Raw genomic sequence first — 109782 nt, 5'->3', positions numbered from 1 at the left:
CAATCTCGACTGAAATTCTTCCATTCCGCATTCACACTCTTAGGCCTAATTTCCAGAAGACTAATTTTCATGAAGTTGCACATGCATGTAGGTACCCTAATAGCATACCCCAACCTGTCTTCCAAATGTCAGGCTTACCAGCAGTTTGTAGAAGCAGTGCCTCCAGGGAGGAGAGGAGGCTGATGGGGCTGCAGGAGTCGGGGCAGGGTCTAAAGGGGAAGTGGTAGGATGCTGAAGAAAAACGTGGCCCATTTCCTCATTTTCCTCAGGGTCAAACCTGTTTGGTAATGCCCCATCGCAGGAAAACTGCCATGTCCCCTACCTACCTCCCAGCCCTGTCCAGTTTTACTCGCTTTAACACTAAGTGGCATTGTCTTTGTGTCTTGGGAACCTGGACAAGCGTAAAGGAGGAGAAACAAGAGTGGACAGCATAGGGCGAAGAGATGCCTCATTCCTTCCAAAGGCGGGTTTCACTTACCAGGTGTACCGGTTAATAATGCGGATTTTGTAATCAAAGAAAACACGATAATTTCAAGAGAAACATAAGTGCTTTATTCAAAGTAATGTCCATTGCTAGCTACACATTTCCCCATCTTTCAGGTAATTTGTGGAGACCGTCCCAATAGAACTTTTCCTGTTTTGAGACAAACCATTTAGAGAGCCAATTTTCCACTTCTTCGTACGTTTTGAAGTGCTGCTCAGAAAGTGCGTGTGCCATCGATCGGAACAAGTGGTCATCTGAAGGAGCAAGGTCTGGTGAATACAGCGGGTATGTTAATACTTCCCAGGCAAGATCTTTTCAGGTGTCTTTAACTGGTTTTGAAGTGTGTAATGGTGCCGTGTCTTCTGGCCCATTCTGGCCGTTTCATGATAAAAGCGTGGTTCAAATTGATGATTTGTTGTCGGTAGCGATCAGTATTAATGGTTTCACCTGGTTTTAGAAGCTCATAATACACCACACCTTCCTGATCCCACCAAACGCAGATCATTGTCTTCTTTCCGAAGTGATTTGGCCTTGCAGTCGATGTTGGTGGTTGACCTGGATCAACCCATGATTTTGTGCGTTTGGGATTCTCAAAATAAATCCACTTTTCATCACCAGTCACAATTCAATGCAAAAAAGACTTTCTTTCGTGCCGTTGAAGCAATATTTTACCGATGACTTCGCGGTTTTCCATTTGTCTTTCGTTCATTTGATGTGGCACCCATTTTCCTTCCTTTAAAATTGTTTCCATTTCTTGTAAACGATCGGAAATTACTTGCTGAGCAACGTTTAATCCAGGCGTCCTCAAACTACGGCCCGCGGGCCACATGCGGCCCGCCGAGGACATTTATCCGGCCCGCTGGGTGCCGCTGCCTGTCCTGCTTAGCAGCCGACTCGTCCCGGGCCCGCAATGCGCATAGGAATTTGTTCATAGTGTTTTTTTAAACTATAGTCCGGCCCTCCAACGGTCTGAGGGACAGTGAACTGGCCCCCTGTTTAAAAAGTTTGAGGACCCCGGGTTTAATCTTTCTGCAAGTTGTTTTTGAGTTTGACACGCATCTTCATCCAATAATGCTTGTAATTGTTGGTCTTCAAACTTTTTCGATTGACCTGGACGTTATTTGTCTTTCACATTGAAATCATCACTTTTAAAGCGTTTAAACCAGCGTTCACAAGTATCTTGAAATGGAGCATGTTCACCGTATGCTTCCGAAATATTCAGCAGCACTTTTCTTCAAAATAAAGTAATGAATTAAAACTTCTCGCAAATGCTCTTTTTTTTGGGCACGAAATTTGACATTTTTAAGCATAAATATATCTATGGTGTTAACACCTTCAGCAAATTTAACAAAGTTTTGAAGCTTGCTGTCAATACAACAAAATAGCATACATATCAAATCGCATATATATCAACATGTGTGTAACTCCCATCTATTGAAAAAAATCCGCATTATTAACTGGTACACCTAGTAAAACCTAGCAAGTGATTTCTGAAACCACCTATGTCCACTAGAGGGCACCTGAAGTACAATATTGCATCAATGCTCTTTACAATTTGCCTTTAAAATGTTGAAATTAGCATTTTATTATGAGGTAGTACTTAGTGGAGTGGGAGTTAGCATTACACGTTTTTTTGTGTGGCTACAGAGAATTAGAACCAAGCAAGTTATATGATAATAATTTACCCGCCTAAGATACCAAAGATAATGACCCAGGAAATACTTCTTCATTAAAACAGTTGCTTGCTGAAACCGGTTTGGCTCAGTGGATAGAGCGTCAGCCTGCCGACTGAAAGGTCCCAGGTTCGATTCCAGTCAAGGGCACGTACCTTGGTTGTGGGCACATCCCCAGTGGGGGGTGTGCAGGAGGCAGCTGATCCATGTTTCTCTCTCATCAATGTTTCTAACTATCTCTCTCCCTTCCTCTCTGTAAAATATCAATAAAATATATTAAAACAAAAAAACAGTTGCTGACATTTTAGTAGTTTTTATCTCATCCATCCAGAAAATCAAGATGGATGGCTTTTCTTGAAATTTTTATATTTTAAGACAAATTTTCATTGTTCACAGTGTCATTTGTCACAAAGCAGTCTAAAATGGAGGCTCAAATAGAAAATTGTTAAATCAATAAAACCTCTGATAAAATGTGGGTAAGAGTTCCTCTGTCCCGCTTGTCAGCTGCGGCCACATCTCTTTGTTTCCTTATAATACAGGATTTTGAGTGGTATTTAAGTGAGTTTATGGGTTTTAAAGTGCTAGTAACATGGGGTTGAATGCATAGTAAATCATGGCTACCTGGCTAAAGCCGTGTTGGTGAGCCAGGCGTCTCGCTGTACCTGGAGGACTCCTGCCTGGGGGAGATGATGATACTGAGCGAGAGGATGCAACCAGAAGGCCCCGGACTGAGAACAGAAAGTTTACCAGTTTGAGTCGGTCACGGGGGCAGCTCTCTGAAGTGCCTCCCAAAAGTCAAAATCTGGCGCTCGTTAGAAGTTGGCGTACATAATCTTTCAGATTTTAACACCGAAGTTACAGTTACAAACTAAAAACTGGCCTACAGTTATAAACTATTGGTTTCAAAGTCAACACCAGGATTGAAGATTACACCCTTAAGGGCTTGGGGTGTTTAAAGGCGAGCGGTCATGTTTCCTAAGCAGTAAGTAAGGGTGTACGATTGGAGTGGATGAGTTTGCTGTGGATAATGGGCCATAACCTCTGCAAACAAGGCTGCGTTGGGAGATCTAGTGTGAACAGCTCCCACCGGGCTTTCCTCCTGACGGAATGTGAGACCTTGAGGAAGTCAGAGTCCCACCCACCTTCACTTCCCCCTCCTTATGGTGAGCCTGCAGGGGCTTCCCTCTTGTGGGACGTGGTGAAGAGCAGTTGACTTCATTCCATTAATGTCTTAGTTCAGTGACTGACAGGTGGTAAGTATGCAATATATGATTAGTTTTAAACATGCTTTACTTAAATTCCATTTGAGAATGCACTTGGTGAGCCCTCTATTAGATGCATTTCAAATGGCTCTATGAGCCATAAACCCATAATCAATTCCGTGGGTAGCAACCATTGTGCTATTTTAAGTTTCCAATTTTGTTCCAGATTATCGGCTTTATTTTGATTGCAGGCTTGGGCCGCAGGTACATCAACCATGAGATTTGCTTCCTTCATATCACCTCTTAATACTTAGAGTCGAGCAGGATACACACTGGAAATTCTTGCTGAGTTGAAGCATTGACTTGATTAAATTACCCTTGTCCATTAAAAGCTGAATGGATTTTGTGATTAACACAATAGCTCTTCGATGGCTTTAATATAACATACGGAATGCTTTGTAAATGACAAATATTCCTAATCCTGGCATTTAGTTTAATAAAAAAACGAGCTTTTAAAACTGAACTCACTCACTTGCATGCCTAGAAATTCATTTGTAACAGTTGTCGCATTGCATACTTTTTGTTAATGTGATGGGTACCACTGTCATACTCTGCTTGTGCCGTGTATACCCAGCCTTCTCTTGATATTTGAAGGCAAATCTTCATGTGTTTTTCTCAAGAGGAAAATCACTTTGTTTTCATTAGAGGTTGAAAGCCTTGTTATAAACGAAGGAGCGTGTGAGGTAGTTTTCCCCTCATGCCTTCACTAACAGACGGTTCGATGCTGCTTTCTTATTTCTTAGTTTCTTGCATTGAAAAAGACAGTATTTTACCTTAAAACAATCCAAAAACCTCATTCTGTCCAAGAAAATGGTTCCCCGAAGCTTGCAAATGTCACGAGCGGTAAAAAATTAGGTGAGCCCTGGCTGGTGTGGCGCAGTTGGTGGGCATCGCGCCGTGCACCAGAGGATTGCCGGTTCGCTTCCCGGTCAGGGCACATGCCCAGGTTGTGGGCTCAATTCCCAGTGTGGATATTAGTGTATATTGGCCTTTCCCAAAAGGTAGGACACGGTGGTTGTTCTCTGCTTAAGGAATTTTACTCTAATGTAATTTCACCCTGTTCCCATTTCCATGCCTCACTGTCTCCAAACAGCCAAGTCTGTCCTTGCTGCCAGGAAGCAGGGAGGAGAGGCCTGAAATGTTCTTTAGTGCTTTTCCTTCTCTTTAGGGAAATAAGAACAGCATGAATCTGAGCATTTCCCAAACTAAACACAGACAGACACAGAGCACACTCATGGTTGCCGGAGGGGTGAGGGTTGGAGAACTGTTTGAAAAAGGTGAAGGTATTGAGAAGTACTGATTGGTAGTTACAAAATAGTCCTGGGGATGTAAAGCATAGCAAATCTATAATAATAAAAGCATAATATGCTAATAAGACTGGACAGCTAAACGACCTTCTGGACTTCATTCTGGACGTCCTTCCAGATGAAGCTGTGGCGGCAGGGGCCGAGGCAGAGGCGGTTAGGGGCTATCAGGCAGGCAGGCAGAGCAGTCAGGGGCGATCAGGCAGCCAGGCGAGTGGTTGGGGGTGATCAGGCAGGCAGGTGAGTGGTTAGGGGCGATCAGGCAGGTAGGCAAGTGGTTAGGGGCAATCAGGCAGGCAGGCAGGCGAGCGGTTAGGAGCCAGTGGTCCCGGATTGCAAGAGGGATGTCTGACTGCCAGTTTAGGCTCGATCCCTTGTGGGATCCCTAACCCTAACCCTAACCCTAACCCTAACCCTAACCCTAACCCTAACCTCAACCGACAGTCGGACATCTGCCAAGGGGTCCCAGATTTCGAGAGGGTGCAGGCCGGGCTGAGGCCCCCCTCATGCATGAATTTCATGCACCGGGCCTCTAGTATAGTCAGTAATACTGTAATAACCAGGTATGGAGCCAGGTGGGTACTGGAAACATCAGGGGAACAATTTGTAAAGTATGTGATTGTCTAGCCACTTTGCTGCACACCTGAAACATACAAAATAATACTGAATGTAAACTGTAACTGAAACATAAAATAAAGATAAAAAAGAAAAAAAATAAGCGTTCCCACTGCCCCAACTGCACACAGACATTCTTCTGAGTGAAGGGTGCCATTTCTGCAAATGAGTCTCCTTTCAATGTAAAGGATAAGAAGGTCACACACCTAAACTCTCTTTAGCATGTTCCTGGACTCTTGCAAAGCGGGTGCACATAGTGAAATGCATGCAGTAGGAGGTCTTGATGAACAATTACCCTGGGAAACACCGGATTTCAGGAAAGCGGAAGCAATTAGAGAAGACAGGTCTGTGGGGGGATCAGCAGCAGCTCAGGAGGATGTGGGCTCCGTATTAGAGAAAGGGCATGCTGCAGACTGCACTGCTGTTAGAGGGTTCAGACGCTGTTCCGATGGTTTTCATTCTTAACCATGACTCTGCTTCGTTTGTGATTCACAGATTCTCCATTTCACTTAACTTGTAACAGAGAAAAGTCATAATGAAACCATCAGGATCTTAATTTTTCATGCTGAGGAACAGGCAGTTTTGCTGATTCTATAATCATAGCAACAAACAAACAAACAAACGAGTGTTTATTCAATTTGTTAGAAAATTGGGGATCTCACTCGAGCAGCTGGCTGTCTTTGCCCACCAGATTAATTATAATGAACCATCTAACTACTTAAGTAAATGAATTTGAAAAAACCCTGGGTTAGATGGGTTTGTGACGAAGAGGCAGAATTATTAGGTTGCCCTGGGTACCTCAGAGATCTCACTCTGGGGCCTGGAGCTCTATTAATAAATTCCACTGGATAATGAGATCTTCCTTGATCACCAGTCAGCTCTCAAAATTAGGTGGAGGAAGCAACTTGAGTATAATGTGGCAGCGTGAATCTGACGCCAATGCCGCATTGATAAGTAAACATGGGGTTGCAGGTTCAGTTCCTAGTTTTTATTTGTTTGTTTGTTTTTTAAAAAAAATATGGCTTTGTAGATTTCAGAGAGGTAGGGAGAAGGAGAGAGAGATACAACATCAATCATGAGAATCAGTGATTGGCTGCTTCCTGTACATCCCCTACTGGGGATCGAGCCCACAACCCGGGCATGTGTCCTGACCAGGAATCGAACTGTGACCTTTAGGTTCATAGGTAGACACTCAACCACTGAGCCACGCCAAGCGGGCTCAGTTCCTCTTTTTAAAGGATGGGAGGGTTTGGCATGTCCTGGCAGCTCGGGCCCTGCATGCCTGGCCCACCTCCTTCTGATTGCACCCAGCTGTCCCCATCAGTGAAGAAGCCAGGGAGCATCCCTCTGGGACAGCCTGTGGCAGTAAGACAAGGCCCAGCATGTGCTACCTTCGGATCTCACCTTCTGAAAAACCTGAGCGGACTTACAAGCAAGATAGAAAAAAAAGGTACCACGAGGGCTGTATCTCATAATGACGTTATGGACAAGACTATCTGATGTCAATCATGACGAGAGTCTAAGACCCTCCTTTTAGGGCCAAATTCATTCCCAGTTTCAAATCTGCCCATGCCTCTCCCTAGCAAGACCCGCTCCCAGTCTCTGCAGCCCTTCCGTGTGCGTCCCAGTTTGGAGGCAGAAACCCTTCTGCCCGAGGCTCTCCGTACCCTGCCCCGGCCGCAGCTCTCTCCAGGTTCCCGAGGCTTGTCAACGTGCAGCCCGAACACTTCTTTCCTGTTCCGGCCGGCAGCGAGTTCTCTGAGGTGGGAACCAACCACCGGTCGCTTCTTCCTCCTTGAAACCCTTACTGAAATATGTCCTTATGTCACAATTTGCAAAACCTGAAACATTAATTCAAACAGGATTAAGTAAACAGACTTGGTAACCTTTTAGAGAAGATTTTAAAAGGTCATGGATATTTGTATTGACTTAAAACGTTTTTTTGCAAAACTTCATATTGTTTTGCCAACTTCATATTGTTTTAATGCTATAAATATTGTTAAATTTTTCATATTTTTGAAATTGTCAGTAAGGAGTATGTCATAATTTTCTAATCAGAAAAAATACATCTTAGTTGTTTTTTTTTAAAAGAAATTAGTTGGAAATAAATATGAAAATATTAGCAAAGACTGTGATGGCAGAAATATGTGTTTGTTATATTGTTAAATTATAATATACTAGAGGCCCGGTGCACGAATTCATGTACTGATGGGGTCCCTTGGCCTGGCCTGCAGGGATTGGGCTGAAAGAGGCTCTCCGACATCCCTGAAGGGGTCCCGGATTGCAAGAGGGTGCAGGCCAGGCCAAAGGACCCCAGCGGTGCATGTTCAGGGCCGGGGAGGGGCCCCGGGAGGGCTCCAGGGCGTGTCCGGCCCATCTCGCCCAGTCCCAATTGGCTGGACCCCAGCAGCAAGCTAACCTACCAGTCAGAGCGTCTGCTCCCTGGTGGTTAGTGCATGTCACAGCTACCGGTTGAATGGTCAAACAGTCGCTTAGGCTTTTATATAGATAGATATTTAAATTTCAAAACATTTTAAAAATTGTTTATTTTCCATATTTTATGATTAAGTTGCAAGTCCTGGTTACAAAGTCCTTTCTGTACATTTTGGGTGTGCCAGGATTTAAAATCCAACATCACGGTTATTATGTAATTCATTTATATGTCATTGGCTATGCTCATAGATATAAATGAATAATCATTCTACAATTTTATTTTCCAGTTTTGTATTTTTGGCCAAAGTGGAGTAAAAGGAAGTACCAGTATTTCACTAGTGAATGCAGACCTACTCTCCATGCTAACATATGCGATCTGTTCCGTAGAGATTTCAGTAGAGCTGGGTTCGTTCAAGTTGTGATTCTTCCTGCTGTAATAGCCATCTACCGCCAGCATGGTGGGAACCACAGCTGCCAGCGGAAATGAAAGCGTGCAGCAGAGGACAACATCCCGAGCTCAGCCATCAAGCCTGTGTGCCTCGTGCAGTCACCGGAGGAGGACAGGTAAAGGGCTCAGGAGCATGGTCATGTCCAGTTCTTCTCAGAGCAGCCTCCAGGGGGCAGACGAATCACAAGCCCACGAGCCACTCCCCAGCCACCCAAGATGCCGCACCTGTCTTTACCAACATTATGGGCTGTGCTATTTCATTTCTTTTCAAACTGATTTATTTTCACCATATATGGTATCAAGTTTCAAAGTCACAGAAAGATGTTCTTATTCCCCAGAAACAACCAATATTACGACTTTGATGTATACCCTTTAAGAGACTGTAGGTGGGGGTTACTCTACTCCCTCCATTATGCAAATGATAGCACCCGTATACCCTATTCTGTATCTTGCTTTTTTCACTCACTACTGGATAAAATTCAGTGTAAGAACATAGAGAGCTTTTTTGTTTATGGATGCAAAGTATTCTAGACTTGGGTGTGCCATAATTTTTCAACTAACTCCACGAAAGGGCCTTTAGTTGCTTCTGCGGTAGTACAGAACCTGGAACACGCATGCTTTCAGGTGTACAGAACCTGGAACATGCATGCTTTCAGGTGTACGGAACCTGGAACACGCATGCTTTCAGGTGTACGGAACCTGGAACATGCATGCTTTCAGGTGTACAGAACCTGGAACACGCATGCTTTCAGGTGTACGGAACCTGGAACACTCATGCTTTCAGGTGTACGGAACCTGGAACACGCATGCTTTCAGGTGTACGGAACCTGGAACACACATGCTTTCAGGTGTACGGAACCTGGAACACGCATGCTTTCAGGTGCTACGGAACCTGGAACACACATGCTTCCAGGTGCTACAGAACGTGGAACACACATGCTTCCAGGTGTACGGAACCTGGAACACGCATGCTTTCAGGTGTACGGAACCTGGAACACGCATGCTTTCAGGTGTACGGAACCTGGAACACGCATGCTTTCAGGTGTACGGAACCTGGGACACGCATGCTTTCAGGTGCTACGGAACCTGGGACACGCATGCTTTCAGGTGTACGGAACCTGGAACACGCATGCTTTCAGGTGTACGGAACCTGGAACACGCATGCTTTCAGGTGCCCTGGAACACGCATGCTTCCAGGTGCTACGGAACCTGGAACACGCATGCTTCCAGGTGTACGGAACCTGGAACACGCATGCTTTCAGGTGTACGGAACCTGGAACACGCATGCTTTCAGGTGTACGGAACCTGGAACACGCATGCTTTCAGGTGTACGGAACCTGGAACACGCATGCTTTCAGGTGCTACGGAACCTGGAACACGCATGCTTTCAGGTGTACGGAACCTGGAACACGCATGCTTTCACTTGCAAATTGCGTGCACTTAAAGGTTACAAACGGGGACTTGCTTCATACCATGGCTGGCCAGGCAGGCCAGAGCCTCAGGCAGGCAGGCCTGTGTCTGAAATGTGTGCAGCAGGCGGCAGGCTCAGGAAGGAAGGGTTTTAAAACATGGAGATGGCGAATTCATTCATACATCCCCCTTTGATTTAGTGAACACATATTTAACACATGGTGGCTCTGTGCCAGGCACAGGGTGCATAGGGGGAAGACACGGGCCGGGTCCCATTCTGGACCCAGGCCTATTCCTGGCAGCTGCAGCTTCCCTCCTCCACCCTTACCCACTCCACATTGCCTCCAGCTGCCCCGCTCCTGTGCCATCCTGCCTGGAAGGGCTTGCCCGTGTTCCTCCTCACCCTCCTGCCCCTCCTCACCCTCCTGCCCCTCCTCGCCCTCCTGCCCCTCCTCGCCCTCCCTGCCCCTCCTCGCCCTCCTGCCCCTCCTCACCCTCCCTGCCCCTCCTCACCCTCCCTGCCCCTCCTCACCCTCCTGCCCCTCCTCGCCCTCCTGCCCCTCCTCACCCTCCCTGCCCCTCCTCACCCTCCTGCCCCTCCTCACCCTCCTGCCCCTCCTCGCCCTCCTGCCCCTCCTCGCCCTCCCTGCCCCTCCTCGCCCTTCCTGCCCCTCCTCGCCCTTCCTGCCCCTCCTCGCCCTCCCTGCCCCTCCTCACCCTTCCTGCCCCTCCTCACCCTTCCTGCCCCTCCTCACCCTCCTGCCCCTCCTCGCCCTCCCTGCCCCTCAGCCCCCACTTCACAGACCAAAGCTCCTGGCGGGGATCTCCACTCAGGCACCTCTGCCAACAAGAACAGTCTGCTGAGAGCTGAGCTCCAGCTGCTGTGAGTGCCCCCTTCTCCCTCCCAGCTGCGCCCCACGAGGTCCCTCTTGGGAAGCATCTAGCAATGCTGTCCACTTTCTCCCACCTGAGCAACCGGAGACGGAGGGGGCCTCTGGGTGGCGCTGTGCTGGCCTGGGAGGGGTGAGGGGTCAAAGAGAAACGGCTCTTCTCACCCTTCAGACGCGGCTCCTCTTGGTCTCCGTGGTCCAGGCGGTGCTTCGGCCTCACCCCGGGGCTGTGGGGTGTCCACGATGGTGTCTTGTCTGGGGTAGCTGCTGGCCGGCCTTCTGGTGAAGAGGACGGGAGGCAGGCATGACCGCTGGTGCCATCTGCAGGACCTCACGGGCCAGGAAGGATGTCCATGGTACGGACCTGAAGCAGAATTCCTTCTACGCTGGGGAACATCAGCTTTGGCTCCGAAGGTCTTCAGCCGGTGGAATGAGCTCCACCCACACCGTCAACGGGAATCCCCTTCACCTTGGATGTTAAAGGTCACCTATCACCTATGAAATGCCCCACAGCAGCATCTACCAGCCGTGGGCAAACTACGGCCTGCGGGCCGGGTCCGGCTGTTCTATCCGGTTCTCTTGCTCTCCCCTCCGCTCCTTTACTTTGAATTTATATTAGTTCACACAAACACTCCATCCATGCTTTTGTTCCGGCCCTCCGGTCCAGTTTAAGAACCCATTGTGGCCCTCGAGTCAAAAAGTTTGCCCACCCCTGATTCTAGCTGGTGTCCGACCAGGTCACTGGGCACCACCCAGGTTAGCACATACGACGTAGCCCTCATGGCAAGGGCCTCTCCAGGGCGTGGGCTCAGCTCGCTCTTCCCCGAGGGTCTGAGAGTGGCCTGCCCACGGCGGCCCTGGAGGGGACTCACCCAGCATTAGGAAGAGGCCTGGTCAGCGTCTAGCCCAGTGGTCGGCAAACCGCGGCTCGCGAGCCACAGGCGGCTCTTGGGCCCCTTGAGTGAGGCTCTTCCACAAAATACCACGGCCTGGGCGAGTCTATTTTGAAGAAGTGGCGTTAGAAGAAGGTTAAGCTTAAAAAACGTGGCTCTCCAAAGAAATGTCAATCGTTGTCCTGTTGGTATTTGGCTCTGTGGACGAATGAGTTTGCCGACCCCTGGGCTAGCCCCTTACACGGCTGTGCGAGCAGTAGCCATAGCTCTGTGGCGCCTCCTCCAATGTCCTGGGGGCTGAGCCTAGTTCTGCTGGGGAAGGTGGGCGACACCATATCAAACTGACTTTGAAAAATCCCCTTTAAACTGTAAACTCCTCTGTGAACAAGTTCTTCCCAAGGACAGCTCTCTCCTGCAGGACACGCTTTCTCCGGAGGTCTGACCGCTCGCCGGCAGCTTCGGCCATCATCAGCGCGATCACTGTCCTTCCTGCAATCCCGGATGAACACGTAAGGCATTCTCCTCCAAAGAGGTAACCATTGCTGTTTCCTCTCCATTCCAGTTCATGCCGATTTAGGGGTAGGAACACATATCGATTGCCTAAATGTTTTATTTTGGCAAGTGTACGTCTGTTATATAATGAGAATCTGGAAATGAGTCTAAAATAACTTGTGAGGCCATCTGATCTCTAACCCTTACATTCCCATGGAAGACAACTATGTTACAGCAGCCAACACATAAGCCCACGGACTCTATTTCTTCCAGCTCGGATGTCTTCTTTTTTTTTTAAAAATATATATATTTTATTGATTTTTTAACAGAGAGAAAGGGAGAGGGAGAGAGAGTTAGAAACATCGATGAGAGAGAAACATCGATCAGCTGCCTCCTGCACACCCCCTACTGGGGATGTGCCTGCAACCAAGGTACATGCTCTTGACCGGAATCGAACCTGGGACCCTAGAGTCCACAGGCCACGCTCTATCCACTGAGCTAAACTGGTTAGGGCTCGGATGTCTTCTTAAAGGCTAGAGCCTGATGTTTGAAGCGTCAGTCCAAAAAATACCTTGCGAAAATAAATTCTTAGAGGAGCTTTTCCCTGGTCAAATATTGAAAACTAGAGGCCCGGTGCATGAAATTCGTGCAGGGGGGGTTGTTCCTCAGCCCAGCCTGCACCCTCTCCAATCTGGGACCCTTCGAAGGATGTCCTACTGCCGGTTTACAGGGATCGGGCCTAAACCAGCAGTCGGACATCCCTCTCACAATCCGGGACTGCTGGCTCCTAACCGCTCACCTGCCTGTCTGCCTGATTGCCCCTAACCACTCTGCCTGCCAGCCTGCTCGCCCCCAACTGCCCCCTGTTGCTGGCCTGCTCACCCCCTCCTTACCTCCCCATTGGCCTGCTCACCCCCAACTGTCCCCCTGCTGGCCTGCTCACTCCAAACTGCCCCCCCCCCACTGCTGTCCTGATCACCTCCAACTGTCCCCCACTGACGGCCTGCTCACCCCAAACTGGCCCCACCTGCTGGTCTGCTAACCCCCAACGGCCCCTGCCGTCCCATCTTGGCCTGGCCTGATCACCCCCCAGCGACCCAAGGTCCCAGCCCCTCCTTTTTTTCTTTTTTTTTTTTTTTCCAGCGCCTCCTTGAGTGGAGGCCAGGGCCAGCTGGAAGCAGGTATCTGGGATTTTTTTTATCTTCTATAATTGAAACTTTGTAGCCTTGAGTGGAGGCCAGGGCCGGTCAGGGCGGGTGGGAAGCTTGGCTTCCTCCATCGCCAGGGGCAACCCAAGCCTCCTGCTCAGCTCCAGCTCTGTGGTGGACTGCCATCTTGGTTGGGTTAATTTGCATACTCGCTCCTGATTGGCTGGTGGGCATGGCTTGTGGGTGTAGCGGAGTGATGGTTAATTTGCATGTTCCTCTTTTATTAGTGTAGATAATGCTCTAGGCTTCTTATGCCTCAACTACTGGTCTACTTAAAAGTTCTCAATCTGCCGAAACCGGTTTGGCTCAGTGGATAGAGCGTCGGCTTGCGGACTGAAGGGTCCCAGGTTCGATTCCGGTCAAGGGCATGTACCTTGGTTGCGGGCACGTCCCCAGTGGGAGGTGTGCAGGAGGCAGCTGATCGATGTTTCTCTCTCATCGATGTTTCTATCTCTCTATCCCTCTCCCTTCCTCTCTGTAAAATATCAATAAAATATATTTAAAAAAAAAAAAGTTCTCAATCTGCTTACCATGAAAGTAAACGAGAAAGCTGACAACAGCTCTAAGTATTTGGTGCAGTTTGCCATGCGATACAATAGCTACCTGTTACCCAGGGAGACTGTTCCACAGTTTTGGATGTTGACAGAGAAAGTTACTTTCAAAATGCTTCTATACCTGAGCTCTTCTAATGAGGGTCAAATGTCTATGGAAATAAGTAATTCACTCTCATGCAGGCTAAGAAGGATGGGTTGTTTAACTATTGAGAACAGTAATGGAGCTACAACACAGGGCTGAACATGCACTCTCACCCGTGCATCAAATGTTGATGGAGAATGATATCAAGACTTAACGTGTCTGTAGTGGGTACCTTTTAAGCAAGTGTCAGTATTCGGGGGTTTTGTAAGAGTCAGTATCTTACAGGTCACAGAAAAGATTAAACACGAGATGAACTAGAATAGATAGATGGTGCTATGGCTTCTCTAATTCTTCTGGAAACTGGTGTTGCTAGTTGTCTTTCTGAGGACTGGATGAGACTCTTCTGGCAGCACACTAATAGTCTAGGTACCTGTGGATGTGTGAAGACTTGGGGTACCGTCACGAAATCACTCCCAACAGCCAAGAACTCAAAGAGGCGCGTTCCAGAGGCAGCTCAGCTTCTGCCCCACCACCTGGCATGTAGCAGGGGCCGGGTGGGCATCGCTCTGCTGGGGCCTGAGGGCCTACGTTTATGGTTTCTCCCTAGTTCCTCTCCTTCCCCAGGGTAACCCTTCTCTGACCCTGCTCACTGCAATGGAGCCTGTGGGGTCAGATTAGGACAGAGCTGCTCATTAAGTTACTGCCAGGAAATTCCAGGCTATGAACCAGGCAGTTGAAGTAAATTACAGGTATAGTGTCTCATTACTCAGTTTAACGACAGTTTCGAGCATAAAACTTTCTTTCAGGCGCTCTCTGTCATCACTCTCATTACCGGTCCCAAGGCCAATTTCTAGAATCTTCTGATTGTATCACTCAGTTCTGGGGTCCAGGTTAATAGCTGCCCTCCAGCTTCACAGTTGACCAGTTGACTGCTGGTTCAGAGAGCTGTGAGCCAACAGAGTGGTCATTGGCTAGCTAGCCATACTTTTGATGAAAACAACACTCAGAAATGTTTCTGACTTATGTCAATCCTATTTCTTTCATTTTGAAATAAGGCTTGAAAAATGAGTAAGAGTTTACCAGGTGCACAAGAGGAGAGAGAGAGATTCTACTCACGGGGCCAACACGTTCAAAGGCTCAGAGACCTAAAAGAGTGAAGAAAGATGGAGAAACTTTATTCTCCAGAACATGGTACACAGGCAGGGCTTGTGGGATGGCTTCCATCAGTAGTAGAGTCATGTATAATGGTTTTGGAATTTGGGGAAAGAGAGGGGACATGAGGGAAAAACTGAACATGATGGTGACATTGTGTGGTATGGGATGTTAGCTTTCCTCAGTGCGGCCCCCAATCTTAAGTAATCTTACTAGACTTAAGAGAGGCTGGATGTTTGGGGATTTTTTGTGGATTCCAGTCTTAGGGAAGAGCTGAGACAATGGGGCCAAGGGCAAGAGAACAGACACAAGGAACCATCAAGAGCACATTTTTGTAAGAATTGTTAAGACACCACTTTGGGACTGGGTGGATGCTTTGTGTAAAAAAGAGGCATTGCAGCCAGCTGGTGTGGCTCAGTGGTTGCGCGTCGATCTATGAACCAGGAGGTCACGGTTCGATTCCCGGTCAGGGCACATACCTGAGTTAAGGGCTCGATCCCAGTGTGGGGTGTGCAGCTGATCAATGATCTCTCTCATCATTGATGTTTCTCTCTCTCTCTCCAGCCCCCTTCCTTTCTGAAGTCAATAAAAATATATTAAAAAAATAAAAGAGGTATTGCATCTCCAAGGCAGTTGGGGTTCTCCTCTTAATCCCCCCGCACCAGGTGAACAGCTTCGAGGGCAGAGGTGAGCACTGGTGGGATGCACCCTCACTCACCTCCCTGGCTGGACAACCTCTGCAGTGCACAGCTGGCACAAGTCCACGAGGCAGCATCAACCACGAGGAAGCACACATGGGCATTCACAGGGCGCAGGCCTTTTTTTTTGATGCAAAAAGACATTTTTCTAAAAGAATCTTGGTTTTGCTTAACCAATTCTATCATTCCCATATGTCTTCAAGCCCTCTAGGTTCTTCAGTTTAGTAATTAATTATAAAAGTACTAGAGGCCTGGTGCACGAAATTTGTGCATGGGGGGGGTGTCTCCTCAGCCCAGCCTGCACCCTCTCCAATCCAGGACCCCTCGGGGGATGTCCGACAGCTGGTTTAGGGATTGGGCCTAAACTGGCAGTCGGACATCCCTCTCACAATCCTGGACCGCTGGCTCCTAATCGCTCACCTGCCTGCCTGCCTGGTTGCCCCTAACTGACCCCCCTGCCGACCTGTTCGCCCCTAACTGCCCCCCGCTGCTGGCATGGTTGCCCCCAATGGCCGCCCCCCTGCCGCCGGCCTCGTTGCCCCCCACTAACTGCCCTGCTGGCCTGGTCACCCCATGTAGCCTGCTTGTTCAGTCGTTTGGTTGTCCCTCACTAACCTCCCTGCCAGCCTGGTCGTAGGCAGCCATCTTGTGATGGCATGATGGTCAATTTGCATATTACCTCTTTATTATATAGGATTATTATTTGTACTTGATATTCTGATTTATTATTTACTGCAAAACTTGTAGGACCGGTTTTTCATATTCAGTTTTTGTTGTCATTGATGTTTTCTGCTGATAATAGAGATAACAAAGGAGGATTAAAATCCTGGGCCTGGATATAAGATTTATTATGATTTAAAAAAAAAAAAAAAGTCTGTTAGCCTCTTCTGAATCATAAAGAACTGGCTATCAACTCCCAGGATAATATTTAACCCCCTTCCCCTGCTTATATGCAAACGAGTTGATGCAAAGGAGCGGAGCTCGGAGCTCTGCATATGCCTCTCAAGAATCCTTCCGCCAGACCTGAGCTGGGGCACACGTATGGGCTCTCCTCTGACTCTATAACAACTCACAGGCAGCCCAGAGCTCGAGCTTAAAGGCTCCCTCTTCTCTTCACACTGGCTTGGTCTCCGACCTCAACTACGGAGAAAACCCAGCATTTCTCCCCATCCATGAAGACTTTCTAGGCGCTTCTATTTTGCCAAATCAGATTCTGTCCTAATTTTCTGGTTTAGGAGGAGATGTGCAACTGTAACTTGTCTTTATTCCCAGTCCTAAAACAATCCAAACAGGAAACTGAGTCCCTATTCCTTTAACCTCTCCCACCTACCCTGACTGCATCCCTTAAACACAAGGCAGAGAAGGTGGCTGCCTTTTCTGGAGGGTGAGGGTAACACAAAACTGAGCATTAGAGTTCCTGTTCTTAGAATTCTGAGTCATCCTTGTCTTTTTCCCTCCTCAGGTCTCAGCTACTTTTCCAGGCGCCTTGGATCCTTCCTCGAATTCTTCACTTCACCCCCACTTTATACCCAGGTGTTCCTGGGTCTCCTCCTTTCCTCCCAGAGTTTTAGGGTTCTTTTTTCCGTTTTTCTCTCTGCATTGCTTCTTAGACCTCAAGCATGATTTTCACCGGCACTGATGTCATTTATTTACCCAATCCCTTAATTTTGTTAGGTTGCTTCCAGCCTTCCTGTGTTTATGACATGGCTGCACACATACGTCCTTGAGTTTACGTCTTTGCACACATGCCCAAATAGAACCACAGAGTAATTTTTAAAAATAGTAATTGCTGTACCAAAGACTCTAAGGGTTTAAACTACTAATAAATGCTGACAATCACCCCCTTAGAGGTTTGTGTTAGCCACTGACAGTACCTTGCCAATAGAGTTTATTCTTTGCCAAACCAATCAGTGGAAGATGGTATCTCACTGCCATTTAAAAAATTGTGAGTTAAAGTTAAGAACTATTTATTTTAGACCATCTTCCCTGAGAATTCCCTTCCCCTAGATTGCTTATTGATAAGCACTTTTTCACATAGTAAGGATATTAACCATTTGTTTCTGTTATGCATTTTAAATATTTTCAGATTGTTACTGATTTTGACTTTGCTTGTGGAACATTTCCAATGAAGAAAATTTAAATTTTATTTAGTACCGTTTCTCCATCATTCATTTAATGTCTTCTTTAGAAAGACCTTCTCCATTCTGAGATAATAGAAAGATCCACCCTGTCTCCTAGTATTTTTAGAGTTTTACTTTTTATATTTTTAGGTTTAAAACTTCGAACTCTGGAAATTTTCAGTGTAAACTTTAAGAAAGTCTAGTGTCTTTCAGATGTTAGCATTGCTCCTTCTCCGTTTAATGATTCATCATGTCTATTTCTCGTGCTTGAGAATGACACTTTTACACGTATATTGAATTTCCATATTTATTTGAGTCTAAGTTTCTATTGTGTTGCACTGTTTTGCTAGTCTAATTTATTGGTTGTAATAGTCGATGTTTGTTGTAATATGAATTATTCCTGAAGTGCCAGTTGCTTAAAATAATGAAGGTTCATTTCTTGCTCAGATGCCATGTCACTGTGGGTCGGGAGGTTCGGATGAGGGTGGGGTGGGTCCTTGCTCCACATGGCCACTCAAAGATAACGGCTCAGTGAGGTGCCACCATCTTACGACACCATACATATTTTAGTTAAACCTACATTATTAATTATATATTTTTGTTTCTCTCTATCTTTTTATTTATTTATTTAAAAATATTTTTATTGATTTCAGAGAGAAGGGAGAGAGAGATAGAAACATCCATGAGAGAGAATCATTGATTGGCTGCCTCCTGCACGCCCCACACTGGGGATGCCCCATACTGGGGATCGAGCCCACAACCCGGGCATGTGCCCTTGACCAGAATTGAACCTGGGACCCTTCAGTCCAAAGGCCGATGCTCTATACACTGAGCCAACCCAACCAGGGCTTGTTTCTCTATATCTTTACTCATGTCTACATGACTATCTTAAGATTAGAAGAGCAAATTAAAATATTTTTCTTCTACTAATTTTCTATTTTTCTTTCTTTAGTTTTGACTGGATAATTTTTTAAACAGAACTTCTTTGAATTAAAAAAATTGACTTATAACCTCCATATGGTAAAGCACGCACACACATATTTCATGTATGGATTGATGGTTCATTACATATGTGATCACCAGGATTCCAGAAAGCATTCTCTTGCCCTCTTCCAGTCAGTACCCTGGCCTCTTACCCAGTTATTACAATACTATTGACACGTTCCTTGTGTTGTACTTGACATCCCTGTGGCTGTTTCGTAACTGCCAATCTGTACTTTTTAATCCCTTCACCTTTTTTTTACCAACCCCCCTTCCATCTGGCGGCCCCAGAGTTTGTTCTCTGCTTCTACGAGTCTGTGTTTTGATGATCTCTGTTTTGAATGGAGTTATTCCCAGCCTAGTAGGGGTACAGGCCAGGGAGTGTACCCACAGAACAGCTGCATTACAAGACATTGCCCACGAATGCTTTTCCCCCACTTGCTCTCTGGCAGAATTGTAATCCAGGTTAGGGGAAGTTGTACTGGTTTTTCACGAATCTCCATATGATACGAGATCCAGTATGTTTGCCTTTGACTTAGTTGCACAACTTTCCAGCTTATAAAAACATTGGCGGCCCAGCGCAGCGTGTCACCCAAGGCTTTGCCTTCACGTGACACATCCATAGCCCGCTGGTCAGGGAAACCTCGCCGCGTGGGCAGAGGAGAGGAGAGTGGCCCTCCAGCAGCCTCCTGCTGCTCTCCTTCGAGGAGGCGGTCGGTTTTCTCCCGCGTGGGTCCCACCACCTCAGAGAGCCGGCGCTCGCTTGTCTGCTGTGCCAAAGGGGCCAGGCAGGGATGCTCTCCAGCGCTCCCGGGCTTTCTTCACATAACACGGGTAGGGCTTTCGGCGTTTTCCGGCTCCACCGAAGATTTATTTCTCTTGGGCTCCTTGTTATCGTCAGTTGATTTCAGGGAGGATTGGGGGCAGAGCTGTTTTTATTTACTTTTATGTTTTATTTTTTAAAATATATTTTATTGGTTTCAGAGAGGAAGGGAGAGGGAGGGAGAGAAACACCAGTGATGAGAGAGAAGCATTGATCAGTTGCCTCCTGCACACCCCACGCTGAGGATCGAGCCCTCAACCCGAGGAATGTGCCCTGACCGGGAATCGAACGGTGACCTCCTGGTTCACAGGTTGATGCTCAACCGCTGAGCACACTGGCCGGGCCAGACCTGTTTTTATTTCATTGGTTTAAATTGCAAACCCCCCTCTGCCAGCCTTGACTGTTCCTGCTACAGGTCGAATGCTTCTATTATTGGAGCCCCTTTTCCCTGTGGTGGTGCAGAAAGGCTTCCCAGAAAGTTTTTTCTTAAAGAGAGGAAAACAGTCACCCCTATCACATTTCAACGAGACTTATATGACACTAGAGGCCCAGCGAGGAGGCACCCTGCGGGGGGCTGGGACCCGCACCTGACTCGTAGCATCCCCCGGCCCCCCTGCCTGTGTCCGCTCCGGGGCTGCCCGAGCCGACACGCCACCTCGGGCAGGTCCCCATCTCTGTCTCTATCTACGCTCCAGGCCTCACCTGCGCACGCAACCTCCTTCTGTCCTGTCGTGACCCGTTATGGCATCCCGGCCTAATTTGCATATTACCTCTTTATATAGATAGACTAGAGGCCTGGTGCACGAAATTCGTGCATGGGGGGGGGGAGGTGTCCCTCAGCCCAGCCTGCACCCTCTCGCAATCCGGGACTGCTGGTTCCTAACCACTCGCCTGCCTGATCACCCCTAACCACCTCTGCCTGCCTGATCGCTCCTAACCGCCTCTGCCTTGGCTCTGCACCCGGGACCCAGGCTTCCCTCCTCCGGCCGGCCACAGGAACCCGGGACCCAGGCTTTCCTCCCTCTGGCCGGCCACAGGTACCGGGGACCGCGGGCGGGCGGCTTCTCCCAGGCCCAGCTTTGTCAGGAAGGATGTCTGGAAGACATCTGGTCTCATTAGCATATTACCCTTTTATTAGTATAGATGTTATGAATAGTCCCTCTCCACTATATAGCATGGTTCTTAAGAATTGCCACCTGTGACAAAAGGCTCCCGGGAGATACTAGTATTTTACAAGCCGGGGTCAGGGACTCAATGACAAATGTTTGAAATTACATGTCTGTTGATGAACCTATGAAGACCACATTGACAAGGTGATTCTCTTCGTGACAGTTTAAAGACACGGAGTCTGGGGATGACTGGTCTGGAAAATGTGAAGGGGTGAATTTGTTTCTGCTCTTTTGTACCTTTATGCATATTATTTTGGTAAAGTAGGATTTTAGGTTAAGCAGTTTTATTTTTTTTTAAATATATTTTATTGATATTTTACAGAGAGGAAGGGAGAGGGATAGAGAGCTAGAAACATCGATGAGAGAGAAACATCGATCAGCTGCCTCCTGCACACCTCCCACTGGGGATGTGCCCGCAACTACGGTACATGCCCTTGACCGGAACGGAACCTGGGACCCCCCAGTCCGCAAGCCGACGCTCTATCCACTGAGCCACACCGGTTTCGGCGGTTAAGCAGTTTTTATCATAAAGCAAAAACAGGAAAGTTTTTATTAAAATAAGATATCCCAAGAAACCTTGTATAAGGCCCAGAACCCAAGTCAACTGTAACTCGGGAATAATGGCCGCTTGCTACAAACGCCCTCCAGGACTTGGCACTGTGTCAGGCAGTAGCAAGAGCCGTGTTTGCTTCTTTAACGTCGCCCCATGCTGAGTGCGAGGGCCCTCTCTCACACTCACCAGGACGAAGCCCCTTGGGAATGCGAGGCAGCTCCGGGGCCGTGGACACCGCTCTGTCTGTGTGGCACTAGGTTTGTGACCTTCTCTTCAGGGCTGAGCCGTCCAGCTGGCGCGCAGCATGCCCGAGGGGCCCTGCACATCTGGGTTCACGTGTGCCGAGCACGGACTGCCCGCAGCCTTCGGACAGGCAGCGGGGCCTGGTCAGCCTCCTCTGTTTACTCTGGGGAGACGAGGTGGGGTGGGGAGTAGGGGGTGGTTTCCAACAGGCACTACTGCTTTGTTTGTGATATGACCACTCTTTCAGTCTCCTGTCTGCCTCCCATCCTCTGTTCCCCTACACGCCAGCCTCACAGTTTTCTGAACAGATTCCCAGTCCATCGGCCACTGGCAGGTTTTGTGGTCCAGGGAGCCGAAGGGCCGGCCTGGCAGGGGCCCCGCTGGCAGCTCAGATTCCCATGAAGGCAAAACTGGCAGTCTGCTGAGGAGACCCAGCATGCGGCCGGGGCAAAGAATGGCAAGAGCAAGCACACACAATCTATCACTCTTCTCACGTTGGGCTTTACTTAGGAGGCGTTTCTGTACCACAACAATACTGAATCATACCAATGTCTAACTTTCATACAAACGACATTCCAATTCCGTAACTGTCCACGCATAATCCATCAACCTAACAATTTTCTTTAATTGAATCTCAGATGCTGAGACATGTATTTAAGTATAGAAATTACTATATTTAATCAGTGATTGTAATATGGAGGTCTGAACCCACAGCTCCTGTAAAAGTGAGATTCTAGGTCAGCCTTGGGCAAACTACAGCCCGCGGGCCGGATCCGGCTGTTCTATCCGGTTCTCTTGCTCTCCCCTCTGCTCCTTTACTTTGAATTTACATTAGTTCACACAAACACTCCATGCATGCTTTTGTTCCAGCCCTCCGGTCCAGTTTAAAAACCCATTGTGGCCCTCGAGTCAAAAAGTTTGCCCACCCCTGTTCTAGGTGCTGTTTTCTTTCCAAATTCACAGAAAAAATAAAGGATGGATTTTTTATTTTAACAAGGTTGGGGGCAAATCTAAACCACTTAAAGGATATTGTTTATCCTCATTCAGTTGGCATGGACCAAGTAAAATGTTGCCCATCTCATTAAACATTAAAAAAAAGTACATTTTTTTGGTTGAAATTGAAATCTCAGTAATATATTTCTGATTATTACAACTAGAACACCATTAGTTATAACTTAACTCGTTCAGTTTAATATCCACATATTTAAGAGCATGGGGTCTCCCGTGAGCAAGAAATAATAAAAGGAATACTTGGCGGTAATAAATGTAGAACAAAGCAGCTAAGTGAAATGTGCTTGTGACTGTTAGGTACGTCATACTATTAAGTACGAAAAACTGTCTGACGGGTATAAGCGTAAGGTCTTTCTGATGTCATAAATTAGCACATTCCTTCAAGGTCAAGGTTGTGGGCCTTACCTGGCTCCTGAGAAAGTGCCGGATGATACCCTTGAAAGGGTCTGGGTGGCCTTTCTTGGGCTGCGAGCACTCCCGTTGTTTACAAGAGAGCCGAGCCCCCAAGCATCCTTCAGACTGCTGGAGACGGGACGTCATGGTGGTGCAGCAGAAATTTGGGTTTTTAAACAGGAAGAGACCAGCATCACTTGCTGCTGTTGGCAGAGACTGATCTAGAGAAGAGATTAAAACAGTGAGCAAGTATTGCAATAGCGTTTACCGGGTGCCAGGCCCTCCTAAGCTCTTTAGGGGCACGAACTCCTTTCACTAAACCCCATCACAACCCTATGGGGTACCACTGTTACCTCCTTTCACTGACGAGGAAAGAGAGGCGCGGGGAGCGGAAGTAACTTTCGGGTTCACTGGACCAGAGAGGGACGAAGATGCCAGCTGCCTGGCCCCAGGCTCGGCTGCCTGTGGCTGGGGACAGACAGTGCTGACCCGGGCACCCACCGCGCTGCCTTCGGGTGCCGGCTTTCCGCAGGGACACCCAACCAAGGCATGCCGAGGGCCCTGGCACATCCATGCACAGACTTCCGGGTTTTAAAAACAGGATTATTCACCCATTTCTAAGGTGTTCATATTTCCCTTTTAGCTTTATCTTAAACTTTCCTTTAAAGAAGCCAACCTTTTTCCATTCGGTTGGAAGCAAACCCAGTTGGCTGCAATACCACCGCCGGGAGGGCCGCAGGGGCACCTCCGTTATGGGTTGGAAGGGAGACCCCTGCACACACACCTGGAATGTGAGGGGGCAGCTCTTGAACCAGGGCCCGGCCGGCCTAGCAGGTGAATGCAAGCAGTTGGCCCCGTGCGGCCGGTCGGCGCCCTGCGCTCGCGGGGAGAGGCCTTTCCGCCGCCTGGAGGGACCTGCAGTGGCGGCAGTGAGACCCCCCCTCCCCCCTCCCCCCCCCCCCCCCCCGCCGGCCCACCTTCGGAAGGGGAGGCAGTCCTCTGATCCGGGCCATACAGGGACCACCGCACGGCCCGACTGCGTCTCCTCCCGCGCGGGAGGGGGTTCATTAGCCTGGTGGGAAACACCGCGTCTCCCCAGCGTGTGTTTCGGGGGGAAGGCGCCCCATGGAAGTCACCTCCTGGAGATACCCCTCTCGCTCAGGTACAGCATCCATGACGGACTCCCCGGGTGGACAGTGTCCGAGGCCCGCGACGCCCCTCGGCCCCAGGCGGCGCGGCGAGCGCTGGGGTCCCCGGCGAGCAGGGGCGGCGGAGACGCAGGAGGCGGGGTGGGGGCGCCCTGGTCCCGGCGCCGGGGGCGGGGGCCGTTCTCCCGCGGAGCCGGCCAATCTGGAGGCGCGGTGCTTCGAAGCGGGGAGGGCGGGGGGAGGGCGGGGACCCCCAGGTTTCCTCGGGCGCGGACGCAGCGCCGCCTGCAGTTTCCTGCGGAGGCGCGGAGCTCCCAGGGGGCTCAGGCGCCCGCCCGCCCGCGTTTCCTCGGCGGCTTCCCCGCCCCGCAGAGCCGCCCTCCGCGACCAGGACCCGGCTCCCCCGGCGCCCGCCCCTCCTCTCCTCTCCGGGCGCCGCGGCTCCGCCCTCAGCGCTCGCCGGCCGCTCTCTGCCGGGGTCCCGGGCCGCGCGGGGGCGGTGCCGGGAGCCTCGCGCGCCGGCGGCGGGGATGCTGCTGCGGTCGCCGCCTCTGCGGCCGGGAGGGCAGCGGGCGGTGGCCGGAGCCGGAGCCGGAGCCGGAGAGCGCTGGTCGCCGGCCGGGACGCCGCCTCCGCCCGCGATCCGAGTCCGCGGCCGCCGCGGGGCGCCGGCGCCCGGAGCGGCATGAGCAGGAGGCTGCGCGCCCGCGAGCTCGCCGCTCCTCGGCCCCCAGGGCCCCCGCAGGCCCCCGCGCGCCGCGCGCCCCGACCCCCGCGCCCACGCTAGCCCCGCGCAGGGTCGGACGCCGCGGCCCGGAGGCGGAGGAGAAGGAGGACACGGTGGAGGCGGTGGCCCAGGCCTGCGGAGCGCGGGCGCCCGGATCCTGAGCGCGCAGCCGGAGCCGCCGGGGACCGGCCGTCCGCAGTTGGCGGTCCCCCCGCGGGGTCACCGCGGCGCAGGGTCCCCCTCCCCTCCCGCCGCCTCTGCCGGGCGGGTCAACCGTGCGTCCTTGGCCTCCGGATCCTCGCGTCCCCTCTCCCCCTCCACGATCTTCCCTCCCCCCCCCCGCTCCCTCCCCGGCTCCCCGGCCTCCCATTCATCCGTCCGCCCCCTCCATCCCTCCTTCCCGCAGGGCCCCCTCCTCGCGCGGACCCCGCTGCGGGCTCGCAGCCCTCGCGCATCCATGGAAGTTTAGGGCCTGGGTGCCCACGCGTCCGGCCGCGGAGCGCAGCCCGGGCCGCCGGCCGCCACGAGGAAGATGTCCGTGCTGCGGCGGATGATGCGGGTCTCCAACCGCTCGCTCCTCGCCTTCCTCTTCCTCTTCTCGCTGTCCTCGTCCTGCCTCTACTTCATCTACGTGGCCCCGGGCATCGGTAAGCGCGCCGCACCCCTCGCTTCCCGCGGTCGCGGAGGCGGCGCAGCATGTCGCCGAGGGTGCGTGGACGCTGGGCGAACAGCCCCCGCAGAAAGCGTCCATCCGACCTGTCGTTTCGGGGTGTCGCTTACTCCGCCGCGGGCCTGGCTTTGGGGTGTGAGTTTCGTGAATGCGCGTTTCAAGGACTCCAAGACCGCGGCGTTCCGGGGACCCGAGCCAACCTAGGCGCGATGGCCCGGGGCGCCCTGCACCCTTCTGGGGTCTCCACGACAGCGTCACCCCTTTCACGGCACGTCTTTGCGTTTCAACTCGGGGCTGCGTCGCGGTTTTACTCAGACAGAACCTCTGGGGGTGCACACGGGGTGGAGAAACCGAGGGCAGGAAAGGGGATGGCGGTCCACCGTGTGCGCACCCTCGTGTGCCGGGTCGCCGGGGAGAAGGGGGTCAGCGCAGGTTTGTGGGGCTCAGACGTGCGGAGGCGCCGCGTTCGTTGCCTTGTAAACACGGCGCCGCCTTATTATTTAACCGGCGTGGGTCTGCCGCTCACGGATGCGCACAGCCTCCCTCTCTCTCCTGCCTGCTAGGATGACTTCCGAGGTAAAACTCAGAACGACCATTAGGGAAGGTGTTTTGTGGTTTAACATGTTAACCTATTTACCACTTCCTGGCCCTGGGGCTAAAAGGCACTTTGGTATAATCTGCCCGAATTGGCTTCTTGATGAAATAAATATCCAGTGCCTCAGCCCCCTTTGGTTGAAAAGGTGCCAGTGTGGCATTCTAATGGACGAGAAATAGCAACATCAGGTGGACATCGAGACGCACTGTATTTCCAAAACTTTTCTGAGTTTTCCGTGGTGGTTATGTATTGAACCAGAGGCCCCGGGCACGAAATTCGTGCACGGGGTGTGTATGTCCCTCAGCCCAGCCTGCACCCTCTCCAATCTGGGACCCCTCGAGGGATGTCCGACTGCCCAGTGGGATCAGGCCTAAACGGGCAGTCGGACATCCCTCTCACAATCCAGGACTGCTGGCTCCAAACTGCTCGCCTGCCTGCCTTCCTGATTGCCCCTAACCGCTTCTGCCTGCTAGCCTGATCACCCGCTAACCATTCCCCTGCCAGCCTGATTGATGCCTAACTGCTCCCCTGCCAGCCTGTTTGCCCCTAACTGCCCTCCCCTGCAGGCCTGGTCACCCCTAACTGCCCTCCCCTGCAGGCCTGGTCCCTCCCAACTGCCCTCCCCTCCAGGCCTGGTCCCCCCAACTGCTGTCCCCTGCAGGCCTGGTCCCCCCCAACTGCCCTCCCCTGCTGGCCTGATCGCCCACAACTGCCCTCCCCTGCAGGCTTGATTGCCCACAACTGCCCTCCCCTGCTGGCCTGATTGCTCACAACTTCCCTCCCTTGCAGGCCTGGCTCCTCCCAACTGCCCTCCCTTGCTGACCATCTTGTGGTGGCCATCTTGTGTCCACACAGGGGCAGGATCTTTGCCCACATGGGGGCAGCCATCTTGTGTGTTGGAGTGACGGTCAATCTGCATATTACTCTTTTATTAGATAGGATGTTATGCTCCTTAGGACCCGCGTGGCATCTCCTGTCATTTCTTGTTGGACACTAGTCTTCTGAGCCAGTGTCCCTGCTCCCTTTGACGTGGCTAAAGATGGGCGGCCTCGCACAGGGAACACCCACGACCTTTGAGGTGGAATTACCAGCAGGGCCTCGTCTTGTGTGGTTGTAGGCTATGGTATTGTAGTGCATTGTGAGGCGGGGGGTGGGGGAGGTTGTGGGGGGGGGGGTGGGAGAAGCAAACCTCATTGAGGTTTTTCCTTTTTTACCATGAAATACATCATTGACTCGTGGACAAGAGGGATGGCATTCTAATTTATTTCAGTACTTCTCAAAGTAAAACAGTATGCACTGAATTACCTTTTTATATCTTACTAGAGGCCCGGTGCACGAAATTTGTGCAAGAGTAGGCCTTCCTTCCCCCGGCTGCCGGCACCAGCGTCCCTCTGGCACCTGGGACCCAGGCCCTCCCTCGCAGCCCCGGCTTCGTCCGGAAGGACATCTGCTCTAATTAGCATATTACGCTTTCATTATTATAGATTATTTTTTACTAAAGTATAAAGTACGATATTTATAGTAGTTCAGGTGTACACCTTGACTTTTCTTGATTAAATTTCGGGTTCAGTGAAGATATATAAAAGCTCAGATGATGCTTGAGAAGACGTAAATCTTGGAAACCTTGATGTATCCCGAAATAGAAGTTTGAGGTCAAAGTTTGAAGAAGTATGAATATTTTAACATGTGATTTCCCTTTAATGCAGCTTTTTCCTTTAGGCTAATTAAAATACTGCTTGAAGCTGTAGTAGAAAGGACGGTGATAGCTCAGCGGATTGAGAGTAGTTAACCAAAATAGTCAGCAGGCTTTCTTTAAATCCTCTGCCATTTTAGAAGACTTATAAATGAGCTCCTCATTCCACAGCATTTTTTATTTTCTCAGGTATCTCTTTAAGGATTGGATGTCTTTAGGGGATGTTATTTTATTAGACATTTAACAGATATGTTGGAGAACAAGTTTTTTTATACTTAGATAACCAGTTTCTTATTTTCTTTTTTGAGCAACATAACATGTTAAAGGCATGTTACTCAAAAAGCTAACCAAAGGAAATCAGAGATTCAGCTCTTGCCTGATAGTCATCCATTTTTTGTTAGTGCATTAATATATTATCTATAGATTCTTAAAATTCAATTGATGCGAAATATGAATACATTTAAAAAAAAATTTATGCTGTTTGCCATAGAACAATTACTTATAGCTCATAAAAATTTTGGCAATTTTCTTAGGTCCAAACACTGTACTGTTTCGATGGGTCTTATAATTTATAACTTTAAAAACTTGATTAAACCTAGCAAGAATGAAAAACAAAACTTATAAAGTTCTCTCTGTTTGTGAATGGGAGCTATTTCCCAAACCCAGTGTTACTTAGTGGAAGAAAAAAGCCTCCTTATCTATCTTTTAAGTATTGGGAACCGTTTTCCAGTGGTTGCATTTTGGCTTGAAAGCTTGAATTTTATCATTGGCTACAAACACAGTCAGTTTTTCTGGAAGTGTCAGGCTCCCCGTGTTCGTTTTTGGGAGAATGCAGGTCAAATACAGAAGTTTAAATGACCGTTGTTCGTCAGTTGTTCTTCCCAGTAAAAATAATGTGCCATGAAAGAGGTCGCCAGTTCCGATCCCAATCCCTCAGTCAGCTGCAGAATTTGATTTTCAGAATGTCCCTGGTGCCGTGGTGTGCTGTAGAAATGCTTTCTGCACACTTTCCGTCTCATCATAGATTTCTTATTAATGAGACGGACCCCAAAACTAATTAGGTCCTTATTTTAGCTAATTTATTATAGGCACCTAGAATCTTTCTGAAATAATTCATATTTTAGCCTGGATTACATCTTGAGGCAAAATTTTATGATGACTAAAATATATGTTGTATAAGAGAGCCCCTTTGATTAATTCAAATAAATGTTTTGACTCTTGTCAAAAAGTTTGCATTAATCTTGTGTCCTTCAACCTGCTTAGTAGACATCCTATATAATAAAAGCCTCATATGCAAATTGTCCCCTCGGGCAGTCGTTTGACCGGAGGTTCGACTGGTAGTTCGCTGGGGAGACCAGGAGTTCGACTGCTTGCTATGACGTGCGCTGACCACCAGGGGGCGGTGCGGAGCATGGTGGGCGTCGGTGATGTGGCACTGGCAGTGGGCGGCAGTGGAGGCACTGCCGGCCCCGATGGGCCCCGATGAGAGTGGGACCGCGATGGGAGAGTGGAGCAGGTGAGCGGGCAGCTCCAGGCCAAGGCAGGTGTGAGTGGGGGCCCCAGTTGCCCCGCAGAAGGCGACCAGCGGCAGCAGCAGGGGGCCCAGCCCTGATCGATCGCCCTGCAGACGGGGTGGCGGAGCAGGTGAGGGGGCGGCACCAGGCCAAGGCAGGGTGCCAGGCAGGGAGGGCTGCGGGGCTGCGAGGCTGGGGGCACGAGCTGGGGGCCGATCTGCGAAGGCCACCTGAGGGACCCCACCTGTGCATGAATTCATGCACTGGGCCTCTAGTCAGTTGTATTTTCCCGCCTTTTCCACCGGAGACCTGCTTCGTCACGCGCCTTCCCCAGGCTTCCCCTCGTTTTGGTTCCTCGTTCTTCGCCTCCTCCACCTGTGTTCTTGCCGCCCTCCCTCTTCACGCGCAGACAGGGCCGCCCAGGGCAGACAGCATGTCCCTTTAAGTTCTCACGTTCCCCCAGGCTGTTCAACCGTTGTTTGGCTGTCTGGGCCTCACCTGCAACGAGGTCCACCAGACTCAAGGCTCATGCTTTTGAGAATAATTGGGAACATTTTTCCTGATCGTCTAGGCCAGTGGTCGGCAAACTCATTAGTCAATAGAGCCAAATGTCAACAGTACGACGATTGAAATTCCTTTTGAGAGCCAAATTTTTTAAACTTAAACTATATAGGTAGGTACGTTGTTATTAACTTAATTAGGGTCCTCCTAAGCTGGCCTCTGCTAAAAACTCAAGGGGCGAAAGAGCCGCAGGTGGCTCGCGAGCCGCAGTTTGCCGACCACTGGTCTAAGCCACGCAGGAAACACAGGACACGTGGTTTTCAGGTTACGAACGTCAGTACCCAGGAACACCGGCCTGCAGCCAGCCCTCCCCTGCCCCCCACCTTGCCCTGGAAGTCCCTGGACAGGTGCCCTGGGCCACCCAGCACAGGCAGGAGCACCAGCTGTTTCCCTGTCTGTTGGCACCGTGGTGCCCGATCGATCGCAAAATGGTGCGCGCTGTTTCCTCCCGGGGAAGCCGGCGGGGTTGGGAATGGGATTCCAGTTCGTAGGAGAGCGGTTCCCAGTACAACCTCCGGCACAACCACTCATTTTCCTGCCATCGATCGCGTTAAAGGAGCAGGTGAGCCTCGGTGCAGGTTCATCCAGCCAACAGGAGCAGGGAGCCTCGGTGGGCCAGGCATTGTGTGGGGCTGGGAGGCAGAGAGGGGACAGAGACGCAGTTCCTGCCCCCCACACACAGTTCCTGCCCCCCACACACAGTTCCTGCCCCCCGCACACAGTTCCTGCCCCCCACACACAGTTCCTGCCCTCCACACACGGTCCCTGCCCTCCACACACGGTCCCTGCCCTCCACACACGGTCCCTGCCCTCCACACACGGTCCCTGCCCTCCACACACTGTCCCTGCCCCCCACACACGGTCCCTGCCCCCCACACACGGTCCCTGCCCCCCACACACGGTCCCTGCCCCCCACACACGGTCCCTGCCCCCCACACACGGTTCCTGCCCCCCACACACGGTTCCTGCCCCCCGCACACGCTTCCTGCCCTCCGCACACGCTTCCTGCCCTCCACACACGCTTCCTGCCCTCCACACACGCTTCCTGCCCTCCACACACGCTTCCTGCCCTCCACACACGCTTCCTGCCCTCCACACACGGTCCCTGCCCTCCACACACGGTTCCTGCCCTCCACACACGGTCCCTGCTCCCTGCACACAGTTCCTGCCCTCCACACACGCGTCCTGCCCTCCACACACGGTCCCTGCCCTCCACACACGGTTCCTGTCCTCCACACACGGTCCCTGCTCCCTGCACACAGTTCCTGCCCTCCACACACGCGTCCTGCCCTCCACACACGGTCCCTGCCCTCCACACACAGTTCCTGCCCTCCACACACGGTCCCTGCCCTCCACACACGGTTCCTGTCCTCCACACACAGTTCCTGCCCTCCACACACAGTTCCTGTCCTCCACACACAGTTCCTGCCCTCCACACACGGTTCCTGTCCTCCACACACAGTTCCTGTCCTCCACACACAGTTCCTGCCCCCGACACACAGTTCCTGCCCTCCACACACGGTTCCTGCCCCCCACACACGGTTCCTGCCCTCCACACACAGTTCCTGCCCCCCGCACACGGTTCCTGTCCTCCACACACGCTTCCTGCCCTCCACACACAGTTCCTGTCCTCCCTGACAATGGGCTGAGCTGTGAAAGAGCTGGAGCCAATCCTTAAAGCATGCGGGGGAGGGGGGGGGGGCAGGCTGAAGGGGGGGGGCAGTGAGGGCTGCTGAAAGATTTCCAGAGGAAGTGGTGTGGGCCGTGGGTCCTTGCGGATAGATAGGATTTGTCTGGACCGAATCAGGAATTCTAGTCAGAGGGAACAGCTTGGGGTTCCAGAAAAGGGGAGCATTTCCATCTGGCTACTCCTTATGGGGTGTAGAGGGCCAGACCGGGAAGAGGCTCGGGCTGTCCTGCCCAGCCTAGTGTTCTGGCTCGTGAGGCCCTTGCACTTCCTGGCGGAGGAAAACTGGTGTTGGCCCACACGGCTTTCTCAAAGCTGCCGGTGGCTCCGAAAGGCGTCCAGGTGCCTGGAATCGGGGCAGAGGCATGGGGAAGAGGGTAACCTCCCTGGAAGTGGGTGTCACTGTTCCTTTGACTCACCTGAGTCCTCAATAGCTGACAGGCTGCTTTATTCTTTTTTAAAATATCTTTTTATTGATTTCAGAGAGGAAGGGGGAGAGAGAGAGGGAGAGAGGGAGAGAAACATCAATGGTGAGAGAGAATCTCTGATCAGCTGCCTCCTGCACACCCCCCACTGGGGATCAAGCCTGCAACCCGGCATGTGCCCTTGACCGGAATCCCACCCGGGACCCTTCGGTCTGACGGCCGATGCTCTATCCACTGAGCCACACCAGCCAGGGCCCTTCTTGGAGTAAAAGGTGGAATCTGGTTGGGTTGAATGCTCACGGGCCCTTGGAAGGAATCATTGCCCGAGTGCTTCGTTATTTGGCCTCCAGGGGGCTGTGCCTGCAGGGACTGGTGGAGCTGGCGATGGGCGGGCAGGGTGCAGGGGCACCTGTGCACGTGTGTGTGCTGTGGGAGAGGGTGGGTGGCTGGGTCCTTGCCCAGAGGCCCCTGGCCGTTTGGCTGGGTTTCTCTTGGCCCGGAAGGAAAGTCTCTGGTTGCCCTGCAGCGTTCTTCCCGCAGACCTTCAGCCTCCTGGCCCCGGCGGGCGGACGAGCCTGCTGTGTTCGGTTTGATCCGTTCTCATCTGACCTGTGTTTCAAAGGTCCTTTCAGTGTTTTCCTCACCGAGTGCTCTCCTCTGTATGTCACCTTTCAGGACTCGTTTTTTTTTTTTTTTCTTTTTAAAAATATATTTTATTGATTTTTTACAGAGAGGAAGGGAGAGGGATAGAGAGCTAGAAACATCGATGAGAGAGAAACATCGATCAGCTGCCTCCTGCACACCCCCTACTGGGGATGTGCCTGCAACCAAGGTACATGCCCTTGACCGGAATTGAACCTGGGACCCTTCAGTCCGCAGGCCGACGCTCTATCCACTGAGCCAAACCGGTTTCGGCAGGACTCGTTTTTAAAGCTGAATTTATTGGGGTGACATTGGTTAATAAAATTACACAGGCTTCAGGGATACGATTCTACAGTACGTCATCTGTACGGTACATTATACTGTGTGTTTACCATCCCAAGTCTCCTTCCATCGCCATTTATTTCCCCTTGGCCTTCTTCTACCTCCCTCACCCCCCTTCCCTCGGGTCATCCCCATAAAGGGTGGTTTTGCTTTAGGTCCCAGTGGTGGTCATTTCTCCTGGGCCTTTCTAACTTGCCATGTATCTCACGCTAAACTTTGGGGTCCTCTGTGTTGCAGGAAACACCAGCAGCTGGGCACAGGGGAATAATGTAGTCCTCTGTTTTATTTATTTACTTATTAAAAAAATCTTTTTAGCGATTTTTAGAAAGAGAGGGAAACTTCGATTGATCGGGTACGTGCCCCTATGGGGAAGTGAACTGACAACCTTTAGGTGCATGGACGGCTGAGCCACAGGGGCCAGCCCTCTGTTTTAGAGCAGTTTTTCTGTCGTGGGGTATGGAAGGCAGAACCCGTGGCGGGGAGGAAGCTGTTTCAGTGGCTCAGACACTAGAGGATTAGTATGTGATCGAGGTCATAGTTGGGTCAGGGCAGAGTCGGGAGGATGTGAGTAGTTGCAGTGTAGGGTCCCCAGGAAGAACTTGTCAGTAGGCGGAGGGAAATGAGGGCTCAGGAGAGAGATCTGGGCGTCTTCAGCATAAAGGTGAATGGTACCTATCCGCTTCTCACCTCTCACACCTGGGTCATAAAACTAACTCCGGCAAGCAGAAGTGAGTCCCTAAGTCAGTGACTCTTCAGTGTGGAATGATAGGGGTTACGTTGGAATTGGAAGAAGGCCCACGTGTCGTTTGAAAAGTTTCCCATGAGGCTCTGCCACCCTTTTTACTGTCCAGTCCCAAATGGGAGTCAGTGGGGTTGACACCCTGGAAAGTATAGGTGGCTGGCCGCGCATCCCAACCCCACGCTAGCAGGATAGCCGTGTTGTAAAGAAAGAGAAGGAAAGGCGGGCATTGGATAAAATTCAACATCCATTTAAGATAAAGCCTCTTGACAGAGTGGGTATAGACCAGCCGTGGGCAAACTACGGCCCGTGGGCCGGATCTGGCCCGTTCGGCTGTTCTATCCGGCCCGCGGAGCCGAAAGAGTGGAGGGTTCTCTTGCTCTCCCCTCCGCTCCTTTACTTTGAATTTATATTAGTTCACACAAACACTCCATCCATGCTTTTGTTCCGGCCCTCCAGTCCAGTTTAAGAACCCAATGTGGCCCTCGAGTCAAAAAGTTTGCCCACCCCTGGTATAGACTGAACATACCTCAGTATGATAAAGGCCATCTAAGACAGCTGACAGCTGTCATCATACTCAGAATTGCAAAGCTGAGAGCTTTTCCTTACACCAGGACCGGGACAAGGATGCCCACTCTTTCCACTTTTATTCAATATAGTATTGGAAGTCGTGGCCAGAGCAATTAGGAGAAAGAAAGAAATAAAAGCATCCCAACTGGAAAGGAAAACGTAAAATGGTCACCATTGGTGGATGGTGTGGTTACATATGCAGAAAAACATAAAGACTCTATCAAAAAACTGCCAGAATTCATTAACAAATCCAGTCAAGTTGCAGGGTGCAAAATCAATATGCAAGAACTGTTGCAATCAATAAAACAACAAGAAAGCCCACTGCATGGGAGAACATATTTGCCAGTGATATCAACGATAAGGGTTTAATCTCCAACATTTACAGGGAACTCATGCAGCTTAACAAAAAGAAGATAAACAACCCAATAAAAAAATGGGCAACTGATCTAAATAGACACTTTTCAAAAGAAGACGAAAGGAAGGCCAAGAGACATATGAAAACATGCTCAAAGTCACTAATTATCCGAGAGATGCAAATCAAAACAACAATGCGGTCCCATCTCACACCTGCCAGAATGGCTATTATCAACAAATCAACAAATGACAAGTGCTGGCGAGGATGTGGAGAAAAAGGAACCCTCATGCACTGCTTGTGGGGATGCAGACTGGTGCAGCCACTGTGGAGAACAGTATGGAGTTTCCTCAAAAAACTAAAAATGGAACTCCCATTTGACCCAGTGATCCCACTTCTAGGAATATATTCCAAGAAACTAGAAACACGAATCAGAATGGATATATGCACCCCTATGTTCATAGCAGCACAATTCACCATAGCTAAGATTTGGAAACAGCCTAAGTGCCCATCAGCAGATGAGTGGATTAAAAACCTGTGGTACATCTACACAATGGAATACTACGCTGTGGTAAAAAGAAGGAATTCCTACCATTTGCAACAACATGGATGGAGATGGAGAGCATTATGCTAAGTGAAATAAGCCAGGCAGAGAAAGATAAATATCACATGATCTCACTCATTTGTGGAATATAATGAACATAAACTGATGAACAAAAATAGATCCAGAGACAGAGAAACATCGATCAGACCGTCAAACCTCAGGGAAGGTAGGGGACAGTGGGGATGAAGGGAAGAGATCAACCAAAGGACTTATATGCATGCATGTAAGCCTAATCAATGGACACAGACCACAGGGCCCCTGCAGGCCCCCATGCCGTGCGCCCCGACCCCCTGTCATTTTTTTTTTTTCGTGGACAAGTGATTTGAAATTGAGAAAGGTATTTTAATTGTGAAAACACAGGGAAGTTGGGGACGATGGTGGAGCATATAGTTCAGATCGGTCTCGCTTATATGTTTTCTCGTGATAGGATTTGTTAGTGGATTGAGACTCATTTCACACTCACCTCAGGTACTCTGGAACCATCCTATCTAATAAAAGAGTAATATGCAAATTGACCGTCACTCCAAGGCACAAGATGGCCACCCCCATGTGGTCAAAGATGGCCACCACAAGATGGCCAGCGGGGGAGGGCAGTTGGGAGGGACCAGGCCTGCAGGGGAGGGCAGTGGGGGGGGGCCAGGCCTGCAGGGGAGGACAGTTGGGGGGGAAGGTCTGAAGGAGAGGGCAGTTGGGGGGGACCAGGCCTGCAGGGGAGGGCAGTTGGGGGGGACCAGGCCAGCAGGGGAGGGCAGTTGGGGGGGCCAGGCCAGCAGGGAGGGCAGTTGAGGGGGACCAGGCCTGCAGGGTATGGCAGTTGGGGGGGACCCAGGCCTGTAGGGGAGGGCAGTTGTGGGCGATCAGGCCAGCAGGGAGGGAAGTTGGAGGAGACCAGGCCAGCAGGGGAGGGCAGTTGGGGGGAGACCGGGCCTGCAGGGGAGGGCAGTTGGGGGGTACCAGGCCTGGGGCAGGGACCCAGGCCTGCAGGGGAGGGCAGTTGTGGGCGATCAGGCCAGCAGAGAGGGCAGTTAGGGGTGACCAGGCCAGCAGAGGAGGGCAGTTGGGGGTTACCAGGCCTGCAGGGGAGGGCAGTTGTGGGTGACCAGACTGGCAGGGGAGGGCAGTTGGGGGGTACCAGGCCTGGGGCGGGGGCCCAGGCCTGCAGGGGAGGGCAGTTGTGGGCGATCAGGCCAGCAGAGAGGGCAGTTAGGGATGACCAGGCCAGCAGAGGAGGGCAGTTGGGGGAGACCAGGCCAGCAGGGGAGGGCAGTTGGGGGTTACCAGGCTGTCAGGGGAGGGCAGTTAGGGGTGACCAGGCCAGCAGGGGAGGGCAGATGGGGGAGACCAGGCCAGCAGAGGAGGGCAGTTGGGGGAGACCAGGCCTGCAGGGGAGGACAGTTAGGGGCAACCAGACTGGCAGGGGAGGGCAGTTAGGGGTGACCAGGCCAGCAGGGGAAGGCAATCGGTCTGGCTAGGGAGCAGTTAGGCGTCGATCAGGCTGGCAGGGGAATAGTTAGGGGGTGATCAGGCTGGCAGGCAGAAGCAGTTAGGGGCAATCAGGCAGAGGCAGGTGAGCAGTTGGGAGCCAGCAGTCCTGGATTGTGAGAGGGATGTCCAACCGCCCGTTTAAACCCTCAAGGGGTCTCAGATTGGAGAGGGTGCAGGCTGGGTTAAGGGACAACTCCCCTCCTCCCCCCCCCATGCACGAATTTCGTGCACCGGGCCTCTGTTTAATTTCCATAATTATGTAATGTTTCTGGGGGCTTAATTTAGAGTTTGACCTTTTACTCTGTAATTTCCTTAAGTAAATTTCCCTACTGATTCGATTCTGAAACTCGATTGAATTGTCTGCGTTCTTCCTCCCCCGATTCGCTCATTTCCTTCTGGCCCCGCTTTTCTCCAGTGTATTGGGTTACAATGCTTAACTCTTTGGCCCCCTTGTCCTCGGAAGAAGCTACGTGTTTACTTTCGGTAAATGACAGTGAATTAACGGGACAGTGCCGGTGGCTGCCTGTGGTAGTGTTTCAGACTCGTAGATTCAGGATCTACTGTTGGAACTCCCAGCTAACCTGAACCTCCCTTGAACGGATGATCTGGTTGGCGCAAAAGTACTTCGATGTTCTGGGTGGTTTATGCTTCTTCAGGGTTTTGATTTTTATAGAGGAAAACTGCTTGGCAGATGGGAGGCACTCAATAAATATTTGCTGAGTAAACACGTCTTTACACCCTGAACTTCTTTAATAAGATTATTGGAAAAGTAAAGAAAAAAAAATTTAATCCTCACCCAAGAACATGTTTCCATTGGTTCTAGAGAGGAAGAGAGAGAGAGAGAGAGAGAGAGAGAGAGAGAGAGAGAGAGAGAGAGACCCATCAGTTGCTTCCCTCCTTCAGGAGCCCTAACCAGGGATGGAACCCGAGACCTAGGCGTGTGCCCTTCCTCCCTCGCTGCCTTCAACCGCAGACGGACTGGCCTGGGGCCTTTCCTCTCTGTGCCTCCCGTCTGTGGTCTGTCCCCACGTCCGCATCTGAGCTTCACCTGCTTCTCTCCTTTTTAGGTAACTTCCCTGTGGTAATTCGCCAGCAGTCCCCACTTTTACTTTCCTATGAGTGTCTCCCCAAATCGTATCTCCAGCCCCTCTTTCTTAGCTCCAGCCCTGCATTTATAAAATGGATAACTGCGTGCCAGAATGCCGAACCGGCACGGCCTCCCTCAGAGTCAGCCCTCCCCGTGACTGACTGTGGTTAAGGGACCCGCGGCTGTGTGTCCCAGTGGTTATGGACATGGGTGTCGGGATCAGAGGGGGCTGTGTGTGAATCCTTTAGAGCTCAGATCGCTGTACACTGGCACCGTCTCACTGGACAGAGCTGCATGTGGAAGGGGGTGGGGAGACAGTAATAGCAAATGTGCTTCTTTTTTTTTTAATTTTTATTTTTATTGGTATCAGAGAGGAAGGGAGAGGGAGATAGAAGCATCAATGATGAGAGAGAACACGCCCCCTCCTGGGGATCGAGCCCGTAACTGGGCATGTTCCCTGACCGGGAATCAAAGCGTGACCTCCTGGTTCATAGGTCGATGCTCAATCCCTGAGCCGCACTGGCCCGGCCTTCGTTTTCTCAAGTTGAGCGTGAAGCAGGTTCATAAATCTCTTTCCACACAAACCCAGGGAAGGAGGCCTAGCAGCTGCTGTAAACTGTTGATTTTTTAAGGTTTTTTTTTGTGTGTGTTTTTTAAGTTGTCCTAGTTTTTCTTCCCCTGGGAAGCAGGAATAGTGAATAAGTTAAATTTCTGTCTCACAATGCAAAGACAGGTAGCAAATGAGCTACATTAGAGAACACAGCTGGCTTTGGTTAAGCAGGAGTCGTTTTGGTGTATTTCTGGTTGTGCTGAGACTAAAGCAGGGGTGGGCAAACTTTTTGACTCGAGGGCCACCATGGGTTCTTAAACTGGACCGGAGGGCCGGAACAAAAGCATGGATGGAGTGTTTGTGTGAACTAATATAAATTCAAAGTAAAGGAGCGGAGGGGAGAGCATGAGAACCCTCCGCTCTTTTGGCTCTGCGGGCCAGATAGAACAGCCGGATCCGGCCCGCGGGCCGTAGTTTGCCCACGGCTGGACTAAAGGCACAGCTGGGGGAGGTTTGCCTGTTGGTAGTTTCTTGTGAGTAGGAATAGAAATGTTAGACAAGAGTTTCCTCTCACTCACTGGCGTGCCAGTCGGACCTTACACTTTGTATTAAGGAGAAGGAGGCATATGGCTACTTGAGTGTGGGTTCACTTAGTTTTATGATGTTTGGAAACCAGACAATTTAAGCCATTTTCCTGCTGGTTTGGTGTGGCTCGCAGCGTTGGACACATTCCTTTTTTCCTGTTAGCAGGACTTTCTGCTTAACCGCAGCTTCCTTTCCCAGTGGGTTTGGATCTTTAGGGACTGAGCCCCTGAGGACAATGAACCTGAGGAATGTGACTCAACTAGAGGCCTGGTGCACGAAATTGGTGCACGTGTGTGTACACTAGAGGCCTGGTGCACGAAATTGGTGCACGTGTGTGTACACTAGAGGCCTGGTGCATGAAATTCGTGCACGTGTGTGTGTGTGTGTGTGTGTGTGTGTGTGTGTCCCTCAGCCCAGCCTGCACCCTCTCCAATCTGGGACTCCTTGATTCATTTTTTGCTCTTAAAGTCCACTCAGGAGCAAAACTGTAACAATCCAGGACTGCTGGCTCCCAACCGCTCGCCTGCCTGCCTGCCTGCCTGCCTGCCTGATTGCCCCTAACCGCTTCTGCCTGCCAGCCTGATCACCCCCTAACCACTCCCCTGCCAGCCTGATCAATGTCTAACTGCTCCCCTGCTGGCCCAATTGCCCCTAACTGCCCTCCCCTGCCGAACTGGTTGCCCCTAACTCTCCTCCCCTGCTGGCCTGATCGCCCTCAACTGCCCTCCCCTGCTGGTCATCTTGTATCCACATGGGGGCAGCCATCTTGTGTGTTGGAATGATGGTCAATTTGCATATTATCTCTTTATTATATAGGATGATTTAAATAGACTCACAGGCTTCCCATCTGGAGAGGTAGCTGTCTTGCTCTGTTTTTTCTCACGTAGATCTGATGAAGAGTGAATAGTGCGTTCTTTTGGTCAATGTTTCACCTTTGTCCCAGGTGCCATCAGCCATCATTTTTTTAATGAACAGTTTTGTTACCTGGCATTTTGAGAGATTTTAGGAAAATTTGACTCTCTTTTTCTATCCCAGATCTTTTCCCTGCTACTTAAATTTGACTTGGTTTCAAGATGTAAAACCATTTTCTTTATAGGAAAGGTATGTTCATTAGAAGCAAAAGCCATATAGTTTTTTAAAGTTCTGTTTCCCGGTCACACATCATGCACATGTGTTCTTACCTGGTCTATCCTTGGTGAGGCCCGTGCTGGTTCTGAGGCCTGGGAAGCGGGATTGGCCGTGGCCTCGCCCTCGGCTCGGTCCTGCTACCCCACGGCTGCCTCCTTTTTACAGTCGGAGGCAGAACAAACACTGTAAGGTACTGACATCCCTGATCACCAGCTTCATGTGCACCTTAGTAATGAAATGATCCAACGTGTTGTAAACTGGTCATCTGTTGGATGTTCTTTTCCTTCATCGTTTCATTTGAACTTGAGATCTTGGTTTAGGTCAGCCGTGGGCAAACTACGGCCCGCGGGCCGGATCCAGCCCGTTCGGCTGTTCTATCTGGCCCGCGGAGCCGAAAGAGTGGAGGGTTCTTTTGCTCTCCCCTCCGCTCCTTTACTTTGAATTTATATTAGTTCACACAAACACTCCATCCATGCTTTTGTTCCGGCCCTCCGGTCCAGTTTAAGAACCCATTGTGGCCCTCGAGTCAAAAAGTTTGCCCACCCCTGGTTTAGGTGGACTGGCTAAGGTCAGTTTGGCTTTTATTGACCATTTACCCACATTTTTGGTTGGCCCTTCTTCCTGTCTTTGTTTTTCACTGCCTCTTATTTTTTTTTGCTCTTAAAGTCCACTCAGGAGCAAAACTGTAATAAAAACATGTAGTGTCTGTCATCCAAGGTAACACTTTCAAGCCCAGGCAAGTCGGACCTAATGATAGGACTGCTTTCAGAGAGGACGCAGACAGGCTGGTAAAGATGATGGAGGTAGAGCGTCTGTGAACCTGGATCCGTTTCTCTTCCCTGAGTTGAAGGTGAAAGGGAAAGTGTTATTTACTCTATTTTCTGTGCTCGTTTTATTTCCTCTCTGCCTCTTTGCACTTTGAGCAAGATCACATTTATGTAAAAAACAGGAAAGGAGGCAGCAGGCAATGCAGGCAGCTCGTCTGTCTAGCCCAGCCGTGGGCAAACTACGGCCCGCGGGCCGGAACCGGCCGTTCGGCTGTTCTAACCGGCCCGCGGAGCCGAAAGAGCGGAGGGTTCTCTTGCTCTCCCCTCCGCTCCTTTCCTTTGAATTTATATTAGTTCACACAAACACTCCATCCATGCTTTTGTTCCGGCCCTCCGGTCCAGTTTAAGAACCCATTGTGGCCCTCGAGTCAAAAAGTTTGCCCACCCCTGGTCTAGCCCCTCTTGAGGAAGTGGAACGGGGCCCAGATACGTAGTTGGCGTTTCCAGTTTTTCCATCGGCATCCATTTTTTCCGAGGATGTCGTGACCGTTGAGAGGCAGCTTATCTTAAAACTGAAAGAGTCCCTAATGAACTGAGCCTGGCACTTCCTTGGTTTGTCCACGGTAAGAAGCCCCCTTCCCTTGTCTGATTGGAGCTTATGATTTGGGGGCTTTGTGGACGGAGCACTTAGAGTAGAAGGGGCTTCAGAGAACATGTAGGGCAGTATTGATTGTTTTATTTTTTTAAAATATATTTTTATTGATTTCAGAGAGGAAGGGAGAGGGAGAGAGAGAGAGAAATATCAGTGATGAGAGAGAATTATTGATCGGCTGCCTCCTGGATCAAGCCCACAAGTGCCCTGACCGGGAATTGAACCGTGACCTCCTGGTTCATAGGTCGATGCTCAGCCACTGAGCCAGGCTGGCTGGGCTGTATTGACGATTTTAGATGAGGAAACGGAAACCCAGTGAGCTGCCCAGGTTATGCGCCAGCAAAGTCCGCACCAGGAGAGAAGATGTGGCATCTCAGGAGGCAGGGCTTTTTGTAATCTTTGTCAATTTACCAGTTTCTGCCAAAAAAGAAACGAGGGGCCTATTTTTAAAGCACTTACCACAAAGAATTACATTGACCAATTTTGAAAATGCACACTATGATTTTGTCTGCTTTTTTTTACAATCCTGGTAGGTAGATTTGCGAGTCAAAGGGAGTGTGAAAGTTCAAGTAATTAACTGTAGAGAGAAAGGATCAAAATAGATATTGATTCTAGATAATCCTGCCCCATGCAGCCCCAACCAACACTTTGAGAATTTGCAAGCTCCATATCCATACTGGGTATGACGGTGATTTAGGACATATTATGATTAGGTAGGGGATCCTCGTCTCTGTGGCATTTTTCGGTTTGAGGGAATTCACATAGAATTAGTGAAAGTACATTTTATAGCTATACTAGAGGCCCGGTGCACAGATTTGTGCACATTGAAAGTAAATTAATTAGAAGGTGGCCGGTGGGGCAGGACTGGGCGAGATGTGCTGGACACGCCCTGGAGCCAACTTCCCGCGGTCCCTCCCCAGCCGGCTGCACCTGGGGTGGCGCCGGGGCTCGAAGGGTGTCTGCGGAGTGAGTGGGGTCCCTCTGGCAGGTGGGGTGCTTCGGCCTGGCCTGCGGGGATTGGGCCAAAACCGGCAGTCCGACATCCCCCAAGGGGTCCCGGAGTGCGAAAGGGCACTCTGCAAAGTTGCTGTCACTCGGCAGCTCCTGCGTTGGGTGTCTGCGCCCTGGTGGTCAGTGTGCATCGTAGCTACTGGCCGGTCACTTAGGCTTTTATATATATAGACTAGAGGCCCGGTGCACGAAATTCATGCACGGTGGGAGGGGGGTCCCCTCAGCCCAGCCTGCACCCTCTCCAATCCAGGATATCCCTCTCACAATGTGGGACCGCTGGCTCCTAACTGCTCACCTGCCTGCCTGCCTGATTGCCCCTAACTGCCCCTCTGCTGGCTTGGTTTCCCGTAATTGCCCCCCACCCCCCGCTGGCCTGGTTGCCCCTCACTGCCCTCCATGCTGGCCTGGTCACCCCACGCAGCCTGCTGGTCAGTCGTTGGTTCATCCCTCGCTAACCCCCCTGCTGGCCTGGTCGCCCCACGCAGCCTGCTGTTCGGTTGTTAACAGTGAGGGTGTCATGACCAATTTGCATATTACCCTTTTATTGGTATAGATGATTGCATACTTGTAATAGAATGCCTCTTTGAAATTTCTAAGTATGTTTTATAGTAGAAAATAATTGATAAAGGAATTCATTATGATATTTCTACTTGGTCATTCAGTCTTATTCTATTTGATAGATATCACTACTTTAATTTTTTCACTTTTATTTTTAAAAAGCAGTGTTTTGGTAAGTTTTTGAGAATTTAGAAATAGTCATTTTATATTTCTGTTTTCCCTTTGAACATGTTAATTAGGTCAGTTTGGGTTTATTGGGCAGTTTCCCAATTCTGAGTATTTTATTAAATTTAAAAAGAAAGCTTGCCGAAACCGGTTTGGCTCAGTGGATAGAGCGTCGGCCTGCGGACTGAAGGGTCCCGGGTTCGATTCCGGTCAAGGGCATGTACCTTGGTTGCGGGCACATCCCCAGTAGGAGGTGTGCAGGAGGCAGCTGATCGATGTTTCTCTCTCATCGATGTTTCTAGCTCTCTATCCCTCTCCTTTCCTCTCTGTAAAAATATCAATAAAATATATTTAATAAAAAAAAAAAAAAAAAGAAAGCTTACTGAGCCATGATATTCTCTCTCTTTTCCTTTTATAGCCAACACGTATCTCTTTATGGTACAAGCCCGAGGAATAATGTTGAGAGAAAACGTGAAAACAATAGGCCATATGATCAGGCTTTACACAAACAAGAACACGACACTCAACGGTACAGGTAAGATTGCTTCCCGCCTAAGCTGGCTCTGCTTTTGCCTCTGAGCCTTGTAGTCACAGCAGTGACCAAGTCTCCAAGCTCTGCTTTTGCCTCCAGGTAACTCCCTGTTAAAGATGAGGGTGTCTCCTCCCAAAGTCCTTTCACTGCTCGAGCCAAGACTGGCACATTCTATTCTAGGATCCATAAAGGTCCGAGACCTACATAAAAGTGGTGAGGGTTGTCCTAACCAGTTTGGCTCAGTGGATAGAGCCGTCGGCCTGCGGACTGAAAGGTCCCGGGTTCGATTCCGGTCAAGGGCATGTACCTTGGTTGCGGGCACATCCCCAGTGGGGAGTGTGCAGGAGGCAGCTGATCGATGCTTCTCTCTCATTGATGTTTCTAGCTCTCTATCCCTCTCTCTTCCTCTCTGTAAAAAAAAAAAGAAAAAGTGATGAGGGTTTTGTCCAAAGAGACTCAAGTGAATTCTTGCTTACCTGAATCCAACAAAATAGAAAAGCAGCTTGTACTTTTCCAATTCTCTTGTATTTAAGATAAATTAACTACAAAAGAATATTTTATTCATAGTAGCTGTTCTGCCCCCCCGCCTTTCTAATGTTTATTCTAATTCCTAAAATGTTTTCCAACTGTGTCTAGAAAATACTTATTGTTTTTCGTTATCGAAGGTTCTTAATCATTTTATGGACTTTTTAGGGGCTAAAGGAGAATTTACAAAATTAGAAATTAGTAGCTGCTCTTGTCTTTTTAAAAAAATATATTTTATTGCTTCTTACAGAGAGGAAGGGAGAGGGATAGAGAGAAACATCGATGAGAGAGAAACATCGATCAGCTGCCTCCTGCACACCTCCCACTGGGGATGTGCCCGCAACCAAGGTACATGCCCTTGACCGGAATCGAACCCGGGACCCTTGAGTCCGCAGGCTGACGCTCTATCCACTGAGCCACACCAGTTAGGGCTGCTTCATTGGTCTTTTAAAAATATTTTCTGGACGAATGTTCATTAGAACTACCTAGGGTTAAAATGGAAGCAGCAGGCCAAATGCATGAGGTAAGACGGGTGTGAAGGGGTGCAAGTACTGTGTTTCTTCACGCCTGCTCCCATCGTCTCCTGAGAAAGCTGGGGTGCCTCTCTGAAGGGTTCAATGGCGGGTTGTCAGTTGATTTATCCTCTGTATTCTCCCTTTAAGCAGTTAAAGTTAAAGATTTAGTTTGTGTCAGCAGTTCTTCATTGTATGCCCCTGTAAACAACACACACACACACACACACACACACACACACATACTACATGATGGGACGGGCTTACCTCCCAGCCACAGACGCTTTTTCCTAAAATGCATATTAAGGTAGGTCATACTTTCAGACCCTTCTAAAAATTCAAGACTAACATATCGGTTCTTTTTTTTAAACAATTCTTTATTGTTGGAAGTATTACATATATCCCCCTTCCCCCCCCCCCCCATTGGCCCTGTACAGCCTCCTTCTCCCTGCCTCCCCCCACCTGAGGCCTTCAGCACCCCATTGTCTGTGGCCATGGGCCATGCATATCTGCATACAAGGTCTTGGATTGATTGCCTCCCACCCACCCACCCTCCCCCACCTTCCCTCTGAGATTCCCACTCTGTTCCACGCTTCCATGTCTCTGGATCCACTCCATTCATCAGTTTGTTACTTAGATCTCACATATGAGTGAGATCATGTGATACTTGTCTTTCTCTGACTGACTTATTTCACTGAGCATGATACTCTCCGGGTCCCTCCAGGCTGTCTCAAAGGGTAAGGGATCCTTCTTTTTTACGGCTGTATAGTGTTCCATGGTGTGGATGTACCACAGCTTTTTTATCCACTCGTCTACTGATGGGCACCTGGGATGTTTCCAGATCTTGGCTATTGAGAATTGTGCTGCTATGAACATAGGGGTGCATACATTCTTCCTGATGGGTGTTTCCGGTTTTTTAGGGTACATTCCTAGGAGTGGGAACACTGGGTCAAATTGGAGTTCCATTTTTAGTTTTTTGAGGAAACTCCATACTGTTCTCCATAATGGCTGCACCACTCTGCAGGCGTCCTCAAACTACGGCCCGCGGGCCACATGCGGCCCGCCGAGGACATTTATCCGGCCCGCCGGGTGCCGCTGCCTGTCCTGCTTAGCAGCCGACTCGTCCCGGGCCTGCAGTGCGCATAGGAATTTGTTCATAGGTTTTTTTTTAAACTATAGTCCGGCCCTCCAACGGTCTGAGGGACAGTGAACTGGCCCCGTTTAAAAAGTTTGAGGACCCCTGCCACTCTGCATTCCCACCAGCAGTGCACGAGGGTTCCTTTTTGTCCGTATCCTCGCCAGCACTTGTCATTTGTTGATTTGTGGATGGTAGCCATTCTGACAGGTGTGAGATGGGACCTCATTGTCCTTTTGATTTGCATCTCTTGGATGATTAGTGACTTTGAGCATTTTTTCATATCTAACATACAGATTCTTAATTTAACCTTACCCATGCTTCTATAAAGTCCTTCCCAGTTATTTGCCAAATTTGTGTTATGGTCACCACAGATCAAAACATTCCTGTCTTCCCTTTATTTTCTTTTAGAAAGACTGTCTTGTTGTCGTCGACGCTTTATTAGTACAGTGAAATTCTCATTAACTGGTCTTCTTCATTGGTCTTCTGAAGAGTAGGCCAGTTTTAGGAGAAGTGTATACATCTTAAAAGCTGCTTTAGGACTTGTCCTGGTTGAATAAGTTGGTTGTAAAGGTGTTCATTAACGGAGATGGTAAGCATCTTTCCATTACTCAAATCTGTGTAACCCAGTTCTTTTCCTGGGGTGTGAGTCCGCTACGTGTGCGAATGTTAAGCGTAAAGAGGAGACCTGACGGCTTGGGCAAGATGAACTTTCCCTCCGCCCCTGAAAGGGGGAAGAAGGAGACCCTCTCCTCTCTCACCGTCACCCTGGCAGTAAAGACTGAAGAGCCGTGCATACTTGGAGGACGTTTTGCTTACTTTTTTAAAAGAATCCTCACTCGAGGACATGTTTATTGATTTTTAGAAAGGGGTGGGTGGGGGGGGGGGAGAGAGAGAGAGAGGGAGAGAGAGAGACATTGATGTGAGAAACAGCGATCGATTGCCTCCTATGTCGGCCCTGAGCCTGCGGCCTGTCGGTGTACAGACGATGTTCCTACCAGCCGAGCCACACTGGCCAGGGCAGATGTTCCTGGCCCTCTGAAAACTCTCCACACGGTCCTTCAGCGGCAGGAAGCTGTGCTTGGGAGGCAGTTAGTCGTCACATCAGTTAGGACTTGCATTTGGTTGTAAGAGACCCAACTGAGGTGCTTTAAACACATGAGGGCTCTGTTCTCGGTAGAAGAGGTTTGGAAGTTGGGTTCTGTTACACACACACACACACACACACACACACACACAGAGAGAGAGAGAGAGAGAGAAAGAGAGTGAGAGAGAGAGAGAGAGAGAGAACGGAGTTGGCGTAGGCAAACGTGAGCTCTGCCATTTTCATGCATATCGGACAATTAGTATAGTTCATATACCCACCTAGATACTGGGATCCGACATTAACAAAAACATCCTCCCTTCACATGAGGCTTGGGGAGAGGTGGGGACCTAATTATAATGCAGTTGTTTATTTCTGATTGAACTTACACAAATACGATCCGCCCAAACGGAGATCATGGCCAGTGAGATGTACAGAGAACTAACTGAATTCTAGGGGGAGAACTGATGAACACGCGCTGCCTCCTTTAAAATGTAACACTCCCACTAGTTCTTAAACTTCTCATCACAAGACAAAAATTTGTAACTGTGTCTGGTGATGGATAGTAACTAACCTTGTAATCATTTTTGCAACATATACATATATCAAAGCATTACGCTGTACCCCTTCAAGGAATACAATGCTATATGTTAATAAAAATGTCTTATAAAAGTAAAATGTAACATTTAATGGCAAGTAGGTTGTGTCAGTTATAAGTACATTTGATTTCAAAAAGGGGTTCTTAGCCCTGTACCTGACTTTCGGAAGCGGCAGATGTGAATAGATTCCATGTAAAGTATTTTCATAGAGAAATCACACTCTCTCCAAATCAAACAGTGCCTGGCCTGTAGCTGCGGAGTCTGCTGAATGAAAAAAACAAGTTGTACTCGGTGAGCGGTTGCGGAAGCAGTTTGTAGGGGTCAGGCCCCGTTAGGGCTGGCAGGGTTGTTAGCAGGGACCCAGCACGCCTTCTTCTTTAATGGGGAACCCCCAGACATGGCCAGAGCAACGTGACCCCCAGACAGGGCCAGAGCGACGTGACACGCGGGCGGTAAACAGATTCGAACTCCCTGGGTTTCTGTTACCGGCTCACTCTGCCCGTTTGCAGGAAGACATGGTCCTGGAGAGCCTCCTGGGGCCCTGCTCCTTCCCCGTAAGGCCGGGGGGGCTGGAGGGGACCGGGCAGTGCTTGCTCTGCGTTCCCCTCCCCTGCGTGTGGCTCGGGAGGGGGCCCCGCTCATTAGCTGAAATAGCGGCTCCGCTGCAGAGCCGCGGTGGGGACCCGTTTCGGACGCATCTACCGTGCAAACCCTTGAAAACGGCCCCGATTTGGAAAGCGGTGGCTAGCCCGGAGGGACCTCGCCTCTTGGAAGGAATAATGGTTTTGTGGGTTCAGTACAGGATAGTCCCCCAAACCGTAGGTCGTCGTCGGCGGCTCTGGTATCGGTTGTGAAGTCTTCACGTGCAGTCATTTTCCACCAGGTTGTCGGCACGTCATCACATACTTGAAATCAGAGGGAGTTGAACTTCACGAAAGAGAGATTCAGACCAGTGGCCGGGGGTGGACAGGCTTCTACACGTAACACGGGGGTGACATCCGTGCCACCGGACAGTGCTCACGGAGTCCAGATGCTGCTTACAGGTCTGGCTGTGAGTTGAGGTCCGTGTGATCCTTTATCAGCCTGTGGCCAAGAACACGGGTAGCTCCGGTACTTTGTATGTAAGGGGCGTGCAGACACTGACCTTGCAGGATCTTAAGGTGTTTTTTAAATGCCGTTCTTTAAAAACGGATAAAAAGGAGGCAGGGGCTCCTTTGTGAAAGAGTCAGTCCTTCTCACACGAACAGAAAAGGTGAGATGACCCCTGGCCTCCTGGTGCCACAGACGCCCCAAGGAGCCGAGTGAGCAGTTGTTCGCAGGGATGTCTGGAGGGCTCCCGTTTTCTGCGAGTTGGATGTGGCACCTCCCACCTCTTACTCCCCGCACGTGGGGCTCGTCCCCATAGGCCCGCTTCCTCTGACAGGGCGGGACACGGGCAGGTCAGACGTTCGTTCCAGGAGGAGGCTGACGGGATCTCTCCGGCTCCATGCAGAAAACCCCCGAGGCTCCGGCTGCCCAGTGTGGGCCCGGTGCTCACCCGAGCCAGCTGCTCAGAGCTCCGGTTAGGGCATCTGTCTGTGGGCTCTCGGCACCCAGTACCCCCCTCCTCCTGAAATCCGGCACGGCCACAGGAGGTGGGCACCGGTGAGCACCCTGGTACCTTACCCTGCGCCACCAGGCTGGTGTGTGTTGAGATCAAGGGTTTGAACTCAGCACTTGACCTTGGGGCTCTGGACCGGTTCCCCCCCCCCCTCCCCCCCGCGTTACAGCTTGCTGAACCTGAAGATAGTGGACCTACTGTGGTAACAGCCGGGCTCCCCAGGGAGCAGCCGGGGCTGGACGTGACTGATGTAAAGGTTTAAATTGGGCCGTGTTACAGAAGTGAGTGGAGGGGATAAATTTCAGTCCCCCGAGTGTGGGTGATGAGAATGTGCTCCCCCCACGCCCGTGCTCCCCCCACGCCCGTGCTCCCCCCCACGCCCGTGCTCCCCCCCACGCCCGTGCTCCCCCCCATGCCTGTGCTCCCCCCGCCTCTGCTCCCCCCACGCCTGTGCTCCCCCCCACGCCTGTGCTCCCCCCCACGCCTGTGCTCCCCCCCACGCCTGTGCTCCCCCCCACTCCTGTGCTCCCCCCCACTCCTGTGCTCCCCCCATGCCTGTGCTCCCCACCACGCCTGTGCTCCCCCCACGCCTGTGCTCCCCCCCACTTCTGTGCTCCCCCCATGCCTGTGCTCCCCCCCACTTCTGTGCTCCCCCCATGCCTGTGCTCCCCCCCACTCCTGTGCTCCCCCCATGCCTGTGCTCCCCACCACGCCTGTGCTCCCCCCACGCCTGTGCTCCCCCCCACTTCTGTGCTCCCCCCATGCCTGTGCTCCCCCCCACTTCTGTGCTCCCCCCACGCCTGTTCTCCCCCCTATGCCTGTGCTCCCCCCCACGCCTGTGCTCCCCCCCACGCCTGTGCTCCCCGCCACGCCTGTGCTCCCCCCACACCTGTGCTCCCCCCACACCTGTGCTCCCCCCACGCCTGTGCTCCCCCCCACGCCTGTGCTCCCCCCACGCCTGTGCTCCCCCCACACCTGTGCTCCCCCCACGCCTGTGCTCCGTGGATGCTCGAGGCCGTGCCTGTCTGTGTGGTTGTCCGCGCATCCCTGGCTGTGGTGGTGGAGAGGATTCCCGCGTCCCTGGTGTACGGTCATCACTGCCCTTTCCATCTGGTCAGCCAGGGAGGGATGGGAGCAGGTGTCCCATGCGGCCGCCAATGGGCCTGTATGGCTGCGCGCGCAGGTCAGGTCGGCTGCTCTGTGGGCCTGTCCCAGGGCTCCCTGGGGACATCTTGCTGAGAGGCCCCTTCTGGCGGTAGTGAATGATACATGGGGGAGGAGCCATGGCAACCGCATTTTGCTTTGCGCTCTTTCTTTATAGGAAACTAGAGGCCTGGTGCACGAAATTCGTGCATGGGGGGGGTGTCCCTCAGCCAGGCCTGTGCCCTCTCACAATCTGGGTCCCTCAGGTAGGGTCCCTAGGCCTGGCCAGTGATCAGGGCCTATCGGGACTTTCCTACCCCTGGCTGCTGGCAGCTGGCTCTGCCCCCGCTGCTGCCACAGCTTGCCATCTGTGCAGCGCTGTTCTCCCCCCACGCCCCCTGCCACCGGTTGCCTCCCTCTGTGGGCGACAGGCATGGGGTGTAATTGCTTGGCTGGCCTGGGCTTCCCTCTGCGGGGTGATCGATCACGGGGCCCCAGATCGATTGCCCCACAGAGGGAGGCCCTGCCCACCCATCGCAGCATCGCCAGCTTGGTGGCCTGGGCCGCCCTCTGCAGGCGATCATGGGGCGATAGAGGGGCCACCTGACCAAGTGCAATGCACCCACCTTGGCTGGCCTGGCACCAGTGCGTGTCATAGTGTGGTCGTCTGGAAGGTTGTCCGGATGGTCGTTCTGCTGTTCAGTTGTTCGGTCGATTTGCATATTACGCTTCTATTATTATAGACTAGAGGCCCGTTGCACGAAGATTTGTGCAATAGGCCTTCCTTCCCCTGGCTTCCGGCACCGGTTTTACTCCGGCACCTGAGACCCAGGCCTTCGCTCTGGCCGCTGCCTTCCGTCTTCACTTCGTCCAGCTGGAGCCTTCAATGTTGGCTCCGGCCGGAGCCTTCAGTCTTCTCCATTCCAGCCGGAGCGCCGCTCCTATAGCTCCCTGTGCCCCCTACCCTCCCCCTCATAGCAGGCATCCTGCCCCACCCGGCCACTCAGTGCCTGTGTATGCAAATTAACCTTCCATATTTGTTGGGTTAATTTGCATACTCACTACTGATTGGCTGGTGGATGTCGTGGCGGTACGGTCAATTTGCATATTTCTCTTTTATTAGTGTAGATTCCTTTTAAGTGCTTCTGTAGATTGTATATTGCAGATCTTCTCACAATGATGGTGACATATTTCAAACTAGAAGCAAAGCCAAAGGCAGTTTTTGGTTGTAACTTTTTTCTCTCTCTCCAAGATTATCCTGAAGGCAATAATTCAAGTGATTATCTTGTTCAGACAACAACGTATCTTCCGGAAAACTTCACATACTCTCCATACCTCCCCTGCCCAGAAAAACTGCCTTACATGCGTAAGTGTCACTAATTTGACCTGTTTACTTGTATTATGATAAAATAATAAAAGCCACGTGATGTGAGCATGCCAGGCGCACATCGTTACTATGGTGCTGATGCTCATACTGTGTAGCATGCTGTTCAGTTTATTTATTTATTTATTTTTGGTTAAGGATTTTTTTGGAGAGGGAGGGGGATTGAAAAGCTAAAGAAAAAGCTTATCCTTTACCCAGAAGTAACCTCTATTGTGAGTTTGATGTGTTTTCTTACAGTTTATTTTAAAATTACTTAAAAGAAAAATTTCTCACCCGAGGATATGTTTATTGATTTTAGAGAGAGAGGAAGTGGGGGTGAGAGAGAGAGAGAGAAACATCAATGTGAGAGAGTAACATCGACTAGTTGCCTTCATGTGTGCCCCGACCTGCTGGGCACCCGATCAGGGATTGAACCTGCAACCTCAGCATGTGCCCTGACTGGGAATCGAACCTGCAACTTTTCAGTTTATGGGATGACACTCCAACCAACTGAGCCACACTGGCCAGGGCTAAAACTACTTTCTATACAGATAGATGGCTGGATAGAAAGCGAAAATGATTCAAAGGTTTTAAGAATTTAAGTAAATGGTTTCACACTACATTTCATTCTGTAAATTGCTTTTTGTACTTAATAATTTCTGAGAACTATGCAGGTGGGTACATGTAGATCTATGTCTTTCATTCACTGTTGTACAGTGCGTCTTTGAATAAACGTACCTCGTATGGCATGCACCTTTCTCCCTGCTGTTGACAGTCTAGGCCCGTGGTCGGCAAACTGCGGCTCGCGAGCCACATGCGGCTCTTTGGCCCCTTGAGTGTGGCTCTTCCACAAAATACCATGGCCTGGGCGAATCTATTTTGAAGAAGTGGTGTTAGAAGAAGTTCAAAAAATTTGGCTCTCAAAAGAAATTTCAATCGTTGTACTGTTGCTATTTGGCTCTGTTGACGAATGAGTTTGCCGACCGCTGGTCTAGGCTGTTTCCATGTTTTGCTCTCACCAAGCAGTGTGTAAGGAGCACCAGGCCGATGTCTGTGCACATGTGTGTATGTGCTCGAGGGCTCCCACCCAGAGTGGAGTTGCTGGGTAGGCTGGCCTGGTTCTGTGCCAGAGCAGCTGTACCAGCTTATACGCCCACGCCCAGCACGAGGGTGCCCCTTGGATGGCGATGGACTCTTTTTTAATTCCTGCTAATCTGCTAGATTAAAATGATATCTCATTGCTTCAGCTTTTGCTTTTCTCCACACTAGTGGGTTTAAGTAATTCATCATGTGGATCTGAGTGCTTTTGAATTTTCTGTCATCATGTTCTTTATCAGTTTCTTGTTGGTTAATGAGACTTTCGTATTGATCACTGGGGGTTTTTCTTACATGTTCCGGGAGTGACCTGTTGTCTGCTATCTGTGTTGTAACATCTTTCACAGTCCCTGGGCTTCTTCATTTTGCGGATGAAGTTTATTTTACGACAGTTTCACATTATGATCCTTTCAAGTGTATCAGTCACTTTAAGGTTTTTGCTTTTTGTGTGTGTGAAGAAAGCTTTCTGTCCCCCATGCAAATACTCTGCTTTATTTCCTTGTAATACTTTTATAATTTCGTTTTTTAACTTTGGCATATAGTATGAGGTGCAGAGATCAAGATATTGTGTTTTAAATATATATATTCTTCAAAATTATGAAGATAATACGTTATCACTACTAAAAACATTACAATCACTCAGAAGCCACATGGCTATTATTTTGCTTTTTTTCCCTTTGTATTCCTACCCCTCTCCTCCTTTTAAATATACTTTATACGTAAGAGTTTATATCTTGATTTTTATATAACTAAACATCTAAATTACTGTATTTTTGAATTACTTGTATATCATTGTGTTCTAATGTCCTCCGTACCTAAGTGTGTTTTTTTTTTTTTCATGTCTTTACCTGAGTTTACTGAGGAATTTAGCCTTTGTCTGCCATATTGGTAGGATTCTTTTCAATTTGCAGTTCACAGATGTTATATGCCTGTAATAAAAAGAAAGATTCCCCCTTTAATGTCATCTAAGGCAGCCTTGGGCAAACTATGGCCCGCGGGCCGGGTCCGGCTGTTCTATCTGGTTCTCTTGCTCTCCCCTCTGCTCCTTTACTTTGAATTTATATTAGTTCACACAAACACTCCATCCATGCTTTTGTTCCGGCCCTCCGGTCCAGTTTAAGAACCCATTGTGGCCCTCGAGTCAAAAAGTTTGCCCACCCCTGTAAGCGTACTGCCCCTTACTTTGTTACTGCAGCCCTGGTTTTCTGACAATGAGTGTTTCTGTCGGTGCAGGACTGAAAGCTCTGGGCAGTGCTCTGTTGAAATATTGATTACAGTAATTCATTTGCATAATTCGCATATTCAAGGGCTTTCAGCTTTTAGGAAATCTTCCCGTTGGGGGTTAGCTGCCACGCCTTCCCCGGAGCGCCCTCCTCCAGCCCCCAGCTTGCCACCCCTCAGCGCCCTCCTGGCCGTGGTCTGGCTGCTCCGCGGGCCTTTCCTGGCGTCTCTTTTCTTGTTTGTTGTTCTGAGTCTTTTCTTTTAATCTTTAGTGTTGAACGTATTACATAGGCCCTCCTTTCCCCCCATTAACCTCTTCCAGCCCCCCCCCCCCCCCCCGGCCCAGGCCCTCACCACCCCATTGTCCGTGTCCGTGGGTGATGCATATGTGCAGACAAGCTCATTGGTGGATCTCTTCCCACCCACCCTCCCCTGCCTTCCCTCTGAGGTTCGACAGTCTGTCCATGCTTCTGTGGCTCTGGGTCTGTTTTTGATCCTCCGTTTATTTGGTTCTTTATCCCTGCGTGTCTTGGTGCCACTGCCCCTTTCTCTGCTTTTCTCAGTCTTTTTATTTTATTCTAATAATTCTTTATTGTTGAAAGTATCACATATGTCCCCTTTTCCCCCCCATTGCCCTCTCCCACCCTCAGTCTTTTTTTTAAAAAAATATGTTTTTATTGATTTCAGAGAGAGGAAGGAATAGGGAGAATCATTAATCGGCTGCCTCCTGCACGCCCCCTGCTGGGGATGGAGCCCAGGCATGTGCCCTGACCAGGAATGGAACTGGGACCTCCTGGTTCCTAGGTCTGCGCTCCATCCCTGAGCCACGCTGGCTGGGCTGCTTCTCTGCGTTGCCTTCTTCTACAAGAGAGGGTCACACTCGTCTGGCCAGCTACCTTCTCACACCTGGCCTCCTCATGGGCAGCCAGTTTGAGTCCAGCACCACTCACTTGTCCACTTAGCTGTGGCCACAGTGACAGGGTTATTGGGCAGGAAATAGGGCCCGTACAGGTCACTCCTTGGAAAGGGGCCGGGGGCTCAGCCAGCACCATGAGGCTTCTGCCGAGAGCGCCTTGCTCGGGCCATCAGGAGGCCCCTTCACCCGTGCGAATCTTTGCACAGGGGCCTCCGTTTACCTGTGTGTGAAGTCGGGGATCACAGTATCGCCTTCCGAGCGTCGCAGGGAGGAACAGAAGCACGGCGCTTGAACCCAGCTGAAGTTAACTTGATATCCCCTTTCCTTCTCCTCGCGTCTATGAATGATGCAGTCAGGCCGTGTGGTGATCAAGGGAATGAGTAACCTGGGAGATGTGTGTAGAGTCGAAGAGTTTTATAGTTGGCTCTGCATCCTTAAATTTGTTTAATTAACGAGGTTATTCCCCAGCAATGATAGATCCAGCATAATAAAATTCCCGAGTGTAAAATCTTATTATAATATCACAAAAATAATTGAATACGATACCTCCCCAAATAATAGTTATAGGAAGTTCTGCGTAAGAATAAGATCTACTTAGATGAAAACCATTCAAGTGTGAATGGTACTTCATTTTCTTAACAATCACCAGAAGTGAAGTTAAGGCTTAAAACTGGTGAGCTTGATTGCCTAGCTGTAACTTCTTTTTGCTTTTTCTCCAGTGAAGCGATGAGACTTCCCATTGCATTATCATAAAGATAACGTTTGAAACTTCCAATAGGAATTCAGATAAAACCGATTTCTTGGATTTCAGCAATATTTTATATTCAGCCAGTTACACCCTACGGTCTATTTTAATGTGATTATTTATACAATATGAGTGAATACTCCTTGTTACGTTAGCACTTACAGATTCTCCAGATGGCAAATACACGTTCATTTAAAATGCAATCTATGGGAAACTCTCTGTGCTAACAAAGGGGAACAGAAGTTTCACTTTTCTTAGAGCTAATAGGCAGTGCCTGCTGAGCATGGATGGGTGTTTTGCCTTTTCTGGGTGAGGTGGAGATGGAAAATGTCAGCTGGGCATTTTGCATTAAAATAAACATAGGCTGACCTGAGATCTTCCTGTCTTTTAATTCTTATTCCAACAGAACACATTCGCAGTGGCTTTTCTATTCTGTCCTTACTGTTTGTGAAATATCCCTTTTATGGGTTAAACTGGATAGTTTCTACAGTTGCCAGTTTTCTTTCTTTTTTAAAAATATACTTTTATTGATTTCAGAGAGGGAGGGAGAGGAAGAGAGAGATAGAAACACCAATGATGAGAGAGATTCATTGATTGGCTGCCTCCTGCATGCCCCACACTGGAGATCGAGCCGTAGCCTGTAACCCGGGCATGTGCCCAGACCAGGAATCAAACTGTGACCTCCTGGTTCCTAGGTTGATGCTCAACCCCTGAGCCATGCCGGCCACACTAGCCTTTTCAACATAACAAAAGCTACAAGGACGTTTTCAGACGAGGTTGAATAATTCAAATGAAAATCAGCCAAGAGGGAAAAGGTTAGCGAATAAACTTGAACTCAAATCATGATCAATGTAACAAGCCATCGGGCACATAGTCATTGTTGACCAGGGTCCTGGGAGTCACTTTGGAGTACACAGCTGTTGCGCGGAGGCTGTACACCAGCGGGCTGGGCTCTGCTGGTCGTAGGGGCAGGAGGAGAAAAGCTAAACATGACCTTGTGTGTACCAGCTGGGGCAGATAATGTGCTCAGAGAAAGGCAGCGTGCTGGCGGCCACGAAAGGGTTTCTGTGTAAGGAAGGGAGCTAGACAGCGCTTCATTCCTGAAGGAGAAGGGAGACTGCAGAGAGAGGGGCCCTGGAAGTGGGGAAGGGGACAGTGTCACAGCACCGGAGGCTCTGTCTCCAGGGATGGAGAGTGTCCCCTGTGACGGAGGTGGGTGCAGTGGGGCGTGTGGGAGATAAGGCTGGACAGGGGACGGAAGGGCCTTGTAAGGGACTAAGCCAGGGGTGGGCAAACTTTTTGACTCGAGGGCCACATTGGGTTCTTAAACTGGACCGGAGGGCCGGAACAAAAGCATGGATAGAGTGTTTGTGTGAACTAATATAAATTCAAAGTAAAGGAGCGGAGGGGAGAGCAAGAGAACCCTCCGCTCTTTCGGCTCCGCGGGCCGGATAGAACAGCCGAACGGGCCGGATCCGGCCCGCGGGCCGTAGTTTGCCCACGGCTGGACTAAGCAGTCCGAGGGCTTTGTGGGTTCCATGACTCCCCCAGGGGTCCTCAGACTTTTTAAACAAAGGGCCAGTTCATTGTCCCTCAGACCGTTGGAGGGCCGGACTATAGTTAAAAAAAAAAAACTATGAACAAATTCCTATGCGCACTGCGGGCCCGGGATGCGTCGGCTGCTAAGCAGGACAGGCAGCGGCACCCGGCGGGCCGGATAAATGTCCTCGGTGGGCCGCATGTGGCCCGCGGGCCGTAGTTTGAGGACCCCTGCTCCTAGGCACCCATGCGGGGGGCTTCAGAGGGAGTGGAGCCCCAAGTGCGTAAGCATCAGGTTGAGTGATGGCCTTGTCTTCCTCTCTCAGGTGAGGGTGCAGAGCTTTCAAAGGTCCAGGGGCAAACAAGGAGAAAACAGAAACAAACAAACCAAAACCCCACTGCTCTAGGGAATGGAACACTCATTAGCTTTAAGTAGATGAATGATGGATTCGGGTGGCACTTCAGAAAGATGGCGCTCCTTCTGAGAAGTTGAAAATGGACGAAAATGGGGAAATGCTGGAATCTGGAAGACCAATGAGGAGCCGACTGTCGGGGGCCAAGAGGAATGACGGGGGCATGTGCCCAGGTGGTGGCGTTGGAGAGAGGAGGAGGTTGTTGGCCAGATGGGGTGGCCGACCGAGGGATCAGGGTTAATGTCCTGGTTTCTGGCTTGGTGACCGTGAACTGAAACAAATAATGCAGGATCAGCATCACGTTCGGAGAATGGGGAAGTTAATGAGTTCAGTGCTGGGCCTGTTTTGTTTAAAGCTCAAGAGAGTTAACTTGAGGTCTGAATTTCATCGGGGGGCTTGAGCTGGAAATGAGAGGAAGTGAGACTAGAAGGAGGCTAAGAGTTGGTCCCTGGGGGACATCAGTCAGGGAGATGGAGGAATCGGAGAACATTGTCCCGGAAGCCAGCGAGGAAAGCACTCCTAGGAGAGAGTGTTCCATCTTGTCGTGTATCTCACAGGAGGCAGGTAGAAGGAGCAACCGGAAAGCCATTGACCTTGGCAGGCAGACAATGAACGGGCACCTCAGCGAGCTCAATGTCAGTAGAGTGGTGGGTAAGAAGCAGAATACACTGTCCTGGGAAGTGACTCAGAAATACGTAAAAACTAATTGGTTAAAAAAAAAAGTTTGCTGGAAAAAAACAAGGAGAATGGGGGTAAGAAATCGGTGGAAGGGGGGCGGGGTTTAAGGAAAGAACAATGTAGGAAGACAGGACTGGAGTGTGAGGTGCTGTGGAAAGAAACTTCGGAGAGAAAGGACCTGGGGATAAGAGGGGACATAAGGGAAGTGTCCTCGGAGCCATATCTGGAGGAAGTGCCAGGAAACAGATAAGCTCAGGATGAAGAATGAGCTTTGGGAGGTAGTGGGGACATTACCTCCTCAGAGGCAAGGGCACAGTTATTTGGAGATGCTGTGGAGAAAAGAGGGGCTTCATGCCTGTTGCTCTCATGTTTGTGGTAAAGTAGGAGGCCTCGCACATATGAGGGGCGACCAAGAAGGACCGTGCCTCTGGGAAGGGAGCAGTGAATATTTAAGTTGTAGGGAGATGAGACGTGGAGTCAACTGATCATGAACTAAAAGGCGACTAGCCAAGAGGCGCCCTCCGCCACCCCGTGACGTCAGTGCACATACAGTGTGACGGCTGTTTTGGTTGATAGCTTACTGTGTTCAAAGCAACATGGTACATACTGTCACCTAAATGATGGGGTTAATTAACCTGTGTGCTTCAGGGGTCTTTTTTGGGTGGAAAATTCAAACTTGGGAAGTTGTGGATCCGGTGTGGCAGGTCAGGAGCGGGGAGGAAGTGTGCGTGTGTGCAGGTGTACAGGTGTGTCTTAATCCAGCAGATTCAGCATCTGGGGAAGGCCGCCTTCCTGGCTCAGAGGTGGCCTGGTCAGGGCACGTGCCCAGGTTGCGGGCTCCATCCCAGGAGGGGGCGTGCAAGAGGCATCTGATCAATGATTCTCATCATTGATGTTTCTGTCTCTCTCCCTCTCCCTTCCTCTTTGAAATATATATATTTAAAAAAGAATTACATTTTAATAGAAAACACTATCCTATGGTTTGGGCTTGCACGTACCTAACAGACCCCAGACCCACTTAAGTCCCGCATCCCGAAGTGAGAGGCGTTGTGGCACGTCTTGCAAATTCAGCATTACTCTTACGTTCTTGACAGCATGATCTCATCTATAAGCGTCCATGTCCTCGGAGCCGATTTAAATATCTAATGTGTGCACACACCTGTGGGAAGTTTCAGCATTAGGAAGGGATAGCCCATGGTCTGCCTACCAGGGGTGGGCAAACTTTTTGACTCGAGGGCCACAATGGGTTCTTAAACTGGACCGGAGAGCCGGAATAAAAGCATGGATGGAGTGTTTGTGTGAACTAATATAAATTCAAAGTAAAGGAGCGGAGGGGAGAGCAAGAGAACCCTCCGCTCTTTCGGCTCCGCGGGCCGGATAGAACAGCCGAACGGGCCGGATCCGGCCTGCGGGCCGTAGTTTGCCCACGGCTGGCCTAGCCAGTGGTGCAGCTGGGTTCGTTATTCTTGCCCCTCCCAGAAGCAGGTGGGCCCCCAGGCCTTGTTGCCAAGACTGCCAGGGAGCTGACCGTGACCTTCATTCTCCCACTTCGCCCTCTGGCTGACTGGCAGCCCCCTTCTTCTTCGGGCTCCCAATTCTCCTGCTCTCCCCTTTCTATCCCCAGCCCCGGCTTCCCCATAGTGAGCGAGGCTTTGATAAATGACATGCTTTACATTTATGTGCTGATGGGATTTCCCTGCTGGGCACATGGATTTCAGCCAGCGTGTTTATTTTCGATCTTTTCGCCCATGTTCTCACTGGAAAACCTCCGATCTAGCATCCATGGACGGAGAGCGCGAGTTCTCTGTGGAGCTGGGATCCTTGCTCTCCGGTGGCCCTTGACATCGCCGCAGGTTGCCGTGAAGGGGGCTGGCCCGGCTGATGGCTCGCTTCACAGTGAAGGGGGCTGTGTCCTCTCCTGCCTGTAACCACTGCAGCGCTGTCTGGGGTGAAACCTAAAGCGGAAGCCCCACACGTGCAGGAGGTGAAAGTAGCCTTTGTGGGTGCAATGGAGGGGACCCCACGTCCTCCCTCTCCTGACCGCAGGCTCACCTGGAGGGATTCTTTCTCCTGGGGACAGTTTGGGAACCACGTCACCACTAGTTCTCCTGCTCAGGGTCTCTTCCTGGCCACATCCCATACTGTGCTCTTGCCCTCCCTTCCCTTCCTGAGAACAGGATCTTCCCTTAACCAGCCCCCCCTTCCTTCCCGCCACGAAGGAGTGTTGATTCTTTCTGTTCTCTCTCTTGGTGATTGCCCCTTCACTGTTCCCGTTCCCCCAATCCAGAAAAAAACGTTGCTGTTGCTCTGGCATGCCACTGGGTCACCTTGGGCCGTCAGCCAGCAAGTCGCTGGGGTTGCAGAGCAAAGAGCAGCGAGCACAGAGGAAAGCTGCTAAGGGACCCCAAGGCATGTGTGGGGGTGGCAGCCAGGAGCAAGTGATGGACATTGAGGTCCTGGTCACGGAGGAGCAAGATACAGGGCTGCCTCTTCTTGGCTGTGCACGAGGCACGTTAAACTGCAAATGACAGGGGAGAAACCCTGACTGTCACGATGATTACAGCTGTTGAAGCAATACAGCTGGAAAAAAGGCCCCCCAAATTGGTTTAACGGTGCAGACAGAATGCCAGCTTCAGTGACTTATACGAGCTGCATATCATTTGGCCTAATTGCTATCATTTTAGCAATCAAGTATACTATTCAGTGCATCAGATTTATTTGTGTGGATTTCAGTTGATTGCAGGGCCGGATTTTGTATTTGGTTCTAAAAGACCACAAACATTGTCAGCAGGACAGGCGGGCGGAAGAGTGTGAATTCTTCCTAGTTTCCTCTGTGGAACCCAGGCATCTGCATTTCATTTTTATTTTTTTGTTTTTAATCCTCACCCGAGGATATTTTTCCATTGATTTTTTCATAGAGAGTGGAAGAGAGAGGGAAAGACAGAGAGGAACATCAATGTGAGAGAAACTTATCGATGGGTCGCCTCCTGCACATGCCTCGACCAGGGACCGGGCCGGGGAAGAGCCTGCAACCGAGGTACATGCCCTTGACTGGAATCGAACCCAGGACTTTTCGGTCCACAGCCCGACCAGGCATTTGCACTTTAGAATACTTCTTCCCAGCACGCCTCCGTGCTTCGGGGAAGCCACTGATGAAGAGGGGGTTAGGGGGAGAGGCAGCTGAGGAGCTGAAGCGAGGAAAGGGGCTCCCCCGAGCGGAACTGCGTGCTTTATATTGTGAAATCCTGGCCGCTGAGGCTCAGAAATGGGAACCTCAACATTGGTTGATTTCTGTTTTGTGAGATGAGGAGATTGGGAAGAACTTAGGTCTTCGTTTTGCGTTTAAGGGAATGGAAATGATTTTCTGTCTAAGTTTATTCCTCTTTCAATGGTATATACTAGAAAACCTATTAGGAGAGACACCTTCAGGCATATCGGATCTGTGGGGATCTGTGGTAGGTGCTCAACATAAATTTGGAGCCCAGCCGGGGCGGCTCAGTGGTTGAGTGTCTAGCCAGGCACCAAGAGGTCGCGGGTTCAATACCTGGTCAGGGCACATGCCTGGGTTGCGGGCTCAGTCCCCGGTTGGGGGCATGCAGGAGGCAAGAGGCCAATTTTTCTATATCTCTCTCCCTCTCCCTTATTCTCTCTCTAAAATAAATAAAAAACATATTAAAAAATAAATTTGTGCCCTGGCTGGTTTGGCTCAGTGGATAGAGCGTCGGCCTGCAGACTCAGGGGTCCCGGGTTCGATTTCGGTCAAGGGCATGTACCTGGGTTGCGGGCACATCCCCCGTGGGGGGTGTGCAGGAGGCAGCTGATCAATGTTTCTCTCTCATCGATGTTTCTGCCTCTCTATCCCTCTCCCTTCCTCTCTGTAAAAAACCAATAAAATATATTTTAAAAAAATAATAAATTTGCAAAATTACACACTGGCCAGTGTGGCTCAGTTGGTTGGGCATCGTCCCATGCACCAAAAGGTTGCCTGTTTGATCCCTGGTCAGGGCACATGCCCAGGTTGTGGGCTCGACCCCCTGTAGGAGACAGCCAATCAGTGTTTTGCTCTCACATTGATGTTTTTCTCTCTCTTCCTGTCTTTTTTTTTTAAATATATTTTATTGATATTTTACAGAGAGGAAGGGAAAGGGATAGAGAGCTAGAAACATCGATGAGAGAGGAACATCGATCAGCTGCCTCCTGCACGCCCCCTACTGGGGATGTGCCCGCAACCAAGGTACATGCCCTTGACCGGAATCGAACCCGAGACCCTTCAGTCCGCAGGCCGACGCTCTATCCACTGAGCCAAACCAGTTTCGGCTCCCTTCCTCTCTTTCTAAAAATAAAAATAAAAATCTTTAAAAAAACGTGCAGAGTTGTGTTTGCAGACTTTCTTAAACATGGCAGTAATAGTGGCTGACATTTGTGAGTGTGTACCTTTGTGCTGACACTCCCTTGGCCGCACACTCTGTTTCATCTAATGGGTGCAACCCCTTGGGGAGGCAGGCATTACCACCGCCATTCACCCACGGGGAAACCGAGGCACAGGGAAGTCAAACAATTTCTCCCGTCGACAGCTTCTGGTCAGTCTGGCTGCTTCATGAATGGCCTCTCTTGTGCTGCCGTTGGGTCCCCTATGTGGACTGTGTTGAAATTAAACATAACGTTTCCGTACTCGAGTAGCTGTTCAATTGCAAATATGCCAAGTTGTCATGACATGCAAACACGTCCCTAAGGCTATGAAAATAGTCACTACTCAACACCAAAAAGTTAGCCCTGACCGGTGTGGCTCAGTGGATAGAGCGTTGGCCTGCGGACTGAAGGGTCCCAGGTTCGATTCCGGTCAAGGGCATGTACCTGGGTTGCGGGCACACCCCCAGTAGGGGGCGTGCAGGAGGCAGCTGATCGATGTCTCTCTCTCATTGATGTTTCTAACTTTCTATCCCTCTCCCTTCCTCTCTGTAAAAAATCAATAAAAAACAAAACCAAAAAAAAAAAAACAAAACCCAAAAGTTAAAAATGTTGATTTTTTTGTGTAGGTCGATTTACTAACGGTAATGATAGTGGGACCCTATAGTTTATCATGCAAACTAAAATCGAAAGGGGGTGATATTAACGATTATGTGGTGTTAACAGGAACAAACCGTACTGTTCTGGCAACGAAGTTATGCCGCTTACCCTACTGATGGCTGGCTTCTCTTACTTCATCTCGGAGGCAAAAAAATATTAAAACCGTTCTTCATGTTCTTGACCTTCCAGGGGGATTTCTCAATGTCAACGTAAGTGAAGTCAGTTTTGATGACATCCATCAGCGCTTCTCCAAGGATGTAGATATTGAGCCAGGCGGACACTGGACACCGAAGGACTGCAAGCCCCGGTGGAAGGTGAGGCACGGTGTCTCAGGGGCAAGGCGATGCTGCTGTGCCTCCGAGGGGGCGTGCGCTTGGTTCCGAATACACCGGGAAGGAGCTTCAGGTCTGGGTGGGTTTCAGAAATCAACACTTCTCTATTGAGTGCATAGGTGTTCGCAGTTCTAATGCGATTTGAGAGTGTGTGACTCGGGAAGGCTGTCACTGCACCTACGCGTGTACGAAGTGTGTGCTCACGCGTTGTCAGTCTTAGAGATCCATGGCGGTTCTGTTCTGTCTGGGAGAGAGCCCGTGGCTGCTCTGCCTCCTGCACCCCCTGTCCCTAGTGCTTACTGACCCCTGAGGCACGGCCCCTCCAGGTCCGGGAGCCGGTGCCAGCGCGCGGGGAGGATAGTAATGTCCTGGTTTCCACGTGGGTCCAACCTTGGGGTTGTCAAGCTCTGTTCCTCCGCGCCCAGAATTCTAAAGAGGCCGCTCAGACGTCCCTGAAAGACAGAACGGAGAGCGTTGGGCCAGGCGTCCTCAAACGACGGCCCGCGGGCCACATGCGGCCCGCCGAGGACATGGATCTGGCCCGCCGGGTGCCGTTGCCTGTCCTGCTTAGCAGCCAACTCGTCCCGGGCCCGCAGTGCGCATAGGAATTTGTCCATAGTTTTTTTTTTAAACTATAGTCCGGCCCTCCCACGGTCTGAGGGACAGTGACCTGGCCCCCCGTTTAAAAAGTTTGAGGACCCCTGCGTTGGGCTCTTCCCCTCTTGTTTCAGAAGGCAGAGCACAAACTTCTTTTTTAAATATATTTTTATTGATTTCAGAGAAGAAGGGAGAGGGAAGGAGAGAGAGAGAGAGAAACATCCATGATGAGAGAGAATCATGGATCGGCTGCCTCCTGCACGCCCCCCACTGGGGATCGAGCCTACAACCCGGGCCTGTGCCCTGACTGGGGGTTGAACTGTGACCTCCTGGTTCATAGGTCGACGTTCAATCACTGAGCCACGCCGGCTGAGCCAGAGTACAAACTTTTTATCTTGTCATGTTGGAATTCTGCTTAATGTTTTATTTGAAAAACGGTAAGAGGGAGAGCCGGCCTTTGCTGCTTAAAAACACCGTAATAGAAAACCACTGAGAGCAAGCAGCGACGTGCTCTCGATGCCATGAAATCGGTTAAATGCACAGCCATGTGGTGTTTTTATGGTCGAGGAGGAAGTGGTATTGACGCAAGTCAACTGAAAACTACGTGTGATTAAGTCAGGTGTGGTGTCCTGAAGGACTGTGATGTCACCTTGACCTGGGAGTGGTTTGCAGCTTCTCTTGAAATCTCAGTATTCTGCTGAAATGCTTGTGGGGTTTTTGGTGTACAGAAACTGTATCACTGCTGGGAAGGAGGATTCTGTGCTGTTAAGCTTATGATAAAAGTCCTTTACTTAATTGGCCTTGAGCCTTCGTGTTTGGGGGACGTGTCTCTTTTAGATCTGCACCCCTAACCTTGGAGCATGTTGGCCTATCTGGGGTGGGCAAAAGTAGGCTTACAGTTGTGAGTATGCGAAACGGGGTTTATTCTTGTATTATTATGAATTCTTGTGTTATTAGTATTACAGCCGTAACCTACTTTTCCCCACCCCGCATACGGCAAGCACTAAACCCAGCTTTGTTGCATTGAGTTTATGAGACAAACAAACGCCTCGTTCAGTTGTAAGGCTGCTTAAAGGAATTCCAGCACAAATTTTGGGGAAGCATTCTATTCCACTAACTGTCCTATGCCAGTGGTCGGCAAACTCATTAGTCAATAGAGCCAAATACCAACAGTACAACGATTGAAATTTCTTTTGAGAGCCACATTTTTTAAACTTAAACTTCTTCTAACGCCACTTCTTCGAAATAGACTCGCCCAGGCCGTGGAATTTTGTGGAAGAGCCACACTCCAGGGGCCAAAGAGCCGCATGTGACTCGCGAGCCGCAGTTTGCCGACCACTGATATATACAATGGGAGGAAAATCAATCATGAAATTTGGAAAGATTCATCTATTAACCAAATCTGATCTGGAAAATAGCATAGGACAGTGGTCGGCAAACCGCGGCTCGCGAGCCACATGCGGTTCTTTGGCCCCTTGAGTGTGGCTCTTCCACAAAATACCACGGCCTGGGCGAGTCTATTTCGAAGAAGTGGCGTTAGAACAAGTTTAAGTTAAAAAAATTTGGCTCTCAAAAGAAATTTCAGTCGTTGTGCTGTTGGTATTTGGCTCTGTGGACGAATGAGTTTGCCGGCCGCTGGTCTATGTAATGTGGCCCACTTTCTACGCCTCCCGCTTTTTAAACATGTCCTGGGCAATGCATTGTTCTTCTGACGTGGGTGATGACCGTGTATGTTGGATTGTATGAAGGCGAGCGCACTCAGTCGCAGGCTGTGGGTTAGCAGGGAGGGGTCCTCACACATACACGCGTGTGGGCTCGGGGCGGCCCTTGGGTGTGTGCTGTGTGGCATCGCAGGGGGTAATTTGGGGCTAGAAAGACCGAAGTATTCCTGTCTGTTCTCCAGTGCTCCACATCAGACATTGGACTTCAAATGTTCTGGTTTGTTTCCTTCTCACTTTCCAGCAGACAGGTAGACGCACATAGGGAGTTTCGACTGAGAGATTCTAGCAGGCTCTCAGTGTTGTCCCCGCGAGTCAGTGGACAACGGTACTGACAGTGGAGTTCCTGGGAGCAAGCAAACGGAGGGATCTAAACATCAGCTTGTTTATTTAGGAGCGGCATGGTGATGCTGCTTTTATGTCAGCTTTGCGCAGATCCTGCTGAGAATACAGTCTCTGGTTCCGAGGTATTCAGCCAAAGGCGTGAGAGGAAGTTCGGGGATCACTCAGAGGTGGCCTGTCCTTGCCATAGTTAGTTAATTAAGTGACCCCTCCTCCCTGCCAGTTACATTCTAATAGTGTCCCATTCGAGCCTGGCAGCAGAGCTGAGGGGACGGGGAGAGCAGAAATAACTAGATTTATGGTAAACATTGCTACTAACTTGATGCTTAACATTTGAGGTCCTTTAAAGAAAACACGTAAAAAATCAATTAGCTAACGGCGAGTTCATGGGGGCTGAGCTCTCAGACCAGGGATTTCAGCCGTTCCTGGCACGTCTGAGCAGGCGGGGGGGATGCTGTTTCTCCAGGAGATGGAGGATGGAGTGTGCGCCTGGGACATCGCCTTTCCACGTGGGGTCAGGGGGAGCCGGGCGACATGGTCTAAACCCCACAGACTCGGAGGGCCAGGCAGCTGCCGGAAGCTGTCATCTCCGCAGAGGCCTGGGGTCCCCTTGCCAGTCCCAGGCGCCCCGATGGGTCCTTGCCACCTGCCTCAGAGCCACCTGGGGTTTGTAATAACAGAGACTGCGGCCTTCAGTCCCCAGGCCTCCCGGTTCTGGTGTGGGAAGGGACAAGAGCTGCTTTCCTATCACGTGCCTCCTGTCTGAGGAGCCCTGGAGGCACTGGAACACGGAGGAGGCGGACGTGATGGACCTGAATCGGGGGCGGGGGGGGGGGGCGGGGATGAGGGGCAGGTGGCTAGCACCTCTCAGGGGCCAGGTGTGGGGCCGTGTCCTCCAGGGCCACCACAGCTGGGACTGCTGGGAGTTTAAAAGTGGGACGCCAACAGGTGGGGACAGCTATGCACCCATCTCTTCCTGGTACAGGAGAGAACAGGCCGGGAAGAATAACAGAGGCTCAGACGCGTCAGGTCCGTGGTTTTGGTGGGAGGGGCTGAAGGGGTAATTGTGCTTGAACGGGGGCTGCGGCGTCATGAGTGATGAAGTGTGTTTGCAGGGGGGGATGAGCAGATGTTCTCCGTGGCCGCCGGGGATGCATCCGCAGGACGGGCTCACCAGCAGATCAGGGCACAGCTAAGGAAGAACGTCCCGAACCAAGGCTGTGGGCGCTTGAGATAACCGATCACAGAACACGCAGGGCTTTCTCCAGGCAGTAAATTGTAAACCATCGGGAACGTCAGTCTGCAGCCGCCAGAAGGGACGGGCTGAGGGAAGTGTGAAGATTCTGTTCAGCTTTATTTTAACAAAAACTTTGCGTTGGGCACACCATTCATACTCAGTTATTTTTCAAAACTGTCTCATTCAAACGTGGACATTGCTTTGCTATTTTAAAACAACAGTTTTGCTTATTTGAATTTGCCGGGACACTTAGGACATTCTCAGATTCCTCATAAGATGAAAGAGAAAAACAACCCTTGATATTTTAAATGCCTCATTGAAGAAATGACTGCATTAAGGGCTGTGACTTGACCGTTGTTTATTCTTCTATGTTTAACGCATCACTCAGCCTAATTGTATTTACGTGACATGGGCTTTTAGAAATAGGGACTCTGGAACTATTCCACAGCCTCTCCCTTATATCTGTAACTCGCCTTAACGGCTCTTATGGCCCATTGACGCCACCCTGCTGCACTTCAGAGCAGGTCTGTGGTGGGGACCGGCACTCACTGTCTCATTCCTTTCTCTCTTATCTTTATACTAGAGGCCCGCTGCACGAAGATTCATGCAATAGGCCTTCCTTCCCCCGGCTGCCGGCACGGGTTTTCCTCCAGGACCCAGGCCTTCGCTCTGGCTGCCGCCTTCAGTCTTCGCTCCGGCCAAAGCGCCGCTCCTGTAGCTCCCCCTGCCCCCCGCCCCCCCTCATAGCAGGCGTCCCGCCCCGCCTGGCCGTTCCGTGCCTGCATGCATGCTGCCCAGATGCCCAGAGCGGCTGGGGGGGCGGGACCGCCACTATCTTTGTTGGGTTAATATGCATACTCACTCCTGATTGGCTGGTGGGCGTCGTGAAGTGACGGTCAATTTGCATATTTCTCTTTTATTAATGTAGATAGCCATTTCCTATCCTAAGAGTAACCCAGGGTCCCTGACCTGCTTTGGGAGTTGTATTGGTTTGGAGGTTGCTAGGATACACTGCTAATGGACACTGCAGCCCACCGGGGAGTGCCCAGCCAGCAGGGAGAGCCCAGCACCCGCAGGAGCCCTAGTGTGTGTGTGTGTGGGGGCGGGTGGGGAGAGAAGAGAGCGGAGATGAAGGGATGTGGATGGGGGTTGCTCTGGCAGTTTTGTGGCTCAAATTCATAAGCCAGGAGGTACCCTAGGGATAAACCAAAAGGGAATGGGATCCAAGGTGGGGTTGGCAGGGTCCCAGGACCACTTTAGTTCCTACCACTTAGCAAATCCTGTGTAAGACAAAGCGAGCATGAAAACATCAGCCTCGGCACCGCCGTTCTCTGCCATTCCGTCAGCATGAAGGGAAAATTAGTGGTGGAGTTCCTGGGTTAGACACCTTTAATTTGACTAAACCATCCCGTTTGCTCTAAGTAAAATCATTTTAAGAATTTAAAAATTTCTCTCATCAGGTGGGGGAAATAAGAGATCAACTGAAGGACTTGTATGCATGCTTATAAGAGTAACCAACGAATGCAAAACATTGGGGGGTGAGGGCATGTATGGGAGTGGGGTGGGGGGCAATGGTAAGATATGTACACATATAATACCTTAATAAAAAAAAATTTCTCTCATCTATGATCCTGGTAATGTAAAATACACAAATGAATGTTACTCTTTGTTTTTATTGGCTGTATCTAATGCCATGCCCTGATTTTACAGGTAGCATTAGGTCCTAAACCTAGCACTCCCAGTTATTACACTTATTTATTTGTTCGTGAAATTTACTTGGATGTGAAATTCTAGTAAGTCCCAGATTTAATGTTCTTAAATAACTTTTTATAATAGCCAGTTTAGATTGTGTTTAAAAATCCAGAATGTAGAGCGACACAAATTTTAATTAGATATAGTTTGACTGTTATGTTCTTTGAAAATGTAATGATTTTGGAATTTATAATGTATAGAAAAGTTATTTTAATTTCGGATTTTATTAGAAAATTTACAATTATGCTCAAGCCAGTTTAGCTCAGAAATTGCTAAGAAAGTAATGTTTAGGAAACATTTCAGCTGTTTCAAGGGCAAACTGAGTTTTAGGGTGAGTTGGCTGGTATGACAAAGTTTGGATCCAGAAAATAGAGTATTTGAGTTGTGCTGATTGACAATTACTCACATATTCTTATGTTATATTAACACATTTTATATCTGTGGGGTTTTCGAGTCTTGATTTTGATAGTTCCAATAAATGTTGTTGTTTTTTTATTGTTAGACAAAAAAATTGATCTGCTGAGAAACCATTTTAATTTCCATATACAATATATTTCTTTCTTTTTTGGGGGGACTTATGAACAAATTGATTTATCAAGGACAAATTTCTCTGTTGTCTGTGCTGCTTACATGATCTTTTTGTTAAGCTTTTTAAACATAATCTTATTTTAACCTGAATATTATCTTGCCACTGAAAAAAACATAAAATGTAGCAGAATTTAATTGTGCATTTTGATTAAATGAAAAATATATTAATGTAATGATAAAACTTCATGTATATTCCAGGACACATCTCTTATATTGCTTAAAAATACCTTAGGCCAGATAAGCCACGTGTAGGATAATAGATACTTAAGTGGTATCTCTCTTAAATTCAGTTTAAACACCCTAAGGTTACTATTTATGATCTGCTTTACAACCTAGAAGTTACTTTTTTGTAAAATATATTTTTATTGATTTCAGAGAGAGAATGGGAGAGGGTGAGACAGATAGAAACATCAATGATGAGAGAGAATCATCGATTGGTTGCCTCCTACATGCCCCCTACTGGGGATCAAGCCCGCAACCCAGGCATGGGCCCTGACTGGTAATCAAACCTATGACCTCCTGGTTCATAGGTTGACGCTCAACCACTGAGCCACACGGGCCGGGCTAGAAGCGACTCTTGACATATCCCTCTCCCTCACTTCTCACACCTCATCCATAAACAAATCCTGTCTATTGACCTTTTAAAGGTCTATTGACCTTTGTATTACCAGCTAATGTTTCAAAACAACATGCACCTCTCTTCTTCTTCAACTTTCCCTCCGGTCAAGCTGTCATCACCTCTCGCCTCAACTATGGCGTTGATTTCCAAACCGTCTCCCAGTCCATTTTTGGCTTTCTGTAATCAACTCTTTCTATCATCCAGTCTCTGCCATCACCACATCTGATTTTATCAGGGTTTTTCAATCTTCCCACCACTCCTCCTGGTGCTCCTAGGATAATGACCACACGCCTTGGAACCGCCCCAGGCTCCCAGGGTCCAGGTGGCGACGGCAAGGGCCACGTCTGTTTTTGCTCAGGGTTAGGTCTCCGTTGAGAAGACTCATAGGGTGTGGCTTTGACAGCATCGTACGTGTGTGAGGGTTGGTGCTTGCTTTTGCCTCCAGCGCTGCTGCTCTCTTACTGACACGTGACTGTTTTGCTTCCCAGGTGGCAGTTCTCATCCCTTTCCGTAATCGCCACGAACACCTGCCAATTTTTTTCTTGCATCTGATTCCAATGCTCCAGAAACAGCGGCTGGAATTTGCCTTTTATGTCATCGAACAGGTGAGGGTGTTTTTCAAAATGGTAACCAAGTCTCCTAGAACGTAAGACACTCTTAGATGTGGTGGGGTTAAAAATATTTAGCTTCAGGTTAGCCAGGTAACGAAAATGCTTGGTTTTATATTTAGATATAATTGAATTTTGGAGGGAACTGGTAGTGGCACATATACGACATTTTGTTAATCCATTTACCTGTTGATGTACTCCTAGCATTTTTCTCATATTATTTCTTACCTATTAAACTAAATATTGGCTTCTCTCTTCTTTGTATTACCAGCTAATTTTTCTCTCTAAATATTTCTCTTGCCTCAGTATTTTATATTCACAATTCCTTTTGTCTTATTTGAAGCCCTTTGAGATCTTTCCCATACTTGTTCTTTTTTCCTGCTTCTGTAGTTACCTAGTTTTAGACTTAAAATGCCATCTTTGATTTCTTTCTGGTCTTTCCCCCACCCCGGCTCCCAAACATTAGGGCACCTGCTGAATTTCGCCTCTGATTTCTACATAGCATTGCTAAAACTGTACATTTGTGTTTCAAATACATATCATTTGGATACTTCTGGTTTTGACACTGATGAAGTCATTTTATTCCAATTTTTCCATTTCTTTTTTACTCACACTCAACCTGACTAAAAATGTATTTCCTTATATATCAGTAGACAGGAAGTGACCTATTTTATGTTATTAGATGCTGGTTTTCGGAGGTAGAAAGTACTCAAATTTCATTCCTCCGATTGTCATAGTGAGTGTATTCTGCCAGCTCCTATGTGGTTTATATTCTAGGAAATCATTTACTCTTTTTTTTTCTTTTAATTTCTTGCTCTTAGCCTGTTGCCTCTAGTTATTTCTCTGGAAGCCCTTGGTTTTTCATACAGTGTATGCTTCTCTGTATGCATAGCCTCCTGGAAGGCTTGTTCCCTGTGCAGCTGGTGATCCTATAGTGCAGGGTGCATAGGTACATTTTTAGGCAACCATCTCTACGATGAAAATTGATTTTCTAAAACCGGATCGCAAGTAGAACCTTTAGCTACTTCCACGATAGCCCCATAGCTGTGTGCTGCTAGGTGAGCTTTGCCAGCCGCCAGCTTCCTTTTCCGAAGCTTTAGTCTCCGTAGTGAGTTGGGAGGTGAGTTTCTGCTTCTACATTTCGAAAGGCCTATTCTCCCAAGAGTCCAGCATCGTTAAGTCATTTCACGTGTGCGACAAAGGAACCCTTGCAAAGCGACTGAGATCCATATTTCTCAAAGCTCTTCAGCCGGAACCTCAGCCTCGATCGATGTTAATTCAGGCTGGCGTACTGAGGCGTGTGGCATCGCTACCACATAGGAAACAGAGGGGTAATTTTCCTGCTGGGCCGGTGCCCAGAAGCGCTAAAATGGAAGCTCAGAGCTCCTCGTTAAATGTGGAAGATTGCACACACATTCACCCTTCTCCCCTCTAAACGCCCAACATGAGAGTGAAAGAAAGCACTTGGTAAGGAGGTATTGAACCGCAAGGACAACGCGATGGAAGTAGTGGGGAGGTTTGGACACGTTTCTGGAAGTCAGGAGTCAGATGGACCGCGGGCACCCCCCTTAGCAGAGCATTCAGGGAAGGCCTCCCGGCGGAGGTGAGGTTGGGGCAGCCCTGAGCGATGTCAAGCAAGGCGCTGTGCTGATGTTGGGGGATGTGCATTGACAGGAGACGTGCGGAGTGCATGCGCGATGGGGTCAGTGTTGCTGGAGGAATGAGTGGAAGGGGATGTCAGGGAGGAAATCGGGGTGAGAAGCAGGTAATGAAGCACGTAACCCGCCAAGGGGAGGACCTGGGCTATTCCACACGCGACTGGGAGGCTCGGAGGGTTTCGAGGAGAGGAATGGCATGATCTAACGGTCGCTTTAATATGCTGACTGTGCCGAAACCGGTTTGGCTCAGTGGATGGAGCGTCAGCCTGCGGACTGAAAGGTCCCAGGTTCGATTCCGGTCAAGGGCATGTACCTTGGTTGCGGGCACGTCCCCAGTAGGGAGTGTGCAGGAGGCAGCTGATCGATGTTTCTCTCTCATTGATGTTTCTAACTCTCTATCTCTCTCCCTTCCTCTCTGTAAAAAATCAATAAAATATATTTAAAAAAAAATATGCTGACTGTGCAGAGGATGGACTGAGGGGCCCAGGCTAGAGGAGGACAGTCAGGAAGCTGTGCGGTTGTCAGCTAGGAAGGGTGCTGACTTGGCTGCTGCGGGAGGAGGTGGGCAGTGGTTGGGGTGGGCGACATGGCTTTCGAGGTGATGGGATCTGCTGGTGCGTGGGTGTGCGGTGTGAACAGGGGAGACGGGGAACAGTGCTGCCGGGGTTCGTCCCGCACAAGGGCCTCGCTCGCCGCTGGCTGAGCCTGGGCGTGGAGAACCGAGGAGCGGGTGTGGTTTTAGTTCCGTGTAGGGGTTTGCTCACGCACACGCGTGCTGTACGTGTGGCGTGTGTGTTTGAGCTGAGTGGCTGCCACCAGCCTCACATACAGAGGTGGCCGTTCCCCGCGGCTTTTCAGCGCCTTTCTTCCAAACACAAATGGGCAGCCGAGGGTCTCAGATTTTGCTGGAAGCCTCCACCCGCGGAGACAAAACCGATCGAACCAAAGGGAGCGTAAAGATATAAAAAAATGGAGACCTTGGTGGGAATAGAAGACATCTAAGAAAAGAAAAGATGTGAGCAACCGAAACTCAGAAATAATCTACATCCTGATACTTGACGTAGAACAGAAGCAGGAATGCTGTCATATCGTAAACGTGTTGCTCACCCAGGGGCCTAGATAATGACGTTGTCTTGTAATTGACCAGCGCGTGAAATAATGCAAGTAAATTCAGGTGGATATTTGAAAACCCTGACGTGTGTACTGTTTCACACGGACGCAGACGTGTTATTACTGGGCCGTGATTCACCGCGCTAGGGAACTTGAGAGCAAAGCCAGGCGACCCGGCCCGCGTGGCCTTTCTGTTTGTCTCCCCGTGCAGACCGGCTCACAGCCCTTCAACCGCGCCATGCTCTTCAACGTGGGCTTCCAGGAGGCCACGCGGGACCGTGCGTGGGACTGCGTGATCTTCCACGACGTGGACCACCTGCCCGAAAACGACCGCAACTATTACGGCTGCGGGGAGATGCCTCGGCATTTTGCGGCGAAGCTGGATAAATACATGTACATGTAAGTACCGCGCAGCGTTCCTGATGCTGTGTGGCATCCCTGCAGAATCCCGTCACCGAAACGGCATCGTCATACGTGTCGGTGTCTGAGACGGTTCAACGCCCAAGGAGCATCTTCAATCCCAGCCCGTCGGCACAGGGAGCGGGGGTCAGAGTCATGGGTTAGTCTTGCTCTGGCTGACTTATTTCACTTGGCATCATGCCTTCTAGGTCCATCCATGCTGTCACAGGTGGTAAGACTTTGTTCTTTTTTATGGCTGAGGAATATTTTTGTGTGTATACCCGTATGTACCACAACTTTTTTTTTTTCCCACTTGTGTATTTTGGACACTTGGGCTGCTTCTGTTCTTGGCTTTTGTAAGTAATGCTGCAGTGAACATAGGGGTGGACATATTCTTCTGAATTCGTGTTTTGGGTTTCTTCGAATATCAACCCAGAAGTGGGTCAAATGGGAGTTCCATTTTGAATGTTTCGAGGAAGCTCCATGCCGTTCTCCACGGAGGCCGCACCAGTCTGCAGTCCCACCAGCGGGGCACGAGGGCTCCCTCTTCTCCGCATCCTCGCCCGCGCTCGTTGATTTATTGGTGGTAGCCATTCTGACAGGTGTGAGATGATAGCACACTGTGGTTTTAATTTGCATCTCCCTGATGATGAGTGACACAGAGCATCTTTTCATATGTCTCTTGGCCTTCTGTATGTCCTCTTTGGAGAAGTGTCTGTTGAGGTCCTTTGCCCATTTTTTAATTGGATTGTGTGTGTGTTGGTGTTGAGGTATATGAATTTTTTATAAATTTTGGATATTAAGCCCTTATCAGATGTATCATTGGCGAATACATTCTCCCATTCAGTGGGCTGCCGTGACGGAACCCTAGATGGACAGGAAAGCGTGCCCGTCTAATCTGGGGAAGACACCACGGTTCTCATTGGCTCGTGGAAGTGGAGAGGAGAGGAAGCCACCGGAACAGGGGAGGCGGTTCCTGTGCCACAGGTTGCCTGCTGCCCGACCTACAGAGTAGACGCAGGCGTCCTCAAACTACGGCCCGCGGGCCACATGCTGCCCGCCGAGGACATTGATCCGGCCTGCTGGGTGCCGCTGCCTGTTCTGCTTGGCAGCCGACGCGTCCCGGGCCCGCAGTGCACATAGAAATTTGTTCATAGTTGTTTTTTTAAACTATAGTCTGGCCCTCCAACAGTCTGAGGGACAGTGAGCTGGCCCCCTGTTTAAAAAGTTTGAGGACCCCTGGAGTAGAGAGAGGCAATGGCCTGACCGGGAGAAACGGCACTAAAATGGGCAAAGAATGGCTTTTGGTTGCACTTATAGACAGCCTTTCCCTAACAGCACAGTTTCTGAACTCCACGTCTGGCGTCACCTGGGAAGGTCATTCAGGTTCCGGATATGGCGCTCAGCACTTCTGGAACAATTTGGGTCAGCCTGCTCGAGTCAGAGTGGATTCAGTGTGATTGGTTTTCACTGAAGAATATCATAAAGGTCATAAACACTGAGAATTCTGAATTATCTGTTTTTACTTGGCAATATTAATTTCTCATGAATAAAATATTCATATCTACCTAGACTAATCCCAGGGTTGGCAGGGAACTTGGAAGATTGGATGGCAGTGGGAACGCCAGCTCCGGGAGGGGCAGGCCGGCGGGGGAATGGCAGGTAGCGCGGCCAGCAGCCCTGGACGAAGCCGGGGGCGCCCCTCTGCCCAGCAGGAATGCATGTACTCAGGGCTCCGGCCAGAGAGCGAAGGCCTCAGTTAGCGTCTTCCCCTGTGGACGGTGTAAGAGAAACACGGCTGGGCTTTTGCTTGATGAACTTCTGTTTTCTACTCTTCAATCTATTGTGCCTTCATTTTATCTAGTCTTTGCCCATTCTGGGTATAGTCTAGTTGGTTGTTTCCACTTAAGCAGAACAATAAGTGGAATTAAAGTGCTTACCAATTCAGACATGTCAATAAACACACACACACACACACACACACACACACACACACACACACGTACATATCTAACCTATCTACTGATCTCAGGATTCTCCCAGACCACTCGCCTGGGCACGGATGATGCGACTGGTGTGGGAAACACAAATGTGCCATAACGGCTTATTGAGCCTCTTGCATCCCACCCAGTGTTATTACTAGAATCCTAACTCCCAAGTGTGAGCCTCCCGAGGTCACCTGGGACACCCTGGCTGGCTTTGGGGTACATGTTGCTGTTGCTGTCTGGGGCGCCTTTGGCCCAGGCTAGAGCCACGCTTGCTTTCTCTGCAGCCCGAGGGCTCCATGCGGGAGCTGCCCGCTCCGTCGTCCCAGCCGGCAGACAGCACTGCTTCCCCACAGGGAATGGGGCAGGAGTTGCTTCAACAAGAAGTGAAATCCTTCTCCCTTTCTCTGAGGCAACTGTGCTCGAGTTCCGGCCACATTTCCTTCAGCTCGGGTGTCAGGTGCCAGGCATGGCGTGCTTTCTGGCCCCGCCCTCCACCGTGGCCTGGCCCTGGGATGGCTCCAGCATGTGCTCCCAGTCGCACAGTTGGGGCCACAAGGATGATCCAGGTCTACAAGTCTAGGGTGCTACCTCAGGATCAGAAATCCAGTCTACATGTAAATGAATAACTTAGACAGAGTCCTTGCTCTGTGAGTTAGGGAAAGGTAAGGAAAATAAAATCCAAATTTAAGAATATAGCCATTTGTCAGAGAAAGACAAGTACTGTGTAATTTCACTTTTATGTGGAATCTAAAAAAACCGAATTCTTAGATGCAGAGAACAGAATGGTGGTTGCTAGAGGTTGCGGGGGAGGGAGGCGGTGAAGTGGGTGAAAGGGGTCAAAGGTCCAAGCTCCAGTTCTGAGATGAATCAGTTCTGGGAGGTAACGGACAGCATGGGGACTAGAGTTAACAATACTCTTGAGTATTTGAAAGTTGCTGAGAGAGTAGATCCTCATCACAAAGAAGAAAGAATTTTCTAATTATGTATGGTGATGTTAACTAGACTTACTTTGCAACATATACATACTAGAGGCCCGATGCACGAAGATTCGTGCAAGAATGGGCCTTCCTTCCTCTGGCTGCTGGCACCGCCTTCGCTCTGGCCAGAGCTGCCTTTCCGCCTTCCCACACTGCCCAGAGGCCCCAAGCGGCTGGGGTAGTGTGGAATGCCTGCATCGTCGCCATGGCAATGACGCAAACGTCCCACCCCGGCCCTGGCCGCTTGGCGCCTGCATATGCAAATTAACCTGCCATCTTTGTTGGATTAATTTGCATACTCACTCCTGATTGGCTGGTGGGTGTCGCAAAGGTACAGTCAATTAGCATGTTTCTCTTTTATTAGTGTAGATTAGTGTAGATATCTGTTAAACACCTAAAAGTAATGCCATGTTATATGTCAGTTATTTATATATATAAAAGGCTAAACAGCTATCACATCTGAAACAACCAAACAGACTACCGAACAGGCTGCATGGGGCGACCAGGCCGGCAGGGGGGTTAGTGAGGGGTGACCAAATGACTGAGTAGTAGGCTGTGTGGGGCGACCAGGCCGGCAGGGGGGTTAGTGAGGGGCGACTAAATGACTGAGTAGCAGGCTGCGTGGGGCAACCAGGCCGGCAGGGGGGTTAGTGAGGGGCGACCAAATGACCGAGCAGCAGGCTGCGTGGGGCGACCAGGCCGGCAGGGGGGTTAGTGAGGGGCGACCAAACGACTGAGTAGCAGGCTGTGTGGGGCAACCAGGCCGGCAGGGGGCTTAGTGAGGGGCGACTAAACGACTGAGTAACAGGCTGCGTGGGGTGACCAGGCCGGCAGGGGGGTTAGTGAGGGGGTGACTAAATGACCGAGTAGTAGGCTGCGTGGGGCGACCAGGCCGGCAGGGGAGTTAGTGAGGGATGACCAAATGACGGAGTAGCAGGCTGCGTGGGGCGACCAGGCCCGCAGGGGGAGCAGTTGGGGGCGACCACACCGGCAGGGGGTGCAGTAAGGGGCGACCTGGCTGGCAGGGGGGGCACTAAGGGGCGACCAGGCCAGCAGGGGGGAGGAGTTGGGGGTTACCAGGCTGGCGGAGGGGCAATTGGAGGCGACTATGCTGGCAGGGGGGGGCAGTTGGGGGTGACCAGGCCAGCAGGGTGGGCAGTTAAGGGCGATCAGGTAGGCAGGCATGTGAGCAGTTAGGAGCCAGTGGTCCCGGATTGTGAGAGGGATCCTGATTGGAGAGGGTGCAGGTTGGGCTGAGGGAACCCCCCCCCACCCTGCCCCGCCCCATACGAATTTTGTGCACCGGGCCTCTAGTATCTTAATAAAATGTAATTTCTCTAAATATTAGTGCATTAAAAATAAATGTGTTTGTAAATACTAATGAGTATTTGGGGGCTATAATCCAAACAGATATATTATAGGTATAGGCAGCTTGTCATTTTAAAATTAAATACTAGACTTGTCTTTACTAATATACACGTGTCCTGGTCTATATAATAAATAATGCATTTAGAATTACATTTTATTGATTTAGAAAATTTTATTAGCTTGGCAACATCTAACATCCCATCGACAGTTATTGGTAGGACTTAATTAAGTTCACTTTGCTGTAAAAATAATTTTTGAACACCGGATTTTGAGTATTATAAAGTAACGGTACTAAATATGGAATGTCAGTTCCCACAAGTGTCTTCCCGAACAGATGCATTCAGGTGTATGTGTTTCACTAGAATGTGAAAGTGTTTTGTATCTAGGGCTACTTTCCATTTCCCAGAATGTGATTTAAGCAGCATCATCGTTTATTTGGGAAGCAGCGGTCTATTTCACAAGCACATAGAAGACTGAGGACTTGATTTCAGGCGGCACACTGTCCTGGTTTCATTTTTAGGATGCTCTGCTCTGCTTTCTTTTTAGTCTTCCGTATAAAGAGTTCTTTGGCGGTGTCAGTGGACTGACCGTGGCGCAGTTTAGGAAGATCAACGGCTTTCCTAACGCCTTCTGGGGCTGGGGAGGAGAAGACGATGACCTTTGGAACAGGTATGTGGCGGTACGAACAGTTTAACAGCAGAGTTCCTATAACTTGTCTTCGTATAGGGAAGGAACTTGTACTTGGCTATCCCAAGAAGAGATGCTTTGGGATGGAAAAGTTTTGAGATTCTTAAATCCTACTTTGTGTTTCTAAACGCCCTCCCAACCCCCCGCAAGAGGGCCTTCTGAAATTATTGACAACACACCCATTAGAGCATTCTTTTGCATTTTAAATTGAACTCATATCATCAGTGTTTATGGCAGATGTTATGGTTTCATTTGCATGTGTGGTATTGCAGGGTTCACTATGCCGGGTATAATGTAACGAGGCCAGAGGGAGACTTGGGAAAATACAAATCGATTCCTCACCATCATCGGGGTGAAGTCCAGTTTTTAGGACGGTAAGTTTAACATCATCTTCAGAGACCATGTTCCAGATTTATTCAACGTGTGAAAGCTTTAAAATACACGCTGCACCCAAAAAAACTTCCGAAGGGCATTTTCTGTGGATGTCATTTTTTATATAGAAGTAAAGCATTTTTGTGCTTGTTTGAAGAGTATACATGTATCTGCACACACACATATATTTCTGTTCTGTTAAAGAGCCCAGTTAACTAGTTAGACTAAAAAAGTATTTTCTTAGCAAAAAACACACTTTTTTTTCCCTTAAGGGTGTCTAGGTCCGTGGTCGGCAAACTGCGGCTCGCGAGCCACATGCGGCTCTTTGGCCCCTTCAGTGTGGCTCTTCCACAAAATACAATGGCCTGGGCGAGTCTATTTGGAAGAAGTGGCGTTAGAAGAAGTTTAAGTTTAAAAAATTTGGCTCTCCAAAGAAATTTCAATCGTTGTACCGTTGATATTTGGCTCTGTGGACGAATGAGTTTGCCGACCACTGGTCTAGGTCATAAGGGTGCAGAATCATTTTTTCAGGTGGCATTTTGAGCCTCGTAATAATGCTCCCTTAGAACGATGGCGTAAGGAGGTGTTTCATTAGGTTTGAGAACCAATGACTGTATAGCACATTAAGTGCTTTCATTCATAAGAATGACCTTGAGCATTTTCCCCATCAGCGTTTCTTTTTCGGACATGTTTCTCTTACTTTACCTTTTTCTCTCCAACACCCTAGGTACAAGCTGCTAAGGTATTCGAAGGAGCGCCAGTACATCGACGGGCTGAACAACTTAATCTACGTGCCCAGCATCCTGGTGGACAGGCTGTATACAAACATCTCCGTGAACCTCACGCCAGCGTTGGCGCCCATCGAAGACTATTGAAGTCGCTCCACGGCCACCTAGACTGCGATGCTGATCATAAACGCGGGGTGCGCTCTTAAAGGGGGCCAGTGGGTGGACGTGTCCCGGGCCCGTCATGTAGAGGAGCCGGCAGTCCTCGGGGACCACAGTGTGGGGTTGTGTACAGCAGCCTCCTCCCTCCCATCCCGAGACCCCCCTGCCCCCCCCCCCACAGTGAGCACTTCAGAGACCAGGTGCCCTCGCTAAGACAGGAGGTTGAGAGCTCTGCAAAGAGAGACATTTTTATACTGAAACCTATACTTTAACTCAAGAGAATGCTTTATTTCTGTCGAAACATCCTTCGTACGTAGGGGATGTACGTTGATGTGTTTAAATTGTTGAACAATTAGATGTGTTGCAGTTTTGCATGTAATGGCTTATGCCTTTATTGGGCTTTTAAAAACATTTTTTATTGGCATGGAACCAACAGTGTACGTTTATGAAACTGAGCAAAGGTTAACCCTTGCGTGACAGGAAGGAACTGTCAGTAATGGACAGCCGACGGCGGCAGTAAACTGTTACACTGGTTTTGAGCTTGCGACCTTCAGCCCCCGTGTGGGGAGAAGTCAGCTTTCCTAGGGCCCTGAAGGTGGAAGAAACGGCTCAGGCCGCTTTTATTCCTGCCAGGATTGCCCGTATTTTTCCTTGCTTGCAATCTCATCAGATTGTGCTAAATCACAACCATAATGTTTATGCGTATTGCATGACTAATGCCAAGAAAAATCTTAACAGTTGTGGTGTGACATGAGATCCAGGACCTCTTCGTGTTAAATGCTTTTCCTGTACCTCTGGTGTAAGTGTCAGGGATTTTGTGCCTCAAAAAACGCTCCCAATGTTGTGTGTGTTTGCACACTTTTTGTTTGTTGGTTTTGGTTAATAGTGAATAGCACTTTTATTATTTCCAGTTCAGAAGAGCCAAAAATTTTTTTGGTTTAAAAAAAAAATCAAAACAATTTTTTAAAAGAATGTGTTATATGGAAAACCTAATAGTACCTATAATATACAAATGAATTATACTATTAGATAAGAAATGAAATGTTATATTTTTATGAAGATAAATGCTTAGTAGGTAGAAAATAAATTGTAAATTCAATTCTCAGACTCATAGAATTCAAGTTTGGAAGGTATTCTTTTTAATCTTGCCCAATTTCATTCAAACTGTATTTTTTTTTTCAGTTTTAAGAAATTACATCTCTGGTGTTCATTATTGAAATTTCCTCACTAAAAGCATAATTTAATAGAATTATATTCTAACACATAGTCAGCTATTTAAATATGTTGATGTTATAAGGCACGTCTCAGAAAACAGGTCTTATTACCTGACATCAAGTATATTACTTTATCTTAAGTTTGGATGAAGTTTTTATGGCAAAATCAAACAATATTTTTACTTTGAAAATTATCAATTATTGTTAACCAAAGATTCGTTAAATATCCTAAGGTATTTTCACAAATTCAAAACAAAAATTTGTTTATCTAGACAGTGAATCTTGAACAACAATGAGGAACAATAGAAATCTGTATTTGAGAGATGTCTGGATAACATTTGACTCAGAGATTGTTCACCTAAAATAGAAATATGGTATTTATCTCAGGTTGTAGGTTTAATTTTTTTTGGTAAGTTTAATTTTTGAAGTTGGCATTTTCTATGCCCATATTGGTAACACAAATGATCACCAACCAAATCACAAAATAAGTGAATTTCTTGTACTTATAGAAAACTGATAGCTCTCCGTTATGGTACAAAACAGAGTTTTCCACATTTTTTTCTTAGAAGTATTTCCAAAATATTTGTCTCTAATTTTTTTTTTTTTGCTTGTACTGAAAATAGTGAATAATCAAACTGCTGAAAGTAAATTTATTCTTAATTTGTCTATCTGTTCATTTTCTGTCTCGTAGTCAATGTAGTTTAATTCAATGAAATAGAGGAAAGTAAATTAGGAAGTTACCATTTGTTGGTCACTAACAAGATAGTTGGGGCATAGGAACATAATTAATCTATAAGTTAATTAAAAGTATTTTAGTTGTGGGGGAAATTAGGACTGTTTCTGAGTCTTATTAGGAAATCATATATTTTTTTAATGTGGAGCTGCCCACATTTTGAAATCTTTTTATTTTGGTATACATTTTATAGTTTCAAGAGAACTCCGTTCTACTAGTATCTGCCTTATTTTTTTGGATTAAGTCTAACAGTAATTTTTGTTTTAGTAGTGGGCCATGAACATTTTGCTTTTTTCAGTTTTGAATATGGCATGTCCTTCTGTGAAAAACATCTTATTAGTTGGCTTTTTGTCTTTTTATTTTTATTTTGCTTTTTCACTGCAGACTTAAAATTGATTTTTGCCTATAATCATTTATATGTTTCAACAAAAGTGACAGAGTTTTGCCCAGTTATCTTTATTATCGGCAAATACTAGTAAATCTATTCCACAAGACTAACAAGTATATTGCAAACGCAGATGACCTTTTTTATAGTTTTGTTTGGCGGCTCTATTAGTGAACATGTGTTCTTACCTACGCCACCAGGTGGGATGCTAGGTATGCCTACGGATAAAGCACTGCTTCATTTCTAAACAAATCAAGTCAGGCAAGTATACACCTTTCTAAAATGAAGACATCCTCCGATAACTTCATCATTGTATTTCTCCATCTCAAAATCGAGAAGCATTCATATGTGGACATACGAGTTATTACAAGGTCCCTCTGGCACTACTGGGAAGGTAACAGTGCCTTCAACTGGAGAAAGTAACTGATTAATGGGCCTGTTTTCTCAAGATAAATGTTTATTGATTTCAGAGAGAGGAAGGAAGAGGGAGAGAAACATCAATGATGAGAGAGGATCATTGATCAGCTGCCTGCTGCACGCCCCCCTACTGGGGATCCAGCCTGCAACCCGGCATGTGCTCTGACCAGCAATTGAACTGTCACCTCCTGGTTCATAGGTCGATGCTCAACCACTGAGCCACCCTGGCCGGGCTAATGGGTCTGTTTGTAGAAAAAGGAAAAGTGTTCACATTTGCTGTAACATTATATCAAATTCATAGTGAAGATAGTCATTTAAATCTTGCCAAAAATTAGGGTTCAATGAATATTTTTTAAAAATCTAAATTTTTGTTAGTATTTTGTGAAAAGGTGTTCAGTAAGAAAACCGTACTTACAATGTTATGTAAATACAAAATTATGCATTAGAAACTAGCTTATATTTCTTTCCCAGCCAAGAGATTAATACCCACTTTAAAACAAAATGGAAAAATATGCAATACAATATTCTCCCTCTTTTGCAGGCTACATAGGAGAGAAAGCAGAGTTTGTGTTGTTTTATTTGGTGTTTGCTTGTCTTATATTTCTTTATGTATCTTTTTTCATATTAGCACTCAAGATTTATTGTCTTGTATTTGCCAGTAAGCCAGTTGAGAGAGCTAAAATGGCCATAGTGGTGTTTATCAGAAAGAGAAAGTATACCTAAGATTCGGTTATTTATTAAGATCCAAAAGGCTTTTACATAAAATGCACTGAATTAAATGCTAGTCATTTCTTGTATTCTTTTTTTTTTTTTTTTTTTTTTTTGCTTCTCATGGAAATGTTTGTACTTTTTTATCATTGTCTTTTATGAAATACAATATTCTGCAGACTTTGTGTGATGGTGTAATTATTTCCTCTTGGGAACTTTTTTGGGGTTATCTGGGTTTCTCATTGTTGTTGTGTTTATGTTTTCCACATAAAAAAGGTCCCACAAAAAGGAAGGTAGGGAACTGTGCTGTATGCCGATGGTCGATCTTCCTGTGGCGGGGTGACATCGCACACTAACATTGCATGATGTTACCTTGGGGAGGAGGGCTGGAAAACGGGTACAGGGATCTCTGATTATTTCTTACAACAGCATGTGAGGCTACATCCCTTCAACTGGAAACATTTAGTTTAAAAAGAGCCCAGAGCCTGGCCAGTGTGGCTCAGTGGTTGAGCATCCACCTATAAAGCAGGAGGTCACGGTTGGATTCCGGTCAGGGCACAGGCCCGGGTTGCAGGCTCCATCCCCAGTGCGGGGCGTGCAGGAGGCAGCTGATCAGTGATTCTCTCTCACCATGGATGTTTCTCTCTCCCTTCCTCTCTGAAATCAGTAAAATATATTTTTAAGAAAGAGGCAGAGTCCTGTATGAAAGATGACCAGCTCCACTCACAATGGGAGGCATAAGATGAAAACCGAAGTGCCCGTTCTGGGTTGTCGGATTAGCAACCCCCCAGAATTTCACCTCGACTCTCGGTGAGGCTGCCCGGCACAGGAGCTCAGGCACAGGGAGCAGCCGAGCGATGGTCACAGGGCGGCCAGCGCTGTGTGCTCTGTCCCAGGAGCCCTTCCGGGGGCTTCTCCCCTCACGGCTCGGCTCTGCAGGTCTCACCTTTACTCATGGAGGCTTTGTGTACAGGAGCAACGCATGGAAGCTCCTGAGTGTCTAGGGGAGCTGGCTGAAGAGGCTCTGGTCACCCCCACACTATGGGGAGCCCCCCACACTATGGGGAGCCCCCCACACTATGGGAGCCCTCCACGGCACGTCTAAAGGAGGCGTGCACTCCATGCTCGCGGTGGCCTGCAGGCCGAGGCTGTCCTGTGGGAAGAGGGTGCACACACTGTGGAAGTGCTGCTTCTCGGGGAGAAGGAAGTGGACATAAACATGGCTATTGGCTGCTTTGTCACGGAAGAGTGACTAGCAGGCCAAAGCAGAAACAAATGCAAATGGCGGCCTTGGGGTGGAGGGGGAGGTGTGTAGGGGTGTGTGAGTGGGGAGGGGGGAGGTGTGTAGGGGTGTGTGAGTGGGGAGGGGGGAGGTGTGTAGGGTTGTATGAGGGGGGAGGGGAGAGGGGGAGGTGTGTAGGGGTGTGTGAGTGGGGAGGGGGGAGGTGTGTAGGGTTGTATGAGGGGGGAGGGGAGGGGGAGGTGTGTAGGGGTGTGTGAGTGGGGAGGGGGGAGGTGTGTAGGGTTGTATGAGGGGGGAGGGGGGAGGGGGAGGTGTGTAGGGGTGTGTGGGGGGGGAGGGGGGAAGTGTGTAGGGTTGTATGAGGGGGGAGGGGGAGGTGTGTAGGGGTGTGTGAGGGGGGAGGTGTGTAGGGTTGTATAAGGGGGGAGGGCGGAGGGGGGAGGTGTGTAGGGGGTGTATGAGGGGGGAGATGTGTAGGGGTGTGTGAGGGGGGAGGTGTGTAGGGGTGTGTGAGTGGGGAGGGGGGAGGTGTGTAGGGGTGTGTGAGGGGAGGGGGGAGGTGTGTAGGGGTGTATGAGGGGGGAGGTGTGTAGGGGTGTATGAGTGGGGAGGGGGGAGGTGTGTAGGGGTGTATGAGTGGGGATGGGGGAGGTGTGTAGGGGTGTGTGAGGGGAGGGGGGAGGTGTGTAGGGGTGTATGAGGGGGGAGGTGTGTAGGGGTGTGTGAGTGGGGAGGGGGGAGGTGTGTAGGGGTGTGTGAGTGGGGGGGGCAGTAGTTAGGAACTGGAACTGTGTCAATGTTTCAAATTAAAGTTTTTAAACGAAGCCTAACATTGATTTTAAACAAAATTTCACATCGTTTGGATAAAAGGGAACCCATGTTTAGTGCGTTCGTTCTTCATTCCCTCTTGATGGACTTCTGAAAGGGCAGAGACTCCATTTCTGTGCTAGGCCCTTCCTCCTGTCCCCAGAATAACCTCCCTTCTGAGAAAAACTACAAGAAAGCAGCCAGGCCCAAACTGGGCTATGCCGTAGCATGCTCCTTCACCCATCAGGTGCCAGGGCCAGCCTGGCAGGTTGAACCGGGCTGAGGTAGGGAGGTGGGAATTGAGAAAAGAAAGAAAGACAGGAGAGCGGGATCGGGAGGACTACAGGTCATCGAGAGACTGCAGCAAGTTTATTAACTGCGTAATGCCTTTTGTGCACAGAACACTGAATAGGAGGTCTGTCAAGAGGAATGTATTCTTTGTTCCTCTTAATCTCCAAGGGAGAGACAGAGCAGAAGGACACATTCTCAGTACAGCAAATCTCAGTAAATACAGACTTCTTGGTAAGCTATGAAAGGTTGCTCTCATTCTACTGATAACGGCCATCCAAGCAAGCCCGGGAAAACTGTGTGGGTGGGGGACAGCCTTGCTAGTCCCCTCAGGTGACCTGGGACTGACCAATCGGGGTCAGCCAACTCAGGGGACCCTCCCCCTGCCCCAGACCCCTATAAAACCTTTGTCCTGTTGAAGCTCTCTCTCTCTCTCCACCTCGCCGCTGCGCCGGTGTGTGTGGGACTGAGCTCCAGCTAGCTCGAATAAAGGCTCTTTGCTTTTGCATCGGACTCGGCTCCCTGGTGGTCTTTGGGGATCACAAAATCTGGGCATAACACTTCGGCAAGTGGAAAGGAGACAATCCTGTGTGGGCACTTTCCAGCGGACTCACAGGAAGGTCCCTGACTCCGGGTCTGCGTGTGCTCACTGTGCGTTTTCACCCAGGTGACTGCATTGGTGACGCGGGGAGGTGATGGCCACCTCCCCCTCCTCCCCTCCCCCCCCTCCCCCCCGTGGCAGCCCTGCCCGCGGCCCTTCCCGCACACCCCGGCCTTCCCGGCCACAGGGGTGGGCGGAGAGAGCAGAGTGGGCCCACGAAGCTGGCCTGATTCTCAGCAACCGGGCGGGACCCGGGCTGAGGGGTTCCTTCTGGGGCTGGGGCGGGAGGAGCTAACCGAGGCTCCCTCCCTTAGGGCTCCTGAGCAGAGGCTCTGCCAAGAGAATGAGCGGCCTCACCTGGAGCATCACGCAGCCCAGAGGCAGAGAGAGGCTGTGACTTAGGGTCCTGCCGGCTCTCCAGACCCAGCTCCGGGGGCCCCGCGTGTCCCTGCCCTTCGTGTCCCGGGAGATCCATCCACAGCCTTAAAGGAACCCCTGGCCCTTCCAGTTAGCTGGACTGAGCACGCCTTCTTAAAGCAAAGGGCCCCTAGTTGAGACACTTCATTTCCCTTTTAGAAAGAATTTTGACCTCATTAAAATCAATTTTGATGATGTCGATCAAAGTTACAAACGATAATCAATCATGTTCAAGCATAAAAGTCCTCTGACTGGGGTGAGGTGACTTTGAGGGCAAGAACCATCTCTTTTTCATCTTCAGCAGGCACTCCTTTAAAAATATTTTTAAAATGCTTATTTATTTATTTATTTTTAATTAAAAAACTTCATTGCTGAAAGTAATACACCTTTCCCCCCACTGGCCTCTTCTAGCCCGCCCCTCCCCCTGCTCCAGGCCTTCACAGCCCTGCTATCTGTGTCCGTGGGTGATGCATATATGCAGACAAGTTCTTCGGTTGATCTCTTCCCACCCACCCTCCCTCACCTTCCCTCTGTGGTTCGAAAGTCTCTTCCATGCTTATATGTCTCTGGATCTATTTTGTTCATCAGTTTATTTTGTTCATTAGATCCCACATATGAGTGAGATCATGTGATACTTACCTTTCTGTGATTGGCTTATTTCACTTAGCATAATGCTCTCCATCTCCATCCATGTTGTTGTAAATGGTAAGAGTTCTTTCTTTTTTACCGCAGCGTAGTATTCCATTGTGTAGATGTACCACAGTTTTCTAATCCACTCATCTGCTGATGGGCACTTAGGCTGTTTCCACATCTTAGCTATGGTGAATTGTGCTGCTATGAACATAGGGGTGCATATATCCTTTCTGATTCGTGTTTCTAGTTTCTTGGGATATATTCCTAGCAGTGGGATCACTGGGTCAAATGGGAGTTCCATTTTTAGTTTTTTGAGGAAACTCCATACTGTTCTCCACAGTGGCTGCACCAGTCTGCATTCCCACCAGTCTGCATTCTCCACATCCTCGCCAGCACTTGTCCTTTGTTGATTTGTTGATGATAGCCATTCTGACAGGTGTGAGGTGGTACCGCATTGTCGTTTTGATTTGCATCTCTCGGATGATTTGAGCATGTTTTCATGTGTCTCTGGGCCTTTTCTATGTCCACTTTGGAGAAGTGTTCATTTAGGTCCTTTGCCCATTTTAAATTGGATTGTCTTCCTTTTGTTAAGTTGTATGAGTTCCCTGTATATTTTGGAAATTAACCCCTTATCGGGCATTTTTACTGGGAGTTCAAGTCTTTGTTAAATGAAGCTTTTTCCTTTAACCCTTAGAGTATGGCTTTTGTTATTTTTGTTTTGTTGTTGTTGTTTTTAAATTGCTTTTCTCTGAGACAATGGAGTGCAGACTCTCAGGGGGTCCAGTTTCCGTTAGAGTTGGATTGGAGGAGCTGTGGATATTCTGGAACAATTTCCCAGAGACCGGCCCCCCTCGTCCCTGTGCGGAGGTCCTGGGAGGCTGATTCCGGGGCTGTTCGGGGTCCGGGAACCGTTAAATGCGGGACACTCTCAGCGCTTGGGTTTCGGTGCTGACTGACATTGGAAACACGTGGGGAGCTTGTTAAACTATCACCCCACTTGAGTTACACCTCCAGAGAACTGAGTTCATTGGTGTGGGCTGGGGCCCGGGGATGGGTATTCTTCAAAATATTTCCAACGGACTCTAAAATGCAGCTGAAAAATAAATTTAAAAAATAAAATAAAATGTGGCTAAGACGGAAAACCACAGCAGGAGGTACCGCCCACGCCTTCCATGTGGCCTGCAGCTGGTGCAGCTTCCCGGGACTTTTCAAACAGAGGCAGAGCTTGGTCCAGGCCTGGTTATTTGAGTCCCTGATTCTCAAAGTGTGTGGGGCCAGTGGTAGCAGCATCTCCGGGGAGCGTGGTAAATGCCCATTGTCAGGCCCTGGCCAGGCGCCTGTATCAGAAACTGCGTGCGGCCCAGTGACCTGCCTGCCCGCAGCCCTCCAGCTGACTCTGACGCATACTACAGTCTGGCAGCCGCTGCCTGAGGCCAAAGCAGGCTCCGGTGGAACCTGTGGAGTTGGCCTTGGTCCATGCCTCTTGCCCTCCCCGTGGGCTCATTAATTGTAGTTTCAGTGAAAAAGGTCAAGACGAATAACAGACCATTTAATCAGTTATTCTCACAAGTTTGTTTGTTTTTTTAAAAAAAATTTTGTAGGATAATGTGGTCAGTTCATAAAGAGTTTCACTAGATAAAATATTGCACCTATTACCTGTCCACAATGGACCAAGCACTTTTAAAATATCCCACATAATAAAAGCCTAATATGCTAAGTGTCTGGTCTTCCAGTCGTCTGTTCAACCAATCAAAGCGTAATATGCTAATGATATGCTAAGGCTGCTCAACCGCTCGCTATGACGTGCACTGACCACCAGGGGACAGACAGTTGACCGGTCGACCAGTTGCTATGATGTGCACTGACCACTAGGGGGGCAGATGCTCCAACCAGTAGGTTAGCTTGCTGCTGGGGTCCAGCCGATCAGGACTGAACAAGAAGAGCTGGACATGCCCTGGAGCCCTTCCACAGTCCCTCCCTGTCTGGCCAACATCCCGTGTCCCTCCCCAGCCCTGATCATGCACTGATGGGGTCCCTTGGCCTGGCCTGCACCCTCTCACAATCTGGGATCCCTTGGGGGATGTCGGAGAGCTGGTTTCGGCCTGATCCCACAGGCCAGGCTGAGGGACCCCACTGGTGCACTAATTTGTGCACCAGGCCTCTAGTACTAGTATATATATATATATATATATATATATATATATATATATATATATTAGAGGCCCGTTGCAGGAAGATTTCTGCAATAGGGCTTCCTGCAGCAGTCTGCTTCCCTCCCATCTCCACCGCCCTGCCTGCTTTCCTCCCTTCTCCCCCGCCCCGCTTTCTTCCCTCCCTTCTCCGCAGCCCCACTTGCTTGCTTCTCCACAGCTTCACTCCCTTCTGCAACGCTTGGCTTCCTTCTACGCTGTCTTCAGTCTTCACTCTGCTCCTGGATATGCAAATCAACCGCCAGCTTGGTTGGATTAATTTGCATACTTGCTCCTGATTGGCTGGTGGGCATGGCCGGTGGGCATGGCTTGTGGGTGTAGCAGAATGATGGTTAATTTGCATATTACTCTTTTATTAGATAGGATATATATTTATTGATTTCAGAGAGGAAGGGAGAGGGAGAGAGAGAGAGAAACATCAATGATGAGAGTCATTGATCAGAGGCATGCCCCACACTGGGGATTGAGCCCACAACCTGGGTATGACTTCCTGGTTCGTAGGGTTCAAGGCTCAACCACTGAGTCATGCCGCGGGGCAGGATCAAGCACTTTCTAAGCTCTTTCCCTGTAATACCTCATGATTGGTCCTCACAGCCATCTGAAGGAGTGACAGTAAGGAGCACTTGAGAAGCCACAGGAAAGAGGTTCAATGGCCAAAGAGAAAAAGCTGAATGCTGGGCACTGCTGCCCGTTGCAGACGAAACAGGACATGGGGGTGACTGTGGAGTAAGGAGCAGTAAAGGAAATTTTACAAACCCTAGACATTTACAGGCCGCATAAAACTTGTCTGGAAACAATTTCCTGACTTTAAACTTCCATCTCAAAGAAACTCAACAATTTATTGAAGTTTTTAAGAAATGAACAACAAACATGGGTTGTCCTGCAGACTGCACTTTGAAGGGCTTTTGCTGCTTCTAAGTTGCAAAGAACACGGTGTTGCTTTCAGACTATGCTTTTGTAAGGGAATAAAAGCTGTCCAGTGGCTCATTCGTATGCAACGGAGGACATCACTGAGCAATGTTTAAACAACAATTTTCAGTAGCTGCTTCTCCCTCCCCCCCTTCACCTCCCTCCCCTCTTCCCTCTCTCCTTCTCCTTCTCCCTTCCCCCCTCCCTCTCCCTCCCCTCTCCCCTCTTCTCCTTCTCCTTCTCCTTCTCCCTTCCCTTCTCTCTCTCTCTCCCCTCTCCGCTCTTCTCCTTCTCCTTCTCCCTTCCCTCCTCCCTCTCCCTCCCCTCTTCTCCTTCTCCTTCTCCTTCTCCCTTCCCTCCTCCCTCTCCCTCCCCTCTCCCCTCTTCTCCTTCTCCTTCTCCCTTCCCTTCTCCCTCTCCCTCCCCTCTCCCCTCTTCTCCTTCTCCCTTCCCTTCTCCCTCTCCCTCCCCTCTCCCCTCTTCTCCTTCTCCCTTCCCTCCTCCCTCTCCCTCCCCTCTCCCCGCTTCTCCTTCTCCCTTCCCTCCTCCCTCTCCCTCCCCTCTCCCCTCTTCTCCTTCTCCTTCTCCCTTCCCTTCTCCCTCTCCCTCCCCTCTCCCCTCTTCTCCTTCTCCTTCTCCCTTCCCTTCTCCCTCTCCCTCCCCTCTCCCCTCTTCTCCTTCTCCCTTCCCTCCTCCCTCTCCCTCCCCTCTCCCCTCTTCTCCTTCTCCCTTCCCTCCTCCCTCTCCCTCCCCTCTCCCCTCTTCTCCTTCTCCTTCTCCTTTCCCTCCTCCCTCTCCCTCCCCTCTCCCTCCTTCTCCTTCTCCTTCTCCTTCTCCCTTTCCTTCTCTCTCTCTCTCCCCTCTTCTCCTTCTCCTTCTCCCTTTCCTTCTCTCTCTCCCCCCACTCTCTCTCTCTTCTATGTCTGTCTCCAATGCTAAGATCATTTCCTTGAAAAGAGACCCCATGTCTTGATTCCCTCTTGCGGCTCAGCACCAGGGGCAGAGCGGTGCTCAGCAGTGCGTGTGGAAGAAACCAGTGGGGTGAGCGGCCTGGAGGGACCCTGTGCCCGGAGCTCTGCAAATGTGACTCTCACGTGAGCCTCAGCGGCTCTCCCCAGCCCCGCACTGCGTTTCCCGGGGGGACGGAGAAGCCCTGGGGGTGTGCGTGACCCCACAGGATGCTGTGACTCTTCAGGAGGCTCCACATGGTATCCCACCGTGAAAGAGAAGCTTGGGGCTCCCTCTGGGTGAGCCGCTATAGAGCCCCGAGCACCCCCCCACTAAACCCCGTGGCAGAGGGGAGGCCACTGGCTTACGAGCATGCGGAGAGCTCGGGGGAGAGCATTTCCCTGGCCACTCGCCACGCGGTGTGAGAAGCAGGAATGGAGAGGATGCTGGCAACGTGGCTGCACTGTTCGTTACAGAGCTTTCCTGGACTGACTGTGTGTTTTCCCCTAGAAACCCCAGGCAAGAAGGGCCTTGACTGCTGGCAAAGCCCCAACTTCCCAGGGGGCCCCCCACTCCCTGGGTAGGACCTGGACCCCAGCAGTGCCCGCCCAGGTAGGGCTCGCACCCCGTGCTGCTGCTCTGGGCGGGGGGGTGGGTGGGTGGGGGGCTGGGACAGCGGAGGGTCTCAGCCTTTCAAAGCCCCCCAGGAGGCTTGGTGGTCATGCTGAATGATGGGGCTCCTTTGTTCTTGGGGCCCTGGCAGAAGGCCATTTTAAATAGACGCTATTTTTAAACATCCTCGGTGACTCAGGTCTTGAAATCAGCTCCAGGGCCCAGAAGCTGGCACTTAACATGGGGACGTTATTCCCGGGAGCTGGCGGCCCCCCTGCTTCCCAGCCACTGGCCCGCTTCCTGTCTGCTGGGGGCCCGGTGCCATGGCCCACGCTCTGTGTGAGGGAACACCTCCCAGTAAACCCAGGGGCTTGAAGGGCTCAGATGAGAACCCCCCGCCTGCTCAGAGCCTCCATCCTCCATCCGTTGAGAAAGCACTGATGGAGCCCTACTGTGTGCTAGACGCTGCCTTCCAGATGCTCGGAAGTTTATTCCAACGTATCCATCCCCAAGAGCACCTTCCGAGGGGAGGCTGCGGAGTAAGTGCATTCAGCGCCCCCGAGTCTTCATCATGCCAGCCTCGAGGGCTCTCCCTGAGCCACCCTCATCTCCACATCGAGTCTTAGACCCAGCCGCACAGCCTCTGGCCTCTGGGGAGTGACATCCGAGGAGCGACAGCGGGTGGGGGACTGCTGAGTAGGGAAGCCCCCCATCTCAAGTGGTTATTTGAGCAGCCTGCCTGTCACCCTCTCTCCTCGCTGCTGACAGTGGCTCCGGAACAGACCTCCTGCGTCTGCGTTGATTGCCAGGGATGAATGACCATCTGCCTTGGCTTTAAATCAGGCGTCCTCACACTACGGCCCGCGGGCCACATGCGGCCCGCCGAGGACATATATCCGGCCCGCCGGGTGCCGCTGCCTGTCCTGCTTAGCAGCCGACTCGTCCCGGGCCCGCAGTGCGCACAGGAATTTGTTCATAGGTTTTTTTTTAAAACTATAGTCCGGCCCTCCCACGGTGTGAGGGACAGTGAACTGGCCCCCTGTTTAAAAAGTTTGAGGACCCCTGCTTAAATGACCTGGGCAGTTCTAAGCCACAGAGTATGGAGAGCCAGGGAAATGGAATTGATTCTAAGCTTATTTCCATGTCGAAAGGCAGTAAGCAGTAATGGTGCTGTGGGAGGGGGTGTTCTCTGAAGTGTGAGGTAACAGGAAGGAATAGGCTGTGAAACTGAGAATTTGACCCGGCTGGTGTGGTCAGTGGTTGAACACCGACCTATGAACCAGGAGGTCATGGTTCGATTCCAGGTCAGGGCACATGCCCGGGTTGCAAGCTTGATCCCTGGTTGGGGAAGGGGGTGTGGCGTGCAGGAGGCATCTCTCTCATCATTGATGTTTCTATCTCTCTCACCCTCTTCCTTCCTCTCTGGAATCAATAAAAATACATTAAAAACAAAAACTGAGGGTTTGGGTGAGAAATAAAAATCCCTAGGAAGGGCTACCTCTGTGGACAGAATACAATTTAAGGCATAAATGCTCCAGATTTCATTATTTGACAGGTGTATCCAAATACCAGGAAGAATTTTAGGATTAGTGAGTTGTGTGTTCTGTCCATCTGTGTATACGCAATGCCAGCTTCCAAGGCATGAGGTTGAAAACTGGTTTGATTTTATGTCATTTACACCTCAATAAAGCTGGGGGGAGTGTTAATGCCTAAAAAGACCATCACAGCAACCCCTAGACCTGGGGTTTGACCGTGGGTACCATGGCCTACCCACGCTGAAGCAGCACTATCATCACAGCTCTTCTCTATTTATCCCTCCACCGCAGGGTGACACTTTAGCCACTCTTCTTCCTGAGGTCCCTGGGAAATGGATAAAACGCGATGAAGATCCCTCTAGCTGTGGGGAAGGAAGTGATGCGTCTGTTTCTGATTCGTGTGAAAGGCCTTGCATGGGCTTAATGAACGTATTTATCTTCCGGGCAGAGAGAGTAGGGCTGACTGGAGGCCACCAGGGCCGCTCGTGTTCTCGGCAGGATTTCCTGATTAGCATCCATCACTGATGCGAGGCTTTAGGGAGCAGGTCCTCACTGTCCGGATTCACCGGGAGCCCACACACTCCGGTGACAAATCCCGTTATCCTCTGTCTCTCCGGCTTTCCAGCGCTTTCTGCGTGGCTTTGAGCAAATACTTCACTTTCTGTATCGCAGCTCTCTTATCACCCCAAAGCCTCCCAAACCCAACATGCCCAACCGCTGGCCCATTTCCTGTCTGTTGGGGGTGGTTTGATTCTACAACCTGAACCTAAGTACCCATCCCAAATTCTCTGCCCCCCCCCCCCGCCCCGCCCGCCACGCCCATGATTTTTCAACTTTCAGCTTCTTACAACCTAGTTCCTACCCTCTGTTTTGCAATCACACTAACCTCCACCAAGGTATGTTGGCTGATGTAGTTTTCTACAGCTTAACTATTCCTCCATCGGTCACATCTACTTTTCAAGTACAACTTGTGATAGCTGTAAGATTACAAGCCTATATAGTAAAGAGCTGGTATGCTAATTAGACCGAACAGCAGGACGACCATCCGGACGACCGTCTGGAAGGTTGCCGGGGCTGTGAGGGCTGCGAGGGGCTGCGAGGGCTGAGCCCCTTGCACAAACTTCACGCACCAGGCCTCTAGTATTAAATAAAGAACCCTCCTGTAGAATATGGCTAACTGATGTGGACATGTCATCTGGATGGTCATTCTGCTGTTCGGTCTAATTAGCATACCAGCTCTTTATTATATAGGCTTGTAATCTTACAGAAATTACAAATTGTACTTGAAAAGTAGATGTGACGGATGGAGGAATAGTTAAGCTGTAGAAAACTACATCAGCCAAGATACCTTGGTGGAGGTTCAATTGGCCAATAAACATAAGACAGTATCTTCAGCATTGCTAAGTAAAAAGAAAAGGAATATAAATAAATATTAAATGTGAATTTGACATTCAGAATGGCAAGAGATGTCAATGAAGACACACCCAGGATTAAATGCTGAAGACTCCCATAGGAGGGTTATTGTTTCCCAGGACTGCAAGTACCACAAGTGAGGTGGCTTAAAATAACAGCAATTTATTGTCTTGCTGTTCTGGAAATTAGAAGTTCAAAACCAAGGTGTCAGCAGAGCCGCACTCCTTCTGAAACTTGCAGGGGGGCGTCCTTCTGTCCATCTTGATGTTGTTGGCTCACTGCTGCGTCCTCTGCCTCTCTGATCGCGGGGCCTTCTCCCGAGGTGTCTGTGTCTGCCCTTCCCCCTTTGAGGACCCAGTCATATGGGAGGAGAGCCCCCCTGCATGACCTCATGTTCACCAACTACATCCGCTAAGACACTTTCCAAATAATGTCATAATCACAGGTATGGGGTGTTGGGATTTCAACAGATCTTTTTCGGGGTCACGACTCAACCCGTAATAGTGGCCACGAAAGGGCATAAGCCAGGATACTAACACATAACAGCAAAGGAGAAAAGGAGAAAAGGACCGTTTCAGTGGCAGCAGCCTGGACAGAGAACAGCACCTTTCATTTGATGCCCGATGCTGCTGCCCAGCTTGCAGAGGGCGGCTGAGAGGCCGGAAGGAGGGAGAGGCCGAGCATTAAACTGGGACTCAAGGGGAGCTGATTTCAATGGACAACAATTATGTGTGCTGACAGGAAGTGGAGGCTGGGAAGTTAAATTCAATTCTGACGCATGTGTAAATGAAAGTTTCATGTTTTCAAACTGCTTGGGTAATAAAATTCCATAGCTACTTAACAGCAGCCACATGGAAAAGTAGCATTGTATAAGCAGGCAGGTCAGAGACCAATATAATCACGGTAGGTATTAGATTAAATCTTAGGAAATTGCTATTATCTGATCATTTAATTAAAAAAAAATGGCCACTGGACGTGCACTCTCTCAATCTACGTGGAAGAAGGGCCTGCTAGCCTCACGCAACGGAATCAGAGGCACTGATTTCACTCCCTCTGTTTGAAAGCTCGGTTAAAGAGTCCAAACCCACATCCCACTCTTTTGAAATGTCTTACTCTCTCCACAGCTGGCTGGAGCACAACAAGCCTTTAGATGTGAACTTGGAGGAAAAGGGAAAATTGTTCTGTTTATGGCCTAAACCTGGGGCCTGCGGCACCCTGGCTGGAGAGGAGGCACGAGACGGGATGGGGGATGAGCACGGACAAGGTTCCCATCCAGGGATCCATGTTGCAGCTCTCACAGGGGCAGGAAAAGCCCCCCTCTGTGTGCGCCCCCCCCTCCAGTGGTGGAGATGCTGTGGACCAACACAGATCAGGGGCAGGAAAAGCCCCCCTCTGCACGCCCCCTCCTCCGGTGGTGGAGATGCTGTGGACCAACACAGATCAGGGGCAGGAAAAGCCCCCCTCTGTGCGCCCCCTCCTCCGGTGGTGGAGATGCTGTGGACCAACACAGATCAGTGCTTTTTCCCAGGATGTGGGGCTGTTCTGAGAAGTGACTCCCAGCCAGGGAGGGACCACATGGCTCAGCGCATCTGAAACCAGACCCTGTAACTATTTCTGGCGAGTGAAATGTCACCGGGAGTCACGTGTGGCGCTTCAGCAAGAGGGGCTAATGCCGTACACTGTCCTCTTCCTTCCAGTCTGCGGACTAGGGGACTTTAGATTTGAATTTGGAGGAAAACGGAAAGATGGTTTTGTTTATGAACATTGAGGCCTAAGCCTGGGGTCCGACCCGAGTTTTCCTGCCGCATCCTGGCTAGAGATTGTGCACCAGTTCAAATCCCTTTAAGCCACACAGTAAACCGAACGGGGCCTGAGTCACCCCTGGAGGAAAGCCACTCCGAGAGCCACAGACCAAGCACGTCAGCTGGGACCGGCCTGCGTGAGAAGTGAACTTGGTGTTTGTTGAGCCACAGCGATACGGGGCTGTTCCCGCAGCATCACCCCGCCCACCCTAACCCCCCCTACACGTCAGTATTCTGAATCCCTGTCTGTCGCCTTGGCTTACCACCGTGTTCCCGGGGCCTTGCCTTCCAATCTGTTCTCTCTCCCTGGAGCACCTCCGTGCTTTTCGACCTGAAAAACCGCCAGCATTCAGGGGAAGTGACATTTATTCTGCGTCCGACTTCTTCATGCCGTTTGCTGTTCCCTCTCCTACCCCTGCTGTGCCTTGCGCCAGACTCTGCCAGATCCTGTTGGCACAGTTACCTTCGCAAAAGAATGGGGGCTCTTTCAAAGCAAGCATTCGATCGGACTCCCTCTGTGCAGAGCCTAAATAGGCCTCTATGGTCACCTGTCAGTACACGGAGCTGGATGTGCCCGAGTGGAGGGGGTGGAGAGGGCTCTCTGAGCATCCCTCAGTGCCGGGGAGGGGGTGCAGCTGGTCTGAATGGACCAGAGGGCTCTCTGAGCATCCCTCAGTGCCGGGGAGGGGGTGCAGTTGGTCTGAATGGACCAGAGGGCTCCCTCACCGCTGGTCTGTCCGGGTGGGGGCTGAGCTATTGCTGAACCCAGGACCCACTGGAAGGAAAAGCACTGAGTGAAAAGCAGGCCCTGAGGATGTGTCTTTTGCTGCTCACCTGAGGCGGAAGGACAGCACGGCCCGCTCATTTTCCCAGTGTGTGTTTCCGATGGCTGCTGACCATGCTGTGTGTGTGTGTGCTTAGCTTGAAAGACAATAAACTGATGAACAAAATAGATCCAGAGACGTGGAATCATGGAACAGACTGTGGAACCTCAGAGGGAAGATGGGGAGGGTGAGTGGGTGGGAAGAGATCAGCCAAAGACCTTGTCTGCAGATATGCATGACCCATGGGCACAGACAGAAGGGTGGTGAGGGCCTGGGGGGGGGGGGTAGGTTAGAGGAGGTCAATGTGGGGGAGGGGACTATGTAATCCTTTCACAATAAAGATTAAAAAAACAACAGGAAAGGAAAGAAAGGAAGGAAAGAAGGAAAGAAAGGAAGAAAGAGAAAGGAAGACAGACAGACAGTGGAAATGTAGGTATCCCGCAGAGTTCGGCCAGAGACTTTTGGGGCTCCTTTGCTTCTCTGTACAACCTGGAAGATGGTTTCAGAGTGCCGTGGGAAATAAAAATGCAAGTGCCACGGGAAGGAGAAGTGCTTTAATAAGAACGTTTATTGTCTCGGCCTGGGTTCCTAACGGCTTGTGAAGTGAGGGCGCTGCTCGGTGAAAACGGGACGGGGCCGGACACGGGAAGCCCGGCTCCTCTCCCTGCGGGCGGCCTGGGCGGGGGGCCTCACTCCCGGGGGGTGCCGACCAGGGCGGTGGTGGAGTAGGAGTAGGGGCTCAGCAGCGCCGCGATCGTGTACCGCCGCGGGCCCGAGTCATTGGCCGCGAACACCACCTGCGGGAGAGAACAGCACCGGGTGTCCAGCAGCCCCGCACCTCACCGCCCCGCACCTCACCGCCCCGCCCCGGCAGGACCGAGGCCGGAGCCCAGGCCCCAGAAGGAGGACTTCACGCATGACTTCCTTCCTGGGACAAAAGGCCAGCGTCCACCTACGTCCACCCGCTCCTCCTCGGGCCTGCGCAGCCCTCGCAACAGGTCTTCGCAGCTGCCTGGCTGATCAGCTGTTTTCTATGCAAATTCACGCCGGAAGTCACGTGGCCCTGCCTGCCCGAGGGAATCCCAGAATGCCTAGCGGCTTTCTCAGGATGCCTAGCGGCTGTCCCAGGATGCCTAGCGGCTGTCTCAGGATGCCTAGCGGCTGTCCCAGGATGCCTAGCGGCTTTCTCTGGATGCCTAGTGGCTGTCCCAGGAGGCCTAGCGGCTGTCCCAGGAGGCCTAGCGGCTCTCCCCGCCGGGTTTTGGGAAGACGAGGGGAGAGAATGCAGAAACTGGCCCGAGGCCCGGAGGACGGGCCGCCCCTCCCCCGCAGACTCGCGAGACCTGGGCTGTCGGGGCTGGAAGGGGGCCTTCTCAGCTCACAGGTAAGCGCCCCGGCTCTGAATCGGGGTGCTCGCTGCAAGGGCACACGCGACGGGTCCGGACTAGCAGTTAAGGCTCCTGGGTCCCAGCCCGAGGCTTTTCTCCCGTTAGTCCTGGGCATGCTCTCCCGGAACCCCGTGTGTGTTTTCTCTAAGTCACAAGCAATGGCACGGGGTGGGGGTGGGGGGGGGGTAAAAGCAACGTGGGGTTCTGTCTGCGCCCCAGCGGCGGGGGAAGGTCACGCTGGAACTCGGAGGGCGCGGGGGGCGCTGGTTGAGGCTTAATACCGGGGCAGGTGGCCCATCAAGCTAGTCACGTGCTGCGGGCACTCCTGGTCGGGCGTCGGGACCTGGCTGCCGGGGCAGTTCGGGGCCTGGACTGAGGCGAATGGGGAGAATTTGGGTTCAGGAGGCAGAGGACAGAGAGGAGGTGTTTAATTTATTTTGTGTACAGGCCCTGGATTGAGCCTTGGACACACCCTGGAAAAGTACGTTTTGTTCCAAATGCGGAGAAAGAGAATCTTGATTACTTGGGGACAGGAGAAAAAGAGATCTGATTGAATCACATCAAAACCAAAAATAGCACCAGGGAAAGAGGGGGTGAGAGTCCCTTAAGACTCTCTCTGAAGGAGAAAGGACAGTCCCTGAAGGCCAAGTTTCTGGAATCAAATTAGAAAAACTTCTTTTTTTTTTGTTGGGGGGGGGGGCTGTTTGCACATCAATTTTTATTTTTTATTAAAAAAAACCCTTTATTGTTGAAAGTATTACAGATGTCCCCCCCTCATCCCCCCATTGATCCCTTCTAGCCCACATCCTTGGCTCCCTACCCCCCATCCCAGGTAGGAAAACATCTTCTCTCTTAGAGTGACATTGGCCTCCATTCCCATTTAATTCTTTCTAAAAATTATAAAGGGCATAATTTGTGCTCAGAATTCCATGAAATGAAGAGGACAGATAGCTCTGAAGGACATTCCTAACTTTCCCTGTCTAAGAAGGCCACCTGGGGTTGGCCAAGGAGAGGTGACGGTGCTGAAGGACAGCGGCGTTCCGGGACCTTATCAGAAGGAGCTGGCGGGAAAGGAACTCCCCGCTGGCCCACCGAAGCGGGGCTCATGCGTGACTTCTCTCTCTCTCTCTCTCTCCTTCCCCATATCCATTCAGGATCCAAGGGGCTCATGGTCCTGCCTAACGCATTCCAAGGGCAGAGATGTGTTTTCTCATTTGCATCTCAAGCACCTAGCAGAGTGCTCAACACATACGTTTTTATTTTTAAGTGTTTGTTGAATGAAGACTAAAAGGGTGAAGCGTGGTCTAATGACTAGAAGCAACATCCTGAGTAGCACAGAACCATGGAACCATCAGGCTGAGATCTAGGGCAGACAAGGGTTGCAGGGAGGCGGATCCGGTGCTCCAGGGTAGGGCCGGAGACTAGGGACACGTGTCTGTGGTGGGCACCATCTAAACCTGCATCTCACGGTGACCAGTCTCCGGGGCTTGCTGCCTGGCTGAGAAGTAGCCAGAGACAGGCTTCTTGGCAGATGGGGTTATCTTTCTCACTCGTGGGCCCCGGGAGTTAAACAAGCCCCTAGTTTCCCTGGCAACACTGTCTACTAAAAGAACCGTTGTATGTCTTTGGAAAGTCTCATCCATGACTAAGCCAGAGAGAATGGTTCCCTTTCATGCCGAGCTAATTTTGGTGCATTAGTTGATCTTTAACTCTGAGCACCATGTGTGGATTCTATTTCCACGGCCGCCATCTGTTTTAAATGACTTAAGGAATTACAGTCGAGGGGGAGGCAGAGAGATGGGCCCATGGTAACTCTGAGGTTCCTAGTACCGCATAAGTAGAGGAATAGAGTGTGCACCAGGGGTTACAAATGTGGCATTCTTCTTATTATTATTATTAGCTTGTCTTCTCATAGGAAGAAAGCCGAGGCACACTTGAGTCTAAATTCAGCATGGGCCCTGTGGGCAAATATTACTGTTTCTCCCCTTACCAGCCCTGTGACCTTTGATAAGTTAATTAACTTCCCTGAGCCTTCTTTTCTTCATCCGTACAATGGGCATAAAAATGGGACTGACTCCAGTGGATGGTTTATGAAGATTAAATAGGTTAAATACAGAAAATACAGCAGTGTCTGGCCTGTGATAGATGCTCGATAAATGTTTTCTATTGTGTTGCCATTATTATTTCGAATTCGTTGTTTCTATGTGCATTGCCCCAAAATACTTATTCAAACCTCTGAGTTCCAGATGTGTTTTGGAGTGAAGAATGTTCCAGATTTTAGAGAGGTAAAATAATACCTCTATCTTTTGTTATATAACAGCCTAAGTGGCCTGGAGGGCTGCCTAATCATTCAACATATTAATATTTCTTCAGCAAATAAACAAGTATTCATATTCGGTAGAATGAATGAAGACTATAAAGAGCATTGCGTACGTTCAGGTCATGTCACTAAGTGAGTTTTCACCTAACTCATTGAGAAAGCTTCCTTTTCAGGGCTTGTGGATTTCTGACTGTAGAAATGAGAAAGGGAATCTGGAAATGTCAGTGCCACTTGTATGGTATGCACTTCCAGGGATTAGCAACAACAACCACGAAATCAAAATCAAAAGCAACTCCCGTGTCTGTACACTCACCTCTGCGTATTCGTGGAACGGGGAGATGCCCAGCTCCTTCCAGTAGGCTTTGGTGTCCAATTCCACCTTGTAGATCCCTTCCACAAACTTCTCAGTGGTTGTGAGCCCATGGAGCTCTCCAAAGTCACTGGTTTTCCTAAAGGGCAAAGGTCCAGGCTAAGTTAGGCTGTAAAGGCAAGGTGACACCACACACACTCACACACACACACTCACACACACACACACTCACACACACATACACACTCATACACACACACACTCACACACACATACACACACTCACACACACACTCACACTCACACACACACACATACACACACATACTCACACACACTCACTCACACACTCACACACACACACACACTCACACACACACTCACACTCTCACACACACACACTCACACACACACACTCACACACACACTCACACTCACTCTCACACACACACACTCACACTCATATACACACTCACACACACAGGAGCAGTCTGTGTATGTGAATATCTATTTTCTCAACCAGGCAGGATAGAGAAAATTCTACTGTCTGAAATTCACTGATAGGAAATTTGTCAGAAATGTTTCTGAAAGCTCATCATAAGTGTTTTCCTCTTAGGAAAACAAGATAGAAGTATAATGTTTCACCCCTGGAAGTGGCCCTAAGTCACTCTGACTCCCATTCCCCATGATACCAGGGTCTCATTCGTGATGTGGGAGTCTTTAGAGGTGGTATCATTTGTACACATAGTTGAACCCCAGAATACAATGAGAAACCTGTATCTGACTCTTCCATCGTTTATATATTTAATCTCTTCGGTAACTCTTTGCCAATAATAAATACTAGGCAACTCCTTTTAACTTTTTAAAAAATTGGGCAACTTCTATTTCCATACAAGTTCCAGTTCAATAGCTGTTGTTGAAATCGCTGTCCATCATTCTGCAAAAACTAAGACAGGTAAATTGGAAGGTATCTTTATTGCCTCTGACCTTTGCCCTCCCACCGTTCTTTTTTCCAGGAAGTAAATCTTTCAATATCCTTTTTTGTCTTGTCATAAAAAAAAAAGATTCACACGGACATCTGAATATCCATTCTATCTCTTGCTTAGAATACTCTCTTAACTGCTTTCCACATCATGCTTGGCATTCTTTATGAATGTAAATGAATTAAGAAATAAAAACTCAATTGGAACCACACCAAAGAAAACGGCCTTGCCAGTGATGGGTGAAGACTCAGAATGTGGTCCTTGGATTCAGTTAAAACGCACAGAAACCTGCCTCCCTGGAGACACTTAGCAGGATTGCTTTCTTAGAGGGTCCTTTCTTTCAACTAGTTGATGTAAGTTCAGGAATACACACTTGAAAAAAAGGCTTGCCAGTGGAGGCGGAAAAACTCCCTGACCATGTGAAGCGGTCATGAAGGTCATTTTGCCCCTGGCCTGTGGCTGGGCTTTGCATGATGCGTCTCTCTCCTGGCCCCTTTCTCACGGAGCCGGACAGCCTCCAGCCTTAAGGAGCAGGCGCCCCACAAGCTTTGCTAGCGGAGGCCCTGGGTTCTGGGTGATCCAGTAAGGCCTGGTCACCCTGGCCCTCAGTTCCTTTCTTCAGTAATAAACAAACACAAATTGTATGTCTTCCCTGCTATTCCAGGACAAGGACTCAGCTGGAGTGTTATGTCCGGTCACCAAGGAAACCCCTGAAGTTCCATGTGCACTTTCGCACGTGTGTGTGTGTGTGTGTGTGTGTGTGTGTGTGTATCTTCCTGGCATGGAGCCCCTAGTTTTCATCACCATCTTAAAATGGCCTGTGACCCTAAGGGGGGTGAACACTGCTGGGTGGAGCAGGTGGTGGCTCCGCCCCACCGTCAGCCCTAAGTGCTGCTCAGGCTCCTGCTCACTCCCAGCTACGCGTAGCCAGGGAGGACATCCTTCTCGGGGCCCCCTGACCTCTGCCGAATTGTCAGTCTATTTGTAGATTCTTAAGCGAATGATGCGAGCCCCCCTCTCCAACACGTGGCAGGCGAATGGGAAGCTAAACCAAAGCCCGCGTCTGGGCGTGTGGGCCGCTTACCCCTCGGCGAAGGGCTCCCAGGCCCCGTCGGCAGCCTTCTTGAACACCTTCACAGCCACGTTGACAGCAGGGCTGCCTCGGACAGCATCCAGGACCTTGACCATCAGGGGACACTTGGACTCGCCAGTGCCCTGGGCATGGAGGGGACAGAGAAGTCAGCAGAACTGGCAGGAATGAGAGGGCGTGTTCCTCCCGGTGTTGGGAATCTGGGAGGCGGGTGGTGCATGCTGGGGCCATTCCAGCAGCACACGTGTGAGTTGGTGAGCTTCCCCGACTCCGTGTAACATGGACGGGATTGTTTCCAAAGCAAGGACGGTGTCTGCCGCCAGACACGCTGCAGTTAGGTGGGGGCGTGCGTAATGCATTTTAGGGGCGCACGCAGGCCCCTGAGCACAGGTGCTTTGTTAAGCTTTGTCATTTGAGGGGAATTACTGGACAGATGTTAGGTGCCATCGAGCCACGTCGTTTTCCCTGAGAGCATTTTAGCCAGCTGCTGCTGCAGTAAATCCCTCTTACCAGTTGCAGATTCATGTCCAGCTACCTCACAATTGGGTAGGATTAGCTCATTCTTCTACAGGGCTACATATCTGACTAGAACGCAGTCTCCAAGCCTTTCACAGATTAACCAATAAATACTGCATTTAGATTAGCTCAAGGGAAAGAAAACACTTGATAAGAGGATGTGTTTCTAAAAATTCAATATTAATAGCTTCATGAATACCCTGTCTTTCTTCCTACCGTCTACCTGGGGAAACTGAGGCACCAGGCATGGCAACCCCAATGCACCAGAGCTGTAGAGGAGAGCACCCAGAACCCAAGCCCCCGTTCAGTGAGCTCTGCAGAGCGTCATCCTTTTTGAAGTTGGAATCAATAATGTTCAAAAATAGATTCCGGTGCCCTGGTCCTAGAACAAAAGCCGGATGGCGAAGCTGGAGGCAGTGGCTTCTACATCTAGTGCACATGGGAAATGCACGCAAGGGACTCAGACACTCACCGCAGGCCCGGCCTTCGCCACCACCAGTCCCGCCAGGCAGAGGAGCAGGAGACGGAGGGCAGCCATCCCGGCAAGAACCACGGGCCTCTGTGCCTGTCACTGCGAGCCTGCGGCTTTTATACTCACTCCCCCCAGGCCAGGCCCCCGATCCCTGCCCACCTGACCCCAAAGCTGCTGACTCTGATTATTGACTTAGTCAACAAAGGGAGAATAAGTAACCCACTCAAATATGAACCTTGTCTAGAGAGATTAGGGCGTCGGAACTTAACTATGAAATATTCTTAACGGCTCATCTGACCAGCTGGGCGCCCAAAAACAAAACAGAACAACACACAAATATTCTGCTCCCTCCTTGGCGGAGTGAAGTAACATTCTTGGGATATTTTCCCTCCTTTACCTATTTCTATGCATGTTTTCCATTTTCTGCACATTTTCTCTTTGATTTTCGATGATAGATGCAAGTTGTAATAATTACTTTCACACCGAGTGACATTTGCTGCACAGGCGCAGCTATAGTGCATTAGAAAACATCACAGCACTTGGTGTATGTCCACGAGTCTGCAAGAAAAGTCCTTGGCAGCGCTTACGTTTTTAAACGTCTATGTTTTAGCAAAATTAAGTTATTTGGAAGTTTTTTTTACTCAGCAATTTCTCCACAGTCTTGTTCTTCCCGGACAAGGCTCATGCCAGCCCAAAGAATAATGCCACACTCCACACTGGCACCGAGGGGCCCGCAATACAGAGGCCACACATTCTTTCCTGCGTCCCTGCATCGCACGTGCGGAAACCCGGCTACCCAGTGGGCTCCTGTCAGCGTCCAGAGTTCCTGCAGGAAGGACAGGCGACCGTGAGAAGTGAAGCCTCAGCTGACGGGCTCTCTTCCTCGTGGCCAAGTGAGAAGTCCAAGAAGTGGAAGACTTTATGGTGCACCCGTCAAGTACTGACTCTTGTGTGTATGTATGTGGATCTGCATACACACATGTGGCTTTGTCCATGGGTTAAGACAGGTTTTGGCCCGGCCAGCGTGGCTCAGTGGTTGAGCGTGGACTTAGGAACCAGGAGGTCACGGTTCGATTTGGTCAGGGCACAGGCCCGGGTTGCAGGCTCCATCCCCAGTGAGGGGTGTGCAGGAGGCAGCAGATCAATGATTCTCTCTCATCATTGATGTTTCTATCTCTCTCTCCCTCTCCTTTCCTCTCTGAAAGCAATAAAAATATTTTTGAAAAGGCAGGTTCTTACCTTACAGAGACAAATAGGTAGAAGACATAGAGGATAGACAACAGTTTTGGACAAACACATGGTAAGGGTGGATCCGGGTTGGTGCACTGAGAATTCAGGAACATTCCTCCAGCCGACAGAGCCACATCGGAATAAACTCCACAAGAGACCAGGAAGGAAGGGGGTGGTGGAGGGAACAGGAAGGTGTCAGGGGTATGGAAATGTGCAGGAGAAGACGAGGGGAGAGCGGTGGATCACAGGATGGCAACAGGGAGCAAGCTCAGTTCTGAGCGTGGCCAGGACTAGAACCTTCCTGCCTGGGAGTCTGGGAAGCACCAGGAAGATTCTGAAGGTGGAGTTAGAGGACTTGAGTTATCTGCTTCCCAGTTCTGCTGCCCAGCTTCCCAGGTGCTCTGAGTCACTTACAAAGCAGATACTCAGTTTATTCGCTTGTACAATAGAAACACCTAACTTTACCTTGTCTTTCAGTATTCGCTTGATTATTTCCCATTGCTCAGAACTTGGATGGAGAGCCTGTTTTCTGTATGGATTAAAAACATTTGCAGTCTCTCATATCTCAAGTGAGTCTTCCATGCGTGCATCTTAATGCTACATTCTGTTCAAACCCAGAAATGTCACCGACTCTACAAACTGGCAGTCCTGGGTGGCCACCCCTCCATAGATATGATGTGTTCGGTCTGTAGATTGCTTCTTTAAAAGTTTTGAAATAGCCGTTGGCTTTAAAAATTGAGACACATTGCATACGAATTTGGATTTCTGGCTTCTCTTAAGAAGTCAGAAAAGATGGCAGCGCTAGGCCCACATTCACACGTGACGATAACCAGTGGACTCACCGAGACATTCCGACTCGTAGGCCTCCCTTCCAACTCTGAGGCAGGATTGCCAGTGGCACCATCATGCTCAAGCTCTTTTTTTCCCTGTCTTTACACGTCCCGTTTCTCTCATCTACGTTCTTGCCTGGCCTCTTGGGAATTTGACTTTGTAGTTGCTGATCTTATAGCCATTGAAGCAGTGAATGGTAGTTTATTTTGCTTTTACCAAATAGACATTCTCACTTCTTGGAACAATGCCTCTTTATTTTATTCACCCCTTATCATCCCAGTCCTAAAACTGGCTGGGTTGTGAATTTCAGAGACCAAGAGGCTCTACATTCATTCATTCATTCATTCATTCATTTGTTTATGTATCCTTCTAAAAATATAATTAAAAAAAATCCTATTCCCCCACTTCCCTCCCTCCCCTCTGGTAGCCATCATCGTATTCCCTGTATCTATGTGTCTGTTTCTATTTTGTTTTGTTTATTTATTTATTTTTAGATCCACATATAAGTGAAATCATATGGCCTTTAAATTTTTCCTCTTCAGACACAGTTCCTGGGATCCTTACCACCCAGAACTTCCGCCTTAGATATGCTCATTGGTCAGTATTTCTCTTCCAATGGGTTGTTCAGGATGGGACACTTTCTCCAGATGGGATTGGCCGGTGCATAGGACACTGAGATGTCCCTCAGTCACAATGATATAAGATCACCATGTTATCCATCATCCTGTGCTTTTATCATTTATGAATATTATTTTTTAGCTTTATTGAGGTTAATGGACAGTTAGCATTGTAAGATTTGATACATGCATACATTGAGAAAGGATTCCCATCACCTAATTAACACATCCAACAGCTGTCTTAATTATCTTTGTGTGTGAGAGAAGGTTTAAGTCCTACTCTCTGAGCACACTTCAGTGAATAATAGTGTTGTCTACTTGTCATGGTTGACATTAGGTCCTCAGAATTTATTCATCTTATTGCTGAAGGTTTGTTCTTATTTATCAGCTTCTCCCTATTTCCCCCGCTCCCCAGTCCCTGACAACCACTTTTCAAATTTCAGCTTTTATGAATTTTTCTTTTTCTTTTCTTTTAAAGATTCCACATATAAGTGATACCATGCAATATTTGTTTTTCTCTCAGCATAATGCCCTCACAGTCCGTCCATGTTGTCACACATGGCAGGAATTTCTTCTTTCTCATGGCTGGGTAATACTCCTCTTTCTATATATCTATATAATATGTTATCTAAATACATACAAATCATATAAATCACCTCTTAGTTACCCATTCATTTGTTGATGGATACATAAGGTGCCCCCCGCCCCCATATCTTGGCTACTATGAATAAGGCTGCAATGACCATGGGATTGCAGGTGTCTCTTCAGTATCTTGTTCTAATTTCCTGTGAGTAAATACCCAGAAGTGGGGTTGCTGAATCACATGGTAGTTCTATTTTTAATTTTTTGAAAAAAATCTTCATACTATTTTTCACAGTGGTTGCATCAATTTCCGTTCCCACCAACAGTGCATGAGGGCTCCCTTTTCCCCACATCCTCGCCAACACTTATTTCTTCTCCACAGTAGCCGTTTTAACAAGTGTGAGGTGATATCTCATTGTGGTTATTCATCATTTATGACTTTTAACCTAAACATGGGAACTTTTGCCTCTCATCATGTTAGTTCCACCTCACCTCGCCATCCTATTGATACCGGGTAATAGCTGATTCTGTGATTGACTTCAAGTAGCATGCCTCCCAAGCCTCATGCCCTTGGCTGCTTTGATTTGCTTGCCCTCTGAACTGTCACTGATCTGGAAATCATGAATAAAATTTGAATTTGAACAAGAGAAGAAGGTGGAGGGGATTCAGAGTACAAATGGCAATTCAGAGTACAGTGCCATACCAGATCTGATTGTTGAATCATTGATAAACTTAGGTATTATTTTTAACATAAAAAGAGGAGGAGCCCTGGACAGTTTTGCTCAGTGGATAGAGTGTTGGCCTTCAGGCCAAAGGGTCCCGGGTTTGATTCCGGTCAAGGGCCTGTACCTCGGTTGCAGACTGCTCCCCAGCCCGTGCCCTGGTCAGGGCATGTGCAAGAGGCAACCAATCGATGTGTTTCTCTCACATTGATGTTTCTCTCTGTCTTTCCCTCTTTCTTCCACTCTCTCTAAAAATCAATGGAAAAATATCCTCAGGTGAGAATTAAAAATAAATAAATGAATGAATGAATGAATGAATGAATGGAAAGACAAATTTGGAGACCTAAGGATCCAATGTATAGTTTGAAGTGAAGGTAAGAGAGTCCCAGGAGAAGAAGCTGACTGTTTCAGGAGAGAGAAGGGAAGGCGGAGAGAGTAGGAAGGAAAAAGCAGAGGAGAGTGGGCATG

At 49.7% G+C, this 109782-nt stretch overlaps 3 protein-coding genes across 4 annotated transcripts; 1 reads left to right on the top strand and 2 right to left on the bottom strand.

The window, feature by feature from the left end:
- Positions 1-1601: 1601 nt before the first annotated feature.
- On the bottom strand, positions 1602-23591 carry LOC308255876 (uncharacterized protein; the record flags this gene model as incomplete). Its single annotated transcript, XM_080683763.1, has 4 exons — positions 23245-23591; positions 22904-23112; positions 14865-14893; positions 1602-1716 (listed from the first exon to the last, which is right to left on the bottom strand). The coding sequence occupies exons 1-4, from the start codon at positions 23459-23461 to the stop codon at positions 1602-1604; spliced, it is 570 nt and encodes a 189-aa protein (XP_080539889.1). The 5' UTR covers positions 23462-23591.
- Positions 23592-25152: 1561 nt separating this feature from the next.
- On the top strand, positions 25153-82434 carry B4GALT6 (beta-1,4-galactosyltransferase 6). Of its 2 annotated transcripts, XM_080685960.1 has the most exons (9): positions 25153-25413; positions 43567-43683; positions 51531-51644; positions 63505-63629; positions 70989-71105; positions 74088-74275; positions 79155-79277; positions 79568-79669; positions 80395-82434. In XM_080685960.1, the coding sequence occupies exons 1-9, from the start codon at positions 25299-25301 to the stop codon at positions 80540-80542; spliced, it is 1149 nt and encodes a 382-aa protein (XP_080542086.1). In that variant the 5' UTR covers positions 25153-25298; the 3' UTR covers positions 80543-82434. The 2 variants fall into 2 exon arrangements, with proteins under 2 accessions (XP_080542086.1, XP_080542087.1); XM_080685961.1 differs by lacking the exon at positions 51531-51644.
- Positions 82435-98803: 16369 nt separating this feature from the next.
- TTR (transthyretin) lies at positions 98804-105528 on the bottom strand. Its single transcript, XM_080683818.1, has 4 exons — positions 105333-105528; positions 104339-104469; positions 102275-102410; positions 98804-99050 (listed from the first exon to the last, which is right to left on the bottom strand). The coding sequence occupies exons 1-4, from the start codon at positions 105396-105398 to the stop codon at positions 98943-98945; spliced, it is 441 nt and encodes a 146-aa protein (XP_080539944.1). The 5' UTR covers positions 105399-105528; the 3' UTR covers positions 98804-98942.
- Positions 105529-109782: the final 4254 nt, after the last annotated feature.

This window comes from Plecotus auritus (genome assembly GCF_963455305.1).
Source record: "Plecotus auritus genome assembly, chromosome: 8".
In the NCBI taxonomy this organism is placed as follows: domain Eukaryota; kingdom Metazoa; phylum Chordata; class Mammalia; order Chiroptera; family Vespertilionidae; genus Plecotus; species Plecotus auritus.
This window is presented reverse-complemented; position numbering and strand designations above follow the sequence as displayed.

Bases quoted from the DNA above. Each gene is read 5' to 3' on its own strand.
- TTR (XM_080683818.1), bottom strand. From the start codon at position 105,398: ATGGCTGCCCTCCGTCTCCTGCTCCTCTGCCTGGCGGGACTGGTGGTG. The intron at 104,470-105,332 runs GTGAGTGTCTGA...CTCCATGCCCAG, and splicing joins TGGCGAAGGCCGGGCCTGCG to GGCACTGGCGAGTCCAAGTG. The intron at 99,051-102,274 runs GTGAGTGTACAG...TCTCTCCCGCAG, and splicing joins CGTTCCACGAATACGCAGAG to GTGGTGTTCGCGGCCAATGA.
- B4GALT6 (XM_080685960.1), top strand. From the start codon at position 25,299: ATGTCCGTGCTGCGGCGGATGATGCGGGTCTCCAACCGCTCGCTCCTC. The intron at 71,106-74,087 runs GTGAGGGTGTTT...CTCCCCGTGCAG, and splicing joins CCTTTTATGTCATCGAACAG to ACCGGCTCACAGCCCTTCAA. The intron at 79,670-80,394 runs GTAAGTTTAACA...CCAACACCCTAG, and splicing joins GAAGTCCAGTTTTTAGGACG to GTACAAGCTGCTAAGGTATT.